The following is a 144,179-nucleotide window of genomic DNA, read 5'->3' on the forward strand; positions in this document are numbered from 1 at the left end:
ATTATTTTTGCCTCCCTACAGTCCATTTACTATATTTTACTAAAAAGCTTTATATGTATTTGTAAGCTTTATGAGTTGTACATTTTTATTAAGCAATTGAAAAGTGATCACATCTTCAAGTCCGCTAATGAGACAGAGAAAAAAACGTAAAAAATTGTAAGGAATTTTCAAACATAAAAATTTCAAAGATAAAAAACCCCTCTCTATTCTCATTCAATAAGTAAAAAAATAAAATAAGAATACTAGGTTTCATCGCCCCTGTAGCAATCTGAATGATTAAAATATAACATTATTGTATTATAAAATAAAACATTATGTTTTTCTCTGTCGCCCACAAAAAAAAGCTATTGCTTGTCCCACAAATAAGACAGAAAATGACGACACCAATTTTTTTTTCCCAAAAATGCTCATAAAAGCTATATAAATATCAGTATTATCCTGCTGATCCACAAAGTAACATTTATATCTAATTTTGATACAGGGAAAAAAAATAGCTCGGCTTTTCATCACCTGTCTCATCTATTGCATTATTTCTGTGCCCTATTGTGTATAAATATGTGACTCTTCAGATTTTGGGTTATATAGCCTGATGAAGAGGCCTGAGTAGCCTCGAAAGCTTGCAACCTGTTACCATCTTTTCAGTTAGCCATTAAAAGGTATCAACCACTGAGGACTCTTAAATCTTAATATTTTTCTATCTAATTTTGCAAACCACGATTGTCTTAAAAATAAAAACTCAACAAATAAAACTACGGAATTTTTGTTAATTTCCATTCTGCCCCATAACTAATTTATTTTAAGATTTCAATTCATTAAATTAAATGGCGCTATCAAATTAGTCCCATGAAAAATAAAGCCCCAAAACAATTATTTCAAAAGAAAAATGAAATGTAATGGCTCTTGGAAAGCAGGAATGAAAAGCAAAAACAACAAAAAATTAAAACTTAAATATTACATTTAATGTGAATGCATTGAGTCTTCTGTATTTTTTTTGGAGGCTCCACATTCTAGAAAATATGGGGTCTCTAAATGATAACATTCCTCTTTCACATCTATATATGCTCGACAGTAGTGTATGCCCAGGGGTTGATTATTTGGGAGAACCCATTTTTTGATTAACATCTCTAATAAAAATGTCATTAATAGAAACTTTTCTGTATTTAATTATGAAAAAACTAATTTTGGAGAAATTAAAGTAGCATTTTTCATAATGCAAAAAAATGAAATTAATGATATTTCTTAAAGAAATTCTCTAAAAACACTAGTAATAATTGTACGAGATGCGTCCAAAACGCTGAGAACTTGAAGCATCAAAATTTTTTGGATACTTTCTAGACCATATAAATATTTTGACTGATCATTATCTGAATTTCTAAGAACTCCTGTCAACAAAATATTCCGATATGAAGAGACAATTTCCATGACTGAGCTTCTCCTCCCGTTGTGAATAGAAAACAGCTTGTAGAACTAAAAGCCAAAACTGGTTGTATTGTGCAATAAATGTGATTGTGGATTAAAATATTGGAATATTTGTTGGTCCCGATATGTTTCATTAAACCATGGAGCGACACCATGGATAAATGAAGGTCTGTGTTGTTTGATTGTTTTCCGATATGAACTAAGAAACTTGTTGGATGGTTTTGTTGGTCGGTGGACAACAGTGGCTTTAGACTTCAGAACTTCAGGCTCCCAGTGGAGTTGAGTCCAATATATGTGTTAGACTCACCAGGTGAGGTGGATCCTCAAAGCCCAAAGTCTGGGTGGGCACATGGCCACTGGTGTCAGTGCAGCAGATGGGTGAGGCATGCAGGACATGGATAGCTGAAGAACTGGAGGTAGATGGTAGACAGGAGACATCCTGGAGACCACAGACAGGCAGTTGAGATGCTAGAAACCGCAGGCAGGCAGGAGACATCCAGGAGACCATGGACAGGCATCGGAGATGCTAGAAACTGCAGGCAGGCAGATGTCCAGGAGGCCACAGATAAGCAGCTAGGATGCTGGAAACTGCAGGCAAGCAAGAGATGTCAAGGAGAACACAGACAGGCAGCTGGGATGCTGGAAAATGCAGGCATGCAGGAGATGTCCAGGAGACCATTGACAGGCTGCTGGGTAGGTTAAGATACTTAGAGAAACTCGGAGTCTTAGAAGAGCCTAAGTATTAATACCAAGACACAGGTGTGTTTCTTAATGAGCCTTATATAAGCCTGGCCAGATAATCACATAGGATCACGCCAGGCCATCTGCAAAGCCCATTATAGTAAAGTACATTGAAATGGTTATAGTTTGTTTCATATACGGTGGTATTGCTACTAAAGCTGTATCTAAACTAGCAGTATCCATCTAGTAAATGTGTTACCGGCAGGTCTACCATATACTACGCCTCCTAAAACTACCACTTTATCCTACACTGTAATTTTTCCTTTTACTATGATTCTTTTGGATGGCAATGAAGATCTTATTACCACTGGAGACTATTTAGAAGCGTGGACACTGCTCGTGAAATTTAGGGTTAAGAATATGTGACCACTAAACTCCAATCCAACCCAAAACCAAAAGAAAGCAAGCTGATCCATTCCCTGAATTGTAATGCCCCTTTGACATATGTACAGCGCATAAGTTAGGTATAAAGGTAGAAATTGCACCTTGGTGTCTTAGTCTTAATGGCCCCTTTGCCACATAAGAAAATACTAGCATTATAATACCACATTGAAGGTGGGTTGGCTGTGCTGAAAATTTCAATTTGGGGCTTAGAAGAGCCAAGTTCTAAATACATAAATACAGTGGCATGTAAAAGTTTGGGCACCTTGGTCAAAATTGCTGTCATTGTGAACAGTGAAGCAAGTTGAAGATGAAATGATCTCTAAAAGACCTAAAGTTGAAGATGACACATTTCCTTTGTATTTTAGGCAAAAAAATTATATATACAGTACAGACCAAAAGTTTGGACACACCTTCTCATTTAAAGATTTTTCAGAATTTTCATGACTATGAAAATTGTACATTCACACTGAAGGCATCAAAACTATTAATTAACACATGTGGAATTATATACTTAACAAAAAATTGTGAAACAACTGAAAATATGTATTTTATTCTAGGTTCCTTTTGCTTTGATGACTGCTTTGCACACTCGTGGCATTCTCTTGATGAGCTTCAAGAGGTAGTCACCAGAAATGGTCTTCCAAGAATCTTGAAGGAGTTCCCAGAGATGCTTAGCACTTGTTGGCCCTTTTGCCTTCACTCTGCGGTCCAGCTCACCCCAAACCATCTCGATTGGGTTCAGGCCTGGTGACTGTGGAGGCCAGGTCATCTGGCGTAGCACCCCATCACTCTCCTTCTTGGTCAACTAGCCCTTACACATCCTGGAGGTGTGTTTGGGGTCATTGTCCTGTTGAAAAATAAATGATGGTCCAACTAAACGCAAACTGGATGGAATAGCATGCCGCTGCAAGATGCTCTGGTGGCCATGCTGGTTCAGTATGCCTTCAATTTTGAATAAATCCCCAACAGTGTCACCAGCAAAGCACCCCCACACCATCACACATCCTCCTCCATGCTTCACGGTGGGAACCAGGCATGTAGAGTCCATCCGTTCACCTTTTCTGCGTCGCACAAAGACACAGTGGTTGGAACCAAAGATCTCAAATTTGGACTCATCAGACCAAAGCACAGATTTCCACTGGTCTAATGTCCATTGCTTGTGTTCTTTAGCCCAAACAAGTTTCTTCTGCTTGTTGCCTGTCCTTAGCAGTGGTTTCCTAGTAGCTATTTTACCATGAAGGCCTGCTGCACAAAGTCTCCTCTTAACAGTTGTTGTAGAGATGTGTCTGCTGCTAGAACTCTGTGTGGCATTGACCTGGTCTCTAATCTGAGCTGCTGTTAACCTGCGATTTCTGAGGCTGGTGACTCGGATAAACTTATCCTCAGAAGCAGAGGTGACTCTTGGTCTTCCTTTCCTGGGGCGGTCCTCATGTGAGCCAGTTTCTTTGTAGCACTTGATGGTTTTTGCAACTGCACTTGGGGATACTTTCAAAATTTGCTCAATTTTTCGGACTGACTGATCTTCATTTCTTAAAGAAATGATGGCCACTTGTTTTTCTTTACTTAGCTGCTTTTTTCTTGCCATAATACAAATTCTAACAGTAGGACTATCAGCTGTGTATCCACCTGACTTCTGAAAAACACAACTGATGGTCCCAACCCCATTTATAAGGCAAGAAATCCCACTTATTAAACCTGACAGGGCACACCTGTGAAGTGAAAAACATTTCTGGTGACTACCTCTTGAAACTAATCACGAGAATGCCAAGAGTGTGCAAAGCAGACATCAAAGCAAAAGGTGGCTACTTTGAAGAACCTAGAATATAAGACATATTTTCAGTTGTTTCACACTTTTTTTGTTAAGTATATAATTCCACATGTGTTAATTCATAGTTTTGATGCCTTCAGTGTGAATGTACAATTTTCAAAGTCATGAAAATACAGAAAAATCTTTAAATGAGAAGGTGTGTCCAAACTTTTGGTCTGTACTGTATATATATATATATATATATATATATATATATTTTGTTTGTTTGTTTTCATCTTTTACATTTTGAAAATTTCAAAATGGAAAGTGGGCCGATGCAAAGGTTTGGACACCCTGCATGGTTAGTACCTAGTAGCGCCCTCTTTTGAAAGTATCACAGCTTGTAAACAATTTTTGTAGCCAATTCTTCAATTCTTGTTTGAGGGATTTTCATCCATTCTTCCATGGAAAATTCTTCCAGTTCTGTGAGATTCCTGAGTTATCTTGCATATACTGTTATTTTGAGGTCTATCAGGATCTGGAGAATATATGGCTATCTCCCACGTTGCCGATTATTGAGATGTCAATTCAAAGAAATTTATTAACTTGCGGTTTTTATTCAACGTGTTTCAAAGTGACAGGCACTTTTTCTTCAGGAAACAACCATATCATTATACATTTGTAGAAGCCATCCTCTTTTCAACTTCAGCTTTTTTACAGATGGTGTTATGTTTGCATCAAGAATTTGTTGAAATTTCATTGAATCCATTCTTCCCCCTACCCAGAAAATGTTCCCTGTGCCATTGGATGCAACACAACCCCAAAGCATGATTGATCCACCCCCATGCTTAATGGTTGGTGAGATGTTCTTTTCCTGAAATTCTGTGACCTTTTTTCTCCACACATACCTTTGATCATTGTGGCCAAAGTGTTCTATCTTAACCTCATCGGTCCACAGGACTTGTTTCCATAATCTATCGGCCTGTTTAAATGTTCTTTTGAATATATCTGAAGCTAAATTTTATGGTGAGGACGCAGGAGAGGTTTTCTTCTGATGAATCTTCCATGAAGGTGATATTTGTATAGGTGTCTCTGAACAGTAGAACAATGTACCACAATTCCAGAGTCTTCTAAATCTTTCTGAAGGTCTTTTGCAGTTAAGCGGGGGTTCTGATTTGCCTTTCTAGCAATCCTATGAGCAGCTCTCACTGAAATTTTGCTTGGTCTTCCAGACCTTATCTTGACTTCCACTGTTCCTGGTAACTGCTATTTCTTAATTACACTTCAAACTAAGGAAAGGGCAACTTAAAAACGCTTTGTTATCTTCTTATTACCTTCTCCTACTTTGTGGGCCTCCAACATTTTCATTTTCAGAGTGCTGGCAGCTGTGTAGAAGAACATATGGCTGCTGTCTTTTGGCACAACATTAGAGAAGACTGGGTTTTAGAAAGCTGGGAAATTTGTATCACCTGGCCTTTCCTAACAATGATAGTGAACAAGCCATAACCCTAGCAGGCTAATTAAGGTCTGAAACCTTGGTCAAAGTTATCTGAGCACACAAATTTCCAAGGGTGCCCAAACTTTTGCATCTCCCCATTTTCTTTTTTGTAAGTTTTAAAATGAAAAAAATTACAATATTTTTTTTATGTGCCTAAAATACAAAGGAAATGTGTCATCTTTAACGTTAGCCCTTTTAGAGATCATTTTATCTTCAACTTCACTATAGCAGTAATTTTGACCAGGGGTGCCCAAACTTTTACATGACAGTGTATTAAAGGGCCCCATAACCAACGTTTTATGTTATGCCACAAAATACAGATGGGTCTGGTGTTCATTTTTCCAAACCTAACCTTTTTATTATCTTTTGAGCTAATCATCCAACTTCTTGCTGGCCAGTAATGTTGCTCCTCAGGTGCAAGGACTCCTATACAGGTTTTCATGATTAGTAGCAAAGGGGATCTCAATAACATTTCTGAAAGGACCCCATCTTGGCTGCATTGTCTGCTCATATGGTACATACCTCCTAAAAAATGTTACTTTGCTTACCACTCATGAATGGCCCTGTGTGTTATGGATGCACAGTGACAATGACGTGTAGCAATAGACTGTATTATCAGATGAGACTGTGTCACATAAAGCTTTTATCGTGCCCAGAAGTCTCCTCACACAATCTTCCAATTTGATGTCCTTTCAGTAGCATTGTTTTTTTCATGTAATTTTCCACCAGTTTTGTTAATGAAAAGTGTTAATTTGGAAGCAAATGACTTATCGAAAATTGCTTCGGCTAGTACTGCAGGGCTTCTGAGGGAACAATGGCGATTTCTCGGAAGGAGAGGGTTGAAAAAAATTATATTTAATTATGGCTTTCTATCCTGTTCTCCACGACGCTAAGCGGCCAATTGATACCACGTCACTTATGTGAAGAAGATGTCTCTTGTTCAGAGGAAAAACAAGATGGCAGACAATGTATCCTACGTCCTTGAAAGATCATTATAGCCGGAGGTCATTATCTGAGCTTAACTTATAATTGTCTCTTTGCGTGTATTATGGATGTTCATTCTATAAACATGGCAGACGGGGATATGCGAGGAGGAAATACTGAAGGATACAGAACGATCTATACACTTTCGTAAAGTATATGGTATTTTCAGCAGCTGACAACCAATATGGCCACTGTTTCACCCCTGACTGTCCCACAGATTGGAACATAAAAGGAGCAGTGTTTATGATAGTTTGCTTAAGAAAAAAAGTTGGTTTATAATTCCTCTAGAAGTATTATATAAGATGTACAGGGTCAGGAATGCACGAGCAGAATAGTGAGTGCAGCTCTGGAGTATAATACCGGATATAACTAAGGATTAGAGATGAGCGAACATTTCAGGGTTTGGTTCGGATCGGCGAACATCTACAGTACAGACCAAAAGTTTGGACACACCTTCTCATTTAAAGATTTTTCTGTATTTTCATGACTATGAAAATTGTACATTCACATTGAAGGCATCAAAACTATGAATTAGCACATGTGGAATTATATACTTAACAAAAAAGTGTGAAACAACTGAAAATATGTCTTATATTCTAGGTTCTTCAAAGTAGCCACCTTTTGCTTTGATGACTGCTTTGCACACTCTTGGCATTCTCTTGATGAGCTTCAAGAGGTAGTCACCGGAAATGGTTTTCACTTCACAGGTGTGCCCTGTCAGGTTTAATAAGTGGGGTTTCTTGCCTTATAAATGGGGTTGGGACCATCAGTTGTGTTGTGCAGAAGACTGGTGGATACACAGCTGATAGTCCTACTGAATAGACTGTTAGAATTTGTATTATGGCAAGAAAAAAGCAGCTAAGTAAAGAAAAACGAGTGGCCATCATTACTTTAAGAAATGAAGGTCAGTCAGTCTGAAAAATTGGGCAAACTTTGAAAGTGTCCCCAAGTGCAGTTGCAAAAACCATCAAGCGCTACAAAGAAACTGGCTCACATGAGGACCGCCCCAGGAAAGGAAGACCAAGAGTCACCTCTGCTTCTGAGGATAAGTTTATCCGAGTCACCAGCCTCAGAAATCGCAGGTTAACAGCAGCTCAGATTAGAGACCAGGTCAACGCCACACAGAGTTCTAGCAGCAGACACATCTCTACAATAACTGTTAAGAGGAGACTTTGTGCAGCTGGCCTTCATGGTAAAATAGCTGCTAGGAAACCACTGCTAAGGACAGGTGACTCGCCCAGGGGAATGGGGATGACTCGGTACCCGGGCCTTTAGCCTGGCCTTGTAGGGATGTCGCGGTGGTCGGCTCCCGGGCCCGTACCCTGGGGTCGCTCCTTTAAAAGGGTTGGTGATTCGTTAAGTTTATAAAAGAGTTCGTGACGCCACCTGTGGCTTCTGGTGAGGATCACCAGCGCTGCGCTGTCCACTGAGGCCGATGATAAGGCAGCTAGATGATATAGCTCCCCACAGGTTGAGCTAGGCCTCAGGGCAGTGTATGGCGGGGGTATGCAGGACAGGCGAGACCCAGCCGGGTCAGAGCAAGAACAGGGACAGACACGATAGTCACTTTAGTACCTTTTACTGATGGAAATTCAGGCACGTCCCGGAGCACTGTAGGGTGAAGGGTGCATGTCAGGATCCTCCCCAATGAGCGGGCTTTGGGCCTCCTGCTTCTTGCCTCTGCGTAGTAAGTTTCTGACCTGCCTGGAGTTAGGCCTAACTTTATCTCTGTCCTGCGCTGGTTGACCTTGTGGTAGGGCCTTTTCTTGGAGTGCACGCACCCGACTTATGGGGCCTATGTGTCTCCTGGCTCTGTTACGTATCAGCACTTTAGCGATCCTGGGAAATGTAGTTCTCCAGGGATTCCGGTTATGTCTTACTAGGTCATAGAGATCCCGGTAAACTTCGGACCCGGTGTCCGGTAATTGCTTTGGGGTGAGCCAATTAAGCTCCTCTGCCCCCTATGTACTAACTCTCCTCTTGCCTTCGGCCTACGCGGGCCCTCACTAGGCTACTCTCACTAACGGCAGCTTGCCGTGCTTCACCGATCTTATGGCGCCGGCACACCTAAAGCTCACTTCTTTGAGCTACACTGAGTCTAGAACGTGCTCCACTGCAGACCGACCTCTCCCAGGCTTTTGCACGGCAGGAAGTCTCTCAACAGGTTTGCTTTCTGTCAACTCCAGTCTAGACTAACTTGTTTCTGCGTCTCACTCTGCAGGCACTGAACTGCCTGGCTCCACCTTCCCTATTTATCTATCCCTAAAGGGCTCCATCTGCTGGTCTGAGGTGGAAGGTGGAAATGTGTGAATGGTTATGGGGGCATCTTGTAGAGGAATCCATCAATACACCCTTCTAGGATCTGTGATACCAAGCGCAGCTGGGCGTCACACAGGCAACAAGCAGAAGAGACTTGTTTGGGCTAAAGAACACAAGGAATGAACATTAGACCAGTGGAAATCTGTGCTTTGGTCTGATGAGCTCAAATTTGAGATCTTTGGTTCCAACCACCGTGTCTTTGTGCGACGCAGAAAAGGTGAACGGATGGACTCTACATGCCTGGTTCACACCGTGAAGCATGGAGGAGGAGGTGTGATGGTGTGGGGGTGCTTTGCTGGTGACACTGTTGGGGATTTATTCAAAATTGAAGGCATACTGAACCAGCATGGCTACCACAGCATCTTGCAGCGGCATGCTATTCCATCCGGTTTGCTTTTAGTTGGACCATCATTTATTTTTCAACAGGACAATGACCCCAAACACACCTCCAGGCTGTGTAAGGGCTATTTGACCAAGAAGGAGAGTGATGGGGTGCTACGCCAGATGACCTGGCCTCCATAGTCACCAGACCTGAACCCAATCGAGATGGTTTGGGGTGAGCTTGACCGCAGAGTGAAGGCAAAAGGGCCAACAAGTGCTAAGCATCTCTGGAAACTCCTTCAAGATTGCTGGAAGACCATTTCCGGTGACTACCTCTTGAAGCTAATCAAGAGAATGCCAAGAGTGTGCAAAGCAGTCATCAAAGCAAAAGGTGGCTACTTTGAAGAACCTAGAATATAAGACATATTTTCAGATGTTTCACACTTTTTTGTTAAGTATATAATTCCACATGTTTTAATTCATAGTTTTGATGCCTTCAGTGTGAATGTACAATTTTCAAAGTCATGAAAATACAGAAAAATCTTTAAATGAGAAGGTGTGTTCAAACTTTTGGTCTGTACTGTATGTTTGCTGAACAGTTCATGGAACATATCTGAACCACATTGAGTTTACTGGGAGGCAAAACCAAATGCACAGACAACACTTTCAGGAGGAGGCCAAAAGCAGCCTAAATTAGGGGTAAACACCAGGAAAAGCGGCATCAATTGACCCAGAGTACAAATAGTATAATTGCGCAGCATGGATGCATGGGACAGAGCCTGGGACATGGCTTAGACCAGCATTTCTAGCTTAAACATTGACCAGTAGCAGGTGGATGAGTGACAGGTGTAGGCCTGGTGCTCTGAGAGCTCTGCCAAATTCAGGCAACACAGATGAAGGAGACCCAACTTGGAGCCCAAACATTTCCAAAAATTTAGGGGCAGACACCTCAGTAAATATTTTATAATGGCAGAGCAGCTGCCAGGCATGGGCCATGCATGAGGTATCAGGGTGTGGACCAGCCTTTACAGCTTTGAATTTAACTTCAAATTAAGACGAAGTGGGTGAGGGATCGGTGTAGGCCTGCTGTGCTGGGAGCCCTGATACCACATGCAACAGCTCAAGCTGCTTTTCTGCTCAGCCACACTCAGGCGGCACAAATATCAGTTTCATAGACTACTATTGGTAGAAAAATTTAACAATAGTAACACGGGTAGTTGACTGAAAAAAAGTGCAGGCCTGCTGGTCTGGGAGCCCTACTGCTACAGGCAACACAGATGCAGGAGACCCAACTTGGAGTGTTCACATTTCAAAAAATTAGAGGCAGACACCACTAAAGTGGCGTCAATTTCCCTAGAGTAGAAATAGTATAATGGGGCTCTGACACTCATTCCACTACAAGCAACCCACCAGATGGAAACCCAACTTGGAGTCTCCACATTTCAAAAATTTTTTAGTAACATCAGAAAAAAAAACCTACACTATCGCCTAGTCTGCCCAGTCTGCGACTGTGGTGCAAAAGTCATTGGAGATCCATCACTTGTTCATCTTGATGAAAATTAGGCGGTCTACACTTTCAGGGGACAGCCGGCTGCGCTTATCCATCAGGACACCACCAGCAGCGCTGAAGACACGTTCTGAGAGAGCCGGCCGGGCATGACAAAACCTGCAAGGTGTGACAGGCGACCTCAGGCCACTCATCCATTTTTGAAGACCAAAATGCAAAAGGGTCCAAACTCCCCCTGATGGCATTGATATTGAACTCGAAATACTCCTCCACCATCCTCTCCAGTCATCACTACGTGCCAAACTTGTACTCTGAGACATAATAATAATAATAATTTTTATTTATATAGCGCCAACATATTCCGCAGCACTTTACAATTAAGCGGGGACATGTACAGACAATGAATTCAATACAATTTAAGACAGTTTAAACTTTTACATTAGGAGTGAGGTCCCTGCTCGCAAGCTTACCATCTACAAGGAAATGGGGGGGACACAATAGGTGGAAAGTGCTTGTTATTTCAGGTCTGGCAATTATAATAAATAGGGATTTTAATATAAAGTTGCATGATCCGGTCATCAGCCAGTATGGTTAAGTGCAATACTCAAGTACTGAGTGCCGTTATCGTGTGCATGGAGGGTGTGGAGACAGATGAATAGTAGGGAGCAGATTCTGAATAATATTTAGAAGAAGGGAACAGAGGAAAGTTAGTTTACTGAGTTGAAGTGGTAGGCTTGTTTAACCTTTTTACCCCCGAGGGTGGTTTGCACGTTAATGACCAGGCCAATTTTTAAAATTCTGACCACTGTCACTTTATGAGGAAATAACTCTGGAACGCTTCAACGGATCCCCCTGATTCTGAGATTGTTTTTTCGTGACATATTGTACTTCATGACAGTAGTAAAATTTCTTCTATATCACTTGTGTTTATTTGTGAAAAAATCGGAACTTTGGCGAAAATTTTGAAAATTTTGCAATTTTCAAAATTTTAATTTTATGCCCTTAAATTAGAGAGATATGTCACCCCAAAAAGTTAATAAATAACATTTCCCACATGTCTACTTTAAATCAGCACAATTTTGGAACCAAAATTTTTTTTTAATAGGGAGCTATAAGGGTTAAAAGTTGACCGGCGATTTCTCATTTTTACAACAAAATTTACAAAAACATTTTTTTAGAGACCACATCACATTTGAAGTCACTTTGAGGGGTCTTTATGACGACAGAAAATACACAAAAGTGACACCATTCTAAAAACTGCACCCCTCAAGGTGCTCAAAACCACATTCAAGAACTTTATTAACTCTTCAGGTGCTTCACAGGAATTTTTGGAATGTGGAAGAATGTTTTCACAAAAATTATACTTTAGACCCAATTTTTTTTATTTTTGCAGGGTTAACAGTAAAAAAAATGGACTCCAAAATTTGTTGTGCAATTTCCCCTGAGCACGCAGATATCCCATATGTGAGGAAAAAACACTGTTTAGGCGCACGGCAGGATTCGGAAGGGAAGGAGCGCCATTTGACTTTTTGAATGTAAAATTTGCTTGAATAATTAGCGGACGCCATGTTGCGTTTGGAGAACCCCAGATGTGCCTAAACAGTGGAAACCCCCAACAAGTGACACCATCTTGGAAACTAGACCCCTCCAGGATTTTATCAAGGGGTATAGTGAACATTTTGAACCCAGAGGTACAACACAGAATTTGATAACATTAGGTCATCATATTGAATAAGTTGTTATTAGACTTGAGTGCAAGTGCTCGCTACTTGAGTTTGCATCGGGTACTCGGGTATGCAAACCTCCTAGCACAACCTTAACCCTAGCACAACCCTAACCCTAAAGTTTATTTTTTACGCCGTTCCTCGTGCGGTATAAGTGATTAGACGTCTTTATTCTTCGGGTCGGTGCAATTACAGCGATGCCAGATTCATATCGGGTTTTTATGATTGACAGCTGTCACACACTAAAAAAACCCTTTTTTTTTGCAAAGACTAGTTTTTGCATTGCCATATTTTGAGAGCTATAATTTTTCCATATTTCGGCCGACAGAGTCATGTGACGGCTTGTTTTTTGCAGGACAAGTTGACGTTTTTATTTGTACCATTTTTCAGGCACGTGACATTTTTTGATCGCTTTCTATTCTGATTTTTGGGAGGCAGAATAAGCAAAAACCAACAATTCAGGAATTGTTTTGTTTGTTTGTTTTATGCCGTTCTGCTTGTGGTAAAATTGATAAGGCAGCTTTATTCTTCGGGTCAGTTTGTTTACAGCGGTACCACATTTATATATATTTTTTTATATTTTGGCGCTTTTACACAATAAAAACTATTTTATAGAAAAAATAATTGTTTATTCTGAGAGCTATAACTTTTTTATTTTTCGGCCGTTGGAGCTGTATGGTGGCATGTTTTTTGCGGGACAAGATCACGTTGTCAGCGGTACCATTTTTATTTACATTTGTCTTTTTGATAGCGTTTTATTCCATTTTTTGTTTGGCGGTATGATGATAAAACATGGTTTTATGTTTCGTTTTTTATTTATTTTGTTTACCGTGTTCACTAAAGGGGTTAACGAGAGGGACAGTTTTATAGATCAGATTGTTTCAGAAACGGTGATACCAAATATGTGTACTTTTATTGTTTTTTTTTCATAAGATCATTTATTTATGGGTACAATATATATATATATATTTTTTTTTCATTATTTTTAAAAAAAATTTTCACTTTCTAACATTTTTATTACTTTTACACTTTGTCCCACTATGGGTCTTTCACTTTTTGCAGCCTAATCGACTGTATAGCATAGGGATGCAGCACCATCCCTGTGCTATGCAGCCTGTCAGCGCTGCACAGGGAGAAGTTACTTTGGTCGCGCACTGCGCATGACCAAAGCAACTTTCTGCCTCCTGGTGACCCGGATGTTGTCATGATGACATCGGGTCACCATGGCAACATCCGGGACCAGACTCAGATGTCGCGGAATGCCCGCAGAGAAGGTAAGTATCGCGCTTACCTCCTCTTGCCACCGGAATGCTGCGATCGATTTCGGGAGTTTAAGGTTTCAAAAAGTCGTTTTGGATTGTTGGATAGTGAAGTGATGAGGGTGGTGAAGTAGGATTGTTTGGCCAGATGAAGGGCAGAGTTATAGGTTTTGAGCATGAATTTATAGTGAATGAAATCCTCTACTAAAAGAGATTTTTTCCACTGACGCTCAGCACACCTTGAGCAACGCTGAAGAAAACGTGTTTGCATTGTGTGCCAGGGCTGCCGTTGTCTGTGTCGGGTCTTTCTGCGTGTAGAAGGAGCTGCTTCATCTAGGGCGCTCTTCAGTGTATTAATGTAGTGTGACAATGCTAAGTCTGGACAGGAGAGGGAGGAGATGGGGGCTAAAGATGTGTGGAGATTGTCCATAAGCTGCTGGATATTAATGGTACGTGTATTCCTATAAGTGTGGTAAGTGGTGGTGTCCCAGGTGAGGGGACAGGTCTGGATAGAGAATGAAAGAAGGTTGTGGTCCGAGAGCGGGAGAGGAGAGTTAGTAAAGTCATGCAGCGAGCAGAGATGGGAGAAGATCAGGTCCAGAGTATTCCTATCTTCATGAGTAGGAGAGTTAGTAAGCTGTGAGAGGCTGAATGAGGAGGTTAGAGAAAGTAGATGAGAGGCAGATTGGGAGAGGGGATCATCGATGGGGATGTTAAAGTCTCCCATGATGAGGGTGGGGATGTCACAGGATAGAAAGTGAGGAAGCCAGGTGGCAAAGTGATCCTGGAACTGGTGGGAGGAGCCTGGAGGGCGATACACAACCACCACTCGCAGGGAGAAGAGTTTGAAGAGTCTGACAGTGAGGACTTCAAAGGAAGGAAACATAAGTGAGGGAACACATAAAAAAGCTTCCCTTGGCTGGAGTCCACAGTTTGGGACCTGGTCCTTTGTCTGCCTTTATTCACACACTGAGGTCAATTTTGTCACATTGTAAGGTTTTAAATATTAGACAGAGTAAGACTTTCCAGAACGGGTTCACCTTGTCATGGTGGGATAGCTTATATGCTATTTTTAATCAAAAACAGTGTTACTAAGAACCCTATTTTATTTAAATGCACTTTTGCTTTTTATTTTTCATTTACAACAGAGTTTATTTTCATTTTGCTTCTTGTAGTTTTTTTCTGATTTATGGCCATTGTGAAACATTCATTTATGTGCTGCATGTATACCAACTTAGACCAAGCTCAAATTTTGTGTTTTTTCTGTTCTGCTGGTGCACGGTCTGGTCTAAAAAATGTGTGAAACGACTCACAGAAATTGTTTCTGCCACTTACACTGCTGCTGCTGCTAATGTTTTTGCTTTGAGAATTGACGTTCCCAGGTTTAGAAGTCTACAACTGTGATGCACACTGTGTGCCTCACTGCTGTCTTGGGGAAAACCATTCTTAAGATTGTTAACAAGTGTGTTTCGATACTCCAGCATGCACGTCTCCCTTTCCAGGGGAGGAAGCATCTGGCAAAATTTACTCTTGAACCGTGGATCTAACAGAGTGGCAACCCAGTAGTCAGCACTATTTCTAATCCTAACATCATGTTGTAGATAGTGCAACAAGAAGACGCTCGTGTGTCGAACACTTCCAGGAAGTCTAAGTCCATGGTGTGTTGTGGCGGGGTAACACTCAAGCTTGCTTCCTCTGTCCCCTCCAGCCAACCACGGACAACAGAGAGGGTATCACTATCCTCTCTATCTCCTGACTGCGTGCCGATCAACTCTTCTTCCGCATCCTCCTTTATTTGTTCCTCGGCTCCTGCACCTTCACTAACAGTTTCTCTGGTACCATGAGCCCCCCTCAATCACTGTAATCCACCCTCCCATGGCACCCGCCTGTGCGACGACAGTCTGGAACTTAGAGATATTGTTATCCGTTCCGCATCCTCCTCTGCTTCCTCCTCTTCCTCTGGGACCACCACCTCCTCCCGCAGACTATTCAAAGTGTGCTCCAGCATGTAGATGATCGGAATTGTGATACTGATGATGGCATTGTCAGCGCTAACCATCTTAGTAGCCATTTCAAAACTGTGCAGACGGGTGCATAGGTCCTTCATCTGCGCACCCTGTCCATACTGCATTGGCCAAGGCTATGCAAAATGAGACACTACATCAGGGCTCGTTGCTGCTGCCACAGTCGCTGCAACATGAGCAGAGTTGAATTTCACCAAATCGACACATCGCATATCAACCGGTTAACCGGTAGGCAGAAAAACCTCTGTAGTGATGCAAGTCGATGACCCACGGGGTACGAGTGGCGGAAGTGAGCACACAGCAACCATGTTTTCTGCAACAGCGCATCCAGGTCGGCATGTTGGTGGAGAAATTGCTGTACCACCAAGTTGAGGAGCCATGCAAGGCACATGTGTGAGGTTCCCCGGCGTAGGGCCGCCACCAGGTTCGCACCGTTATCGCACATGGCCTTCCCTGACTCCAGGTTCAGTGCAGACAGCCATTGCCCAAACTCGGCCTGGATAGCTGTCCACAACGCTTGAGCTGTGTGACTGCGATCTCCAAGGCATATTATTTAAACACTGCCTGATTGCAATGAGCAAGATGGGGGGATTCTCTATGCACAGTTAAAACACGTGTCTCATTAAGGCAGAGGTTGAGTGCGCGGATGGAGGCCCTAGAGGAGGTGGAGGAGGCAGAGGCACTGGAGGAAATGTTCGTTACAGAGTTTTGTCCCGCAAGCCTTGAGGATTCCAAGACTTGTGGAGCAGCCCCTTCCCCGCCGGCCCCCACAGCCACTAGAGTCACCCAGTGCCCAGTCAGCGAGATGCAGTGGGAGATGTTCTGGATTAAGAAAGATGTGGTGTGCTCGGTGAAACAAAAACAGCAGGCATGTCCACTTCCCTAACAACTGATGGGCTCCCACTCATCCCAACTGTAGTGGTGAACAAGTGGAGGTTTTGCAACCAAAGACCTGTGTAAGAACACTTGCCACAGTGATGGAAAAGTAAGAAGCAGCTGATGCGGTTGATGGGGTGGCTGGTGGTTGGAGAGGCCCACTAATCCACATTTTAGCGCAGTGAGATTCCGAGAGTAACGCATGTTGATCGCGCATGTGCCGGTTCATGCATGTAGTAGTCAAGTTACTGCAATTTTTGCTTTTACTGAGTGGTTTTTACAAAGTTGGCAAATAATGTGAGTTGGGTCATCATTTGTGGTCTCAAAAAAGGCCCAGGCTAGGCAACTCTTGCTGCCCCTGCAAATTGCGGACCCGCGACTGCCGCTGACCACAGCCACAGTTGTGGCTGAGAATGCAATGCTTGTCATGGTTGCATCACTCCCTGTCTGTGTGGTAGTCCACAACGTAACCTCCTCGTCTTCCTCCTCCACATCCTCTGCTGAGCTACTCAGCTGCATGCCTCTGGATTCACACCGAGTGAGATCTACAACCTCCACGTCATCCTCTCTGTTATTCCATTTCTCACCCTGAGACTCACCTTCTCAGGGCGAGGAGAGTCTTTATATGGAGAGGGACATGTGACTTCGGCAGCCAATAACACAAGCCCTTGTGTCTGGACATTGTGGATGGTTTCTGGGCCCTGATTGGCTGCCGGAATCTCCACACATTAAGTTAAGAAAAAAAAATTAAGAATAACAGTCCGCCGCTTCTCTGACCTCTCCCCACCCCATCTCCTCATCAAACACTTCCCCCCACTCATCATACAGCACCACCAGCCTAGCCAAAGTGCTAACAAAAGCAGTAGTGAAAACTCGATCATTTACCGAACTTTGGACGAATTTTGCCAATTTTTTTGAGGAAAATGCTCGGGAGTCCAAACACGAATCCGAATGTGCAATGTTCATGTCGACTTTGAGATTGGCGAACGTTTTCGGAACAAGTTTGCTCATCTCTACTCATCAGTACAGGATAAGTAATGTAATGTATGTACACAGTGACTGCACTAGCAGAATAGTGAGTGCAGCTCTGGAGAATAATACAGGATGTAACACTGGATCAGTAATGTAATGTATGTACACAATGACTGCAGCAGCAGAATAGTGAGTGCAGCTCTGGAGTATAATACAGGATGTAACTCCGGATCAGTACAAGATCAGTAATGTAATGTATGTACACAGTGACTGCACCAGCAGAATAGTGAGTGCAGCTCTGGAGGATAATACAGGATGTAACTAAGGATCAGTAATGTAATGTATGTGCACAGTGACTGCACCAGCAGAATAGTGAGTGCAGCTCTGGAGTATAATACAGGATGTAACTCCGGATCAGTAATGTAATGTACGTACACAGAGACTGCACCAGCAGAATAGTGAGTGCAGCTCTGGAGTATAATACAGGATGTAACTCAGGATCAGTACAGGATCAGTAATGTAATGTATGTACACAGTGACTGCACCAACAGAATAGTGAGTGCAGCTCTGGAGTATAATACAGGATGTAACTCAGGATCAGTAATGTAATGTATGCACACAGTGACTGCACCAGCAGAATAGTGAGTGCAGCTCTGGAGTATAATACAGGAGGTAACTCAGGATCAGTACAGGATGAGTAATGTAATGTATGTACACAGTGACTGCACCAGCAGAATAGTGAGTGCAGCTCTGGAGTATAATACAGGATGTAACTCAGGATCAGTACTGGATCAGTAATGTAATGTATGTACACAGTGACTGCACCAGCAGAATAGTGAGCGCAGCTCTGGAGAATAATACAGGATGTAACTGAGGATCAGTACAGGATCAGTAATGTAATGTATGTACACAGTGACTGCACCAGCAGAATAGTGAGTGCAGCTCTGGAGAATAATACAGGATGTAACTCAGGATCAGTAATGTAATGTATGTACACAGTGACTGCATCAGCAGAATAGTGAGTGCAGCTCTGGAGTATAATACAGGATGTAACTCAGGATCAGTAATGTAATGTATGCACACAGTGACTGCACCAGCAGAATAGTGAGTGCAGCTCTGGAGTATAATACAGGAGGTAACTCAGGATCAGTACAGGATCAGTAATGTAATGTATGTACACAGTGACTGCACCAGCAGAATAGTGAGTGCAGCTCTGGAGTATAATACAGGATGTAACTCAGGATCAGTACTGGATCAGTAATGTAATGTATGTACACAGTGACTCCACCAGCAGCATACTGGGTGCAGCTCTGATCAGCTGCTAGTCAGTGTGGTGATTGCGGGTGTGGTGGCTGCAGATCCTGCTGTGAGCTCCTGATCTCTGAGAAACCAACACCTCTCCACCTGGGGACCTGCTCTTTCTCTTTCCCAGGGAGGGAGCGGGTTTCTGGGATGAGTGATGGAGCCAAGTCCCAGGCTTCTGCTTCCCGAACCAGGCCGGCGCGGGGGCAGAAGAAACCAGCAACCGGCCTGCACATCAGAGGACTCGGGGGTGAGACGCTCCACCAGGAGTCGCAGCAATGTGGCTCCTACTGCCCCCGGGATTGTGGAGACCCCTAGAAGCCGCAAGGCTTCCAGCATGGAGGAAAAGCCTGACAGCGGCGTTCATGATGGCGCTCCTTCCGGAGGAAAGCTGAGTGCTCACGGAGGTGAGGCCGACCTCCGTGAGGGGGGTTGGGCGCTGCAGGGACCCCGGGAGTCTGTGTCCACCTATGCCTCCCGGGTCATGATCCACCTCTGTGAGTATGAAGATGCCAGTAAGCTCATCAGGAGGCTCCGGGAGGAGCTGCGCTGCACAAGCGTAAAAGCTGCGGGGGCCTCCAAACCAAGAAAGTCCAAGCTCCAAGCCGAGGTAAAAAGACTGAGCAGTGAAATTCATCTCCTGGAACTTAGGAAAGCCACCATCAGGGAGCAGAGTGGTCCTTTCAAAGAAAAATTTATAAATGAAGACCGCTTCAGAGAAATGGCTGATACCAGAGAGCAAAGGCAGTTAGGGCTGCAGCCTGAGAGCCAGGTGGATGATGAGAGTGATGATGACCAGCAGGAAGCCCCACCTGGCAGCCTGCAAAGTCACCTGCAGGCCACGTGCAGCGAGCTCCCTGAAGGACAGGCGATAGTGACATCCGGTCGCAGTTCTGCCGGCTCTGGGGAGGACAGTGACAGCAGCGGCCAGGGAGGGGCGCTAATGGCGGAGATTAAGCTCCTGGAGTCCCCAGTGTGCCTCCAAAACTTCCATCTTGGTGACGATCTACCAGAAGAGGCACCTGGGGGCCACAAAAAGGCAAAGAAGACCAAGCCAAAGCTGCAGGAAGTGGTAAGATACATATATGCCCCCCTTCCTGTACCCCCTGAGTCGGCGGCAGGCTCAGCTCGCTGTATAAGCCCCGTTGCCCAGCCCAGCCCGGGTTCTGCTGTGGATCCGGTGCAAAGGCGCGGGGAGATTACAGAGCGCGGAAGTGAGCCGCAGAGCTCCGTCTCTGCTTGTAGTAGTGGGGACGTAGCAGGAGGTGCATCAGCCGAGAGGCTGGACAGTGAGGGCGGCCCGGCGGCGGGCGTTCCATCAGGCCACGATGCTGTGGTGCGCTCCTCAGTGGGAGGGGGGAGCAGCCCGGTGTCGGGGGCAGCTCCGGTAGCCTCGGCACCTCTGAATGCTGTTGCCGCTGATCACTTAGTTGAGAAGCGGCGGCAGTGTGAGGGGGCTGTCGGGGCTGAGCGTTCCGGTCCTCCCACGAAAGTGCTATTTTGTGTTGGCGTCGCTGGTCCGGAAGATCCTGATGCTAAAGATCAGCGGCGCCTAACAGCAGCTAAAGATCAGCGGCACATTATACCAAATGCCAAACAGGGGAAATTATCGACCGATGATGTGGAAGGCACACATAGGACCGGGGGTGAGGTCGCCTCCAGTTCCATGGAGGTGACTGAGCCCCTTGTGCCTGATGCTGAGGTCAAAATGTCATCCGCCATTGTTACTGGTCCAGCAGGAATGAATGTGGTGGTGGGGGTGAATGAGGCTAATTCATTGTCTAGTGGTGTGGTTGCTGGTTTGGTGGAGGGTGAGATGGAGGTGGGTAATGGTGATACTGTTGGGGCTGATGTGGTCACTGGTCCGGTTGCCCCCCCGGGGGTGGCACCACCTGTCCAGAGTTATGCCAGTGTCACCTCCGGGGCAAATAGGGCATCCTCCTCGTCTCCGGGCTTTGGGGACGGCATGTTGCAACGGCGCCTTCTGGAGGCTCTAAAGAAGGGGGAGAGATCACTAATGGTAGAGGGTCGAGAGGTTGATCTATCCATCTGGATAGAGAGGCATGGCCTCGGGGCCTTCCGAGAGCAAAAAGGGGGAGATACAGTGTGGTCCCTCCCAACAGCTGGGCCAGGCAGTGTGCGTAGGAATGTGGTCCATCTTCGGTGGAGGGGCAGTGATGCATGTCCGCCAAGGTCTAAAGTTGTGGAGCTCCTGCTGAGGATGGGCTTCAAGGCGATTGACATCTACGCCTTGATACATCCCTATTCCACTCCTGAGTTTGATGTCAGCTTTGTTCGGCCGGAGGGGCTTGAGCTCTTCTGGACGAATTAGAGTTGGCAAAAAATGAGCCCGGCTGGCGAGACTTTGCCGTTCAGGCAGTGTCTCGCCAAAACCAGATCAAGAAAGTGACCGTGATGACTCGTAACGAGTCGCTTTCTTGCTATGACATCATGACGTGGCTTGGTCGGTATGGAGAGGTGGTGGAGATGCCAAAGAAAAAACGCGACGAGTTTGGTATCTGGTCAGGGGCCTGGACGTTTATGGTAAAGCTTAAGCGTTCAGGTGGTACGGTTGCCCACATTCCATCGTCTGCCTTCCTGGGTAGGGATCGTATCCTGGTCTTCTACTAGGGGCAACCGAAGCTCTGTCACAGGTGCGGCGACCCCACACACTTCAGTGCAAACTGCACGGTGCAGAAATGCGCGTTGTGTGGGGGTGTCGGCCATCTTACTGCCTCTTGTGTGGAGATTAGGTGCCACCTGTGTGGTGAGTTAAGTCACCCATTCAGCCGTTGTCCTCGCTCCTTTTCTAATGCAGTCGAGACCCCGGTGGGAGTAAGCCGTGAGGCCGATTCTGCTGGGGAGGGGACTAGCAGGGGTGGGGGAGCTGAGGGGCCAGGGAAGAAAAGCAATAAAAAGATGCCTGCCCAGCTGAGGCGTCTAGACAAGCGCAGACAGGAGAGGGAGCGGGGCGAGCCCCAGACTACCGGGGCAGCCCCTGTCCTGGATGCCAGTCTTGCTGCTGAGGCCCCGAGGGATGATGAGTTGGATGAGAAGGTCAGGAGGATCCACAGGGAGGAAACAGCCTCTGCCTCAGAATCCTCCCATTATGAAAGTATGGATGAGGATAATAAGCGGTGGCTAGAGAACAAGCGTAAGCTCGGCACCAAAAAGAAGAAAAAGAAGGGAGATAAAACATCTTCTCCCGCTCTGACCAAGGTACCTAAGGAAGGTAAAACCGACTCCCCTCTGGTTGGTCTTTCTAACTGGTTCCAAGCCCTTGATAACATCTCTTCCTCAGAAGAGGAGGCTGAGGGTGAGGTTCCGGCTTCAGCGGAGCTTACAGGGGGCGCCGAGTCTCTTTCTCCTGGGGATGCAAGGTCCTTGGGGGGAGGGACTGGCCCAGAGTCCGGAGACGAGGACGAAAAAAGAAGGAAAAATGTGGGAATGGACACCTCTGTGTCATTAAAGAGGGGGAAGGATTCCTCCTCTGAGGCAGAGGATAAGGGGAGTGGGAAGAAGAAAGCCATCTAACTCAATCACAATTGATGGCGGTACCCACTCCGTTGACGCTGGCGTCCTTTAATGTCGCCAGCATTAAGTCAAATATGGCTAGATTTGCGGCCTTTGATTTTCTCAGCCGGGTTGAAGCTGACATTTTCTTTTTGCAAGAGACCAGGCTGCCAAATATGGCAGAGGTGTTTATATGTCTAAGAGGGAGTGGAGACACGGGCCCTCCTATTGGTCTCTTGCGGCCGAGCCGTATAGCGGAGCGGCGGTCCTTTTTACCGCACCGGTAGAATGCCGACGGGTTATTGAGTTAGAAATGGGGAGGTGCCTGATATTAGATGTCCTCATGAAGGGACAAGAGCTCCGGCTCATTAACATCTATGGTCCCCAATCTAAGTGGGACCGGAAGTGTCTCTTTACGAGGATCAAGCCCTACCTTTTTACGAGTCGGCAGGTCGTCTTTGGAGGGGACTTCAACACTGTCACGAGGCCCCGGGATAGAGGAGGTTCCAGAGACAAGCTGACTTATGATAGCGTCACCCTTAATAGTATAGCTAGTGAGGCTCGCCTGGTGGATGTCCACATCCGGCACACCGCAGGCCACGAGGGGTTCACCTATCATAGAGGTAACTGTAGGTCCAGGATAGACAGGTTTTATTTAAAGGACGAAGCCGTCTCTTCAGCAGTATCTGTTGTTGAGGTGGAGTTCTCCGATCACTGTTTGATTTTGTTTTCCCTGAATGTTACAGAGACCCCCCGGATGGGAAGAGGCTTTTGGAGGCTCAATTCGTCTCTCTTGGAAGAAGCGGAGATAAGACAGTCCTTTGAGGATTTTCTTCAGAGCCAGGTACCCTTACTGGATCTTTGTAGTAGTAAGTCAGAGTGGTGGGAGATGTTTAAGAAAAGGGTGGCGAGATTCTTCCGCCAGCTCTCGAGCCTCAGGAGCCTGGACAGGTATCGCCTGTATCAGGGCCTGAGGAGGAAACTCGAGCATCTTGTCTCAACTGGAGGTAGCCGCGAGGAGATCTCCAGAGTGAAATCTTTGCTAATGAGGTGTCAGTATGATAGACACGCATCTTTGGTTTTTGAGAGGGATTACGGGAAGTACCACTCGCCCGACCCTTACAGAAACTGCAAGATGTCAGTGAATAGTAAAGTTGTTACAGGACTGGTTGACACTGCGGGGTCCCTGAAAAGATCCAGATCAGGGATCCTGGAGGTTGTCAGATCCTTCTACTCGCACCTCTTAGGGAAGAGGGATCTGGATTGGGATGAGATGTCGGCTTTTCTGGCTGAAGCCGTCCCCGAACCAGGGGTAGACCCCTCTCTTGGCGTTTTGACAGAGATGATCAGGGAAGAGGAAGTTAAGTTGGCGATTGAAGGGCTTGCCCTAAAGAAATCTCCCGGTCCAGATGGCTTAACATCTGAATTCTATAAGACCTTTAAGGACGCCTTGGTTCCCATCTTGACTGAGGTATTCAATGAGTGTCTTTCCTCGGGCACTCTGTAGCATCGGCGTCTCTGCCCCGTTCTAGGCAGAGACGCCGTCCCTCTCACCTCCCCGCTCCTGGCGCGGCGTCCTCCAGCGCTTCTCTCCCTGCTGCTTCCGGCACGCGCTCCTTCCCCGGCAGTGTGCTTAGGGCGCGCGCGCGCTCCCCCTCTCTTAAAGGGACCGCGCGCGCCGTCCTAAGGAGTCCCCGGCCAATTGCCGGAGGACCTCCCATATAAAAGGCACCTCCTCCAAAATGGAGGTGCCCGAGCAATGTTGTAGCACTGTTCACTACTCTGCTTCAGCCCTCAGGTCCCGTTGCCAGTTACCTGCCAGATACCTGCCAGTCTGCTGTCTAATTCCTGCCTGATATCCTGCTACCTGCCTGCTAGCCTGAGGTCCGACGGTCTGCCTTCCAACTCCTGTCAGTCTGTCTAAGGACCAGCTTGCCCGCTCACCTGGGAGCGCACATCTGCTACCTGCCTGCTAGCCTACCTGGAGGCTCCGCCGTCACGTGCTGTGACCACCCTCCTGTCCAGAGACTCCTGCCCGCTCACCTGGGAGTGCTCATCTGCTACCTGTCTGTTGGTCTTCCTGGAGGCTCCGCCGTCACATGCTGTGACCACCCGTTCATCCAGAGACTCTCGCCTGCTCACCTGGGAGCTCAAGTCTATCATCTGCCGCCACAGGTCGTACCAATCCTTTACCCAGAGACTGCCCCGGTCACTTGCCGTGACCTCCTGCCCGTTCACCCAGAGACTGCCCCGGTCACTTGCCGTGACCTCCTGCCCGTTCATCCAGAGACTGCCCCGGTCACTTGCCGTGACCTCCTGCCCGTTCATCCAGAGACTGCCCCGGTCACTTGCCATGACCTCCTGCCCGTTCATCCAGAGACTGCCCCGGTCACTTGCTGTGACCTCCTGTCCGTTCATTCAGAGACTGTCCCGGTCACCTGCTGTGACTGCCTGCCCGTCTACCCTGGTCGCCACCCGCTCCCTTACAAGGACCGCCCCCTTGTATAGTAGCTCAGAGGTTCCGCCTCCCAGACCCGTTACAGTTTGCTCGGGCACTGGAACCCGGTGGCACCCAAGCTCCCTCGCTCTCGGACCTGTGTCATGAACTGTCCCGTCAGAGGTCCCAACAGGAGTCCATCCTGGGTCACCTGCGGAATGTCAATTCTCGCCTGGACACTCTGACTGCTTTGCCTGCAACCAAAGCCAGTGCCATGACTCGCAATCCGGCAGCTCCACTGCACACTAATAACATGGTATCCTACCCTGGACCCCGGCTTTCTGCACCTCCTCGTTTCGGAGGCGACTCCGCCCAGGCTCGGGGCTTCATAAATCAGTGCACCCTGCACTTTGAACTCCTGTCTCACCAGTTTAACTCCGACCGGGCCAAAATTGCCTTCATCATGTCCCATCTCACCGGGGAGTCCCTGGCCTGGCTAAATCCTCTATGGGAGAGAGGAGACCCCCTGGTGTCCGACTTGCCTGCCTTTCTCACGGCTTTCCGGAAAGTCTTCGACGAACCCGGACGGAAGACCTCATCCGCATCGTCTCTGCTACGCCTCCGTCAGGGAAGTCTCACCGTGGGCCAATATGCCATACGGTTCCGTACCCTTGCCTCGGAGCTGGCCTGGGATAATGACGCTCTGGTTTCCGTCTTCTGGGAAGTTCTGTCCGGCCGTATTAAAGATGAACTTGCCGGTCGGGACATTCCTACCACTCTCGATGACCTAATAACTCTTGCCACCCGGATTGACCTGCGGCTCCAGGAGCGTGCCAAAGAGGTCACCCGTGAGAGGAGGTTTCCACGTCTAGCTCCTACTTTTCAGAAACCCGTCACTCCCTCCGTCTCTCCTCAGGTACACTCTCCTGAGCCTATGCAGGTCGACCAGACCAAGATGGTCGGTTCTCGCCGAGAATCTCGCCGAGCCGAGGGAAGCTGTTTCTATTGTGGCAGTATGAAGCACTTCATCCGTTCCTGCCCGGAAAAGCCGGGAAACGCCAGTGTCTAGGACCACTCGGAGAGGTCGTCCTAGACAAAAGTAAGCCCTCTCCGTCTCTGACCTTACCGGTCTCTATTGCTTGGGGAGAGAACCGTCTCTTTGAACTCGCCCATCTGGATTCTGGAGCTGCTGGAAACCTCATCTCCCAGTCTCTGGTAGAGAGATACCATATTCCCACCAAGTCCCTGGCTGAACCATTGTCAGTCGCCTCCGTGGATGGAAGACTTCTCTCGGAGGCCATCCTGCTCGTCACTGAACCCATAACCCTGCAGGTGGGAATGCTGCACTCTGAGGAGATCTCATTCCATGTGCTGTCCGGACTTTCTCACTCCCTGTTGCTTGGTCTACCTTGGCTCCAGACACATGAACCCGTATTGAACTGGCGGTCCGGTGAAGTACTCCGATGGGGTCCTGACTGTCATAGGACCTGCCTGGTCCCGGTCCGTCCACTTCGCCCTCAGCCTACTCCAGCTAACTTACCTGGTCTCCCGGCTCCCTACTGGCCCTATGCGGACGTCTTCGGTAAGAAGGAAGCTGAGACGTTGCCACCCCATAGGCCATACGATTGCCCGATCGACCTGGTACCTGGTACCACTCCTCCCCGTGGGCGTATCTACCCGTTGTCTGCAGCCGAGACCCGAGCCATGTCTGAGTACATTGAAGAGAATCTGGCTAGGGGATTTATCCGAAAATCTACCTCCCCGGCTGGAGCCAGATTCTTCTTTGTCAAAAAGAAAGACGGCTCGCTACGTCCCTGTATTGACTACAGAGGACTCAATCTCATCACGGTAAAAAACAAATATCCCCTGCCACTCATCTCCGAATTGTTTGACCGTCTCAAGGGTGCCAGGATCTTCTCCAAGCTAGATCTACGAGGAGCGTATAATCTGGTCCGTATCCGTCAAGGAGACGAGTGGAAGACGGCATTCAATACCCGGGACGGTCACTACGAGTACCTTGTGATGCCCTTCGGTCTCTGTAATGCTCCCGCGGTCTTTCAGGAACTAGTCAACGACATCTTCCGTGACCTCCTGTACTCCTGCGTAGTGGTATACCTGGACGATATCTTGGTCTTCTCTCCGGATCTCCCCACACACCGGAGGGATGTTCGTCAGGTCCTGCTTAGGCTTCGGCAGAACCACCTTTATGCCAAATACGAGAAGTGCCTCTTCGATCAGACCTCCCTTCCGTTCTTGGGCTATGTCATCTCCCAAACAGGTCTGCAAATGGATCCCGAGAAGCTCTCTTCCGTTCTAAAATGGCCTCGTCCTGAAGGTTTGAAGGCGATACAGCGATTCCTGGGCTTCGCTAATTATTATCGTCTTTTCATCGCACACTTCTCGTCTCGGACTGCTCCCATATCTGCACTTACCCGTAAGGGGGCTAACCCCAGGACATGGTCGCCTGAAGCCGAGGAGGCCTTCCTTTCCCTAAAGAAAGCCTTCGCCTCTGCTCCCGTCCTGCACCGTCCGGACTGTAATAAACAATTCTACCTGGAGGTTGATGCCTCCTCCTCCGGAGCCGGAGCGGTGATCACCCAGAAGTCTTCTACCGGGAGAATGGTAACGTGCGGCTTCTTCTCCAAAATCTTCTCCTCGTCGGAGCGCAACTACTCCATAGGAGACCGTGAATTGCTAGCCATCAAATTGGCACTGGGAGAGTGGCGCTATCTGCTTGAAGGGGCTCTCTACCCGGTAATTATCTACACGGATCACAAAAACCTGGCATATCTCCAAAATGCCCAGAGACTCAATCCTCGCCAGGCCCGGTGGTCGTTGTTTTTTGCCCGCTTCGACTTCATTCTTCATTTCCGTCCGGCGGACAAGAACGTCAAAGCTGATGCCTTGTCCCGGTCCTTCCTGTCCTCCGATCAAGAGGAGGAACCTACGCACATCATCGACTCCTCCAAGGTGATGAATGTGGCCCCCTTGGATCTGACTCGTCTTCCACCCGGTAAGACGTTCGTAGCTGTGCCAGATCGGGAGAGGGTTCTTCGCTGGGGACATTCTTCTAAACTAGCTGGCCATGCTGGCCAAAAGAAGACCTTCCAACTCATTACTCGGCATTACTGGTGGCCTACCCTGCGTAAGGACGTGGTAGACTTCGTCGCGGCCTGTTCATCCTGTGCCCGTAACAAAGTTCCCCGACATCTACCTGCCGGCCATCTCCTGCCCCTTCCCGTACCTGCTGCTCCTTGGCAACACATCGCTATGGACTTTATCACCGACCTTCCAGTTTCTGCCGGTTGTACTGTCATTTGGGTTGTCGCTGACCGTTTTTCTAAGATGGCCCACTTCATTCCCCTGCCTGGTCTTCCGTCTGCACCCGAGCTGGCTAAAGATTTTATCCGCCACATCTTCCGTCTCCATGGTCTGCCCCTCCACATCGTGTCGGATCGTGGGGTTCAGTTCACCTCTCGCTTCTGGAGAGCCACATGTAAGCTGCTGGACATTACCCTGGATTTCTCCTCCACTTACCACCCTCAGTCCAATGGTCAAGTGGAGCGGATCAATCAGATCTTGACCAGCTACCTCCGGCACTTCGTTGATGCTCACCACTCGGACTGGGTGGATCTCCTACCATGGGCCGAGTTCTCTTATAACAACCATGAGAGCGAGTCCTCTTCCAAATCCCCGTTCTTTATAGTCGGTGGCCAACATCCCCGGATTCCACTTCCTGTCTCCGTTTCTGTGGACAACCCTGCTGCGGAGTCTCTTGTCAGCGAATTTTCTACTATTTGGGAGAGCACCAGGTCCGCTCTTCTTCTCTCCTCTGAGCGGATGAAGAGATATGCTGATAAGAGACGTCTGGATCCGCCCCAATTCCGTCCGGGAGACAAGGTTTGGCTCTCATCCAAACATGTGCGGCTCAAAGTACCCTCCTACAAGTTGGGTCCTCGATTCATCGGCCCCTTCGAAGTCCTCAGGCAAATTAACCCTGTGGCCTACAAATTAAAACTCCCGGCCACCCTACGGATCCCCAACTCCTTCCACGTATCTCTCCTCAAACCCGTTGTCTTTAATTTTTTTTCCCAAAATCCAGGTGCCCCTCCTGCTCCGGTTTCCGCTGATGACATCTTTGAGGTAGAGAGTATTCTGGCCTCCAAGAGGGTAAGAGGAAAAACCTTTTTTCTGGTAGATTGGAAGGGGTTTGGTCCTGAGGAGAGAACTTGGGAACCCAGGGAGAACATCAACGCCTCGCTTCTCCTTGAGAAATTTCTTTCTGGCCAAACAAAGAGGAGGCCTAAAGGGGGGGGTACTGTAGCATCGGCGTCTCTGCCCCGTTCTAGGCAGAGACGCCGTCCCTCTCACCTCCCCGCTCCTGGCGCGGCGTCCTCCAGCGCTTCTCTCCCTGCTGCTTCCGGCACGCGCTCCTTCCCCGGCAGTGTGCTTAGGGCGCGCGCGCGCTCCCCCTCTCTTAAAGGGACCGCACGCGCCGTCCTAAGGAGTCCCCGGCCAATTGCCGGAGGACCTCCCATATAAAAGGCACCTCCTCCAAAATGGAGGTGCCCGAGCAATGTTGTAGCACTGTTCACTACTCTGCTTCAGCCCTCAGGTCCCGTTGCCAGTTACCTGCCAGATACCTGCCAGTCTGCTGTCTAATTCCTGCCTGATATCCTGCTACCTGCCTGCTAGCCTGAGGTCCGACGGTCTGCCTTCCAACTCCTGTCAGTCTGTCTAAGGACCAGCTTGCCCGCTCACCTGGGAGCGCACATCTGCTACCTGCCTGCTAGCCTACCTGGAGGCTCCGCCGTCACGTGCTGTGACCACCCGCCTGTCCAGAGACTCCTGCCCGCTCACCTGGGAGCGCTCATCTGCTACCTGTCTGTTGGTCTTCCTGGAGGCTCCGCCGTCACATGCTGTGACCACCCGTTCATCCAGAGACTCTCGCCTGCTCACCTGGGAGCTCAAGTCTATCATCTGCCGCCACAGGTCGTACCAATCCTTTACCCAGAGACTGCCCCGGTCACTTGCCGTGACCTCCTGCCCGTTCACCCAGAGACTGCCCCGGTCACTTGCCGTGACCTCCTGCCCGTTCATCCAGAGACTGCCCCGTCACTTGCCGTGACCTCCTGCCCGTTCATCCAGAGACTGCCCCGGTCACTTGCCGTGACCTCCTGCCCGTTCATCCAGAGACTGCCCCGGTCACTTGCTGTGACCTCCTGTCCGTTCATTCAGAGACTGTCCCGGTCACCTGCTGTGACTGCCTGCCCGTCTACCCTGGTCGCCACCCGCTCCCTTACAAGGACCGCCCCCTTGTATAGTAGCTCAGAGGTTCCGCCTCCCAGACCCGTTACACACTCTGCCAAAGTCAATGAGGAGGTCTGCCCTGATCATCTTGTCAAAGGGTAAGGACCCATCTTGCATTGAGAATTGGCGTCCCATAGCGCTTCTCAATGCAGACAGGAAGGTTTTGGCAAATGTGCTGTTTAATCGGCTGGTGAAATTTGCACCCCAGCTCCTTTCGGGGGCCCAGCATTTCTCTGTTCCGGGCCGCAGTACAATTAGTGCTGTACTCTGTGTCCGAGAGGCAGTGGAGCAGGGTAGGGCTGGTCACTGGAAGGAGTACATGCTGTCATTGGACCAGGCAAAAGAGTTTGATCGGGTTAGTCATGAGTAGAGATGAGCGGTGTTCGACTAGAACTGTTCGCCAATCTCAAATTCGAGCTGTTTTGGGCGGTGTTCGAGTTGTTCGACGAACCCGAACGATTTGCAAAAAATTCGGCTGTTCGAGGTTATGTTCGATAACTGTTCGTGCACCAAAAGCGTGTCCTGCATGTCTGGCGCTATTTAGAGCACCAATCATGCAGGGATTGTCTGCCACTCACTGTAATGCCACAGCCATGGTGGTTGTGGCATTACAGTGATTGCCCAAATCGATGGGAACAGTGCCAACAGTGAAACATGAAAAGCCGGCAATTCAGCAGCGGCATACACCTGTACCCGACAATTTAGAACCGAAAGAATAGAGCTTCACACATAGATTAGATAGATATAAACATGTCAGCCACATATATACGAAGTACAGTGAAAGTGCTGCTTACTGTACTTGTCATTTAGCGTAAAGGATTTATCAAAAAAAATAATAGTGTTTTCATGCACCGTCTCTTTAAAAAAGCCGGCCGGCAATTCAGCAGCGGTACCCGACAATTTAGAATAGAAAGAATAGAGAATCACACATAGATTAGATAGATAGAAACATGTCAGTCACATATATATGAAGTACAGTGACAGTGCTGCTTACTGTACTTGTCATTTAGCGTAAAGGATTTATCAAAAAAAATAATAGTGTTTTCATGCACCGTCTCTTTAAAAAAGCCGGCCGGCAATTCAGCAGCGGTACCCAACAATTTATAACAGACAGAATAGAGCTTCACACATAGATTAGATAGATAGAAACATGTCAGTCACATATATATGAAGTACAGTGATAGTGTTGGTTACTGTACTTGTCATTTAGTATTAAAACAAAGGATTTATTATTAAAAAAATTGGCGTGGGGTTCCCCTTAATTTTAGGCTCTAGCGGAGGTTAAGCAGACGGCTGGGGCAGATGTTTGAAGCCTGGGAAGGGGGTAATACCCACGGAGCTTCCCAGGCTACTAATATCAGCCCCCAGCTGAATACATAGCCTTTACTAGCTATTAAAATGGGGGACCCCCCAAAAAAAATGACGTGGGGTCCCCCCTAATTTAATAGCTAGCAAAGGCTAGGCAGACAGCTGGGGGCTGATATTAATAGCCCAGGAAGGGAGCCATGAATATTGGCCCCCTCCCAGGCTAGAAACACCAGCCGTCAGCCGCCCCAGAAATGGCGCATTCATAGGATGCGCCAATTCTGGCACTTAGCCTCGCTCTTCCACGCTGCCCTGGTGCGGTGGCAGGGGGTAATAGGGTTGGGGTTGATGTCAGCTTATAATGCCAGCTGACATCAAGCCCAGGTTAGTAATGGAGAGGCGTCTATAAGACACCCCCATTACTAACCCCATAGTCAAAGTTAAAAAAAACACAAACACCCAGAATAAAGTCCTTTAATTGAAATAAAGACACAATCCTTTATTGTTCTAAATTAAACCATACCTACCATCACGCCCATTCCAGCTGAAGCCAACGATCTCCTGCAATAAAAGAAAAATAATAAAGCAACCTCATCCTTACCTTTCCATGGTTCCCACGACAGCTTCAGCTCTGCTACATCGAGATGACAGGCTGGACCGCAGCAGAACGCTGCCATCCAGCCTCTCATCCCGCAGACACTGAGAAGCGCAGGCTTGCTTGCGCTGCTCAGCGTCTCTCTGTGACGACATCCAGATGAGCCGAGTTCATGTCCAATGAACTCGGCTCACCTCATGCACGTCACTGACAGCGTGGGAAAATTCTCACGCTGAAGCGGTGAGTGCAGGAGAATTCTCCCACGCTGTCAGTGACTTGCATAAGGTGAGCTCATGTCCAATGAACTCAGCTCACCTCCTGCACGTCACTGACAGCGTGGGAGAATTCTCCTGCACTCAGCGCTTCAGCGTGAGAATTCTCCCACGCTGAAGCGCTGAGTGCAGGAGAATTTTCCCACGCTGTCAGTGACGTGCATAAGGTGAGCTCATGTCCAATGAACTCAGCTCACCTCCTGCACGTCACTGACAGCGTGGGAGAATTCTCCTGCACTCAGCGCTTCAGTGTGAGAATTCTCCCACGCTGAAGCGCTGAGTGCAGGAGAATTTTCCCACGCTGTCAGTGACGTGCATGAGGTGAGCCGAGTTCATTGGACATTAACTCGGCTCATCTGGATGCCCTCACAGAGAGACACTGTGGAGCGCAAGCAAGCCTGGGCTTCTCAGTGTCTGCGGGATGACAGGCTGGATGGCAGCGTTCTGCTGCGGTCCAGCCTGTCATCTCGATGTAGCAGAGCTGAAGCTGTCATGGGAACCATGGAAAGGTAAGGATGATGTTGCTTTATTATTTTTCTTTTATTTCAGGAGATCGTTGGCTTCAGCTGGAATGGGCGTGACGGTAAGTATGGTTTAATTTAGAACAATAAAGAATTGTGTGTTTATTTCAATTAAAGGACTTTTTTCTGGGTGTTGTTTTTTTAAATACTTTACTAGAAATTCATGGTGGTCATGTCTAATATTGGCGTGACCCCATGAATTTCGGGCTTAGGGCCAGCTGATAATGCCAAGCTGGCCCTAACCCCTTTATTACCCAGTGAGCCACCGCATCAGGGCCCTGGATGAGTTGGGTACAGCGCCAGAAGATGGCGCTTCTATGAACGCGCCATTTTCCGGGGTGGCTGCGGACTGCAATTTGCAGCGGGGGTGGCCCAGAAAGCTTGGGCCTCCCTGCGCTGCGGATTCCAGCCCCCAGCTGCCTAGTTGTACCTGGCTGGACACAAAAATAGGGCGAAGCCCCACGTCAATTTTTTTTTAATTATTTCATGAATTTCCTGAAATAATTTAAAAAAATTGAAGTGGGGCTTCGCACTATATTTGTGTCCAGCCAGGTACAGCAGGCAGGAACGGGCTGCCCCCATCCACCAGCTGCCTATTTGTACCTGGCCGGACACAACAATATAGGGAAGCCCTTTTTTTCTTAATTATTTCATGAAATTCATGAAATAATTAAAAAAAAAGTACGTGGGGCTTCGCCCTATTTTTGTGTCCAGCCAGGTACAACTAGGCAGCTGGGGGCTGGAATCTGCAGCGCAGGGAGACCCAAGCTTTCTGGGCCCCCCCCCGCTACAAATTGCAGTCCGCAGCCACCCCAGAAAATGGCGCGTTCATAGAAGCGCCATCTTCTGGCGCTGTACCCAACTCATCCAGGGCCCTGGTGCGGTGGCTCACTGGGTAATAAAGGGGTTAGGGCCAGCTTGGTATTATCAGCTGGCCCCAAGCCCAAAATTCATGGGGTCACGCCAGTATTAGACATGACCGCCATGAATTTCTAGTAAAGTATTTAAAAAAAACACAACACCCAGAATAAAGTCCTTTAATTGAAATAAAGACACAATTCTTTATTGTTCTAAATTAAACCATACTTACCATCACACCCATTCCAGCTGAAGCCAACGATCTCCTGCAATAAAAGAAAAATAATAAACCAACCTCATCCTTACCTTTCCATGGTTCCCACGACAGCTTCAGCTCTGCTACATCGAGATGACTGGCTGGACCGCAGCAGAACGCTGCCATCCAGTCTGTCATCCCGCAGACACTGAGAAGCGCAGGCATGCTTGCGCTTCTCACTGTCTCGCTGTGACGGCATCCAGATGAGCCGAGGTCATGTCCAATGAACTCGGCTCACCTCATGCACGTCACTGACAGCGTGGGAAAATTCTCACGCTGAAGTGCTGAGTGCAGGAGAATTCTCCCACGCTGTCAGTGATGTGCATGAGGTGAGCTCATGTCCAATGAACTCAGCTCACCTCCTGCACGTCACTGACAGCGTGGGAAAATTCTCCTGCAATCAGCGCTTCAGCGTGAGAATTTTCCCACGCTGTCAGTGACGTGCATGAGGTGAGCCGAGTTCATTGGACATGAACTCGGCTCATCTGGATGTCGTCACAGAGAGACGCTGAGCAGCGCAAGCAAGCCTGCGCTTCTCAGTGTCTGCGGGATGACAGGCTGGATGGCGGCGTTCTGTTGCGGTCCAGCCTGTCATCTCGATGTAGCAGAGCTGAAGCTGTCGTGGGAACCATGGAAAGGTAAGGATGAGGTTGCTTTATTATTTTTCTTTTATTGCAGGAGATCGTTGGCTTCAGCTGGAATGGGCGTGATGGTAAGTATGGTTTAATTTAGAACAATAAAGGATTGTGTCTTTATTTCAATTAAAGGACTTTATTCTGGGTGTTTGTGTTTTTTTTAACTTTGACTATGGGGTTAGTAATGGGGGTGTCTTATAGACGCCTCTCCATTACTAACCTGGGCTTGATGTCAGCTGGCATTATAAGCTGACATCAACCCCAACCCTATTACCCCCTGCCACCGCACCAGGGCAGCGTGGAAGAGCGAGGCTAAGTGCCAGAATTGGCGCATCCTATGAATGCGCCATTTCTGGGGCGGCTGACGGCTGGTGTTTCTAGCCTGGGAGGGGGCCAATATTCATGGCTCCCTTCCTGGGCTATTAATATCAGCCCCCAGCTGTCTGCCTAGCCTTTGCTAGCTATTAAATTAGGGGGGACCCCACGTCATTTTTTTGGGGGGGTCCCCCATTTTAATAGCTAGTAAAGGCTATATATTCAGCTGGGGGCTGATATTAGTAGCCTGGGAAGCTCCGTGGGTATTACCCCCTTCCCAGGCTTCAAACATCTGCCCCAGCCGTCTGCTTAACCTCCGCTAGAGCCTAAAATTAAGGGGAACCCCACGCCAATTTTTTTAATAATAAATCCTTTATTTTAATACTAAATGACAAGTACAGTAACCAACACTATCACTGTACTTCATATATATGTGACTGACATGTTTCTATCTATCTAATCTATGTGTGATGCTCTATCTTTCTGTTCTAAATTGTCGGGTACCGCTGCTGAATTGCCGGCCGGCTTTTTTAAAGAGACAGTGCATGAAAACACTATTATTTTTTTAAATAAATCCTTTACACTAAATGACAAGTACAGTAAGCAACACTGTCACTGTACTTCATATATATGTGACTGACATGTTTCTATCTATCTAATCTATGTGTGAAGTTCTATTCTTTCTGTTCTAAATTGTCGGGTACAGATGCTGAATTGCCGGCCGGCTTTTTTAAAGAGACGGTGCATGAAAACACTAATATTTTTTTTAATAAATCCTTTACACTAAATGACAAATGCAGTAACCAACACTGTCACTGTGCTTCTTATATGTGTGACTGACATGTTTCTATCTATCTAATCTATGTGTGATGCTCTATTCCTTCTTGTCTAAATTGTCGGGTACCGGTGTATGCCGCTGCTGAATTTGCCGGCCGGCTTTTTTAAACAGAGTGTCTTCTGAGCAGTTTGTCAGCTTTTGGACACCTTTGCAGGTGTTTTCTATGTGTTTCTATGTGTTTTTGTTTGCCTGCCATTGGTTTTAACGGTGTTCGACGGTGTTCTAAGGTGTTCGACGAACAGTTCGACGAACAGTTCCTCGAACATCCCGGTGTTCGACGAACCGAACCGAACCCGAACACTACGGGGGTGGCTCAACACTAGTCATGAGTACCTCTGGTCTGTCCTTCTGAGGTATGGCCTGCCGGGGGGATTCGTTGATTGGCTTAAGACCTTGTACGCTGGGGCAGAGAGTTTCCCGCTTGTGAACGGATGGATTGGCAGCTCTTTGGAGGTTGGGTGTGGTGTTCGCCAGGGTTGTCCCTTGAGCCCGCTACTGTACGTGTTTGCGATTGACCCACTTCTTAGGAGGGTGGAGCGTGGACCGTTGGCTGGGATCGGGATGGACCGGGCAGCACCGGAAGCCACTCTGAGAGTGGTGGCGTATGCCGATGACGTCACCGTTTTTGTTTCCTCTGATGGGGAGGCAGAATGGCTGATGTCAGAGGTAAATCGCTACTCGGAGGCATCCGGGTCTAAGATCAACCGGGATAAGTGTGAGAGTCTCTGGCTGGGAGGAGGAAATCCTGGTTTTGATCTCCCGGACACCCTTCCAGAACCCAAAGTCTCTGCAAAAGTTCTTGGCATCGAATTTGGCCAGGGGGATTACCCCAAACAAAATTGGGACAGCAGGCTAGAGATCGCCACTCAGAAGGTGAACCAATGGAAGGGTTGGTCTTTGACCCTAAGGGAAAGGGTAAACCTGATCAAAACTTACCTGCTCCCTTTGCTGATCTATCTGGGCAGTGTGTGCATCTTGCCGGAGCCTCTCTGGACTCGGGTCTACAGTTTGTTCTTCCAACTGTTAAGGGGGAATAGACTGAACCTGGTCAAGAGGGAGGTTACTTACCGTACGAGGAGACTAGGAGGGTTGGGTATGGTCAACCCTGTGGTATTCCTTGTGAATACCTTCATTAAGATCAATATTGCAGACCTCTGGAAAGAGAGGGCTCCTCCGTGGGTATTCTCCTGTAAGGGATGGTTTCAGCCTTTCTTCCAGGAATGGGAGACAGGAGGGCAAGTGAAGGATCTCCGCACACCGCATGGACATCTCCCGGCTTACGCAACCGTGGTTCTGAAGGTAATTCGCCGGTGGGGTCTGGGAATGTGGGAGGTCAGGACTCTGCCAAGGAAGCTCCTTGACAAAAGGGTTCTGTTGACCCATTTTCAGAGACCTCTGGCGCTCAGAGATTGCCCAAGTCGGGATCTTGGGGTGGGTCTGCATCTTTTGAATTCTATCAGGATCCCCTCGAAGATTTGGGACTTGGCTTGGCGCTGCTTCCATGGGAAACTGTGTGTGAGGGACAATCTGAAGTGTAGGAGCTCTGAGGACAGGAACTGTCCTCGGGAGCATTGTGGTACCATGCTTGAAAGCATGGACCACTTCCTGCTTCATTGTCCCTTTAACACAGAGGTGTACAACAGGGTGGGCGCCTCCATTGGCTGGCCCCGGCTGGCCGGTCTCTCTTATGCGGAATGGGCCTATGGAGCATTCGGGGACCTGGGTGGTCAGGACCGCTGCACCTTATTTCTAGTTAGCGCAGTGGTTAGGTATCACACGTGGAACGCACGGTGCTTAGTATCGACGCAGCGGAAAATCCTCCCAGTGGACGATGTGTTTAGGACCATACTCGGTGACCTGGTGAAGGTGCGTTCTCTGAAGTATGAGAGACTGGGTACACGGAGGGCCGCTCTCCTCTGGAGGGGCTTTTCTTTTAGTGTGCCCTAGTCTGGTCATCTCCTCTCCTGGTGGTGGGCTGCTGACACCATAGATTTTTGTTTTGATCAGTAGGCAGTGATGTAGGGCTGCAGGCGCCGAACTTGGGCTTTGTCAGTTGTGGTTATTGTATTGTTTGTTTCTGTATATATTGTATATATGGGTTTGGGTGTAGGTGTTAGGTTGGGTGGAGGGAAAAGGGGGGAGGTGGGTTCATCTTGTGGGACACTGGTTATTTGGGTGAAAAACTGGCACTGCCTGATCTGTCCTATGGACGTTGGACTGAGGCATGAGGCGCAGTACCAGCTCTCAGGTCAGTGCCGGGGAGGGACTGGTGGGCTCGAGTGTGGGGGGTTTTGTTTTGTCTTGTATATATTTGTATATTAGTATTTATTTTATTTAAAAAAAAAAGAAAAAAAAAAAGAATGTATATATTAGTTTGTATATAATTTGTCGGTTATTGTTTATTATATTGTTATTATTTGTTTGGTAACCGGACCAGATGTCATGGTGTAGGTAGTTATTATTGTGTATATATGTATAATATGTGTGTGAGGAGAGAGGGAGCGGCTGGACCAGTTCATTACATTGTTTATTTTCTGGTTATTAATTTTCTTATGTTTCTGTTATTATTGTTGTTATGTTTTTCATTTTTGTAATAAAAGATCTACAGGATGTAACTCAGGATCAGTAATGTAATGTATGTACACAGTGACTGTGACGCGCCCCCTGGGCCATATTCTTTAGGGGGAATATCCGGAGCCGGATCAGATGGGAGTTGTAGTCTTCCGAGTGGCTGTGACCCGGTCCGTGCCCAGGGTGTCAAACTCAGTTGTATGTGGCAGTCCTACAGATGTTATTAAGTTCTTTATTGTCGACTACGCCACCCGTTGTATTGCGGTCACTATGGCCGCCGCTGCAGCAGGGTCCGCTGAGGCTGATGGTGTAGGTGCAGCTTTTGGTGGTATAACCCCCAACGGGTGGGGTATAGCCTCAGGGGGTCAGGTGCAGAGGATGGGGGTTGTGGTGGTGCAGCATAGATGTTAAAGGAAGACAGAGTCGGGTAGTGCAGTTTAGGGTATTTACTCACTGCTGATGTTCCGGTCACTCCAGCTTCAAGTGACCTCCCGAGCCGTGCTGCATCCACCAGGTCCTGGATCCAGCCAACCCCCAAGCGAGTCCGGAGCGTGACCCTGAGCTCTCCTTCTGTCCTTTCTCTGGCCGTCCCCACTATTGATCCACCCAGGTCCAGCTCCCTCGGGCCTTCTGTTGGGAGACCCTTGGCCTTGGGTTCCCTGACCCTCCACGTGGTATGCCTTCGGGGTGGATGTGGTGGGTGGCCGTGGCAGACGCTGCCCACGGCCTCCGGTCTCTGGCTAGGGTGTGTTTTTGCCCCCACCAGCTTGGGTTCCGGTACCCTAATGCCAACTCTTCACCCGCTGATGGACTTTGGGTTCTCAGAGTTCCTTTTCTGTTTCCCTCTCTGGGTCTTTCTTGCTTTCTCCTCTCTCTCTCTCTGGGACTTCTCTGCTCCTCTTCCTCTGACTTCTCTGCAAAGACTCACAGACTGACCCTGTTCTCTGATGGTGCCCACCTTATATACACCCTCTATGTGTGAGCTCAGGTGACCAGCACCCAATGAGCTCCTATCTTTACCCAGGCTGCTCCCCCTATCTGCCCCTACACTACTTGGGATGTACCACCCCCCTCCCACTCCAGCCAGGAACAGACTCGGTCGTACCTGCACATTTCTAAGTGGGAGTACCGTCGGTCTGCTCCTCGGAAATGGGATGTGTGTAGTGCATGCAGCCTACCGAGCTCAGATCCACACTCCATCCTTACCCGGGAGTGGAATATCACACCTCTGGGTTGAGGTGCAATACCCCTGTAGCAGCCGAATCCTCAGGGTGCTACAACTGCACCAGCAGAATAGTGAGTGCAGCTCTGGAGTATAATACAGGATGTAACTCAGGATCAGTAATGTAATGTATGTACATAGTGACTGCACAAGCAGAATAGTGAGTGCAGCTCTGGAGTATAATACAGGATGTAACTCAGGATCAGTAATGTAATGTATGTACACAGTGCCTGCACCAGCAGAATAGTGAGTGCAGCTCTGGAGTATAATACAGGATGTAACTCAGGATCAGTACTGGATCAGTAATGTAATGTATGTGACGCGCCCCCTGGGCCTGTGTTGTGCAGGGGATACCCGGAGCCGGATCGCTGGGGTTTGTAGTCTCAGTGTGGCGGTGACCCGGTCCGTGCCTAGGGCGGTCAAACCAGTGGCAGTCTTAGGTAATAACAATGTCGGACTACGCCACCCGTGGATTGCGGTCAGTGGGGACCGCCGCTGCGCTGCCGACCGCTGAGGCTGATGTTGTTTGCGCAGCCGAGTATGGGATAACTCCCCACGGGAGAAGTATTGCCTCAGGGCAGCTAATGTGAGAGATGATGGGAGTGATGGTGTGAGCGTCCCAGTACTAATGGTGCTGGTGCGGCGATGAAACACTGAGACGTGTGGTGCAGTTCAGGATCTTTACTGATGGTATAAAGCAGACCCTCCTGGGAGTACTGGTTTGCAGTAGGGACCTGGTCAGTCTGTGAGCAAGCAGGATCTCCCCCTGGCCAGGTGGAGTTGTAGGCCTCCCCGACTATCTGCACTCTTTCCTGGCTACCTTGCTGTATGCGGGTAGAAGTAGCCCACGTCCCTGAGTATACCGTGTGGTGCTCACCCGTATGGCCGGTGACTTGGGGCCTTCTGTTAGCCTCCGCTTCACAATGGCGTTGCTGGTCCCTTGCTTGTGACCGTGCCTTCGGGTTTCTATGGCCAGAGGACATGGAATCCCCTGCCGGTTGGATTCTGCTGCTGGACCTGGATGTCCCCACAGCCTCGGACTCCGTGTCCGGTATTAGTGTCTTCAACCAGGGCGAACTCTGCTCAGCTCCAGCCCCTGGTATTCAGCTACTGTTCCTACAGAGCTCCTGGTTCTTACTTTCCCTCTCCAGGCTCTGACTGCTCTGCTTGTTCTGCAGGCTCTGTCTCCCCTAATCCCGCCCCAGACCCAGTTTATAAGGGCAAATTCCTCCCCTCCCAGGTCTGGGTGGGCCGTGTTGCATGCTTAGGGCTCCTGACCAGAGAAACCTCCCATTTGCTCTCAGACATAATATTTCTATTACTGTGGCAACCAGACCCCTGGGGTGCCACATATCTACACAGTGACTGCACCAGCAGAATAGTGAGTGCAGCTCTGGAGTATAATACAGGGTGTAACTCAGGATCAGTACAGGATCAGTAATGTAATGTATGTACACAGTGACTGCACTAGCAGAATAGTGAGTGCAGCTCTGGAGTATAATACAGGATGTAACTCAGGATCAGTAATGTAATGTATGTACACAGTGACTGCACCAGCAGAATAGTGAGTGCAGCTCTGGAGTATAATGCAGGATGTAACTCAGGATCAGTACAGGATCAGTAATGTAATGTATGTACACAGTGACTCCTCCAGCAGAATAGTGAGTGTAGCTCTGGAGTATAATACAGGAGGTAACTCAGGATCAGTACAGGATCAGTAATGTAATGTATGTACACAGTGACTGCACCAGCAGAATAGTGAGTGCAGCTCTGGAGTATAATACAGGATGTAACTCAGGATCAGTAATGTAATGTATGTACACAGTGACTGCACCAGCAGAATAGTGAGTGCAGCTCTGGAGTATAATACAGGATATTACTCAGGATCAGTAATGTAATGTATGTACACAGTGACTGCACCAGCAGAATAGTGAGTGAAGCTCTGGAGTATAAAACAGGATGTAATTTAGGATTAATACAGGATAAGTAATGCAATAAGCTCATAAATTAGCCTAACTTTTTTTTTCTTAAATATATACAGTTGCTTTTATTTTGTACGTTAGGACATCTATAAATGCAGTACATCTAATATGGAGTACATAATTGTATCCTTTTTGGGTGGTGGGCTTTATGGTTTGGACAACTTCATTTTGTTAACAGTTGCTTGATGATAATGACAAAGTGCTACATTTCCAATCCCCTTGAGATTATTGGATCACGTCCCGGTTATATTTGGACTTTCTGGGTCCTCCAGATTGTGAGCCTCTATATATATCCACTCTGAAGGTCCAGAATGTGGGACCCCATCATTCTCTCCTAAACTACTTACCTTTTAAGTCCTTAGAAGCTGCCAGCACAAGACAAATGGTGTTATTTGCCAGTACAATTTCTTTTGTTTGATGTTGCCTTTTTCCACCTTTGGGAGCGTGCTTGTGCACTATGTGGTTAGTAAATATTGGCTGCCGTCCCGGTTAATCCATCCTGCTGGTTATATAATAGTATACAAAACACAAGCATATTGGACGAGGCAAGAGTTGCCCAAATTAACTTTGCTGGAACATTCCCTTCTCTTTGTGATGATTTCTGAGCAGCTGATGTTCCACTCTTACCCTGGCTGAGTAGATCCTTTGTTCACACTGTGTCTGTCAGGCAGGGTGCCCATAACAAATAGTACTATGGAGCAAAAATCAAAGACTATATTGGATTGTTTCCCTATTACAATAGGTTCCAGGATTATTCTGCTTTATTTCAACATTAAGAATAAGACAATGCATTTTTATTTCTACATATTCTATCATAGTACAGCAAATTGCCATTTATGATTTCACTATGTGGCTCATTTAAACTCTGCCCCCCCCCCCCCCATGCAAAGGTGCGAGGCTTTAAGTGAAGGTAGACCATCTTACACTTATTTTTAGGATATGACTAGAAAGGCACACCATTATAATTATGTCTTAGTGTTATGATAGTGTAGCAACACACTCGGAAAAATAGGTAATACACTAAAAACTGCCACTGACCCTGCCGGTTCTTGTACAGACTAGAATCCTGACCTTGCCTTCCCCAGTGGTTCCTACATGAGCTGAGATAACTGTAACCACAGACTGGACGATGGCAACTCGGACCTTTGCTGCCTGAAAGGCCGTCGAGCACTTTGCGTTCCTCCTAAAGATCCAGAGGGCAGAGCAGAGTGCAAATTACCTGCAGAAGGGAAAGTGTGCTGAAATAGAAAAGATCCCAGAGTGAGTAAAACAAACCACGAAATGCAAAATAAAGGATTAAGTACGTACTGTTAGAGAATATGCCTCCTATTCCTAATAATAAACCGAAGATAGGTGCAGGGTAAAGATCATAAACAGAAGAGAGATAAACCCTAACTGGTCTTTCACGGACTGGCTTAAACTGCAGCAGTATGGCTGGACATCCAAATGAGACTATCACCAGCAGGAAATACAAGTAGAGGGAAAGTATAGAAAGCTGCACCCGAAAGGTGATAGGGCAGACAAATGAGTAAATTATCACCTGTTACCCTAAAAAGACTGAAGCAAGGATAATACAAACTAAACACCCAAAGAATTTGTGTATTTGCTGTGGCTCGGAGGACAGAGAAGCCAACTACAAAGCACAGGCTCAAGGGTTCGAACCCAGATGCATGACACCTATCCTCTCAGGCGTATCCAGACAATTCTTCCGTAATTCACATCCAAAATTAAAACTCAAATTATGAAATAGAAAAATTAAAATACCTCCCTGTACATCTATCTTGTCTTAGACTAGACATAACATAGGATAAAAAAACAATGAATAGATGCCCTATAGTAAGTAAATAAATAGTAATAGTACATGTAAATAATATAGGACACTTAGTTGACACTATCTTGCTAAAAAAAAAGCATAAATCCCATCCCACTGCGACAAGGTGTACCCCAATCAGGATGTGGCCCCTAACTCTAGTATATCACCTCGCTAAGCCCGCAGACCTCAAAATAGATGAGGCCAGAGCAGGACCTAGACCTGAATATTAGAGATGAGCAAAACCAAACTTAAAAGTTCGGTGTTACTCCGGAAACACCAAACATGGACTTCTCCAGGAAGTCTGTTTTAATGTTCAAAGTTTTGGGGTAAGTCTAAACGCGAGAGCGAGAGAGTATTTTTCTGCACCAAAGTTTAGATCACCGTTGTTTTCAATGGGGTTCAGGTTCTGGTTCAAGTTCGGGTACAGTTCTGGTACCCGAACCGAACTTTGAACTAAATTTCAGGTTGGCTACCAAAACCCAAACTTCCAAGGGTCCGCTCATCCCTACTGACTATTTCACACCTGCTCATGGAAAGCTAAATAGACAAGGTAAACAGTCCAAAAGAAGGTATAGACACCCCCATACATACAAAGGACAAGAAACGAAAGCAAAACCAAAAAGATGTAGCACATTGTTAAAAATGTTTCCAAAATATTTGCAATTATGGATGACCCCAATATGTCACAATCAGAGACCACATCTTCAGATTAGTCAGAGGGGTGATAACATGAAGAAAAGTTCCTGATCACTGGATGTTGTGCAGGAGAAAAGTTGACAGCAACAGGTTGCTTTTGGTAATCATGTTCATCCTCCCTTCCCCTAGGATATCTGGAGGGTGCTGAGGGTAAGAAAAGACAGTACTCTGGGCAGCATGGTGGCTCAGTGGTTAGTACTGAAGCCTTGAGGCACTGGGATCCCACCAAGGACAACATTCCTCTAGGTACTCCAGTTTTCTCCCACAGTCCAAGGCCTGAAAGGGAATTTAAATTGTGATCCCCAATGGGGACAGTGATGATGATGTCTGGAAAGCCATGTGGATTGGTGGCGCTATATAAGTGTATAAAAAATCTAAAATAAATACTAGACAGTGATTAATAAAAGGTGTGATAACATAAAGAAAAGTTCTTGCATCTGTCTGTAACACAGTAACAGCAATGTTACTGTAACTCTCAGTAATAGGCTCTTTAATTTGAGCCAAGTCATGATTTAAAGGGGTTCTCCAGAAACAGAAAAAAAAAATAACTGAAGGAAATGTCATTAAAAATAGATCCCTAAATACAGCCCAGCAGTTTGAGTGGAGCTCACAGGCCCCTGTCCTAACATTCTAGGAAAGCTTTCTCTCAGTGAAACGAGTCGGCGGCCATTTTATTTCCATAGTGATTACCTCCCTAGACAAAATGATTGTGATTTGCTAATAAAATGCATTTAGGAATTTATTTATAATGACATTTCCTTTAGTTATTTAGCTTTTTTCTCTAATCAAGGAGAACCCCTTTAAAATCTTGACATTCCTTTGGCAGAGTAAGGATTAAGCAATGTATACAATGTATATAGTCGAAAACTTATGTTCCAGACCCTCCAAGATTGTTTTAGTCCCAGTGAAGGTAAACCAATGCACTTCGAGAAATTTCTGCAGAAAAGGGTGTTTCATTGTTCAGTAGTCTTACTTATTGCGAGAAGTCCCAGACCCTATTAGTAAACTCTCTAGATGAATTTGAGAAAATCTTAGACATTTTATAGTTGATCCAGAGATCTGTCCTGGGTGGAATCAGAATGGGATTTTTTCTACTTGTAAGGTAAATCAGAAATGTTGTTTATCAGATGATTAAAACTATGTAACTTTAGAATATGGAGCCCAGCGTAGTTCTTTACACAGTCCGCAGACACCATCTTACTAGTTTAGGAAATGTTATTTTTCATAGCAAAATCCAAATTGAGCCTGATGAATAAAATGAATCTTAAAACAGATGTAAATAATTCCCTTTGGACAGATTGCCCATGGAAAGAACATTTCTGCGCTCCGAGGGAACATTTTTAAGAACTTTTTTTTTTTTTTGCACATTGTTTTAACTATCTGAGAACAAGATGATTGTAAAATAAATCCTAAAATAGGCTTTTGAACCATGGAAAGAAAGAAAAGATCAGTCCTCAATGGAGCAGTGGCAATTCCTACAAGGTAAATGGGAGATTCCAAAACTGCTGGGTTGAGTGCAATTGGCTTCTGCTATAATGTCCTCTTGACTAGACATGAGCGAACTTGTTCGGAAAAAGTTCGCCATTCTCAAAATCAACTTCAACATTGCAAATTCGGATTGGTGTTCGGATTCCCCAGCATTTTCCCTCAAAATCAGCAAAATTCGGCCAAAGTTCGGTAAATGATCGAGTTTCTACTAATGCTTTTGTTAGGACTTTGGCTAGAATAGTGGTGCTGTATGATGAGTGGGAGGGGAGGGGTAAGAGGCATGGCTGACTGTTATTCTTTTTTTTTTTCTTAACTTAATGTGTGGAGATTCCAGCAGCCAATCAGGGTGCAGAAACCATCCACAAGGACTTGAGTTATTGGCTGCCAAAGTCACATGTCTATCTCCATATAAAGAGCAGACATGTTGGTTTGGCGCCATTATTCCTTCTCTAGCTCAGTGTTTTCAGTATGCTATCATATCTAATCGAGTACAGTGCATTGTACATTACATTCAGCATGAAAATCAATAAATTCATCAACATAAAAGATCGGCACTTAATATAAATTAATAACAAGTAACAGCAGAACAATATTCAGGGGATGTCGATGGTCTTCCATTCTTTAACCTATAAAGAGAGCCAATCTGCTTTTTAGCAGGTGTTTATATCATCTTGGAGCTGGATTCACAGCAACACTGCTCAGCGCTGCTAAATAATAAACATGTGCTACATTGAGACAGGAGAGCAGGAGTCACTCATTTATTTGTGTGCTCTGTATGGCAAATGTGGCGCCCCTGAGGGTTCGATCGCCACAGAGGTACTGCATCTCAACCAGAGGTGTGGTATCTCACTCTCAGGTAAGGAAGGAGTACAGCTCAGGACCCTAACACCTGCATCCAACACATACCCGCAGTGGGGGTAGGGCGAGATTGCTCCTAAGGGAGAGCACAGTCCCGGGTCCCTAGCTGTTGGGAGGAGCTATGTAGTGGGTGTGGGTGGAGGAAGTAGCTTAGGGGAGCACATGAGAGGAAGGTATAAATAGAGAAGCCATCTTGTTTAGTGAGATCAGAACAGTGAGCAGTGAGTGAGAACAGTCTGCAGTGAGAGGAGTGGAGCAGGGCTCTGCAGGAGCTCTGCTCAGGAGGAGGGCCTGAGGAGAGGCCCAGGGCTGAAGAAAGAGGAGAGGGAGCAGGAAAGGCTCCAGGAACGGAAGAAGGGACCCCAGGGGTACGGGCAGTGCTGGAGGCCACCCGTATGCCCGAATCTACCAGGAGGTTTAGGGGTCAGGCCACACAAAGGGGACCGGTCCCTCAACTAGCAGAGTACTCTATGTCTCAACTAGAAACCGGAGGCTGCAGCATTTCAAGTCCTGCAGCCAACAGTCCATATCAGTCTCACCAAGAAGGTAGCTATAGAGGACCCAGGGGACGGAACAGACGTCGCCCGACAAGGCCCGCAGGTACCGGATTGGAACACTAGGTATGAGGTGCAGAGAGACGGACAGAGAGAGGACACAGAAGGGGGTCCTGCTAAGTACTCCAGAGATACCTGAGGGTTGCCCGAGCCCCTCCCTGAGTAAGTGCAGCACGATGAGGGAAGTTACTGTGGTACCTGTAACTTGGACTGCAATAACCGTGAGTAAAGACCCTGAGAACTGCACTTCCTTGTCTCTGTGTTTCTTGCCTGCGCCATCAATCCCTGCACTATAATGCCCAGCATAACCTATAACATCTACACTGCCCTGGAGCTAAGCTCTACCTGTGGAGAGCCACACCATCCCTGCTGCAGTAACATCAGCTCCAGAGGACCAGCTCCGCAGCGGCGGCTCCTTAGCTGCATTCCACAGGTGACGTCACGAACTTTGTACAAAAATCCCCTGTAAATAATAATTCCCCTATTGAATGACCGCCCTGGGCCACGGACCGGGTCACTGCCACTGTGACATCACCCCTAGCGCCGACCGGCCCGGCACCGAGTACCCCACGGCCCAGGGGGCGCATCACAACCATCATAGCCACTCCCCACCAGCTCAGAGACAACTGAAAATTAGAGATATAGCCCGCCTAGGGAAAAACTGATTAAAAATACAAGTCAAATAATGACCATAAATAGTGTTAGACCTCATGTACACACAGGACATATTATTCTGAACAATCACCTGAAAGCTTTAAATGGCCCCCTAAAAAAAATCAATAAATGAAATGAACACTTTTCCTACCAATATGGAGTCTGCATTCAATATTAATATTGTTTCTTATGGATTTGTAACGGCAGATACTTAATACATCTGCTGTCATGAAGCTTTCATGACTTTAATGGAGTCCAGACGCTGCATTAAAAAAAAGTTTAGTATAAAATACTAAATTAGTAAAGTAAACAATTAATTCTTGGTTATTCACTAACAAGTTGACTAATTGTGGAAATGAAGTGTTGAAATGAATGTTCCTAAACAGTTATATTTCTTATTAAAGGGAATCTGTCTGAAGATTTTTGCTATATGATCTGAGAGCTACATTATGTAGGGGCAGAGAGCATGATTCTAGCCATGGGTCACTTACTGAGCTGTGATTTGCTGTTTCAAAACAATCAGTGTTTTATTAGCAGGAGATTATCACTAGAGGACTAGTTGACTTATGCCATCTAGTCTAACCACGCCCTCACCAATGTCAGCTCATCAATGCTGAGCAAATTTGCATATCCATTTTCTCACATAAAATTGCCTGGCTTTTAAAACCCCCTCCGCCAACACTCAGTCTTCACAAATGGCGTGCAACCATCAAGAAATGCCCTAATTTGCACTGATGAATGTGCCATGACTCTAAGGTCAGACCCTATCCTATAAAACAGTTAATAGCAATTATTATCACAGTAAATTATTTACACTTATTTAATATTCTCCAACTCATAATCTCCTATAAAAATAAAGTTATATGCCAATAATGGTAAATTTTGTAAAAAAATCAAATAAAAGAAATAAATAAATAATAAGTTGCACTTTTTATGCATTTCGACACTGTAAAGATTTAATACAAATTAAACACTAACTTTTATACACTACAAAATAATAATAAGAATAACAAAAAGTAAAATAAAAAATAAAATAAAAAATACTACAACTCCTCTTGCAAAAAAAAGACTATAATAATAATAATAATAATTATTATTATTATTTATTATTATAGCGCCATTTATTCCATGGCGCTTTACATGTGATAGGGATATACATAACAAAAGCATTTACATAATCTTAACAAAACGAGTCAGCGACTGGTACAGGAGGAGAGAGGACCCTGCCCGCGAGGGCTCACAGTCTACAAGGGATGGGTGAGGATACAGTAGGTGGGGGTAGAGCTGGTCGTGCAGCAGTGGTCACTGCAGGTTGCAGGCTTGTCGGAAGAGGTAGGTCTTCAGGTTTCTTTTGAAGGTTTCCACGGTCGGCGAGAGTCTGATGTGTTGGGGTAGAGAGTTCCAGAGTAGGGGGGATGCACGGGAGAAATCTTGTATACGATTGTGGGAGGAGGAGATAAGAGGGGAGTAGAGGAGGAGATCTTGTGAGGATCGGAGGTTGCGTGCAGGTAAGTACCGGGAGACTAGGTCACAGATGTACGGGGGAGACAGGTTGTGGATGGCTTTGTATGCCATGGTTAGAGTTTTGAACTGAATTCTCTGGGCAATGGGGAGCCAGTGAAGGGATGGACAGAGAGGAGAGGCCGGGGAATAGCGGGGGGACAAGTGGATTAGTCGAGCAGCAGAGTTTAGGATATATTGGAGAGGTGCAAGAGTGTTCGAAGGGAGGCCACGGAGCAGGAGGTTGCAGTAGTCGAGGCGGGATATGATGAGAGCATGCACTAGTGTTTTTGCAGAGTCTTTGCTGAGGAATGCACGGATCCGGGAGATGTTTTTGAGTTGGAGTCGGCAGGAAGTGGAAAGGGCTTGGATATGTGGCTTGAAGGAGAGATCAGAGTCCAGGGTTACTCCAAGGCAGCGAGCTTGTGGGACTGGGGAGAGTGAACAGCCATTGACGTTGATAGCTAGGTCAGTTGGGAGGGTTGAATGAGATGGCGGAAAGATGATGAACTCTGTTTTATCCATGTTGAGTTTTAGAAATCTGGCAGAGAAGAAGGATGAGATGGCGGTCAGACATTGTGGGATTTTGGTTAGTAGGGAGGAGATATCAGGTCCAGAGAGGTAGATCTGTGTGTCGTCAGCATAGAGGTGATACTGAAAGCCGTGAGACTGTATGAGCTGTCCCAGGCCAAAGGTGTAGATGGAGAAGAGCAGAGGTCCTAGAACTGAACCTTGGGGGACACCGACAGATAGGGGGCAAGATGAGGAGGTGGTGCGTGAGTGGGAGACGCTGAATGTCCTGTCTGTTAAGTATGAGGAGATCCAAGATAGAGCCAAGTCCATGATGCCAAGAGATGAGAGAATCTGGAGTAAGAGGGAATGGTCCACTGTGTCAAAGGCAGATGACAGGTCCAGAAGGAGGAGGATGGAGTAGTGTCGCTTGGATTTGGCATTTAGTAGGTCGTTGGTGACTTTGGTCAGGGCAGTTTCAGTCGAGTGATGCGGTCGGAAGTGACTCGCCCCCTGGGCCGTGGGGCACTCGGATCCGGGCAATAGGGAGCGATGGGAGTAGTAGTGGCAACCCGGTTCCGTGGCTCAGGGTGGTCAGGCCAGTGGTAGTCCGTTATATTGATTATGTCCGACTACGCCACCCGTGGATTGCGGTTATTAGTAACAGCCGCTGCATGCAGACCGCTGGGGCTGATGAGGTGTGCAGCTATGGTAGTGTGACTCCCCACGGGAAGAGTGCGGCCCCAGGGCAGTATAGTGGATGGTGGGAGTGATGGTAGTGCTGGAGGAGCAAGGAGCACACAGACAACAGGTTGCAGTCCAGGGTCTTTACTAAACAGGTAAACTGACCCACAAACAGTCCCAGCTAGGAGGGGACCTGGATGTCTGAGAGCAACGGGGAAATTGGCCCTGGTCAGGGTGAGGGTGTAGGCCTACCGTGCTTTCTGCGCTCCTTCTGACTATCTCCTCCTGATAGGATAACAGCCCACGTTTCCGAGCTTTCCGTGCTTTCTCGCCTGTATGGCCTGCGACGTGGGTTCCTTTCTGCTCCCAGCCTTGTACGGCTTTACTGGTCCCTTCGGTTGTGGCAGGGCCTCCAGGCTTCTTAGGCCAAGGAATGAACAGTCGTTGCGGACTGGTTCTCTGCTGGGGGATGTGGAATCCTTCCAGCCTCAGACACCAAAGTCTGGTAAAATTAAGTCTTTTCTCTGCCAAGACAGGCTCTCTTCGCCTCTTGTCTCTGGCTGGTGGCTCTCTCCTACTGCCACACTTCCTCTTAGGTGCAATCAACTTTCTGTCCCTGCTCCACTCTGGGACACGTCTCAGAGCTGAGACAGGCAATCCAGTTCTCTCTAACCCTGTCCCCAGTACCAGCTTTTATAGGGGCAGCCTGCTCCCCCTACTGGCCTGAGACAGGAGGCATTGCATGCTAATGTTCCCCTGACCAGAGAACCTCCCCCTTGCTCTCAGACACAGCTTTATTACACTTGTGGCATCCAGGTAGGGTGACACATTCCCCCCTAGTGAAATTTAGTACTCCGGGACTAAACAATAAACAAAGACAATATGCATAACAATAAAACATTAATAGACAGACGACGCACAAATTGAGTTCTTAAGGTCACAGTGTGGTCTGTGACCGGGTGTCCATATCACCAATACAACGGGGAGCCTTAACCAGGTGGGGGTCTGTCCTACCCCAAGTCCTTCACAGTCTTAGTTCATTCCTGGGTTAGGCTCAGAATGCAGTCCACACAAGGTCCCGGTTACTAAAAAGTCCATAACCTGTGAGTCCTTACGGTAGCTGCAAGAAACTGAAACACACTATTAATAAACATGCAGGTAACTTGGCAAACATTTTAACATTTGGCAACAGGGTTATTTACAATCTTATTGCACACTATATTCTCCAGCGAGCGGGTATCTGTCCCTTTGTGCTCCTGGTTGACCTCCTTAACCCACTGTCTGGTGGTGGACTAACCTGGCCTTCTCCACTAGCGTTAGGGGTACAGATACCAGCTGAATGTACAGGTAGGGCAGGCAGCTGTCTGCGGGTCCTTTGGCTTACCGCAGGCATGGCAGGCTCACTGTCAGCAGAGGGTTGACTCTCCTGGGCTGCTGGTACAGGCTCTTCTGCCTCTGGAACCGCTCGCTCCTCTTCACCTTCCGGCTCTGGTGTTGGTTGTTGCTGTGCCGGTTGCAGGAAATGCAGGACAGGTACCACTATGGCATCATTTATGCGAGTCCAGGACTGAGGGAACTCTCCGAGAACGGTGCTGATCATTTCTTCCTTGTCCTCTGCGGGTTCAAGGTCACTCTGATCTTCTTCTGCACTACGGAGTTGCTTGGGGCACCTTTTGAGGTGGTCTCTGGAGACGACACTAGTGGTTTCTCCTCCGTCCTTGGTGATTACGCACACCTTTGGGTTGTCGTGGTCAGACTGCAGTACGGTGTAGGGTTCCCTTTCCCACTGGTCGTCCAACTTATGTAGCCTTCTCTTCCGCTTTAGGACTTGCTCACCAGGTTCTAGGGTACCAGCAGGGGCGTGTTGATTGAAGAGTCTTTCTTGCTTCTCTCTCACCTGGGCCAGGCTCTTCTCCACACTCTCCTGTACCTTCTTGTACTGCAGTTGCCTTTCCGTATCCCAGTCCGCATCCGGGGAGGTGTCCTCAGGTATTAGGACTCCCATCTCCTGGTCTACGGGCAGCTTACCCGGTCTGGCTCGCATCAGGTAAGCCGGGGTGCAGTTTGTAGCGTTCACCGGGATATTGTTGTACATGTCTACCAGGTCCGGCAATTTTTCTGGCCACAGGCTGCGTTCCTCCAGGGGCAACGTCTTCAGGAGATCAATGACTATATTGTTCATCTTCTCACACATCCCGTTGGTTTGGGGGTGGTAAGGCGTTGTACGAATCTTCTTACAGCCATAGAGGTTGCAGAACTCCTGGAAGATTTCAGCTTCAAACGCTGGACCCTGGTCTGTCAGGACCTGTTCCGGATACCCGTGTGGACGGCAGAAGTATTGCTGGAAGGCTCTGGCCGCTGTTTGGGCTGTCAAGTCCTTTACCGGGACCACCACTAGAAAACGGGAATAGTGGTCCACGATTGTCAGGGCGTAGATGTATCCGGACCGGCTTGGAGCCAATTTGACGTGGTCCAGAGCTACCAGCTCAAGAGGCTGCGTGGTGACGATGGGCCTCAAGGGTGTCTTCTGGCTGGTACGGTCCTTCCTCCTTAGGTGACAAGGGCCACAGTCTCTGCACCATTTTTCCACAGCTCCTCTCATGCCGACCCAAAAGAACCTTCCTCTTAGTAGGAACTCCAGTTTCTTCCAACCGAAGTGTCACGCTCTGTCATGGTAAGCCCCCAGGACCATAGCTGCATCTCGCCTTGGGACCACGACTTGCCAGGTCAGCTCGTGCGTCCGGTGGTTGACAATCCTTCTGCACAACTTGCCTTCGTAGAGGAACAGCTTGCTCTTCTCCTTCCATAGCTGCTTGGCTTCCTCTGGGGCATCTGGATCTAGGCGGGCGTCTTCCCGGGTCAGCAGATCTTTCACCAGGCGGACATCAGGGTCACTATCTTGGGTTTCGGCCCAGCTGTGGTGAGGTAGGGGATTCATCATCACAGTTGTTAGATCCTCCTCCTTCACGCGGTGAGAGTGTTGAGCGGCTCCATACCGGTGAAACGCGGGGAGTTCTACCTCTTCCAGCTCTTCTGGGTCTTCGTCACCTTCAGGTAAGTGAGGCATTCTTGATAGGGCGTCCGCGCTGGCGTTGGTTTTGCCTGCCCGGTACTTGATCACGAAGTCATAGTTGGAGAGACGGGCCATCCACCGCTGTTCCAGGGCACCCAGTCTTGCATTGTCCAGGTGTGTCAACGGGTTGTTGTCCGTGTACACGGTGAACTTTGCGGAGGCCAGGTAATGCTTGAAGAGTTCCGTCACGGTCCACACCACCGCCAAGAATTCTAGCTTGAAGGAGCTGTAATTCTCCGGGTTCCTTTCGGTGGGCCTCAGCTTCCGGCTGGCGTATGCGATCACCCGTTCTCTGCCCTGTTGGTTTTGGGACAGTACGGCTCCCAGTCCCACATTACTGGCATCTGTGTGGAGAATGAAAGGCTGGCCATAATCAGGGTAGGCCAGGATCTCATCCCCAGTGAGGGCCAACTTTAGCTGGTGGAAGGACTTCTCTTCCGGTTTATCCCACTTGAAGGGTGGCTTTTGACTTCTGGACTTGGACTGTCCGATCAGGAGGTCCTGCATAGGAGCTGCCATCTTAGTGAACCCGGGGATGAACCTTCGGTAGTAGCCTACCAAACCGAGAAACTGTCTCACCTCTTTGATGTTCGAGGGGCTTGGCCAGCTCTTGATTGCCGTGACCTTGTCAGGGTCGGGGGCCACTCCTTCCGCGCTTACCACGTGCCCTAGGTACTGGACCTTTGGTTTCAGCAAGTGACACTTTGATGGTTTCACCTTCAGGCCGTAGCCTGCCAGGGCTTCGAACACCACAGCCAGGTGCTTGAGATGGTCCTCGTAGGTCTTCGAATAGACGATCACGTCGTCCAGGTAAAGGAGGACCGTCTCGAAGTTTCTGTGCCCTAGACAGCATTCCATCAGCCGCTGGAAGGTCCCTGGTGCGTTGCAGAGCCCGAAAGGCATACAGTTGAATTCGCTCAGTCCCATCGGGGTGGTGAAGGCGGTCTTCTCCTTGTCAGCCTCTGCCACAGGAACCTGCCAGTACCCGCTAGTACGGTCCAAAGTAGAAAAGAAGTTAGCAGATTTTAGTGCGGCTAAAGACTCTTCTATTCTAGGCAGCGGATATGCGTCTTTGTGGGTGATACGGTTGATTTGTCTATAGTCCACGCACATTCTCATGGTGCCGTCTTTCTTTTTGACCAGAACCAAGGGGGCTGCCCAGGGGCTACAGCTGTCTCTAATGACCCCAGCTTCTTTCATCTCCCTTAGCATACCCTTGGCGTTCTGATAATGTGCAGGGGGTACAGGTCTGTGCCTCTCTTTTATTGGTGGGTGGCTCCCTGTGGGGATGTGGTGTTCTATCCCTTTTACTCTGCCGAAGTCTAGCGGGTGCTTACTAAAGACTCTCTCGTACTCCCGTACCACCCGGTAGACTCCTTGTTTTTGGTGCAGGGGAGTGGAGTCAGCACCCACGTGGAGTTTCTGGCACCAGTCCTCCTTTTGTTTCTGGGAGCCATTACCCTCCGCCTGTGGAGATGGAGGCAAGGGTTCCACGGCCCTGATAGCTTGGTGTTCGACGACAAACAGTTTGGCGAATGTAGCGTACCTGGGTAAGTGTACTTCCCTCTCCCCAATGTTGAGGATGCGGACGGGCACCCTCCCATGACGGACATCAACCACCCCCCGGGCTGTCAAAATGGTGGGCCTGCTGTCTGAGTACACGGGTTCTACCATGGCTTGGTAGTCTCTACCTCTCAACCCGATTGCAGTCCGACACCAGATCATCATTTCACTTTTGGGAGGCATGGAAATGGGGAATGGATCACTGAGTCTTACGCTACCGATCTCACCACCAGACAGTTCTACCTGCTGCCGTCTCATCAGGGCTTTTATCTCCTTGTTGAGGACTCTCTGTTGGCTGGAACTAGCATTCACCGCCACCTGTTGTAGAATTACAATTACTTCTGAAAGACAATTTTCAATTATGTTAGTACCCACAGTTATTTTAGGGTGACTTTCATGACGGTCAATGTCCACAATAATCACTCCCTGTGCCGGCAGTTCAACTTTACCAATTTTAATGGTCATCTCCTTGAACCCCATCTGCGGCACGGGTAAGCCATTACTGGCGATGATGCTCAAGTTACTGTCTGGATACCGTGTGATATCAGCATCAGTCCAATACTGCTTAAAAAGTACATAAGGGATTGTGGTTAGTTGCGACCCAGTATCCAGCAAGGCGCTCATGGGGATACCGTCCAGCACCACGGGTAAAACCGGGCGCCCCCCAACGTACTTATTACGCCAATTATAAGGGCCTGGTGATCTTATGCCTGGGGGTCGGCCCTCTGCCCCAGGTTGGACCCGTTTAAATTACAGTACCTGGAAATGTGTCCGGGCTGGTTGCATCGACGGCAAATGGGCTGTCCATCCTCTGCGTAGCGGTCTGTGGGCCTCCCTCGGAACGACGGGATCCTCCTCTGTCGACGCCACGGGACATCCTCCGGACTTGAAGCCAGCTTGATGGGTCTTGACGGGTCCACTTGCAACGCCTGGACGGTCCTGGTCAACGCCGCGACGCTCCTGGTCAGCTCCTGGACTTGGTGGTGCAGGCCTTTCGACGGGGCTTGGTTCAGGGCCTGTGCATCAGCCTCCACGGAGTCCATAGAGGAGGGCGCCGCCTCCTGGTGGTAGGTGATAGCAGGGCGCCGGGGGTTTATAGCGCCACTGGTTGCAGATTCACGGAGCACCCTTATGGACCTGTCCTTAAATTGGGCAAAGGTCAGGTCGGGGTTCTGGAAGAACATGAGGCGCAGCTGGGCCCTGTGGGCGCTGGACAGCAGACCCTCTATGAATTGTTCTGTTAGCAGCTTATCGGTTTCCTGCACACTGCCAGGGTCAGTTTGTTGAATAGCCCTCAAGGCTTCCTGCAGATTTAGGGCATAGTCTCTGATGCTGTCCTGTGCCCGCTGCTTACATCCATAGAACCTCATTTTAATTTCAGCGGAGGTACGTGTATCAAAGGTACCCCGCAGCCGGGCCAGAATACCCTTCACAGTCCCTTTCTCCTCAATGGGCCATGATTTTACCTCCCTTTGGGTTGCGCCAGTTAACTGCCCTGTCAATATGCTGACCTTCTGTTCCTCTGTCAGGGGGTAAACTTGGAACAAACTATACAGTCTTTCCTTGAAGTCAGTTAGGGCATGGGGCTCCCCTGAGTATTTGGGCAGCCAGGCCGCTCCAGGGATGTAGGGCAAGGAAAAGGGCATCACCGCTGCTGCAGCTGCGTTGGTGGTAGTGGGCGCCTCTGTGTCCGACATCTTCCTCCCCCCTAGTTAAACGTGGCCTACCTTCCGACGATCCTCTTCTGTAGGCCGCGGCTCCGCTGCTGCTGCTATGGACGAGGACCTGGCGTCGCGTCCTGATGACGTCAGCGTCGCTCTCTCTCCCTTCCAGGACCTTGCGCAGCGTCGGTGCGTGGGGCGGAGCTTCGGATCTCGCGTGGTTTTGACGTCCACGCCCCTCTTCTTCCCGCGCGGCGTCCTGGAGATGGCGTCCGATGGCGGGAAACAGCTGCAGATGGTGGGAAGACGGCAGAAGACGGCGTGAAACGGTCCAAGATGGCGTCTGATGGCGGGAATCGGCTCCGGATGGCGGGAAACGACTCCGGACGGCGGGAAACTTTGCCACAGGTAAGTTCCGAAAGTCTTTTTCAGGCACGCAGTACCCGGTGGTTGCGGGCACGAAATCCTGCCGACTACACCAAAGCTGACTCGCCCCCTGGGCCGTGGGGCACTCGGATCCGGGCAATAGGGAGCGATGGGAGTAGTAGTGGCAACCCGGTTCCGTGGCTCAGGGTGGTCAGGCCAGTGGTAGTCCGTTATATTGATTATGTCCGACTACGCCACCCGTGGATTGCAGTTATTAGTAACCGCCGCTGCATGCAGACCGCTGGGGCTGATGAGGTGTGCAGCTATGGTAGTGTGACTCCCCACGGGAAGAGTGCGGCCCCAGGGCAGTATAGTGGATGGTGGGAGTGATGGTAGTGCTGGAGGAGCAAGGAGCACACAGACAACAGGTTGCAGTCCAGGGTCTTTACTAAACAGGTAAACTGACCCACAAACAGTCCCAGCTAGGAGGGGACCTGGATGTCTGAGAGCAACGGGGAAATTGGCCCTGGTCAGGGTGAGGGTGTAGGCCTACCGTGCTTTCTGCGCTCCTTCTGACTATCTCCTCCTGATAGGATAACAGCCCACATTTCCGAGCTTTCCGTGCTTTCTCGCCTGTATGGCCTGCGACGTGGGTTCCTTTCTGCTCCCAGCCTTGTACGGCTTTACTGGTCCCTTCGGTTGTGGCAGGGCCTCCAGGCTTCTTAGGCCAAGGAATGTACAGTCCTTTGCGGACTGGTTCTCTGCTGGGGGATGTGGAATCCTTCCAGCCTCAGACACCAAAGTCTGGTAAAATTAAGTCTTTTCTCTGCCAAGAAAGGCTCTCTTCGCCTCTTGTCTCTGGCTGGTGGCTTTCTCCTACTGCCACACTTCCTCTTAGGTGCAATCAACTTTCTGTCCCTGCTCCACTCTGGGACACGTCTCAGAGCTGAGACAGGCAATCCAGTTCTCTCTAGCCCTGTCCCCAGTACCAGCTTTTATAGGGGCAGCCTGCTCCCCCTACTGGCCTGAGACAGGAGGCATTGCATGCTAATGTTCCCCTGACCAGAGAACCTCCCCCTTGCTCTCAGACACAGCTTTATTACACTTGTGGCATCCAGGTAGGGTGACACAGAAGCCAGATTGCAGGCGGTTGAAGAGGGAGCAGGAGGAGAGGTGGGAGGACAGTTCAAGGTGGACATGTTGTTCTTGTAGTTTTGAGGCAAAGGGGAGGAGTGATATGGGGCGGTAGCTAGTCAGAGAGGAAGGGTCAAGGGAGGGCTTTTTGAGGATGGGTGTGATTGCGGCATGTTTGAAACATGAGGGAAAGACACCGGTTGTTAGTGACAGATTGAAGAGGTGGCTTAGGGTTGGGACGAAGACTGTGGTAAGGTTAGTGATGAGGTGGGATGGGATTGGGTCAAGTTCGCAGGTTTTGAGGTGTGATTTGGAGAGTAAAGAGGAGACTTGACCTTCTGTAATGGTGGAGAACTGGGGTTTGGAGGAGGAGGGTTGAGTAGATATGAGGAGGGGTTGTGTGGACTTTAGGCAAAAGTTTTGTCTGATGGTGTCAATCTTCTGTTTGAAGAATGAGGCAAAGTCGTCGGCTGAGATGAGAGAAGAGGGAGGAGGTGCAGGGGGACGAAGGAGAGAGTTGAAAGTGTTAAATAGCTGTTTAGGGTTGTGAGATAGGGAGGATATGAGGAATGAGAAGTAGGTTTGTTTTGCTGTAGTGAGTGCGGCCTTGAAATTAATGAGGGATTGCTTGAATGCGATGAAGTGCTCGATGGATTGAGACCTTTTCCATCTTCGCTCCGCAACCCTGGAGGCCCGGCGCAGTTCTTTAGTAAGTTTAGTGTGCCAGGATTGTCTGTTGAATGTGCGAGATGTGGTGTGTGTGAGAGGGGCGATCGAGTCTAGAGCTGCAGCTATTGTGGTGTTATATGAGGCAGCAGCAACGTCTGCATCGTGTAAGGAATTTATGTCTGTAAGAGGGAGGAGGGATTCAGAGAGTGAGTGTAGGTCAAGGTGTTTGAGATTTCTGCGAGTGTGTGTAAGTTTGTGGAGTGGGGATTGTGCACCTGGAGAGGAGAGGGTAGAGAATGTGAGGAGGTTATGGTCAGAGAGAGGGAGTGGTGAGTTAGAGAGGTTAGATAGGGAACAGAGGCGGGTGAAGATGAGGTCCAGTGTGTGGCCATCTTTGTGGGTGGGTGTGGAAGACCATTGAGTGAGTCCGAAGGAGGAAGTGAGAGATAGGAACTTAGAGTCAGACGAGTGGGAAGTGTTAATGGCGATGTTGAAGTCACCCATTATGATAGTGGGGATGTCAGTGGAGAGGAAGTGAAGCAGCCAGGTGGTGAAGTGGTCTAAGAAGGTGGTGGCTTGCCCTGGGGGTCGGTAAACGACGGCCAGTTGGAGGTTGGAGGGGGAATAGATGCACACACAGTGCACCTCAAAAGAGGGGAGTGTAACGGAGGGTGGCAGTGGGATTTGCGTGAAAGCGCAGTGTTCTGATAGGAGAAAATCTACGCCTCCGCCATGTTTGCCGTTGGGGCGGGGGGTGTGGGAAAGGTGGAATCCGCCATATGAAAGTGCAGCTAGGGAGGCTGTGTCAGAGGGGATGAGCCATGTTTCAGTGATGGCGAGGAAGGAAAGTTTGTTTGTAATGAAAAGATCGTGGATGAAGGAAAGTTTGTTGCAGACAGAGCGAGCGTTCCATAGAGCTCCTGTTAGAGCAACTAACGGAGTGGGGATTAGTTGGATGGGTATGAGGTTAGAAGGGTTGCGACAGTTTGTGGAAGGTCGTGGATAGGAGGAAGAAGTAGCTGTGGGGATATGGTGAGGAGGACCAGGATTTGGAGAGATATCTCCAGCAGTGAGGAGGAGCAGAGAAAGTGTTAGCAGGTGGGAGCAGGAGAGAGCATGGGGTGGCTGTCTGTGTTTGGAGATCCAGGATTGAATGTTGTGGAATAATTCAGAGGAGGAGGTGAGATGAATGGGGAGGATGGAGGGAAAGATGAAGAGTTTCTTACTAGGTGTAGGGATTTGGGGGATTACTAGAAAGTGGAGGATTGTGGAGGAAAAAGTGAGAGCTAACAGAAACCTAGTTAATAGAGAGTAAGTGGTTAAAGTGTTGGTTACCTGACTCCTGCCCTGACTAACTGCCTCTGAAATAACTGCCACTTATCTCCGAAGCCACTTTGCACAAGAAGACGCGTGCACAACCCAGCACCCGTGCACCCCTTACAGAGCTTCTAAATATATAGGGCACATTAAACTATCAGGTGAAGGGCATTGTGGGAGCTGCTTATGGCTAAATTAGCAGCTGGTTGAGATGGCTGGGTGATCAAAGACAGAGCTAGGACTCTAGTCTCTGCAGTTTAGCACCTCTAAAAATCAGATAAGATCTATAGTGGGGAAGGGGAAGACATATGTGGGTATTGAATGGAGTGGGACAGATCAAGCAGAGAAATTATGCAGAGCATGTACCAGTGAGGTGGGCCAGCAGAGCAGAGCATTAGATTACAGCAGACACAGCAAGTTATTATTATTATTATTATTATTATTAATAATAATAATAATAATAATAATAAAATAAAAAATAAATCTACAACTCATCTTGCAAAAGAAAAGGCTACAAACAGATATGTAGATGTAACAATAAAAGAAAAAATCCTGTGGCCACTAAGGCCAAAGTTAGCTTAGTCCTACCAGGACTGCTCTTTTAGTTTCCCCTTTCGCTACACTCTTAGCGGAGACATTTATGTACTGAGGTGACAGGTTACATTCACATTCCCCATAAGGCCAAAATGCAAACTCCTGCTTTTACAATTTTTTTTATTTCAGTGAAGGTCAGAATTATTTAGTATCACCACTCACAGTTGTCAACCACATGGGATAAGTTTTCCCCAAAATCGCAACTTATTCCCTATTCATATGATAAGGAAAAACTTGCTGATAGTTGGAACTCTGACCTCTGGGAACCCCAGTTTTCCTGGGCTTTGGATCTGGGAGAACAGGCCCTGTATAATCAAGTGAAGCTGCACATGCTTCACCTTCTCATTGTCTAGGGTACTGCTGGAAATAGCAGAGCGCAGTACCATAGACAATGAGTGGCGCAGAAGCTGAGCGTGCTGCATTCAAAACGTTGACCTACAGAACTCCGTTTTCAAAATTCCGGAGCCCAGTTTTTGGGATCATTGGGGGTCCTAGCAGCTGGACCCCAGTGATCAGCAGTTTATGGATAGGGGATAACATGTTTTGGGGAAAAAGTGCAAACAGTAAACAATAAGTCAATAAAAGAACTGGAACCGATTGCACCAACCATTTGCTTCCCATGTTCAGCATTGCTGAGTGTTTATGGAAAATGTGATAATAAAGACGATATTGTCAAATCTCCTTTTAGGAATTTTAAGAAAATTTGCTAAAATTTAATAGCTGATTTTTCACACAAAATCTGATATGATGACTTGCAGGTCAGAGAGCATTAACATTCCCATTGTGCGCACGCAATCCTTATATAACATCTGTATTTTCAACGTTTCTATTATTACCATTAGAAATAATTAACTCGCAGCGTTAGTAAAATATCCTGCAGAGCCGGAGCGCTACAGAGCTGGGGGGGAGGCTGACCTATGATGGTATGAATCTTAAAGGGGTCCTGTCTGAAGTTTTAGGGTCACCAAAATAATAACTTTGCTGGATTGGATAGTTAAATACAAATTCACAGTTACTTTTATAGTCACAAAGCGGACATTCCATTGCCGAGAAAATCAACTTTGAATCCTTATGTAAATTAGTCTGCAAGTGCACTGAGGGCGGGGCTAGTAAATCGATCCTTTGCATCATTCTCCGCTGAGAACCATGAATGACATCTGATGTAACCGCACTGGTCAGTCAACTCATTTGGGTTGACTCTAGGAAGGGAATAATGTGAAGAATCAGCGCACTAGCAGGAAATAATCCCCCCCTCGGTGCACTTGCAGCCAAACTTACATAAAGAATCAAAATAGATTTTTTTCAGTGAAGGTATTTGCTGTCAGGAGGGTATGTTGGAAATTATCTTTGACTACAGTACCCTGAAATTTCCCTAGTTTGGTGACCTTAACGCTACTGACTAGTGATAAGCAAATTTGCCGAAATTTGCTCCAATTTGGCCAGGAAATTCAATTACATTTTTGCACCATGTCAACTAGCAAAGTTAGGGTATAAGCTCAGGTCTGAATAGTTTTAACTAGGCTAACAATAAATCCTTAATTTATTAATGGGTCCTTCCAACCTGTGCGTGTCCTCTTCATTTCAGTGCATTGCTAGTTAGCAGTCGGAGAGAACCCAACTTGGTAGGGAGGTGTAGGTGAAGGGGCTTTGTCTGGAGTCTGAATATATTTTTGGGTCTATTCTGAGGGTCTAAATAAATTTAGGGGACTGGCCGGAGTTCTGAATAAGATCTGAGGTCTGGGATTTTATAAAAATCACACGGAAATAAGAGAACATTGTAAAATTGGTCTCTCAACCTTTACAGGTGACATTTTTGGACAGGAGGTGGCACCAGGGTCCTTGAACCTATACCTGGCACTTGAATTGTCTCAGAGATGAAGACCTGGAATTAACTGATGTATCTATCAATGGATCTGTAAAATGAACTCATAAAGTGAATGAAAAATAATTTTGGAAACTAGATGTGTTAACCCATGAAAGAACATATGAACATCATAGAAGGGACACCATCGGGCTCTAATAAAACCCATCTCTCTGGTGAGTCCAACTCATCCATTTATCACGTTATGGACCATTCATTTTGCCAGCCAGCATGTATCACTACAATTGGTCAATTTCAGAAACCCGACCTTTGGCAATCAGTCAATCTTTGGGTTGGCGGTACTAAAATAAGGTTGGTAGTAACGAGATCCATCACGCCTCATGATATGCAGTCTATCTTCTCTTCTCCTTCTCCTCTAGGTGCCATTTTTTTTAGACTTTTTCCAAGGGCCTAATGTTTCCAGTAATGGAAAGCTGTATTTTTTTATTGGACCATAGAGAGCAAATTTGCTCAGGGGTAAATGACTGTGTCTCAAGTTTTACAAAAATTCAGATTCTCCTGACTTCAAATTTTTTTTGCAATTTGCTTTGTGCAATTGAGCAAAATGGCAGTCAGGCGTCCGCCAATTTTACTGAATTGCATGGGTTTGGAAAGGAGTGGAAAAAAATGAATACACACTTTGCCGCTCACCTGTCTCAGCCACCGCCTACGCAGCTCACTGGTCCTCAGCTCAACCCAACTTCTTCTTTTATCCTTTTTCCAGTACACTATGTCCTCTTCACTCAGTGCCGAGGTTTCCACCAATGACATCACATCATACAACATGACATCACGACATTTGTCACCATTATTGCCCCAGACCATAATGGTGAACATTTCAATTTAGCAAAAAATTCAATTGAATCCAAGTGATCTACAGAATGCAAATCTCTACAGACTTGTTCATTTCTTGTCCATATTAGATCGGATATTGCCGCTCGTCTCCATAAGACACAAGCTCATAAGGACATACGGGTGGCGGTCGTCTTTGGCTGCATCTTTACATTATACATTTATGTGAAGTGCACAGAATTACTGATGAAGACGAATCCCTGATGCATCCGGAAGCCAAATTAAAGCAATTTGTAAAGTGGATGTACCGAGTTTATGATCCGTCAGGGAGTAATTAAAGAAGTACATACTGTATGTTTCTTTCTAAACATGAAGTGCGGAGCTTATGCCAGGAGTAGTGTTGAGCGAGCACTAAAATGCTCGGGTGCTCGAAGCTCGGGCCGAGCTCGCAGTGATACTCGGGTGCTGGACCCGAGCAACGAGCCCAATGTTAGTCTATGGGAGACCCGAGCATTTTTGCGACGGCACCCCCGGCAGTCTGTAGAAAGCCTAAAAAGTGCCCAAAATGATAGTGATACTGCTCAAAAGACATGGGGGCAGCATGTGCATTGCCCCAGGAGACATTTCTGACCCCCAGGTCACTGCTGTTAACAACGTGGTCAGAGGTATTAAGCCACTTTTACGGGCTCACAATAAAACGTTCAAAAACGAAACTGAAACGGTTTTCCTGTGAAATATGTTAAGGAAGTTCCTTTCCAGGATAAAGACTTGTGTATAAGGTCAAATAAATAACCAAAAACAAAAATACTCCTCCACACCTTGGGCTATGTTCACAAGAAGCATTTTTTTATGCGTTTTTGCACTTTTGTATTGCTTTCAACCGTGACAAATGCATTCACCAGGAAATGTAATTGTAACATTTTACAATCTTATCTGGGCATGTGCTGTGTGACACATGCATACAGTGCTGAAAAGACATGGGAACAGCATGGGGAAGACCCCTGGAAGCATCTCTGACACCCAGGTCACTGCCTAAAAGTGTGCCCATCAGAAGTGATCCCTGCCGCATCAGAAGATGCAGACTTGCAACTATCCCCGTGCAAGTCCTTGTCCCAGGGCAGTGTTCAATTGTACCTCCCCCATTCCTTGCAATGCAAGCGCAAGTATGCATCCTGCCACCCTCCCACCCCCAGGCTGCAATACCATACTGCTAGCTTGCACTTGAAATGGGGCCTTTTAGTTTGGAGGAGGCCGAAGCTGGCCACTACCTCATGGCTGCTTTGGCAGCGAGGTGTCCATACTCAGTCCCCAGCCGCCCGGCGGCCGGGTGTCCATACTCGGTCTCCAGCTGCCCCGCGGCCGGGTTTCCACGCTCGGTCCCCAGCCATCAGGGGGTGGCCGGGTGTCCATACTCGGTCCCCAGCTGCCCCACGGCCGGGTGTCCACACACGGTCCCCAGCCGCCCCTATTTCTCCGCGGAACATCCCCCCACACTTTTCATAGCCCTGCCTGCTTTAGGGCAGCATTGGACGAGCCCACCAGAGAACCAGACTCCTCCGGTGGGCCCTGGCTTTTCCATCAGGTGAGTTGAGAGTACCAAGGTGAGGAGCATGATGATGATGATAGAAGTTAGCATCTGCTTTGTTTTCTTGGAATGCAAGCGTAAGTGTGCAACCTGCCACCCACCCACCCACCCACCCCCAGGCTGCAATACCATACTGCTAGCTTGCACTTGAAATGGGGCCTTTTAGTTTTGAGAAGGCGGAAGCTGGCCACTACCTCATGGCTGCTTCAGCAGCGAGGTATCCATACTCAGTCCCCAGCCGCCCGGCGGCCGGGTGTCCACTCTCAGTCCCCAACCGCCAGGGGGCGGCCGGGTGTCCATACTAGGTCCCCAGCCGCCCTGTGGCCGGGTGTCCACACACGGTCCCCAGCTGCCTGGGGGCGGCCGGGTGTCTATAAATCGTCCCCAGCCGCCCCTATTTGAAGGATAGCCTAACCACAAACACGTGGACAAGTGAATGTGGCCAGGGATGGTCCATCTCTCTGACGCCTTCACACTGGGTTAATATTGTGGAAGCCGGGACACAGTTGGACACTGGGATGCAACACGTCCTCCAGACATAGAGAATTGCGGGTCCTGGGTCAATCAGGCTTCAACACAAAGTTCAAAAGGTAGACAGCAGCAGTGATCAGCCTCCTACACAACGAGTAAATTATTCATGATCATGAGGCCATCCATCTCCTTAGCTTTCTGTTCCTTGGAATGCAAGCGCATGTGTGTAGTAGCGGCTATGCCTGAGGAGGTCAGCGTTTTGGCGCATATCCTACCTCCTCCGAGGATTGCTGGATGTTTTCCTGCTACTATCCCAGTTCTATGACTCCCGTTAAAACAAAGCTTCAGGTGATGAATGATGGATGAGGTGGTGGCAAAGGAGAAAGACCAGGAGGAACAGGGACCATTCACATTAATATCAGGCCAGTCAACCACACATGTCTTGTAGGATATGTTTCTGTACCAAAAGGAGCGGTTCGGCTACACAGTTATAGGGCATACAGTGAGTGCAATGCCTACCAAAAATTTCGAGGCACTCCAATGCCCCTTAGAAGTGACATGGAGGTTAGAGGGCCTTAACTAAACCGTTTTTTCCATTTATAGAAACTGGGTCTCCTGTGCAGTGTTGGCCTAAGCAGTGAATGGAATGCTTTCCAAAAATTATGAGGAACTGCAATGGCCCTTGAAACAGACGTGGATTACAGCATACTAAAAAACTTCTACCCATTATTGGGGAGTGGGTCTCCCTTAGTGTTCGCCTATGCATTGAAAAGCAAAAGCTGACTAAAATTAGGAGGAAATGCAATGCCCGTTGGAAGAGTCGTGGAGGTTAGAGTTAATTAAAAACAACATTTCAATGCCCCTTGGAAGAGCTGTTCAGAATGGTTTAACAAGACGGTTTTTATACTCCTTGGAAAAGTGGTGGAGGTCGCAGTAGCTTAACAAGACGGTTTTAATGCCCCTTGGAAGAGACATGGAGGTCTCAGTAGCTTAACAAGAAGGTTTAAATGCCCCTTGGAAGAGACGTGGAGGTCGCAGTAGCTTAAAAAGACGATTTTAATGCACCTTGGAAGAGACGTGGAGGTCGCAGTAGCTTAACAAGACGGTTTAAATGCCCCTTGGAAGAGACGTGGAGGTCGCAGTAGCTTAAAAGGACGGTTTTAATGCCCCTTGGAAGAGCGGTGGAGGTCGCAGTAGCTTAAAAAGATGCTTTTAATGCCCCTTGGAAGAGACGTGGAGGTCACAGTGGAATAAAAAGACAATATCAATGCCTCTTGAAAATGTGGTGGAGGTCGCAGTAGCTTAACAAGACGGTTTTAATGCCCCTTGGAAGAGACGTGGAGGTCATAGTGGAATAAAAAGACAATATCAATGCCCCTTGAAAATGTGGTGAAGGTCGCAGTAGCTTAACAAGACGGTTTTAATGCCCCTTGAAAAAGTGGTGGAGGTCGCAGTAGCTTAACAAGACGGTTTTAATGCCCCTTGGAAGAGACGTGGAGGCTGCAGTAGCTTAACAAGATGGTTTTAATGCCCCTGGGAAAAGTGGTGGAGGTCGCAGTAGCTTAACAAGACGGTTTTAGTGCCCCGTGGAGAAGTGGTGGAGGTTGCAGTAGCTTAACAAGACGGTTTTAATGCCCCTTGGAGAAGTGGTGGAGGTCGCAGTAGCTTAAAAAGACGGTTTTAATGCCCCTTGGAAGAAACGTGGAGGTCACAGTAGCTTAACAAGACGGTTTTAATGCCCCTTGGAAGAGCGGTGGAGGTCGCAGTAGCTTAAAATGACGGTTTTAATGCCCCTTGGAAGAGACGTGGAGGTCACAGTGGAATAAAAAGACAATATCAATGCCCCTTGAAAATGTGGTGGAGGTCGCAGTAGCTTAACAAGATGGTTTTAATGCCCCTTGGAAGAGACGTGGAGGTCGCAGTAGCTTAACAAGATGGTTTAAATGCCCTTTGCAAGAGACGTGGAGGTTGCAGTAGCTTAACAAGACGGTTTAAATGCCCCTTGGAAGAATGGTGGAGATCGCAGTAGCTTAACAAGACGATTTTAAAGCCCCTTACAAGAGCCATGCAGTACAGCATATTAAAAACATTATTCCCATTATTGGGGAGAGGGTCTCCCATAGTCTTTGCCTATGCCTTCCAAGCAAAAGCTGACAAAAATTAGGACGGAGGAACTTGCAATGCTGGCAACACGGACCACGGTCACCCTGGTGGTATAGTGGTGGTGGAGGCTGAGGATAAGGAGAAGAGCAAAATACAGCCGAAATGAGGAAGCGTATACCCATGTGTGGGTGTGAATACACCTCCCAAAATAACACAGTGGATTTGACTTTATGTTACTCTGCTGTCATTTGGTGGTGATGAGAAGTCTGGCCCAATCCAGCCTTTGTTCATTTTGATAAGGGTCAGCTTGTCAGCATTGTCAGTTGACAGGCGAGTGCGCTTATCAGTTATAATTACCCCAGCGGCACTAAAAACACGCTCCGATAACACGCTAGCGGCAGGGCAGGCCAGGACCTCCAAGGCGTACAGAGCGAGTTCATTCCAAGTGTCCAGCTTGGATACCCAATAATTAAAAGGCACAGAGGTATACTGAGGACGCTGGTACGGTCGGCAAGGTACTCCCTCACCATCTTTTGAAACTTTCCACTCCTTGTGAGAGTACCCCGCGCCTCAGGGCCTGTAAGCTGGGCGGGACTCAGAAAACTGTCCCAGAATGTTGACAGTGTTCCCCTGCCTCTGCTGGATTGGAGTTGCGTCTCTCTCGCCTGTATGCCTTGGTTGGTCAACGAACTGTGACCTCTGCCGCTAGCGTGTTCAGATGGGAATTTTTTTAACAGTTCTGCAGCAAGGGCCTTCTGATACTGCCACATTTTTGTAGACCTCTCCACCTCAGGAATAAGAGAGTGAAAGTTGTCCTTGTAGCGGGGGTCTAAAAGTGTCACCAACCAGTAATGACTGTCACCCAACATTTTGACAACGCGAGGGTCACGGTTAAGGCAGCGTAACATAAAGTCAGCCATGCGTGCCAGACTGGTAACGGGCAAGACTTCCGTGTCCTCACCAAGATGATGACTGACCATGCTCTCCTCCTCCTCCTCTTCCTCCTCCTCCCCCCTGTCCTCAGGCCTCCCATGCTGAACCGATTGTATGACAGTTGTACAGGTACTACCGTCTACAGCGCACGATACAAGCTCCTGTTCTTCCTCCTCCTCCTCCTCCTCTCCCTCATTGTCCCCCAATGCACGTTGGGATGAGATGAGGCTGGGCTGTGTGTAATCGCCCGCTACGGCTTCTTGATCCATCTCATCATACTCTGGCTGCAATGCCTCCTCTTTAATTCTCTGCAGAGAGCGTTGCAAAATACAGACAAGTGGGATGCTGACGCTAATGATGGCGTCATCGCCACTCACCATCTTGGTGGACTCCTCAAAGTTTGTCAGGATGGTAGATATGTCAGACATCCAGGTCCACTCCTGAGGTCTTATGTGTGGAGTCTGACCTGAATATCGACGGCCTTGTTGCAGCTGGTGCTCCACAACTGCTCTATTCTGTTCACAAATCCTTTGCAACATATGGAGGGTAGAGTTCCAACGTGTGGGGACATCACACACCGGTCGGTGTGCCGGAAGCTGCAAACGCTGCTGCAACACAGCAAGGGAGGCAGAAGCTGTAGCCGACTTGCGAAAATGAGCTGACAGGCGGCGTACTTTGACGAGCAGATCTGGCAACTCGGGGTACGATTTAAGAAACCGCTGAACCACGAGGTTAAGCACATGAGCCAGGCATGGTACGTGTGTGATCTCGCCTCGCCTCAGAGCCGCCACCAGGTTACGGCCATTGTCACACACGACCATGCCTGGATGTAGGTTCAGCGGTCTCAGCCACAGATCTGCCTGCTCTTTCACAGCTGTCCACAACTCACAAGCAGTGTGAGGTTTCTCACCTGAGCTTATGAGTTTCAGCACAGCCTGTTGCCGCTTGGCTGAGGCAGTACTGCAGTGCTTCCAGCTTGTAACTGATGTGGTGATATCTGAGATGGAGGCTGAACATGAGGAGGAGGAGGAGGAGGATGATGCGCAGGAGCTGTACACTGTGGGGGCAACTCTGACTGACATAGGGCCCGCAATTCTCGGTGTGGGGAGGATGTGTTCCGTCCCAAGTTCCGACTGGGTCCTGGCTTCCACTATGTTTACCCAGTGTGCCGTCAGGGAGATGTACCATCCCTGGCCACAAGCACTTGTCCACGTGTCCGTTGTCAGGTGGACTCTCCCAGTAACTGAGTTGTTGAGGGCACGGCAGATGTTTTGGGACATGTGCTTGTGTAGTGCGGGGATGGCACACCGGGCAAAATAGTGTTGGCTGGGAACCGAGTACCGAGGGACGGCCACCGCCATAAGGTTGCAGAAGGATTCCGCCTCCACCAGCCTAAAAGGCAGCATTTCCAACTCAAGCAGTCATGAAATGTGCGAATTTAGGACTGTGGCCTGTGGGGCGTTGGCTGCGAATTTGCGCTTTCATTCAAAGGTCTGGGATATGGACAATTGAACGCTGCGGTGGGATGTGGACGTGGACGCTGTTTCTTGAGAAACTGCCATAACAAGTGAAGACTGAGAGGAGGGGGCATCTTTGCATGCAGTATGGACAGGGGATTGCCTTGCACGCACAACAGGGGGTTCTATTGCACGCACAACAGCGGAAGAAGCAGTGGTGACACCCGCTGACACTGGTCGTGGACCCTGGGGTTCACCCCACAAAGTCGGGTGCTTTGCTGCCATGTGCCTGATCATGCTGGTGGTGGTCAGGCCGGTAGTTTTGTCACCCCTGCTGATGCTGGCATGGCAGGTGGTACAAATGGCCTTTTTGGGGTTATCAGCAGAGTCTTTAAAAAAATTCCAGACTCTGGAAGACCTACCGGTTGTACTGGCAACATCCCTCGTGTTGGTGTTACGGGGAACGGTTGCCCGCCTTCTGTCTGCGGCCACCACACTGCTTCTGCCTGCCTGTTGGGGTACTCTGCCTCCCTCCCCCTGTGTGCTGCTGGCTTCGCTCTGCGTGTCCTCCTGCCACGTTGGGTCAGTTACTAGATCATCCACCACCTCCTCCTCTTCCACTTGCGCACCACGATCATTCTCCTCACTTCGTGGCAATTGTGTCTCGTCATCGTCCACTTCTTGTGACAAATTGCCAGCGTCGACTTCCAGTGGCCGTGGCTGTTCAAATATTTGGGCATCGCTACATGGGATCTCCTCTTCCACCGATTCAAGCGGAGCAGGCGAGGGGCACAAATATGGAAATGGACCAGTGAACAGCTCTTCAGAGTGTCCAAGTGTGGGATCAGTTGCTGTCTGACGACACTCGGCATGGTGGGAGGAAGGAGCATCAGGGTGAGGAGGAGTATGCGGTCGAGACTCACGGCTACTAAAGCTTGACCGTGTGGAAGACAGACCGGAAGTGGTGGTGCCCAGGTAACTGGAAGTATTATCTGCTATCAATTAACCACTTCGCCCAGAGCCTGTTTTTGCCTTCGTGATCGGCCAATTTTTTCAATTCTGACCACTGTCATTTTATGAGGTAATTACTCTAGAACGCTTTAACGGATTCCCCTGATTCTGAGATTGTTTTTTCGTGACATATTGTACTTCATGATAGTGGTAAAATTTCTTCGATATCACTTGCGTTTATTTGTGAAAAAATCTGAAATTTGGTGAAAATTTAGAAAATTTTGCAATTTTCAAACTTTGAATTTTCATGCCCTTAAATCAGAGAGATATGTCACACAAAATAGTTAATAAATAACATTTTCCACATGTCTACTTCACATCAGCACAATTTTGGAACCAAAATTTTTTTTTGTTAGGAAGCTATAAGGGTTAAAAGTTGACCAGCGATTTCTCATTTTTACAGCAAAATTTACAAAAACATTTTTTTAGGGACCACATCTTATTTGAAGTGACTTTGAGGGGCCTTTATGACAGAAAATACCCAAAAGTGATACCATTCTAAAAACTGCACCCCTCATGGTGCTCAAAACCACATTCAAGAAGTTTATTAACCCTTCAGGTGCTTCACAGGAATTTTTGGAATGTGGAAGAAAACAATGAACATTTAACTTTTTTTCACAAAACTGCTATTTTAACCTCAAATTTTTAATTTTCACAAGGGCAGCCAGAAAAAATGGACCCCAAAATGTGTTGTGCAATTTCTCCTGAGCACGCTGATACCCCATATGTGGGGCAAAACCACTGTCTGGGCGCACGGCATGGCTCGGAAGGTAAGGAGCGCCATTTAAATTTTGGAATGGAAATTTGGCTGGAATCGATAGCGGACGCCATGTTGCATTTGGAGAGCCCCTGAGGTGCCTAAACAGAGGAAACCCCCAACAAGTGACCCTATTTTGGAAACTAGACCCCTCAAGGAACTTATCTAGATGTGTGGTGAGCACCTTGAACCCCCAGGGGCTTCACAGAATTTTATAATGTTGAAGTGTGAAAATAAAAAAACACATTTTTAACACAAAACTGCTACTTTAGCCTCAAATTTTTAATTTTCACAAGGGCAGCCAGAAAAAATGGACCCCAAAATGTGTTGAGCAATTTCTCCTGAGCACGCTGATACCCCATATGTGGTGCAAAACCACTGTTTGGGCTCACGGCATGGCTCGGAAAGTAAGGAGCGCCATTTGACTTTTGGAATGGAAATTTGGCTGGAATCGATAGCGGACGCCATGTTGCATTTGGAGAGCCCGTGAGGTGCCTAAACAGAGGAAACCCCCAACAAGTGACCCCATTTTGGAAACTAGTCCCCTCAAGGAACTTATCTAGATGTGTGTTGAGCACCTCGAACCCCCAGGGGCTTCACAGAATTTTATAATGTTGAAGTGTGAAAATAAAAAAACACATTTTTAACACAAAACTGCTACTTTAGCCTCAAATTTGTAATTTTCACAAGGGCAGCCAGAAAAAATGGACCTCAAAATGTGTTGAGCAATTTCTCCTGAGCACTCTGATACCCCATATGTGGTGCAGAGCCACTGTTTGGGCGCACGGCATGGCTCGGAAGGTAAGGAGCGCCATTTGACTTTTGGAATGGAAATTTGACTATAATGGATAGCGGACGCCATGTTGCATTTGGAGAGCCCCTGAGGTGCCTAAACAGAGGAAACCCCCAACAAGTGACCGAATTTTACAATCTACTCCTCTGTATAAATTAATCTAGTGGTGGGAAAATAAGTAGATAGGTAAATGGTCACTAAACCCATAGATGAATTCCCACAGAGGTGTCATTTCTATAATGGGGTCACTTCAGGGAGGATAATGCTGTTCTGGCACTTTTCAGAGTACCAGAACTAAAGAATCCCCCCTGAAGTGACCCCATTTTGGAAATGACACCCCTCTGGGAATTCATCTATGGGTTTAGTGACCATTTTAACTCGATGGATGATTTCCAGAAACAAGCACGCAATGGAAGGTTTAGATTCTGGAGAACCACCCCCTGGAAATTAAGTGAGCTCTACTCGAATGTGTCATTCACTAAATGAACCAAATGTTTGAATGACAAATTGGGATACATTTTTACAGTTTAAAAACGTGGTTCTGTGTGGAAGATTTTAAAGCAGTCAGTGACGCATAAGGCTGGCAATGATGGGCATTGTGGGCAATAGTAGCGGGTATCATGCCTCATTCCTCTCTTAGTACATGCACGACATCTTTTCTGGGGGTTCCTTCTTGTTTCCGTTGCTGGAATAAGTGCAATAAAATGTCGCTCAGTGAGTCTTTTCACATCCTCAGATTCTAATGGATGAGCGGGGCTAACACTTTGAAAGACAAGATTTTCAATTACCTTTTCTTGATAATCAAGAAAAGGATCTGAATTTCCTGCTTTTTTGTACAACACAAAGAATTGTATGTGGCCACCTGAAACAAATAAATAACCAACTTTTTATACCAGGCATAGGACTTTCTTGATACCTGGTATGGCTGTAGAACCTGGTCTGCAAGGTCCACACCCCCCATGTGTTTGTTGTAGTCAATGACTGACACAGGTTTTTGCTTCGGAGTGGTGGATCCTAGTTCTACAGTGGCCCTTGTGGCATCTGTGTGGATCGAGCTGAGGACAAAAATATCCCTCTTATCCCTATATTTCAGGGCAAGCATCTCTCCGTTGCGTACAGCCCCTGACTGCCCCCTTTGAAACTTTTGGTTGACCAATGGTTGTGGAAACCCCTGATGGTTTTTACGGATGGTCCCACAAGCCCCGATGTTGTGTTCAACCAGACTTTTAAATAGGGGTATGCTGGTGTAATAATTGTCCACATATAGATTGGAGCCTTTTTGAAAAAATGGACTTATCAGCTCCCAAACAATTTTTCCAGATGTCCCCAGATAAGTAGGGCATCCTGGTGGGTTTAGTTGGCTATCTTTCCCCTCATATATGCGAAAAGCGGATGTGTATCCGGTTGAACTTTCGCACATTTTATAGATCTTTATTCCAAACCTTGCCCTTTTAGATGGGATAAATTGCTTGAGGTGCAGTCTTCCTTTGAATTTTACAAGGGACTCATCTATAGAAATATTTTGTGTTGGGGTGTAGAGCCTTAAGAATTTTTCTGACAAATTTTCAATGATGGGTCTGATTTTATATAACCTGTCATGTTCTGGGGCATTTCTGGGCAGGCATTGACTATTGTCGTTAAAATGCCAAAACCGCATGAGCATTTCATAACGGGTCCTAGGCAGAACGACTGAAAACATAGGGGTGGCTTGAACAGGGTGGTTGGACCAGTAGGATCGAATGCTCGGTTTTTTAACAAGCCCCATGGCAAATGTAAGTCCTAAAAATTTTTTTATTTCCCGGACATTAGTTGGTGTCCATAAATTTGCCCTAGCATAGTAAGATTCTGGCTTATGAATTGGGATGCATATAAATTTGTTTGCACGACAATATGCTCTAGCAAGCTGTCTGTAAAAAACAAAATAAAAAAATGAATTGGTCCAAAATCTTCCACCTCCACATTTATACCAGGAGTGGCGTTGAAATCAGGGCTGAATGGAGCAGCCGAATCCGAAGCCTCCCATCTGGGAAATGCTATATCATGTGGCAAAGCCCCTTGTACACTGGCGTGCGCCAATTTACTAGTAGCAGGGACAGCGCTTGTACTGGGCAGTGTTCCCTGATTTGGAGACGTTTCTCCAGTAGCGCTATTTGCCCCTTTTGCTGTACTGGTCCTTGGGCTTGAGGATGGAACAGAATCACTGCTCATTTCTGAGCTCTCAGTGTCGCCGCTACTAAAGCCCTCAAAATCCATATCTCCATCTGAGATTGCACTGTCATCAGTGTCAGAACATAGCAGGGCATACACCTCCTCTGCGGTATAAGTCTCACGGGCCATTTTATTTTTATATTTTTTGACTGGACTGAACGGACCGGACTGAACGGACTGGACTGAAAGGACTGGACCGGACTGGACTGACCGGACTGGACTGAACGGACCGGACTGAAAGGACTGGACCGGACTGGACTGACCGGACTGGACTGACCGGACTGACTGATCTGACAGGACTGACTGACTGACCGGACTGACTGATCTGACAGGACTGACTGACTGACAGGACTGACTGATCTGACAGGACTGACTGACTGACAGGACTGACTGATCTGACAGGACTGACTGACTGACAGGACTGACTGATCTGACAGGACTGACTGACTGACAGGACTGACTGACCTGACAGGACTGACTGATCTGACAGGACTGACTGACTGGACTGACTGATCTGACAGGACTGACTGGACTGACAGGACTGACTGATCTGACTGGACTGACTGACTGACAGGACTGACTGATCTGACAGGACTGACTGATCTGACTGGACTGACTGACTGACAGGACTGACTGATCTGACAGGACTGACTGACTGACAGGACTGACTGATCTGACAGGACTGACTGACTGACAGGACTGACTGATCTGACAGGACTGACTGACTGACAGGACTGACTGATCTGACAGGACTGACTAACCCTAACCTTACTTTATTTTTTGATTTTTATTTTTCACTTTCACAGTGGCAAGGCTGACAGCTCTTGTCACAGTGTTTCTCCTCTGCTCTCTCACTGAGATCAGAGGAGAAACAATGTATTTATCAGGCAGATCGCCCGGGAAAGTTTGTTGCTAAAACAAACTTCCCTGGTGATCTCTCTGATTGGCTGGTGTGACGCTGACATCATCGAGATCTGAGCCAATCAGGTCTCGATGATGTCAGAGGTCACAGCACCGGGATCCCCGCCGCAGGTAAGGTATGTGGGGGGTCCCGATCGCCGACCACCGGCTGTCACTATCTTTTAAATGCCGCGATCGCTATGGATCGCGGCATCTAGAAGATAGGAACAGGTTAACATCATGGGGACCTGATCCAATCAGGTCCCCATGATGCCACATGTCAGAGCTATCGCTCTGAACCGGTACCGCAGCGCTAGCAGGACCCTGGGGGTCCTGAGCGCTGCGGGACCACCCACCGTTTTTAAACGTCGGCACTGCACAGAGCCCAGCAAGCGCCGACGTTTATGTACAGTGGGCGGTCGGGAACCGGTTAATAACCTGTTCACACTGATCAGTTCGCAATAGTGGTCTTGTTGTTCTGTGCTTCCCTAGTAATTCGGTCAAGAAGTGGGAGCGAGAAGATGTGGCTGTTGGTTGTGGCACATTTTCACCTTGGCCACGGCCCCGTTCTCTGCACGCACCATCACCAGAACGTCCACTTCCACGTCCCTTGCCACGCGCCTTGCCCATTGTAAATGAAGTAAAATAGCTTACACTCGCACTATCAATGGCAAAAGGGTAATAAAAAGGAGATTAGAACCGTGGAAGAGGAAAACCACAGTTCTATTTCTCTGGCCTACACCAGACTCTTTTAAACAAATATATTGGTGTCTGAATAGTCACAGACACACTCAATTTTTTATTTTGGGAGGGGGGAATAGCAAAAGGTTAATAAGACGAGTATTTGTACAGTCTGACTGAGGAAAAAAAAAATACAGGATTTAGATGATAAAAAAAAAAAAGGATTCTTCCTGGCCCCTGAGACCAGGGAATAAGTCAAGCAAATTGACCAGCAGGAGCACACAGGACTGTAATGCAGAGTTTGCTGGTATAACCACTGCGTCTCCTATACAGCCTGCCTGCCTGATATCTGGGATGGATATTAGTCCTGAGAAGGACTGTTTGTTTGATTTTGCAGCCTTTACAGACCCTACACTAACTATTTCACAGTATAAATCTCTCCCTAGCTCAGCAGCGCTGTCCCTACACTGTCTGATCCGGAGCGACTGTGTCCAAGATGGCGGCGCCCGGTTTTAAATACTCGAGGTGACGCTGTGCGGCCAGCCAATCACTGTAATGCCCACAACCAACATGGCTGCAGCATTACAGTGACTGCCTGGCAATCCCTGCATGTTCATTGGCTCTGTAAAGAGCGTGAAAGGTGCAGGGCGGAGACCCGAGCTCCCGCCCGAGTAACCCGGAAATGCTCGGTGCTCGCCGAACATCCCGAGTAGTGAGATGCTCGGGCGAGTACCGAGCAGTGTCGAGCATGCTCGCTCCACACTACTCAGGAGGATGTACATTATCTTATGGAAGACGGGTTGGAACAGCCGACATACTGTATAAGTAATATTAACAAACTAAAGTCTAAAAATAGTAATAAAGATGGACGGTATATATGAGACAAGACATTAAATTCTTATATTTTGCATGACTCAGTCATTTGTTTCTTTGGAAATATGATTTATTTTTCCAACTCCAACTAAAAAGTGAAAAATGGTCTTCTACAGGCGTCCTCCATCTAAACATGATCCATCTAAGATCCAGCAGAAGCCAACCCTTTCCAATCAGACATTTACTGCGGGTGAAATAAGTATTGAACACGTCAACAGTTTTCTAAGTAAATCTATTTCTAAAGGTGCTATTGAAATGAAATTCTCACCAGATGTCGGTGCACCTGGTTGTGGCCATCTTATGGTGAAATGATGTTCTTTCCACTTCTGGATTATGGCCCCCTCCATTGCTCACTGGAACCTTCAGTAATTTATAAATTCTAGATATCCTGTTTAGTTGTATCACCATGTTCTGATTGTGCCATATTTCACTGTACTGTCATTGTTCTTTTTTATTCTTTACATATTTATAGTGTTAACTAAATAGATAGATGTTTGTTAAGTACCACTGTCTTCTCATATCCGCGCTGTTGCATCCGCAAACCTGTCAACACTTCATGTAATCAGCAGGATGCAACATTGAAGCACAGAAATGGCGTATCAGTTTCTAACCGAGTCCACAGGGGGCACCCTCGGAGCAATTCTTCCAAATATTCCAGAATTTAAGGGTGACAATTTATTGATGTGGGACTGGGTTGAATGACTAAAAAGTATGTTACGTATGCACCCCATCATACCTGCCTTACATGCGGAGATAGCCCTGTTGACTTTGGACGGAGAGGCCCGACAGATGGTAATATTCAGACAACCACAAGACTGTTATACAGTAGATAAAGTGGCGATTCAGATTCTAGAGGTCAAGCACGGCGATACGACCAATCTAGGTAATCTGCGCATTCGCCTCTTTCGTCGGGTTCATAGAGAGGGAGAGACAGTGGCCCAATATGTGAATGCTATGCCGGAAGTAACAGCTCACATCACCAAGAATGCCAATGGTGAACATAGGGGACTAGGCCTTCTGGATGAATTATTGAGAGATCAACTGGTCACGGACTTGAGAGAAACATACTATACCTAAGGCAGGCTCTGAAACAACATCTACACCATAATCCCAATATGAACTTCCTTGAGGTTGGAGCACAGGCCAGAGTCCGAGAACAAGAGGCCCCAACTGTGGCGGGTTTGGTCCGAAGCCATGAAGTAACTGCTTCAGGAGTGCACAATGTCAAACTGAAAACACCCACGCAGACACACTTTCCAGAGTAAACCATGAGCGACCGGGCCAGGATGTGGATGAAGAGTTGGAGGGTGGTGAGACCCCAGAATTCAGACGCTTTGTGATAGCTCTCTTGCTCTCTCGAGAATTGGAAAAACTATACTGACCAAATCAAGTGCTGGGACACCCATGAGATGAATGGGTACAGCTGCAATAGTCAGATCTCGAGCTATCGAAGTTATGGAAGTGGGTGACCCTAGGTCAAAAGCCCCATAGGGAAGGAAGAGCAACCTTGTCTGTTGGTGCTTCACAAATGCTAGGACAATGAGAGTGACTCTGTTTGAAGAATGGCCTGTTATACAAGTGAATACAGTTGCCTAGAGAGATCGGGACTACGTGGCAAGTAGTGATTCCAGAAGGGATGGTGCCGAGTGTGGTTAAGGAAGCCCATGAGAGTGGTGCACACCTCGGAATGGAGTATACAACAAAAGAGCTCATGCCACAAACAAGCCCTACTACGTTGCTGTTTGGCTGTAATGGTCGAGGAATAACGGAGCTAGAGCTTGACCCAGAAGAAGATTGCACCAGGATGAGCATGTCCACTTGGATATGGGAACATTGGCATCGACTGCAGACACTGAGATGGCTCATTTAACAGAAATTCCAGGAGATGAGCCATCCAGACATTATTCCAGTGCATGAGGCGCCACTACAACCTGGAGATTCAATGTGGATACCAGCAAAGTGCAGGGGTGACGTGCCCCCAGGGCCGTGGGGTACTCGGCAGCTGGGCCTATGGATGCTGGTGGGGGATATCACGGTGGCTGGCCCGGTCCTTGGCCCAGGGCGGTCAACAAAAAGGGGAATTATTTATAGGGGATTTGTAAAGTTTGTGACGCCACCTGTGGAATGCGGCTAAAGGGAGCCGCCGCTGCGGAGCAGTCCTCTGAAGCTGATGTTACTGCAGCAGGGATGGTGTGCCTCTCCACAGGAAGAGCTAGCTCCAGGGCAGTGTAGGGAAATGGATAGTGGTACAGGTGAGAGACGGCCAGGACAGTTCAGGGAGAAATGACAGACACTCACACGGGGGTTCGCTTCGGTACCTTTACTGGTGTAGTTGCAGGTATGGTCCAGGGTACTCGGTACGAAGGGTGCACTTCTGGACTTTCCCCTGTGAGCGGGTATAGGGACTCCTGATCCGTTGCTTCCACTTGCTTAGCTTCTGACCAGCCTGGAGCTAGGCCTGGCTTAATTACTGTCTCTCTCTCTCTCTCTTGCACCTGCTGACCTGGTGGTAGGGCCTTCTCTTGGAGATCACTCTCCCTGGACGCTGGGGCCTCCGTGACTCCTAGCCCTTGTACAGTAGTCAGCGTTGGTAGACCTGGGACTTGTAGTCCTCCAGGTATCCGGTGGTCCCCACTGGGTATAAAGGGACCCGGTAGGCGCGGACCCGGGGTCCGGTGTATAGTTCGGGGTGAGCCTGGTACGCTCCTCTGCCCCCTTGTTACTTCTCCTCTCCTCTCGCCTTCGGCCACACTCAGGGCCCTCACTACTCAACTCGTGCTGTAGGCCTTGGCTCGCCTAAGCACTGCAACCAGCGTGCTGCCTCTTCACTAGTCTAAGTGCCAGCACACTCTCTCCAGCTTAACTCACTGAGAGACTGACTAGCTCCACCCTCCATATATATATATCCCTAACGGGCTCCCTCTGGTGGTCTGAGGTGGTCGGGTGGAGGTGTGTGAATGTGTGAGGGCCTCTTGTGGAGAAGTCCATCCATGCACCCTACTGGGTTCTGTGGCACTTGTGTGCAGCAGGGCACCACAGGGGCAAGTTGGATTACAGATAGGAGACGACTCCAAACTGGGTCATGAGAAGAGTATACCCTGAGGATCCGGTGTAGGAGGTTCAACCAGGAAGAGTGCTACACAGCAACATGCTTCGCCACTGTGTGTCTGAAGGGGAGAGAGTACCTGAACCCCTGAAACAGCAGAGGAACCCTGCATCAAGGAGGTTTGCAGAGGATGATAATGCAAACCAGTGCCAAGGAAAGCAACACTACCACCCCAACCTGACCCACAAAATAGGTCAGAGGCTGAACCCATCAGAGAAGTGTCAGAAGACCCAAGTGCTCCTGAAGGAGTAAGCCAAGAGGGGCCCATAGAACTGAGCGTGCTAACGCTGGTGTCCCACCCACGAGATATACAGAAGATGAAATTTCATCTGGCAACACAGGAGTGCATCCGGATACTAGCTATGCTGAGGCCGTCTCCAAAGAGCATCTAAGGTCTGAAGTGATCTTTCTTACCTGAGGACTGGCAAGTTTAAAGGAGAGAGAAATGTAAGGGGATGAAGGAGTGAAGAGACACACATAAGTGTTTAAGCTGAGTATCTGCAAGCAAACATCGCCATCTTCTGAATAAAGATGATAAGAATAGAGAAAGAGGAGAGCATGATGATAGTAGGAACTGAAGGGCGGAACACATGTCGTCTGAGGGAAAAGATTAGAAGAGACACTGTCAGATGACAGCTGTCAGTCAGTTGACAGCTGTGGCGCAGTTAATAATTATAAAAAGCCCAGGAAGGCAGTGAATGGGAGGAGTCGGAGCCAAGACCTGTAGCAGGACAGATGTGTGAGCAGTAGAGTTAGCTTATAGCTGTCTTTGTGTCTTCTCCCAACAGCAATTTTAAGATCTCTCCACAGGTGATCAATGGGATTTAGATCCAAACTCATTGCTGCCACTTCATAACTCTCCATCGCTTTGTTTTTCCATCCATATCTGGGGGCTTCTTGAAGTATGTTTGGGGTCATTGTCCTGATGGAAGACCCATGACCTAGGACGCAAATCCAGCTTTCTCACATTTGGCACTACATTGCGAGCCAAAATCCTTTGGAAATCTTCAGATTTCATGATGCCTTGCACACAGTCAAGGAACGCAGTGCCAGGCAGCAACACAAAACCAAAACATCTTTGAACCTCCACTATATTTGACTGTAGGTACTGTGTTCTTTTCTTTGCAGGCCTCATTCCATTTCAGTAAACAGTAGAATGATGTGCTTTACCAAAAAGCTCTATCTTGGTCTCATCTGTCCACAAGACGCTTACTCAGAAGGATTTTGGCTTACTCATGTACAGGGGTGGATTAAAAGTAGCAAGGGCCCCGGGCAGTTTAGAAGGCGCGGGCCCCCCCCCCACCTGATTTATCACGTGACATGTCACATGATCCCCTGTGATAGATCATGTGATAGTTCACGGGAAATTAATTTGGCACAATATTAATTGTGCTGCCTCATCTGAGAGCAGCACAATATTGGGGCAGATACCCTGATTCCAGCGATGTGTCACTTTTTCAGCTGCTTGTTGTCATTTTGAGAAAATCACCGTTTTATCTGCTGCAGATCTAGCAGCTCTCTGAATGCTGCGCTCTGTATAGCCCCGCCCACACCACTGTTTGGCAGCTTTCTGCCCATGCTCAGTGTACACAGAAATCTACTGATCAGTGATGGGGGTGGGGTCCTACAGAACTTACTAGTCAATTACCTTCTGACAAATCAATGATTTTATCAAAACAACACTAAGCAGCCCAGTAAGTGACACATTACTGGAATCAGTGCCTCTAACCCTACATTATGCTGCTCTCAGATTAGGTGACAAAAACCTGATGACAGATTCCCTTTAAAGGAGCTGTAAATACAAAAAAAGTTTGTATTAAAAAAATACAAGCCATTTGTGAAATTAACTTTTTTTCATTGTTAATTCACATTAGACTGTATCTTCAACACTTTTGTCAGCAGGTCTTATTACAGACTCTGAATAGGGCAGCTCTCTCCCTCTCCCTCAGCAGAAAGTCACAGCATGGTTAAAAAACGGGATCTTTTATGATTTTCTCATAATAAATAAAAAAGGACATGCAAGTCCTCCAAACTATTTTCCGTTTCTCTATAGGGGAGGTCCTAAATCTTTCTTGTTCTTTAGTTGATCACATGTCAAAAAGGCAAAGCATTTACTATGAACTCGCCTAAAAAAATATACACTTGGAGAGTAATATCATCATCTGCATGTAAATATTCCTTGACTCTAAGGGCTCGCTCACACTGTCGTATAACACGGCCGAATGCTATGTGATGTTTTATCGGATAGGACTCGGCCCTATGTTATACTATGGGACAGTGCAGATCTGCGATTATTGGCATGAGAAAATAATCTCATTCGATATTCGGACCATGTGCACCCATACAAGTCTATGGGTGCACGTAAAACATTGGACTGCACTCGGATGTCATCCAAGTGCAGTCCGATGAACACTCACAGAGACTATGGAGAAGATGGAGAAATTAAGTTCTCCATCTTCTCCATATCTGTGCTGCGAGAGAATCGGATCACACTCAGTTGAAGCTCTGACAGAGTTTGAGCCGAGTGTCATTAGCATAATTGGCCCTATTCTCTTGCATGAGAGAATATATGGCTTAGTGAGTGGACCCTAAAACTGAATAGCAGTGACGGACAGGCACCTCACAAGCGGGATCCATGTAGCTCTCAGATGTCATGTAGGTAGGGCTTCATTCCATGGGGTAGGGCTTAATTTCAAGGTATATAAAAAAATGGACTTCAAATAAAAATTAAATGAACACAAAAAGCACTAATTGAATTATTTTTTTCGTATTTATGTTTGCAGCCCTTTAAAAACCCTTTGAGGACCAAGGCACATATATGTCCCATAGTTTTAAACTGGAAAAAAAATTGATTGAATAAAATTTAAGGTCCTCCAAGGTTTAAGTAGGTCATAAATTCATATGAATACTTGCTCATACAATTGCACATGCCAAAAGATGAAGAAGAACAGAATCAAAAATATGACATTAAGTGGAGCACTTACAGGTATTCAAGGTGAAAGAGACCAGCAAAGGCATCGTCTCGAATGACAGTAAATGAGATAGAATTCAGCAAGCTGAAAATGAAGACAGCAGGTTAGAAGCGAACCAGACTTTATGGTGCTCAGAATTAGTCAAGCAGAATTTATTGACTGCTCTTGCAAAGCACTGAGACTCCCGCTGTGTATAGATGGCGCCGTGCGGCCTCCCGCTGTGTATAGATGGCACCGTATAGATGGCTATGTGCGGCATCCTGCTGAGTATACGTGTATAGATGGCTACGTGCGGCCTCCTGCTGAGTATAGATGCCGCATGGCGCTCCCCCCAGAGACAGCAGGAGGCCGCACAGCGCCATCTATACTCAGCGGGAGGCCGCACGTAGCCATCTATACACAGCAGGAGGCCGCACGGCGACATCTATACTCAGCGGGGGGCCGCACGTAGCCATCTATACACAGCGGGGGGCGCACGTAGCCATCTATACACAGCGGGGGGCCGCACGTAGCCATCTATACACAGTGGGGGGCCGCACGGCGCCCCCCCCAGAGACATCAGAAGGCCGCATGCACACACACAAACATATACAGACACGCAGAAACACATTTGAAACACAAAAATACATACAAACAGACATCACACAATGACATCTGCCCACACACACACACACAAACACACACACATACACACAGACATCACACACACACACACACACACCTGCCCACACACACATCTGTGTGTGTGTATGTATAGTGTGTGTGTGTGTGTATTTTTTTTTAAGTTAAAAACAAGTAAAATGCATGTGGCATCAATATCAAGACTCCAGATATAAGGGCCTATTCACACTGAATTTTGCAATGCATTCATCTCCTCTTTCCAGGCTTCTATCTAAATCCCTGAAAAATGGCATTCAGATGGGCCTTGACATAGCCATTGATTTGAACAAAGGCAAACCGAGGCTAAAGTCTGAATCTTTAGGCTCCATTTGCTCTGCTTTCAGGTGTCTCATTTCAGACAGCACAATCCTGAATTTCAGGGATTCAGTTGTAAGCCTTGTGTAAAGACCTGAATGCAGCGCTGAATGTAGTGTGAATAGGTCCTTACATCCTACACCACCTCAGGGGATTGTTGTTATGGAGTATTGCCCCTGGGTGGCCGCAGTTATGACCACCACCAGGGCTCGCGGTTACCCACCCTAGCTTTGGCATTCTGGGGAGCTGGTATAATGAATATCTGAGAAGAGCCCTAGAGAAGCAAGAACATTGGACAACCAAGAGGTGGTGGCCTCAAGTCAGGTGTAGTGTTCAACAGGGCAAGACTTTCTAACCTGCCCACACACACAGACACACACACACACACACACATCTGCCCACACACACACACACATCTGCCCACACACACCTGCCCACACACCTGCCCACACAGACACACACACACATCCCTGCCCACACACACACCTGCCCACACACACACACACCTGCCCACACAGACACACACCTGCCCACACAGACACACACACACACCTGCCCACACACACACACACACACCTGCCCCCCCACACACACCTGCCCACACACACACACACACCTGCCCACACAGACACACACACACACCTGCCCACACAGACACACACACACCTGCCCACACAGACACACACACCTGCCCACACAGACACACCTGCCCACACAGACACACCGGCCCACACACACACACACACACCTGCCTACACACACACACACACACACACACACACACACCTGCCCACACACACACACACCTGCCCACACACATACCTGCCCACACACACACACCTGCCCACACACACACACACCTGTCCACACACACACCTGCCCACACACACACATCTGCCCACACACACACCTGCCCACACAGACATCTGCCCACACACACACACACACATCTGCCCACACACACACACCTGCCCACACACACATCTGCCCACACACACACACACCTGCCCCCCCCACACACACACACACATCTGCCCACACACACACACTCACCATCCCCCGGCTCCATTCCTCCTGCCTGCTCTCTCTCCTCTCCGGTGGTAAGTAGCAGTACAGGCCGGGCGCGCACTGCGTGACGTCACAGCTAGGAGACACGGCCGCACACAGGGCCGTGTCTCCTAGCAGTGACGCGGCCGGGCCAGCACAGGGAAGTTAACTGCGGCAGTGCTGGCCCAGCCGATGAAGAAGTAGCGGCGGCCGCTGCTGGGGGAGCGGTCCGGGGCCCCCCCTCCCGCCACTGCTACCGGTATGTGCCGCGGCGGCCCGCACATATAATGAGGGCAATCCGGCATTAGACACCCCGCCCAGAGCCGCCGGCCCCCTGCAGGCTCGGGGCCCCGGGCGGTCGCCCGGATTGCCCTCATTATAATAAGCCTATGCTCATGTACATTTTGGAAAACTGCAGTCTAGCTTTTTTGTGTCTTTGTGTCAGCAGTGAGGTCCTCCTGGGTCTTCTGCCATAGCATTTCATTTTATTCACATGTGGACGGATAGTTTGTGCTGACACTGATGCACCCTGAGCCTGCAGGACAGCTTGAATTTCTTTGGAACTTGATTGGGGCTGCTTATGCACCATCCAGGCTATCTTGCATTGCAACCTTTCATAAATTTTTCTCTGTCGTCCACGTCTAGGGAGATTAGCTACAGTGCCATGGGATGTAAACTCCTTGATTATGTCACACACCGTGGATAAAGAAACATAAAGATCTCTGGAGATGAACTTGTAACTTTGATATTGTTGATATTGTTGAACAATTTTGGTTCTCAAGTCCTCAGATAGTTCTCTCCTCCTCTTTCTGTTCTCCATGCTTAGTGTGGCACACACAGACATAATACAAAGATTAAATCAACTTCACCCCTTTTTATCTGGTTTCAGGTGTGATTTTCATTTTGACCCCACACCTGTTACTTGCCACAGGTGAGTTTGAACGAGTATCACAAGCTTGAAACAAAGTTGCTTATCCACAATTTTGGAAAGGTACCAACAATTTTGTCCGTCCCATTTTTGGGGTTTTGTGTGAAATTATGTCCAATTAGTCTTTTTTTCTCACATTTTGTGTGTTGTTCCAATACACACAAAGGAAATAAACATGTGTATAGCAAAACATGTGTAACTGTAATAATTTTCTGGGAGAAATAATTCATTTTCTGGAATAATTTCAAGGGTGCCAACACTTTCGGCCATGACGGTATATCGTTGTATTGATATCCTGTGTATTTGTATTACCGTGTTCTGATTGTGCCATATTTCACTGTACTGTCATTGTTCGCTTTTATCCTTGACACAATGCCTACACATTTATCGTGCTAATTAAATAAATAGATGTTTAAGTACCACTGTCTCCTCATTGTCTGCGCTGTTGCATCCGCGTACCTGTTAACACAGACATTCCCCACAACATTAATTCACCACCATCTGTCTGAGCTCTTGACACCTCCTTGCGCCAAATTCTGACCTCCGATCAGCAAGGTGCAACAGAAATCTGGATTCACCTGATGAGACAATGTTTTTCCACTGCTTAGTGACCCAAAAATTAAGCTATTTTGTCCACTGGAGATGTATCCCTTAAACAGTAATGGTGGTGTTACTCGTCATCTGCAGTGCCTTGATGACTTGTAGGTTTTAACATGTTAGTCATACACAAGTGTTGTTTTCAGCTATAGTGTAACATCTGTAAATCAGAACTATTGTTCACATCCTCTCCTGATCCTTTCATAACAACTATTCTTCACTTGCTCCTCTAATCCTTTAATCAGAATGACTCTTCACATCCTCCTCTGAGCTTTTTATCAGAATGATTCTTCACATCTTATACTGATTCTTTTTTTTTTTTAGAAAAGTTGTTTACATCAGGTCCTTTAATCAGAACAATTTCTTCACATCCTCCTCTGATCATTTCATCAGAACTATGCTTCACATCCTCCTTTGATCCTTTGATCACCCACTGATCTTTTTTAAGAGAACAATTCTTCACATCCCCTTCTGAACTTTTCTTCAGAATGATCCATCACATCTTTCTCTGATCCTTCCATCAAAATGATTTTTAACATCGTACCTCTGATCCTTCCTTCAGGATAATCCTTCACATCCGTCTCTGGTCCTTTCATCAGAAATATTTTCCACGCCCTCCTCTGATCTTTTCATCAGAATAATTCTTTACATCCTCCTCTGTTCCATTCATCTGAACAATCTTTCCCATCTCCCTTTGATGTTTTCATCAAAATGATTCTTTACATCTTCATCTGATCCTTTCATCAGAACGATCCTTCGCATCCTCCTCTTATCCTTTCTGCAGGAATGATTCTTCACATCCTACTCTGATCCTTTCATCAGAATTATTCTTAACATCATAATTCTATGATCCTTTTATAAAAATGATTCTTATCAGCCTCCTTTGACCCTTGCATCAGAATGATTCTTTACAACCTCCTCTGATCCTTTTCCTCCCACGACTCCTTTTGTTCGTGAGTTGTTTGTGACGCACCCCCTGGGCCTGTGTTGTGCAGGGGAACCCGGAACCGGGCCTGTTGTAGAATGCTGGGGGTTGTAGTCTCCGTGTGGCGGTGACCCGGTCCGTGCTCAGGGTGGTCAAACCAGTGTCAGTCTTAATGTATAGCAAATGTCCGACTACGCCACCCGTGGATTGCGGTCAGTGGGGACCGCCGCTGCGCTGCCGACCACTGAGGCTGATGTTGTTTGCGCAGCCGAATATGGGATAACTCCCCACGGGAGAAGTATTGCCTCAGGGCAGCTAATGTGAGAGATGATGGGAGTGATGGTGTGAGGGTCCCAGTGCTAATGGTGCTGGTGCGGCAAGGAATCACAGAGACGTGAGGTGCAGTTCAGGGTCTTTACTGATGGTACAAGGCAGACCCTCCCGGGAGTACTGGCTAGTATAAGGCGCCTGGTCAGTCTGCGAGCAAGCAGGAGTTCCCCTGGCCAGGTGGAGTTGTAGGCCTCCCCGTTTATCTGCACTCTTCCTGGCTACCTTGCTGTCAGTGGTTACAAGTAGCCCACGTCCCTGAGTATACCGTGTGGTGCTCACCCGTATGGCTGGTGACTTGGGGCCTTCTGTTAGCCTCCGCTCCTGGATGGCGGCGCTGGTCCCTTCTTTGTGACTGAGCCTCCGGGCTTCTATGGCCAGAGGACCTGGAATCCCCTGCCGGCTGGTTTCTGCTGCTGGGTATATATCAGTCCCCACAGCCTCGGACTCCTGTGTCCGGTTTTAGTAACTTCAGCCAGGGCGAGCTATATCTCTGCTCACAGCCCCTGGCCTTCTGCCTCTGCTCCTACAGAGCTCCTGATCTATCTTTTCCTGTGTCTGGAACTTTACTCCAGGCTCTGACTGACTAAATCCCACCCCAGACCCAGTTTATAAGGGCAGATTCCTCCCCTCCCAGGTCTGGGCGGGCAGTGTTGCATGCTTAGGGCTCCTGACCAGAGAAACCTCCCACTTGCTCTCAGACATAATATCTCTATTACTGTGGCAACCAGACCCCTGGGGTGTCACATTTGTGTCCACAGAATCCCCTTTCCTGAATGTTTTTCCTTGATCACATCATTCTTGCTTTACTTTCCACATAGTGAGAAAACCTTACAAGTTCATCAGTTTATAACAACCGGTCCGGGCCAGACTAGCACTGATAACTAGGTCTCAATCAAACTCACTCCGATTGCTTTATTCCCATTATTATGTAGATTCACACTAAAACTGATCCCTCTCTTTATTTTATACTTCTTCTGGGGTCATGCATCTAATTTATGCATATTAAAGCATCAATTGTGATAGAGCCGGTGTCTCAATAAAATGGCCTTTCATTGTAACTCCAAAGGTCCGGGATAAGACAACCCAATTTGGAGGTGACTTTGGATAACTTACCACTTGGGTATAAAAGGATGGTTGACCCTAAAATTATAGAATCTGATAGCCTCTTCAGCGGATCTCTAGGACTTACTAATTATTGTGAGATGAGGATCTTCAAACCTGAACAGCCACAAGTGAGGAGAAACGCTTCACATGGCATCTTGCACCGTCAACAGGAACTCTACTAGAGCACTGAAAAGTATAGTGTTGAGCACTGACTTACAGGATAGCCACTTTTATAGTGTTCCTAAATCTTCTGGAGAGATATTTTGCATATTCTTTTCCCAGGGTGCATTAGAATACAATGTAGATCCATACAAGGGAGATCACTATCTTCGGAAATAAGTAATAATAAACAGCAATTAACATGACCGAGCTCCATATTATTGGCCACAAGTGGAGTTCCATCCAACAGACGGGTAATAAAATAATGCTGGTAAGTGAATCTGTCGAAATTCGGGTCCAGGGTGGGAGATCTGCTTTTGAGAATTGTATAACGTTGCTTTTGCCCAGGTGTAAGTCTGCAGACACAAGAGTCAATCACTCGGCATTAATGGTCACACGATCACTGACGTGTCACTGTGTCTCCAGGGAAGGCATCTAATTGCTTTACAGAAAAATGTACCACCCTGGGGACCGAGGGGATTTGGCAAATTCGTTAATTGGTAGCAGGTTTCTAGGTCAGGTGTCATAAGTGAGGGCCGGGATGTGCTGGACACAGATATAATCATCCTCCCGGAGCAGGAGTCTTGGCTTCCCATCTCATTAGCGTAACACTCCAGACACCGGACTTCTGTCATCTCTGAATTGTTACATTGTAGAACTGTACAATGGGGTGAGTGCAGAAAGGACACAATGTAACATCTCCACCAATTACTGAGTGTTACAAATTACACACAAGTGATGTAAGAACACTCTGCACTTACTGTAAGGATTATATACTGTAGATGTGTTATCAGTCATTGTACAGGAGGAGGAGGAGGTGAGCTGTGACATCACATATTGTGAATGGTGGATCCTGTGTTATCTACTGTATATAGAGGTGCTATCAGTCATTGTACAGGAAGAGGAGGAGGTGAGCTGTGACATCACCTATTGTGAATGGTGGATCCTGTGTTATCTACTGCATATAGAGGTGTTATCAGTCATTGTACAGGAGCAGGAGGAGGTGAGCTGTGACATCACATATTGTGAATGGTGGATCCTGTGTTATCTACTGTATATAGAGGTGCTATCAGTCATTGTACAGGAGGAGGAGGAGGTGAGCTGTGACATCACCTATTGTGAATGGTGGATCCTGTGTTATCTACTGCATATAGAGGTGCTATCAGTCATTGTACAGGAGGAGGAGGTGAGCTGTGACTTCACCTATTGTGAATGGTGGATCCTGTGTTATCTAATGTATATAGAGGTGCTATCAGTCATTGTACAGGAGGAGGAGGAGGTGAGCTGTGACATCACCTATTGTGAATGGTGGATCCTGTGTTATCTACTGTATATAGAGGCGTTATCAGTCATTATACAGGAGGAGCAGGAGGTGAGCTGTGACATCACCTATTGTGAGTGGTGGATCCTGTGTTATCTACTGTATATAGAGGTGTTATCAGTCATTGTACAGGAGGAGGAGGAGGTGAGCTGTGACATCACCTATTGTGAATGGTGGATCCTGTGTTATCTAATGTATATAGAGGTGCTATCAGTTATTGTACAGGAGGAGGAGGAGGTGAGCTGTGACATCACCTATTGTGAATGGTGGATCCTGTGTTATCTACTGTATATAGAGGTGTTATCAGTTATTGAACAGAAGGAGGAGGAGGTGAGCTGTGATATCACACATTATGAATGGTGAATTTTGTGTTATCTTCTTTATATTGAGATATTATAAGTCATTGTACAGGAGGAGGAGGTGAGCTGTGACATCACCTATTGTGAGTGGTGGATCCTGTCTTATCTACTGTATATGTAGATGTTATCAGTCATTGTACAGGAGGAGGAGGTGAGCTGTGATATCACCTATTGTGAATGGTGGATCTTGTATTATCTACTGTATATAGAGGTGTTATCAGTTATTGAACAGAAGGAGGAGGAGGTGAGCTGTGATATCACACATTATGAATGGTGAATTTTGTGTTATCTTCTTTATATTGAGATATTATAAGTCATTGTACAGGAGGAGGAGGTGAGCTGTGACATCACCTATTGTGAGTGGTGGATCCTGTCTTATCTACTGTATATGTAGATGTTATCAGTCATTGTACAGGAGGTTGAGGTGAGCTGTGACATTACCTATTGTGAATGGTGGATCCTTTATCTACTGTATATAGAGGTGTTATCAGTCATTGTACAGGAGGAGGAGGAGGGGAGCTGTGACATCATCTATTGTGAATGGTGGATCCTGTGTTATCTACTGTTTATAGAGGAGTTATCAGTCATTATACAGGAGGAGGAGGTGAGCTGTGATATCCCCTATTGTGAATGGGGAACCCTGTGTTTTCTACTGTATATAGAGGTGTTATCAGTCATTGTACAGGAGGAGGAGGTGAGCTGTGACATCACTTATTGTGAATGGTGGATCCTGTGTTATCTACTGTATATAGAGGTGTTATCAGTCATTGTACAGGAGGAGGTGAGCTGTGACATCACCTATTGTGAATGGTGGATCCTGTGTTATCTACTGTATATAGAGGTGTTATCAGTCATTGTACAGGTGGAAGAGGTGAGCTGTGACATCACTTATTGTGAATGGTGGATCCTGTGTTATCTACTGTATATAGAGGTGTTATCAGTCATTGTACAGGAGGAGGAGGAGGTGAGCTGTTATCTATTAAACAATAGATAATTTTTGATGATACATTTCCTTTAAAGAGTTGTCTGCATTAGACAACTTCTATTTAGTGAGGTCTATCACTATTAAGACTTTAAACGATCAGCTGTATCATGACAGTATGTGTTTAATTTTCCTGCAGCACCACCATAGGGGAAATGAAGTATTGCACAGTTCACATTGAAATCATTGGGGTCTCTGTGCAACGAGTGTATGCGGTGGGTCCTCCAGAGCACGACCCTGTTTGCAGTTGCTCCTCAGCAATAAATAATAAATGAGGGACCTGAATTATCCTCCTGCTATTAATTAATTCCTTCATAGATAACTTGGAAATGGGTCTTCTGATCCAGACAGTAATGTAAGTGGGGTGTCACCGGGTCCCATCACAGCAGCAGTCTCCCTTTTCTACAGCTACGAAATGTTGGGAGATTTTTAATTTACCTTTTTGGTTTTTCTATGTTGTCTAATGTATTTCTTGAACTTGACTTAGACCTCTGATTAACTTTTACTGTCTTGCTTCTCAATCTTTCAATTAAAGGACTAAATTGAGTTACAATATTACATGCAATGAATCTGAAGTTATGGAGTGTGATCACATTGTAACCGAACCACTTAAGCTTCCTACATGAAATGCACATGCTCCAGTGGATAAACTTAATTTGGGAACACTTTGCGATGACGCACATAATATCTCGCATAACTCTATGAAAACTTCTGCCAAGATGACAAATACGAACCTCTAGAGAAGACTTTGTCAGAAGAGGAAAAGTTAAGCGTCTATGGACTCATCGTGTCTCCAATTGCATAGTGCTCAATGCCAGGCAGCAGCTGCAAAAAGCAAAGAACATTTTACGGTGTATAAAAGGAGAAATAAAATCCTGGCACATGACTAATTTCTTCCAAAGACCTTACAAAAAAAAAAACCAGGAGGCATTCATTGCATGTGAAGGAAAGGTGAACCCTAAACAGGAAAGGGTTCTTTACAGTTAGAGCAGTCAGACTGTGGAATGTCCGACCACAAGAGAGAGTAATGGCTGATACTATATAAGCATTTATAGGAGGGATGGAGGCTTTTCTAATATCCAATGGCATTGTGGATTATAAATAATAAAGCGATAAAGGATGAAAAACTGGTCAAGGAAGTGTGAAGGAAATATGTAATTTTAGGGGAAATGTATAACAGCAGCAGAGTTACATTTGGGCTGCGTGCCCACTATGCGTCGCGGTAGTGTGAGGACCTTCCATGACGTCATTTAGTCATGTGACAGGTCACACGACCTCTGGCGTCAGCGGTCGCGTGACCTGTCACATGACTCAATGACGTCATCTCAGGTCCTTTTACACCACCGCGACCGATACAACAGTCCAGACGGAGCGGAGAAAATACCGGGGGCCATCGGAAGGTAAATATAATCTTTATTTTTTATTTTTTACCATTTTTATTCTTTTTTTTTAACTATTACTTGGTCACACTGTATAAATCTGTGCCGCTTGCATGGATTTATATAGTGTGACCAAGTTGTCAAGCACTTTTCCAAGTGATGCTAAAATCGTTTGGAAAAGCGCTTGATAACCCGCATGCGGAAATGCATGCAAAGACACTTCACAAATGCTTCTACCTGGCAGGAAAAACGCATGTAAAATCCGCATGCCAGGGAGATGCGGAAAAAATATGCAGCAATTTCTGCATCATGGGCACATAGCCTTAGTTGACCATGGATAAACTTGATTTACCAGTATTGCAAGAACAAAGGGGCTTTCACTAAAGGTGTCAAATATGGCACCTCAGCTCCTGGACCCTGAGCTTCAAGGGGTTATCAAATAGTCATTATAACCAAGCTAAATATTTCCTATGTACTGTAGCTAGAGACACAGGCTGTCTGAAATTCAAGATCCTGGTCCCTAAATTAGCCCACTATCCAGTCACAAACAGCAATTTTTAAATAGTCCAATTCAGGTCATCCTGGAAACCCAAACCCAGGGCCAAGGATATAAAAGCTTGGATGCACAAAAGTAAGTTGTTCACATGTGAAGGCCTGCCTATGCTTGTTGTGATCCACAATTCATTTCCCCTTCCCTCAAGGAAGCAGAAGATAACTGTAGACGGAAACGTTTAGGTATTTCTGTCATTTCTCCCTTTCTATTTTAAACTGTTTTGCATATTTGTGTGTGTGGTCACTGCTTTCTGGTTCTTCTATCCTTTAGTATAAAGGCCCGGAGAGAATAAGACACAAGACAGGTAGTATGTGTCAATAGACTCTAACTTTATTAAAAAGCATAGGGTTTATATACACCCTGGAGGCAGAAACGGATTTACCATATATGGTCTGATCATACAATTTAGCTGTGCAAACAAAAGCTGGTTTCTGTTCTCGTGACGCCTAGGTTTATAGTTGAAACATTTATTCAGACACATTTAATCAGACACATTTAATCAGACACTTCTGATGACTAGCAAGGACACGTTACTTCTGATGACTAGCAAGGACATGTTAGTTTCTATTGATACAAAGAAGGAACATTTAGTTGTTGTTTTTGACCTAAGGTAACCGTCAGACTTATATAGCATAGATGGGGTCTTGAACTTGGGGGACCTCATCTTCTGCTATAACATTCCGTCCTTTTGTTCCTTTATTTATCAATATGAATGTCTATATTTTCTTTTTCTTTTAGTACAACGCTGAATACACATTAGAAAAAGCTTAAAAACCAAATAAACTGCAAGACTCATTAGCAAAACCTGAAAAATAGCTTGCACTATACCAGCCAACCACCCACCGATACCTTTAATCTCTGTGTGGAATTATTGGCCAAAGTATCTGAGCAGTTCACCCAAAAGTTTATCTCTTCCCATGAGACTGGGACAGCGAGAAAGGGTATGCTAGTGGACGTCACAGGGGCATGTGTACATATCCAACAATTAGCAGTAGTCTGGTTTTGCTCCTTTAGTCCATCGATTAGAGCAAGATGGCATTTAATGAATCTATTGTCATCTCCATCTGTGGTGCTTAAAGTAGTCCATGCACCTGTGGTCGCAAGGATGCAGGTAAGTATAAACAATGTCTTCATTCTTTGTCCGCTGGGTCTCCTAGTATCTTTTTGCAATGGGACGCGTGGATCCAGGCCTCTTTTCCCTCTAGCTTAACGGCTGTGCTTGTGGTCAGCAGAACTTGAAAGGGTCCGTCAAACCATGGATCTAGGCTTTTCCTCACGTGTCTTTTTATAACCACCCAGTCTCCAGGTTGCAGCGTATGGCTGCTAGAGTCTTGATCAGGATCTGGAAGAGAACTGAAAACATTATCATGTATTTGCTTGATCTTTTTGTGTAAAGCCCTCACATAGGAACTTAGCACATGGTTGTTCATTTCTAATGCTTGCGGATAGAAACACCCTAGGCTGGGTACGTTGCCAAACAATATCTCATATGGAGAGAGTCCAGTCTTTTTATTGGGCGTGTATCTTACTGAAAACAGAGCAAGCGGTAGACAATCCGGCCATGGTTTTCCTGTCTCAGCCATGGCTTTCTGAATTTTTAATTTCAATGTCCCATTCAGTCTTTCCACTTTACCACTACTTTGTGGGTGATATGGGGTGTGGAATGCTTGTTGAATTCCTAGAGCTGACATGACTTCATTCATTATTTCACCCGTGAAGTGTGTACCTCTGTCACTCTCAATTACCTCTGGTACCCCATACCTGCAGACCACCTCCGCAAGCAGTTTCTTTGCGGTTGCCGCAGTCGTAGCTTTGGCAATCGGGAAAGCCTCTGGCCATCCTGAGAACAAATCAATACAGACCAACACATATTCCCATGATCCTGACTTTGGCAGCTGAATATAATCAATTTGCAGTCTCTGGAATGGATAGAGGGGCCGGGGTGTGTGTTTGGGTGGTGTTTTAACTACTCTACCCTGATTATGTGTAGCACATATCATACACCCTTGTATCAGGCTTTCAATACAGGTGGAGAATCCTGGTGCCACCCAATGTTTCTGCATCACATTCATCACAGTCGTTTTAGATTGGTGTACCGGCCCATGTAGCATCTGGGCAGCCGCTGGGTACAGTGCCCTTGGAAGGCATCGTCGTGTCCCTTTCCCCCATACCCCATTTGCTTCATTCAGGCATGCACCTTCCTTCAACCACTGATCAACCTCCTCCTTGTGAGCCTGAGCCTGCATTTGGGATAAGATGTCCTCCGACACAAAGGGGTTTTTAGGGGCACTTATCTGACGTACTGTTGACCCTTGTTGCGGCTTGCAGGCTGCTGTTTTTGCTGCTGCATCTGCCATCGCATTACCTCTGCTTACCTGGTCGGTGCGTCTGGTATGTGCTCTTACCTTTATGACAGCTACTTGTTTGGGTAATTGTAGCGCATCAATTAACTGTGAATTTTGGGCACCCTGTGGCAACACTGTCCATGTATATTGACTGCCCTGGAATGTGAAAGCAAACAGGTACTGGCAGTCAGGATGTAATGGTACACTGAAAAATGCATTTGCCAAATCGACCACTGAAAAACAAAGAGAGTTAGAAGGTATCTGTGACAGAAGAGTATGCGGGTTGGGCACAACTGGTGTTAGAAGTTCTGTGGCTTTGTTAACCAACCGGAGGTCATGGACCATTCTATATGCGGCTGGTTGTCCTGGCTCGCTCTTTTTCTTTACTGGGAACAGGGGAGTGTTGCAAGGGGACTGGGTTTTGACTAGGACTCCCCTGTGTAGTAATTTTTGGACTTGCTGGGCTATGGCATTCTCCTGAGCCGAGCTAAGAGGATACTGCTTCTGTCGAGGCAAGATGGCTCCTGGTTTTAGATTCACCATTACTGGTTGAACTCTTAACCTACCAACATCTGTGTTATCTGAGGCCCAAAAGTCGTAGGGTACAGCCTGCTCCAATATCAGGGGAAAATCGTTTGTCTCTTCTATGCTGGCAATATCTAGTGACATTATTTTGCAAAGGGTACTTGGTTTTAAACCTGGGGTCATGGTGACGGTGCCATCAGGATGATATTCGCTATATATATAATTGAGACAATACATCATTTCCCAAAAGGTTACATTGGCCTCGGGGCGATACCATGAGCTGGCTATGTACAGTAGCTCCTTGAATTTGCAGGGGATTTTTTTTAGCGACAGGGAGCAGGACAGACGGGGAATTGAAAGGGGTGGCAATGACATGATGTGAAAAATCTGTGTCAGTGTATGGCCAATCACCTCGCGTAATTACTGAATTGTCGGCCCCCGTATCTACTTGGAAATCGATTTCATGTCCCCCTGGTAGGTTCACCTGCACTATACAACTGGGAGTTGGGGGTAAGGAGATGAGGGGGTTCATGTGCAAGCTACCCTCATCCTATGGGGGCGTTGTTTGGTTGGCTGGAGGACCCGTACTCTGAGCATCTGGATACGGGTTGGTCCTACAGTCCTTTCTAAAATGTCCTGGCTTTTTACATCCATAACATAGTCTCTGTCCCCCTCCTGCAGTCCGTCCTCTGCCTCTGTTGTTTCTGGGGGTCGTCTCTACTATATGTATTCTGGCAGCTCTTTTTGCCTGCGCTATGTCATGCTGTGCCCCCTGGGCTATCCTGGCCAAATCCTCTGCCTTCACTGATCTCCACTCTGGTCTACTTGCTTTTACCTTTTCTGCAATCTCTTTCTTTAGTCCGTTCATGAAAGCACTTGCTAATACCCTCTCACTAGTCTTATTTTCAGGAATGAACCCCATTTCCCACCAAGTCTTCCTTAGAGCCCAAAAGTAATCTTTGGGGTCCTCTGCCTTACCCTGAACTCGGTCTTCTAGTGTAACCTGCCTTTCTCCCTGCCTGTCTCTACATGCCTTTACCAATGCTGTTGTGAACAGGACTCCGGCCGCTGCATTATTGAGTTCTGCGGCTTCGGGTCCGGTCCTATTGTCATACTGCTTGTACGTTTCGTCTGTCGACCTATCATAGCGGGCTTCTTCTGCAAATCTTCCCTTAATTACCCCTTGTAAATCCAACCTAGTTGCATTGTACGTATCCTGTATGGTTCTTATCATTCTGGCAAAACCCATCGGGGACTGGGACGGATCTGGCAACTGGGAAATCAGCGCCAATTGTTCTGAGGGACTCCATGGTCTATACATTAACATTGTACGGGCTTCTTGACCTGGAACAACTGCGTTCCCCCCCGCTGCTGCTGCTGCTCCCGGTGCTCCTGGCACAACTACCGTCCTCATTGGGAATAGTCTAGCTGGGTGGGGTCTTGGTCCTCCGCATGCCACACAGATATCTACAGTCAAGGGATTCTGCTGTCCACATCTGGGGCAAACCCAGCAATTGGGTTCCTAGGAATTCTGGTACTGGGGTGGGGGTGACGTCGGGGGCAGATAGGGAGGAAAATCTGTCATTCCGGTTTTTGTCAGTCTGTAACATCCGTTTCCTAATTCTTCAATTCTTCCTTCAAAATGAGCGCATGCATTCATCCATACATCCACTGTCCCTAACAGACCCTTATCTCTCAGCCATCCATGATAGGAGATAAAGAAGGATTTCCATTTCTCTCCGTTCATCTCTCCATTTTCATTCATTCCCACCTTACACAATATTTTGTCAATTCCAATAAGTGCCTGTTTCCCTTCTCTGCGTACTACTAAGTCTTTGGCTGTAATGCCTTCTTTGGCATTTTGGTTCCCCATTTTTTTTCAGTTCTCCTCACTCAGAGTAGACTCCTCAGTCACTTAGACAATGGGCCACAAAGGTTTCTGAACCACACCACTACTAGCCTTCCAGGACTTATACACCAACCAGAAAAACAGACCAAAAACACCGATCCCGAGACACACCCACAACACAATCATCGGATCCATACTTTCATTCTTAAGTTTTTCCAAAGGATAGAAGGCAGGACTGACAATTTATCTGAGGGGATTCTACTGGTTCAAAGGGACCTGAGCCAGACAACAATCTGTGAATTACCTGGGAGCCGACCGCTCGGGGGTGAGGGAGTCTCTTCTATGTAGTGATATAATTTAGGTAGAATATAACAGTTATTCTTACCTCAGCGCTGTATATATCACCAACAGAGAGCTTCGCTCGTCCCACGTCTCGGACCGGTCGAGCACCCCTGGGCAGATTAACTCAGGTCCCTGTTCGGGCACCAGTTGTGGTCACTGCTTTCTGGTTCTTCTATCCTTTAGTATACAGGCCCGGAGAGAATAAGACACAAGACAGGTAGTATGTGTCAATAGACTCTAACTTTATTACAAAGCATAGGGTTTATACACACCCTGGAGGCAGAAACGGATTTACCATATATGGTCCGATCATACAATTTAGCTGTGCAAACAAAAGCTGGTTTCTGTTCTCGTGACGCCTAGGTTTATAGTTGAAACATTTATTCAGACACATTTAATCAGACACATTTAATCAGACACTTCTGATAACTAGCAAGGACACGTTACTTCTGATGACTAGCAAGGACACGTTAGTTTCTATTGATACAAGGATGGAACATTTAGTTGTTGTTTTTGACCTAAGGTAACCGTCAGACTTATATAGCATAGATGGGGTCTTTGAACTTGGGGGACCTCATCTTCTGCTATATCAGTGTGTCATTTTATTTTTACCTTTTTATATATTTTCTTGCAAGCACTGTATTTTTATATTAAAGCTTAAAGTAAGTTTGATTCTTGTATGCTCTAAAGAATCCATAGCCTTTCAGAGAGTGTGTGACCTGTTTTTTCTGATTGTCAAACAATTGTCATAGAAAAATTAAAATCCATAAGACATTTCCAGATGTCACCCTCACATAGAACATCTGGGAGAAGAGCTTAAACTTCAAACTCTTTGAAGCAGACCTTACACTGAACCTATGGAGAAGAAAGGAAAATTATGTATAGCTAGGAAGTGAGAGAAAGCAATTAAAAGAAAGAAAATAGGGAAAGAGACTTTAACCTCTTTTGAAGCAGAGGATCCCTGCAGTGTTCAGGTAATTAAAGAGGAAAGGTTTACTCTGGGAAAATAACAACTAAGCTGAAATTTGTTTAACCTAGGAGGAGGACTGTTACCCCCCCAAGGCAGAAGCTTCCTTTTATATAGCACAGATTGTAGACAGCCCGGCTCCAGGGTCCAGATAGGAATATTGATGTTTGCATCACTTCAATTTTTATAGGATATAGATTTTTGTTATCGTAGCAAAGGGATGGACATGATGCAGTCACTCACATCGCCGTGGGACCACCAGAACGCCTCCAACTTAAGAACGGTCTGATATATGGTGTGAACCAGGTCATATTTGGTCTCTATTAGTGATGAGTGAGCGAGCTCGTTTAACCCTATCTCCGGTGCTTTCCGAGTATCTTCGGCGTGCTCGTATAGTAAGTTCGAGTCCCTGTGTCTGCATGATTTAAGACTGTTAGTCAGCCTCAACACATGTGAGGATTCCCTAACAAACAGGCAATCTCTGCATGTGTTGAAGCTTACTAACAGCCATAAATCATGCAGACGCAGGGACTCGAACTTAATATACGAGCACGCGAAGATACTCGGAAAGCACCGGAGCGTGCTCGGTGAAAGGGTTAAACGAGCACGCTCGCTCATCACTAGTCTCTATGTAAAGGTAAAATCACAATAGAAAATATAAAGTCACTATCTAACCCATGGGATCTTCAGAGGTGAAGATATAATGTAAGTTGGGGATCTCATAAAATTCTAACAGACCCAGCACATCCCACAATCCGCCGAACATTAGGTCATCAAGGGGAGATGTGTGGGCGTAATGTACGAGCTAATGAGCTAATAAAAAGCAAAAACTGGTTTTGGGTCTTCGTCAGTACTTGGATGTCACAATTTGCAGTAGGTTCTGCCCATTTTCGAATCAGAGCGTCTGCCTCTGCTAAGCTCTGAGCCATTTCCATGACCCAGATTTAATAAGTTTCTTTTGTCATTCCTTTTTATTTTATGTAATTGTATGTATTGTATTGTTAGTTCCCAATTTGTATCATCTTGGATATTTTTTAGAAACACTGCCTATCTTTCTAGATTAAATATAAAATTTAACAGCTCTGTTCCTCTTGCTCTGTTAACCACACCCCTGAAGCCATACGCTACCTGTAATGGCTTGCATAGATGATTGGTGGTGGCAGCTAGTAGTTTTTTTGTTATTGTGGCGTAAGAAGTGACCATATGGGGGTATATATATATATTCCATGCTTTGGAATTGGAGGTATATATCATATGCTCACTGTAAGTTACCCAATAATCGGCCTAGTAGTGGAAGCAGCTGTGGCCTCGTCCATCACTCATCGGTCAATTGTGTAATTGTCCTGATGATTGGAGGCAGCGGAGTTGCGTTCCCTGACAAAAAGGTAACAGCGGATGGATCTGCGTGACTCAACCGGTTGTTTTCTTGACAATTGGTGGCAGCTGTGGGATCTGTGTGACCGCTCCGTTGTCATCTGTGACAAAGTTTTAACAATGTTCAGTCAAGCGTGACTCCCCAGCTGTGAATCCTAACAAAAGGGTTAACTTGATTGACTCATGTCTTTATTCAACCAATGTGGTTAGGACTCTTCGATGCAAACCTAGCCTTAGTAATGTCAAAGTGACCTCAACATATCTGGCTATTGGACATTAATTGGTAGCTGTTATTTGCATTTGTGCTGTTTATTCAGTGTTTTATGACTTTCTCTCCCTATCTCTGTGGCTAAGCTGTGAGCTGTGACGTTCTCTCACTATCCAGATTCACCCTAAATGTCTTCTACATTCCCTGACTCTGCTTCTATGCAGGCTAAGATGGGGGAAGCCCATGTACTTGTGCTCAAACTCTTGTGGGCCATCTCTGGCTGATTCAATCTTCTGCAATGTGTAAAGCACAAAAACTGCATATTGTTCAAATTATCTTAGTTTTGCAAATTCATAAAAAATCAACACAAATTTGATTCGCTCTTCTCTAGTATCAACATCCAAAAATTTGAGTAAACAGAATAAACAATGTCTCATAATTTTATACTCCGGGTTCCAATGCAAAATTTGCAACAAGGTTTTTCACCCACTATGTGTCATTTAGAGTTCCTAGTCCCTATTAAAGAGCCTTTGCGTTACGCCCCTGCTGATTTGGGTTACGCCACTGCTTATTGAGTTTACCCCTCTGGTTACACCCCTGATTATTTGGGTTATTATTTACGCCCCTGCTGATTTGGGTTACGCCACTGCTTATTGAGTTTACCCCTCTGGTTACACCTCTGCTTATTTGGGTTACGCCATTGCTTATTTGGTTTACCCCTCTGGTTACATCCTTGCTTATTTGGGTTACGCCCCAGCTTATTTGGGCTACACTCCTGCTTATTTGGGTTACACCCCTGCTTATTTGGGTTAAATCCTTGCTTATCTGGGGTACACCCTTGCTTATTTGGGTTACATTCCTCTTTATCTGGGGTACACCCCTGCTTATTTTGGTTACATTCCTGCTTATTTAGGTTATGCCCCAGCTTATTTGGGTTACACTCCTGCTTATTTGGGTTACACCCCTGCTTATTTGGGTTAAATCCTTGCTTATCTGGGGTACACCCCTGCTTATTTGGGTTACATTCCTGCTTTTTTGGGTTACGTCCCAGCTTATTTGGCTTACACCCCTGCTTATTTGGGTTACCCCCCTGCTTATTTGGGTTAAACCCCTCCTTATTTGGGTTATGTCCCTTCTTATTTGTGTTACGCCCTGGTTATCTGAGTTACTCCTGCTTATTTAGGTTACGTCTCTGCTTATTTGAGTTGCGCCCCAGTTTATTTGGATTACACCGCTACCTATCTGGGTTACGCTTCTGCTTATTTGTCTTATGCCCCTACTTATCTGGAGTATGCCCAGGCTTATTTAGGTTATACTCCTGCCCATTTGGATTATATACCTGCCTATTTTGATTATACCTTTGCTTATTTGGGTTATGCCCCTGCCCTTACCTCCGAAAGAGAAGGCCACTCCCCACATTTGACCAACATTGATCCTTTTGTTTTTGCTCTGATTCCTAAATGCTTTATATCCCTCTCCTGTGCTTATTATGTGATTTACTAGCTATTGAATCCGTTCTACACCCGGGTGGCGAGCATATTTATTGGTACATTTTTTAGAGTGTGGGCGTGCGCAGCGCTATGTTAATTTTGCAGCACAATATTGCAATAAAATGGCGCCGGAGTCAGCACGTGCACATAAAGCGCTATCGGGAGCCATTTTTTTTTAAGAGACTGTGTCCGCGAATTTCCATATACAGTGTCTTCAATAAAGTGGAGCTGGAAATCGCGGTATGCCATTATCCCTATGCCTGGCACGTGCGTCCAGCATTATATATAAGATTTCTATTTTTTGTATATTCAGTCGGTTTGGACGCAATTGTTATGTGGTTGATGTATCAGAATTTAGCAAACCTGTAAAACTCGCAGATTCTATAGGATAAGACATTTACTTCTTGACTGGGATAGCTTTGTCTACAGCAATTAATTTTAGGTTGAGCCAAAGTATTGACCTTTCATACCATTGCTGTTGTTGGGAGGCTTTCGGGACCTGTTATTATGACCTTTCCTGTCTTTATTACTACTGACCTTAAACAATGATGAAAGCCATAAAAGCAAATTACCCGATGGAATCTCTCTAATCCTAGCGGAGAGGAGAAGAAGTGGTTTAGCGGCAACCTTCTCGCACGATGGGCCATATCTCCGGCTTGTCACCCAGTAGATGATCCTGACCTACGTTCTCATAGAAGACAAACCTTTATATGCCGGGTCTATAAGAAATGTGGATCTGGGAAGAAGCAAGTAATGCAGAGATGGAAAATGTAAACTTTTACTTGATGTTTTGGGTAATTTTACTCTTCACACTGGAGATGAGCAATTTTTTTTGAAATGCAAATTTGATCCACAGCAAATCGATCTGCCAATTGCCCTGAAAAACATGTATGACATTATTCTATTTTCCTCAGAAATTAATCTTTTTCACCATGGTGCTGTCACATACTATATGTAATGTTTATTCAGTGTTTTATTCTATCACTGTGATCTGTATTGTCTTCTCACGATCCAGATTCACCCCAAAATGGCTGCTGCATTCCCTGCATCAGCTTTTATATAGGCTCCGATTGCTCGCCCTGGTTGTCTGCGCTACACCATGTGATGTGATACCTGCATCTGGGTGCCATCTCTTCCCCAGGAAAGTGATGAACAATCACTCAGCCGACCGCATGATGGAAAATCTGATTCATCCGGTCGTGCTCCAGTTCTGATGCAGGGGTGAGGCATAGACACTACAGCAAGTCTGCAGATACACGGCCCCAAAAACAACAGTAAGGTGCAATGCTCTGCACTTTCTGATAATTTACATTTACATAGCTGTGATGCTCTATGTGTTTTGACATCTTTCTTTCATGGTTGCAAACTTTGGGCGACGAGATCCCGAGCGTAAACGGGACCAACCTGGACCAGGCAGGTTCTCCGGACAAAGAGGGGGACATCACTATGTGGAGGTACTAATATTACTTTATGGGGGCATTAACACTGCGTGGGGGAATTATTACAAATCAGAAGTACAAATCGGGAATTATTTTTTGGGGGGTACAAAGCTGTATTATTGTGGGGGGGGTATAAAGTGGGCATTATTATTGTGTGAGAACACAAAAAAAAACATTATTGCTGTGTGGAAGCACAGAGGGGGCACTATTACTTTGTGGTGGCAGAAAGAAAGAGTGCACTGTTACGGGGCACAAAAGTTGGGTGCTGTTACTATGTATAACAATGGGGGATTGTTATTGTCTAGGGCACTATGGATGGTTTGTGAAAGTGTGCAGGAGAAATAATAAGCCAAAGATGTCTGTGTGATACATTCTGCAAAGATCAGAAATGAATGGAATAAGTTGTCATAGCGGTCTGGACCGGACGGAGAAGCAAAAATGAATGACTGTAATTACAGAGAAGTTTACTCGTGAGTCACTGGATTATTCACACAGTCGGCAGAGCCGCATAGTCTGCCCTGTACAGTCACAATCAAAATGTTGCTGATAAACTTAATTTACATGGGGGTTCAATAATTTTGGTTGCAAATGTATGATCATCATTGCATGATGGTAACATTGAAATTATTATTGTGCTTTTTATCCATTTTTCATTATCAGTATGATCGTTACATTAATAATGGTCATGGTCTGGTGGTATTATTTGTCCCTCTCATTACTGGTGATACTGGTATTGGAACACTGGTTGTTGATCCTTGAGTATGGTAATATTTGTCACTTGTATTATTAGATAACTGTATGGTAATTATTTTAAAAGGAATCTGTCACCAGGTTTTTGATACCCCGTCTCAGATCAGCATGATGCAGGGGCAGAGATCCTGACTCCAGCGATGTGTCACTTACTGGGCGCTGCAATTTTGATAGAATCACAGTTTTCTATGCTGCAGATCTAGCAGAGCTCGGAATGCTGAGCTGTGTATAACCCCGCCCACACCTCAGATTGACAGCTCTTTGTGTACACTGTGCATAGGCAGAAAGCTGCTAATCAGTGGTGGGGGAGGGGCTATATAGAGCAGGAGTACTAGGAGTCACAAGACACCTAGTCCTGTAGTGATAATCTCCTGCTGATAAAGCACTTATTTTATTGAACAAAACACAACCCAGTAAGTGACGTATCGCTGGAATCAGGGTCTCTGTGCTTACATCATGCTGCTCTCAGATTAAATAGCAGAAACCTGCTGACAGATTCCCTTTAAGGTGTATTATTGTGTATTGCATGGACTATATATTATATATATATACTATATATATTTATATATATATGTATTTGGGTTATGTTTAGCTGTGGTGTTCTGCTTGTTCTGACACATTTTTATCATAACTTTTCCAGCAACTTCTAATGCAGTTGGTCATCCTTAATCGGACCAGACAGGCTAGAGTACTGTACATTCCCTACAATCCTGATCCTTGGGCGCTCAAGGACCTGCCATATACCATGGACATCCTACAAGGCCCGTCATATAACAAGTATGCACCACAAGACCTGCTGTTTACTGGAAACAAGGCACAAGACCTGCCGTGTATCCGGAACGAACACCCCCAAGGCCTGCTATATACAACCCCTGGCAAAAAATTATGGAATCACCGGGCTCGGAGGATGTTCATTCAGTTGTTTAATGTTGTTGAAAAAAAGCAGATCACACACATGTCACAAAACTAAAGTTATTTCAAATGGCAACTTTAGGGCTTTAAGAAACACTAAAAGAAATCAAGATTAAAAATGTGGTACTCAGTAAGGGTAATTTTTTTCAGACCAAGCAGAGTGAAAAAATTATGGAATCACTCAATGCTGAGGAAAAAATTATGCAATCACCCTGTAAATTTTCATTTCCAAAACTAACACCTGCATCAAATTAGATCTGCTCATTAGTCTGCATCTAAAAAGGAGTGATCACACCTTGGAGAGCTGTTGCACAAAGTGGACTGACATGAATCATGGCTCCAACACGAGAGATGTCAATTAAAACAAAGGAGAGGATTATCAAACTCTTAAAAGAAGGTAAATCATCACGCAATGTTGCAAAAGATGTTGGTTGTTCACAGTCAGCTGTGTCTAAAATCTGGACTAAATACAAACAACATGGGAAGGTTGTTAAAGGCAAAATACTGGTAGACCAAGGAAGACATCAAAGCGTCAAGACCGGAAACTTAAAGCAATATGTCTCCAAAACAGGAAACGCACAACAAAACAAATGAGGAACGAATGGGAGGAAACTGGAGTCAATGTCTGTGACCGAACTGTAAGAAACCGCCAAAAGGAAATGGGATTTACATACAGAAAAGCTAAACATAAGCCATCATTAACACCTAAACAGAAAAAAACAAGTTTACAATGGGCTAAGGAAAAGCAATCGTGGACTGTGGATGACTGGATGAAAGTCATATTCAGTGATGAATCGCGAATCTGCATTGGGCAAGGTGATGATGCTGGAACTTTTGTTTGGTGCCGTTCCAATGAGATTTATAAAGATGACTGCATGAAGAGAACATGCAAATTCCCACAGTCATTGATGATATGGGGCTGCTTGTCAGGTAAAGGCACTGGGGAGATGGCTGTCATTACATCTTCAATAAATGCTCAAGTTTACATTGATATTTTGGACAGTTTTCTTATCCCATCAATTGAAAGGATGTTTGGGGATGATGACATCATTTTTCAAGATGATAATGCATCCTGCCATAGAGCAAAAACTGTGAAAACATTCCTTGAAAGAAGACACATAAGGTCAATGTCATGGCATGCAAATAGTCTGGATCTCAATCCAATTGAAAATCTTTGGTGGAAGTTGAAGAAAATGGTCCATGACAAGGCTCCAACCTGCAAAGCTGATCTGGCAGCAGCAGTCAGAGAAAGTTGGAGCCAGATTGATGAAGAGTACTGTTTGTCACTCATTAAGTCCATGCCTCAGACACGGCAAGCTGTTATTAAAGCCAGAGGTTGTGCAACAAAATACTAGTGATGTATTGGGAGTGTTCTTTTGTGTGTTTGTTTTTCATGATTCCATAATTTTTTCCTCAGAATTGAGTGATTCCATCATTTTTTCCCTCTGCTTGGTCTGAAAAAAATTACCCTTACTGAGTACCACATTTTTAATCGTGATTTGTTTTAGTTTTTCTTAAAGACCTAAAGTTGCTATTTGAAATAACTTTAGTTTTGTGCCATGTCTGTGATCTGCTTTTTTTCAACAACATTAAGCAACTGAATGAGCATCCTCCGAGCCCGGTGATTCCATCATTTTTGCCAGGGGTTGTACAGTGAAAATTCCACAAAACCTGCCGTATACCAGGAAAACCCTACAAGTTCCAGCCTCTACCTGGAAAACTGCACAAGACCCGTCATATATCAGGAACATCCTGACATATACCAGGAACGCCCCACAAGACTAGCTATATACCTGGAATGCTCCACAAGACCCACCATATATCGGAAACACCTCACAATACTCGCAATATATGAGGAACACTCAATAAGACCAAACATATACCGGGAGCAAGTCATGCAGTGTACCAGGGACTCCCCATTAGACATGCCATGTACTGGGAAGACCCCACAATACCCCTCATAAATGAGGAAAACTCCATAAGACTTGTTATATATCAGGAACATTCCATGCCATGTACCAGGAACACCAAACCATCATATACTGGGAACAGTCCACAAGACCCATCATATACTGGGAACAGCCCACAAGACCCACCATATACTGGGAACAGCCCACAAGACCTGCCATTTTGGAGATGCTCTGACCCGCTCGTCTGGACACCACTTTTCAACCTCAGTCACTCAGGTTCTTACACTTTTCCGTTTTTCCAGCTTCCTACACTTCACCTTCAGGGAATGATTGTTCACTTGCTGCCTAATATATTGTAACTACATATACATTTATCTTACTCGATCTGTTTGGTCTTTTACTAGACCTGCCCTTGGAGCTTTGGGATGTTTAACTTATCAACCAAAAAAGAGGCTTAGTCATTGCCTGAATGAATGAAGCCCCTCATCCCTTAAAGATTTTCGGTGGACGTTCTGAGGTCCTGCAGATGTTGGGAGACTCCCAGCTGCTTGGACGCCTCTTCATGAAGAGAATATAACTCTTGGCTTTTTGCATCATTTAGCTTTAGTTGAGGTTCTGCAGAGCTGACATCTTCTTTCCCTAAACGTGCCCCTTCTATCTACGTGATTGCGTGTTTACGGCTCTGACGGGTACAATAGGTCCACCCATACATACATGCTGAATGTGACCATTGTATGGGGTTTTCTAAGTTTGTGAGATGCTAACAAGTTATGTTTTATGAAAAAGTTACTGAATAGCCTCTGTGTCTTCTGTTTCATGACCGTCAAAGGAGCTAAATGTGTTTGTGTGTCTAATCAAATGCTTAAAAAAACTTTAAATGCATCAAATCAAACTCTATACCTGAGTCTTGTAATACAAGGACACTCTTGTATGTCTACAACGTGTGATTATCATGCACACCTAGTAGACAAAGGTGCTTTTCTCCACCTGGGGCAAAGATTTTGTTTTTCGGCTTAGTCCTGTACCTGCAGTTATATACTTTGGCCAAGGCACTGTGGCTTGTGGCCACCTGCTTGACATCCAGCACACGCGACACATATCCTGCATTACAGCTACAGGTCCGGGTGAAGAAAGAGGGGACATAAAAAAAAGGATAAATATTTTACGACCGAAATGAGAATTGGTTCTAGAGATGGTGATGGTGGTGGTCATGGTGATGTTGGTGGTCATGGTAGTGGTCATGGTCATGGTGATGATCATGATCGTGGTGGTGGCCATGGTGGTTGTCATGGTAGTCATCATGGTCATGGTCATGATCATGGTGGTCATGGTGGTGGTTTGATTCCATCTACTTGTTGTATGGCCCCATGTTTTTGTGCTATAATTACCGATCACTAATGAACCCTAGAAGTGGGAGTACTGCATACTATGATGGTAGACCATGGGTATCGGATCAGGGCTAGAGAAGACACTTGTTGAGTTTACTCTAGAATAGTGTTTCCAAAGTTTCCAAAACCAAGTACCCTACAATCATCAAAATCACTTCAAGGCACTCTCTATGTGTAAAGTCATACCCTTCTATTGTTCACTGAAGCTTGGGATGAGGGCAGTGTGAATAGAGGAAAGATATATCCTCTGTGGTGCATAGACTACAGATAGAAAATCTGGCCATCAACATCTGATCAGTGGAGGCCCGATTACTGGTTCCTCCAAAAATCAGACAACTGATGACTGGAGTGACCTTTCATTATTTACCAATCGCAGCTTCATACATTTTGGAGTGACCGTGCCCGATACTGCAACTCTCTATCATTCAAGTAAATGAACGCAGGCAAAAAACTATACCAAAAATACAATCACTGATACCCCTTCATTCAGCTGCCATTGATGATGTCCCACCAATCTTGTTAGAAGTATCCCTAATTAGTTTGGCACCAGACATAGTGTTTACCTTGGTGGCTAAAACGCTCAATTTTGGTCTCATCTGACCACAGCACCTTTTTCCATACATTTGGAGAGTCTCCCACATGTCTTTTGGCAAAATCAAAATGAGCCTTACAATTTTTGTATGTAAGTAAAGGCTTTTTTTCTGCCCACTCTTCCATAAATGCCACCTCTATGGAGTGTACGGCTTAATGTGATCATATGGTCAGATACTCCAGTCTCTTTTTGGGAACTCTGCAGCTCCTTCATGGTAACCTTTGGTCTCTGTGCTGTCTCTCTGATTAATGCCCTCCTTGCCCACGCTGAGAGTTTTGGTGGGCAGCCCTCTCTTAGCAGGTTTGTTGTGGTACCATGTTCTTTACATTTGATAATAGATTTGATGATGCTAAGGGGGATAATCGGAGATTGGGAGATTTTTTTATAACCCAACCCTGACTTGTACTTCTCAACAATTTTGTCCCTGACTTGTTTGGAGATCTCCTTGGTCTTCATAGTGTTTGGTAAGTGGTGCCTAACGTTAATTCTGTTGCAGCCTCTGTGGCCTTTCATAAAAGGTAAAGCGTATATGACGTGCCCCCTGGGCCGCGCGTGTGTGGGGATACCCGGAACTGGACCCGTTTTGGATGCTGGGGGTTGTAGTCCTCGTGTGACGGGGACCCGGTCCCGTGGCTCAGGGTGGTCAACCCAAATGGCAGTCTATTTATAGGGTTTTGTGATATTAAATGTCCGACTACGCCACCAGTGGATTGCGGTCAGAGTGAACCGCCGCTGCAGGGCAGACTGTTGAGGCTGGTGTTGTGGGTGCAGCAGAGGATAGTATAACTCCCCACGGGAGGAGTATAGCCTCAGGGCAGCAAGTGTGGATGTTGGGGGTGATGGTGCGCGGGAGCAGCAGTAATGACACAGAGTCCTGTAATGCAGTCCAGAGTATTTACTCACAGTTCTTTATCCACGTTACTACAGCTGGTCATAACATCCCTCGTCGCACTGTGTTCTCCAGGTGAGGGGCTCGGCCTACTCCCAGATAACTTTGGAGCGTTTCACAGGACCCCCGTTACGTGTCCTTTCTCTGGCCTGTCATACCCCGCCAGTGACCTTGCTTCTGTCCGGCTGCCTCGGGCCTTCTCTGGTAAACTTTGGCGCCAGTTTCCCTGACCCTATGTGGTGCCTTCCTAGCGGGTGTAGCGAGGGGCTGCGCCACATGAAATGTCACAGCCTCTGCTTTCTAGCTGAGGGTAGTTCCCTGCCTCCACTAGTTTCGGGGACCGGTCTCCCCCTTTGGCTTGACCCGTCTATGCAGGTAGATTCGGGCGTGCGGTGGCGACTCGCCGGTCCACACCCCTCGGGTCCCTTCGTTCCTTGTTCCTGGAGCCTCCTCCGCTCCTCTTTCTTCCTTCTTCCTCCTCCAGGCCCCGGCATACTCTCAGGCCTGCCTGCGGAGCAGAGCCCATGCAGAGCCTCTGCTCCCAGCTACTGAGCTGACTGACTACCCACTGACTTCTCACTGAACTAAGATGGTGCCCACCTTTTATACCTCCCTCTAGGTGCACCCAGGAACTGCCCTCTCCCTCCTATGCACTACAGGGTCCCCCCTTCCTCAGTGTTCCCTCCTCCCACTCCAGCCAGGGACAGGGACTGTCGTGCTCTACTTGGCGCATATCGGTCGCCCTGCCCCCCGGAAATGTGGTGTAATGCATGCCGGTGTCGGGGTCCTGGTCCACACTCCATCCTTACCTGAGAGTGAGATATCGCACATCTGGATGAGATGCAATACCTCTGTAGCGGCCGAACCCTCGGGGCGCTACATATATACTGACAGACATGTGACACTTAGATTGCACACAGGTGGACATCCTGTCACTAAGCATGGGACTTGTGAAGGGAATTGCTTGCACCAAAAATTTTTAGGGGCTTCATAGCAAAAGGGGTTAATACTAGTGATGGGCTAGCACTAAAATGCTTGGGTACTCGATGCTCGGGTTGTGCAAATTGGAATACTCGGGTGCTCGACCAGAGCAACGAGCCCAATGTAAGTCTATGTTAAACTCGAGTATTTTTCAGGCAGCTCCCCTCGGTGGTCTGCAGAGGGCCTAAAAATTGTCCAAATCGATGGGAACAGTGCTCAAATGACATGGTAACAGCATGGGGATGACCCCTGGAAGCATTTCTGACTCCCAGGTCACTGCTGTCAACAACGTTGTCAGAGTATTACGCCACTTTTACGGACTCACAATAAAACATACAAAAACAAAACCAAAATGGATTTTCCTGGGAAATATGTTAAGGAACATCCTTTCCGAGATAATGGCTTGTATATAAGGCAAAATAAATAACCAAAACCAAAAATACTCCTCCACACCTTGGGCTATGTTCACACGTTGCGTTTTTCATGCGTTTTTGCACTTTTGCATTGCTTTCAACCAAGACAAATGCATTCACTGGGAAATGTAATTTTATCATTTTACAACCTTATCTGGCCATGTGGTGTGTGACACATCATCAGACACATGCATACAGTGCTGAAAGACATGGGAACAGTAAGGGGAAGACCTCTGGAAGCAGGACTCCCAGGTCACTGCCTAAAAGTGTGCCCATCATAAGTGATCCTTGGCGCATGCGAAGATGCCTCCCGCCATGCACCTGTCATTGCAGACTTGCAACAATCACCGTCCACATCCTTGTCCCAGTGCAGCGTTCAGTTGTCCCTACCCCATTCCATGGAATGCAAGCGCAAGTATGCAGCCAGCCGCCCACCCACCCACAGGCTGCAATACTATACTGCCAAATTTTTGACAGCTGCTTGCACTTGAAATGTGGCCTTTTAGGCTCGCGGAGATGGAAGCTGTCCACAATCTTATGCCGGCAGCGGCCGGGTATCCATACTCGGACCCCAGCCGCCACTATTTGCCCCGGTGTCGCCTCCTCCTTCCACAAGCACGGGTCCTACAACATTACCCGTGCCCTCCCCAGTGCACTTACTGGGATGGGCCACCTACCCACAAACACGTGGTCAAGTGAATGTGGCAAGGGACGGTACGGAGCCAGTCCATAGCTTTTTTTGCTGAGTTGTATTTCGCCACAGTCATATTCTTTAGCTTGGTGAAAGGACTTGAGAAACCATATCTTCCCAGTTGTCATTTCTCCCAGGAAGTCCTCTAAAGCTGCTTTCACTTGAAATGTGGCCTTTTAGGCTCGTGGAGGTGGAAGCTTTTCACAACCTCATGCCGGCGCGGGCCGGGTGTCCATACTCGGTCCCCAGCCGTCACTATTTCTCCTGGTATCGTCTCAGCCTTCCACAAGCACAAGTCCCACAACATTACCCGTGCCCTCCCCAGTGCACGTACTGGGAAGGACCGCCTAACCACAAACACGTGGTCAAGTGAATGTGGCGAGGGATGGTACGGAGCCAGTCAACATTAAAAATACAGCCATAGAGTGTCCAGGAACCTTCCTACGCACTTTTCTTAACCAGGGCTGCTTCTCAGCAGGTTTGGACGGGCCTACCAGAGAATTCTTGGGTGGGCCCTGGCTTCTCCATAAGGAGAGTTCATGAAAGGTGAAAACTTTGCAGCTGCTATGGGGTTCTTCAGCGGGGGAGAAAGGTTGGCCCTCAGAATCAAATCCTCTGGTGGGCCCAATGTTTTTCAGTCTGACACTGCTTCTCAGTGAGAGTTGTATTTCACCACAGCCATATTCTTTAGCTTGGTGAAAGGACTGGCATAGAGGGAAATCCTATCTACTCTTGGTGTCATTTTTCCCAGGAAGTCCTCTAATGCAGTTTGTTGCAGAAGCAATAGCAGCCGGTCCAACATCAGCTCGCACTTGTCGGTGGTTTTCGACACACAAACATCTTTCTTTGCGCCTTTAATTTCATGACTACATAGTTGGGCAATGGCCTGATCTGCAATGCGGTTTGAGAAATAACATGCATAAGCACGTCCAATCCACATTAAAAAAGCAGCCATAGAGTGTCCAGGAAACTTCCCACACACTTTTCTTAGCCAGGGCTGCTTCTCAGCTGGGTTGGACGGGCCCACCAGAGAACCGGAGACTCCTCCAATGGGCCCTGGCTTCTCCTTCAGGAGAGTTCATAGTACTGATGTGAGGCCATGGTGATGATAGAGGCCACCATCTGCTTAGTTTTCTGTTACTTAGAATGCAAGCGCAAGTGTGCAACCAGCCACCCACCCACCCACAGGCCGCAAAACTAAACTGCCAGATTTCTGGGCAGCTGCTTGCACTTGAAATGTGGCCTTTTAGGCTCATGGAGGTGGAAGCTGTCCACAACCTCATGCCGGCGGTCGGGTATCCATACTCGGTCCCCAGCCGCCACTATTTCTCCCGGTGTTGTCTCCGCCTTCTACAAGCGCGGGTCCCTGAACATTACTGCTGGTACTTTTCTGTTCGGAATTTGCTTGCCTCCTACCAGCCTGGAATATTTCCAGTAAACTATGGTACGATGCCATGGTATTAGCACTGCCCTCAGTACCATTAGCGAAGCCATCCCCAATTTCCTTCTCAGGAATTTTATTTGGTAGACTGAGTGGCTGCCCAAATACATTAGTTTCTCGCAAAGGAGCTGAAGATAGAGTGGCAGTAGGTACAAGTTTCTCCAGCCTGTTAGATATCAGAGGGTGAATGGCAGCACATCATGGATCAGTGGTTAGCACTGAAGCCTTGCAGCGTTGGGATCCTGGGTTCAAATTCCATCAAGAACATGTTCTCCCCGTGTTTGCGTGGGTTTCCACCTCAGTAAAAAAGCAGCCATAGAGTGTGCGAGAATCTTCCCACACACTTTTCTTAGCTAGGACTGCTTCTCGGCAAGGTTGGATGGTCCCACCAGAGAATCCTCTGGTGTGCCCTGGCTTCTAAATCAGGAGAGTTCGTGATAGCACTAACTTTGCAGCTGCTATGGGGCTCTTGAGCGGGGGAGAAAGGTGAGCCCTCAGAGTCAAATCCTCTGTGGGCCCAATGTTTTTCAATCTAAAACAGCTTCTCAGTGGGAGTTTTATTTCACCACAGCCATATTCTTTAGCTTGGTAAAAGGACTGGCATAGAGGAAAACCGTATCTACTCCGGCTGTTATTTCTACATCACCAGGTTCCACACATTGTCACACACGACCATGCCTGGCTGTATGTTCAGTGGTGAGAGCCACAGATCAGGCTGCTGTGTTACAGCTTTCAACAACTCTGCAGCGCTGGGCGGTTTGTCACCTAAGCATTAAGCATGTTATCTTCAGCATAGCCTGTTGCCCCTTGGCCAAGGCAGTGCTGCAGTGCTTTTAGCTTGTGACTGATGTGGTCATTTCGGAGATGGAGGAGGAGGTGCATGAGCTGAACAATATGATTACATTAAGGCTACATTGGCCACTCTGTTTTTTATACCAAAGAAAGATCCTACTGTGTTTTTTTTTACGTTATTTTTTAAGACAAATGTATTCACCGGGAAATGTAATTTTAACATTTTACAACCTTATCTGGCTAAGTGGTGTGTGACACATCATCAGACACATCCTGTTTCATTTATGATGGAGGGATTCTGAAAATCACAAAGCCTATTTTTATAGGGCCATCAGACGACCCTTACTATTCTTAACAGGCCAGCAGGCGGCCCTCACTATTGTTAGAGAGCCATCAGCCGCTATGCTTTGTTGATCCCATTATTAACAAGTGGGTCTCCTATACTGTTATTACATACGCAGTGATTGCAAGGGCTGCCAAAAATTCAGACGCAACCCAATACCCCTTTGAAGAGACATAGAGGAGGATCTCAGTAAAAAAAAATTTCCCATTATAAAGGAGCGGGTCTCCTACAGTGGTAATGCCCATTCTGTGACTCCAAGGGCTGCCAAAATTTGGGAAAAACCCCACTAAGAATTTAAAGACACATAGAGCAGGGCCACAGTAATGACATGTTTCCATTACAAAGGAGCAGGTGTGCTATACTGTTATAGGGTATGCAGTGAGTCCAACTGCTGACAAAATTTAGGAAAAACCCCACTAACAATTTAAAGATACATAGAGCAGGACCAAAGTAATGACATATTTCCATTACAAAGGAGCGGGTCTGCTATCCAGTTATAGGGTATGCAGTGAGTCCAACGGCTGACCAAATTAAGGAAAATCCCACTAAGAATTTAAAGACACATAGAGCAGGGCCACAGTAATGACAAATTCCCATTACAAAGGAGAGGGTCTCCCATACTGTTTGCCTGTGAAGTGAAATAACGGTTGCCAAAAATTTGGAGGAACTCTAATACCCTTTGGAAGAGACGTAGAGGGCCTCATGAAAATATGTACCCATTATTAGGAAGTGGGTGTCCCATAGTGTTGGCCTATGCTGTGAATGCAAGGGCTGAAAAAAAAATTGGGAGGCACTCCAATGCCCCTTGGAAGAGACGTAGAAGGCCTCATAAAAAAATGTTCCCATTAGAAAGGAGCGGGTCTCCTATACTTGTAATGCCCATGCACAGGGCCTGTGCGATGAGAGGGTCTGAGAAAACTCTCCCAGAACTTTGACAGTGTTCCCCTGCCTCTGCTGGTTTGAAGTTGTGTCTCTCTCGCCTGTACTCCTTGGTTGTCCAATGAAGTGTGCCCTCTGCTGCCAGCGTTTTCAGATGGGAATTTTTTTTAATAATTCCGCAATAAGGGCCTTCTTGTAGAGCCCCATTTTTGTAGACCTGTCCGCCTCAGGAATAAGAGATATAAAGTTCTCCTTGTAGCGTGGTTCTAAAAGTGTTACAAACCAGTAATGACTGTCACCCAAAATTTTGAGAATGCGAGGGTCATGGGAAAGGCAGCGTAACATAAACTCAGCCATGCGTGCCAGACTACTAATGGGCAAGACTTCCGTGTCCTCACCAAGCGGATGACTGACCATGCTCTCCTCCTCCTCCTCTCTGTCCTCTGGTCATCCACGCTGAACAGACGGTATGACAGCTGTGCAGGTAGTACCGTCTATAGTGCATGAAACTTGCTCCTGTCCTTCCTCCTCTTCCTCATTGTCACCCAATCGACTTTGTGATGAGATGATGCTGGGCTGTGTGTAATCACCCTGTATGGTTTCTTGCTCTTTCTCATCGTGCTCCGCCTGCAATGCATCCTCTTTGATTGTGAACAGAGAGTGTTTCGGAAGACAGAGAAGCGGGATGGTAACGCTAATTATGGCGTCATCGCCGCTCACCATCTTAGTGGATTCCTCAAAGTTTTGAAGGATGGTACATATGTCTGACATCCATGTCTACTCCTGAGGTCTTATGTGTGGAGTCTGAACTGAATACTGACGGCGTTGTTGATGCTGGTACTCAACAACTGCCCTCTTCTGCTCACAAATCCTTCCCAACATCTGCAGTGTAGAGTTCCAACACGTGAGGACATCACACACCAGTCTGTGAGCCGGAAGCTGCAAACGCTGCTGAAACACTGCAAGGGCGGCGGAAGCTGTAGCTGACTTTCTAAAATGGGCACACAGGAGGCGTACTTAAACAAGCAGATCCGGCAGCTCTGGGTAGGATTTGAGAAACCGCTGAACCACGAGGTTAAGCACATGGGCCAGGTGTGGTACGTGTGTGAGCTTGCCTCACCTCAGAGCCGCCACCAGGTTCCGGCCATTGTCACACACGACAATGCCTGGCTGTAGGTTCAGCGGTGTGAGCCACAGATCTGCGTGTTCTTTCAGAGCTGTCCAAAACTCTTTCGCATAGTGCGGTTTTTCACCTAAGCATATTAGCTTCAGCTCAGCCTGTTGCCGCTTGGCCGAGGCAGTGCTGCAGTGCTTCCAGCTTGTGAATGATGTGGTCATTTTGGAGATGGAGGCTGAAGAGGAGGAGGAGTCTAAGGAAGATGAGGTGCAGGAGCTGTAGACTGTGGGGGCAACCCTGATTGATCTAGGGCCCGCAATGCTTGGCGTCAGGAGGACGTGTTCCGCCCCAAGGTCCAAATGGGTCCCGGCTTCCACTATGTTAACCCAGTGTGCCGTCAGTGAGATGTACCATCCCTGCCCACAAGCACTTGTCCACGTGTCCGTGGTTAGGTGGACTTTACCGGTAACGGCATTGTAGAGGGCACGGCTAATGTTTTGGGACACGTGCTTGTGTAATGCGGGGACGGCACACCGGGAGAAATAGTGGCATGTGGGGACCGAGAACCAAGTGACGGCCGCCACCAACAGGTTGCGGAATGCTTTCGTCTCCATGGGCCTAAAAGGCAACATTTCGAGCGCAAGCAGTCGTGAAATGTGAGAATTTAGTAGTGTGGCCTGTGGGGCGTTGGCTGCATACTTGCGTTCCAAGGACTGGGGTATGGACAACTAAACGCTGCGCTGGGACAAGGACATGGACATGCTTCCTGATGCTGCTACTTGAGAGTGTGTAACGACAGGTGCAGGGAAGGAAGCATCTTCGCATGCACCATGGACAGGGGATTGGCTTGCATGCACAACAGCGGAAGAATCAATGGTGCCACCCGCAGACACTGTTCCTGGACCCTGGGGTTCGGCCCACAAAGTCGGGTGCTTTGCTGCCATGTGCCTGATCATGCTGGTGGTGGTCAGGCTGGTCGTTTTGCCACCCCTGCTGATGCTGGCCTGTCAGGGGGCAGAGACGCCGATACTACAGTTCCCCCCCTTTACGTCCCCTCTTTTTTAGGCCGGAAAGAAATTTTTTTAAGGTGAAGCGGGGCGTGGATGTTCTCCCTGGGTTTCCAAGTTCTCTCCTCTGGGCCAAACCCCTTCCAATCCACCAGAAAAAAAGGTTTTTCGTCTTACTCTCTTGGTGGCCAGAATGTTCTCTACCTCTTAGACGTCCTCAGCGGAGACCGGAGCTGGGGAGGTACCTGGATTGTCGGAAAAAGAATTAAGCACAACTAGTTTGAGGAGAGATACGTGGAAGGAGTTGGGAATCCGTAAGGTGGCCGGGAGTTTTAACTTGTAGGCTACTGGGTTGATTTGCTTGAGGACTTCAAATGGACCGATGAACCGTGGACCGAACTTGTAGGAGGGTATTTTGAGACAAACATGTTTGGAGGAGAGCCAAACCTTGTCTCCCGGACGGAATTGAGGTGGGCCCAGGCGTCTCTTATCAGCATGTTTCTTCATCCGCTTGGAGGATTGAAGAAGTGATCTAGTGTCCTCCCAAATGATGGAAAATTCGCTGACCAGAGACTCCGCGGCAGGGTTGTCCACTAAAGCGGAGATGGGAAACGGAATCCGGGGATGTTGACTGTAGACCACAAAGAGCGGGGACTTGGAAGAAGATTCGCTCTCATGGTTGTTATAGGAGAACTCGGCCCATGGTAGGAGCTCTACCCAATCGGTATGGTGAGCAATGACGAAGTGCCGGAGGAAGCTGTTAAGGATCTGGTTGATATATTCCACTTGGCCATTGGACTGTGGATGGTAAGCAGAGGAGAAATCCAGGGTGACATCCAGCAGCTGACACGTAGCTCTACAGAAATGTGAAGTAAACTGGACCCCGCGATCAGACACAATGTGGAGGGGTAGGCCGTGAAGACAAAAGATATGATGGATGAAGTCCTTAGCCAGCACAGATGCTGATGGGAGATCAGGCAGAGGGATGACGTGGGCCATTTTAGAAAAGCGGTCAGTGACCACCCAAATGACAGTACAACCGGCAAAATCAGGGAGATCAGTAATAAAGTCCATAGCAATGTGTTGCCAAGGGGGGAAGCAGGTACGGGAAGAGGCAGGAGATGGCCGGCTGGAAGATGTCTGGGAACCTTGTTGTGGGCACAGGACGAACAGTCCGTGACAAAGTCTACCACATCTTTGCGCAGGGTAGGCCACCAGTGATGCCGGGTAATGAGCAGGAAGGTCTTCTTCTGGCCAGCATGGCCGGCCAGTTTAGATGAATGACCCCAGTGAAGAACCTTCTTACGATCCGGAACCGCTACAAACGTCTTACCGGGTGGGAGACGAGACAGGTCTAAGGGGGCCACATTCATCACTTTGGAGGGATCGATGATATGCATAGGCTCCTCCTCTTGATCGGAAGACAGGAAGGATCAGGACAAGGTGTCGGCTTTAACGTTCTTGTCCGCAGGGCGGTAATGTAGGGTAAAGTTGAAGCAGGCGAAGAACAAAGACCATCGGGCCTGACCCGGATTGAGTCTATGGGCATTCTGTAGATATGCCAGGTTTTTGTGGTCAGTGTAGATGACCACCGGGTGCAGAGCCCCCTCAAGCAGGCAACGCCACTCCTCCAGCACCAATTTGATGGCTAGCAGTTCTCGGTCTCCTATGTAGTAGTTGTGCTCGGACGAGGAGAAGAGCTTGGAGAAGAAGCCGCAGGTTACCATTCTCCCGGATCGAGATTTCTGGGTGAGCACCGCTCCGGCTCCAGAAGAGGAAGCATCAACCTCCAGAAAGAATTGTTTGTTGCAATCCGGACGGTGCAGCACTGGGGCAGAAGAGAAGGCTTGTTTTAAGGAAAGGAAGGCCTCCTCTTCTTCAGACGGCCATTCCTTAGGATTTGCTCCCTTACAGGTGAGCGCAGAGATGGGAGCAGTCCGGGAAGAGAAATGTGGGATGAAGAGATGGTAATAGTTGGCGAAGCCCAGGAATCGCTGAATCGCCTTCAACCCCTCCGGACGGGGCCACTTTAAGACGGCAGAGACCTTCTCGGGGTCCATCCATAGACCTGTCTTAGAGATAATATAGCCCAGGAACGGAAGGGAGGTCTGCTCGAAGAGACATTTCTCAAATTTTGTGTATAGGTGGTTCTGCCTGAGCCTAATCAGGACCTGACGAACATCCCTCCGGTGTGTGGGAAGATCCGGAGAGAAGACCAAGATGTCTTCCAGGTACACCACCACGCAAGAATATAAGAGATCACGGAAGATGTCGTTAACTAGTTCTTGGAAGATGGCTGGAGCGTTACAGAGGCCCGGGTATTGAATGCCGTCTTCCACTCGTCTCCTTGGCGGATCCGGACCAAGTTATATTCCCCACGAAAATCGAGCTTGGTGAAGATCTTTGCGCCTTTAAGGCGGTCGAACAGCTCAGAGATGAGCGGCAGGGGGTATTTGTATTTGATAGTAATCTGGTTGAGTTCTCTATAATCGATACAGGGGCACAATGAACCGTCTTTCTTTTTTACGAAGAAGAATCCGGCTCCAGCCGGGGAGGTAGATTTCTGGATGAATCCCCTAGCCAGATTTTCTTCGATGTACTCCGACACGGCCTGGGTTTCGGCCAACGACAACGGGTAGATACGCCCATGGGGTGGAGTGGCACCGGGTACCAGGTCGATAGGGCAATCATATTGCCTACGAGGTGGCAGTGTCTCTGCTTCCTTCTCGTCGAAGACATCTGCATAGGACCAGTAAGGTGCCGGTAGACCAGGTAAATTAGCCGGAGTAGAAGGAGGGCGAACCGGAACCAGGCAGGTCTCATGGCAATCCTGCCCCCAACGGAGCACCTCACAGGTTCGCCAATCCAGAACGGGTTCATGTCTCTGTAGCCAGGGTAGACCAAGCAGGAGAGCGTGAGAGAGACTGGACAGCACGTGAAGGGAGATTTTCTCCGATTGCAGCATTCCCACCTGAAGGGTTACAGGCTCTGTGATGAGCAGGATGTTCACTGGAAGAGGTCTCCCGTCCACAGAGGCGATCCCGCCAATGGTTCAGCCAGACGTATAGTAGGAATCTGGTACTGCTCCACTACCACCTGTGAGATGAGATTCCCGGCGGATCCGGAATCCAGGTAGGCTGTCTCAAAGAAGCGTGTCTTGCTACTGGAAATACAAACAGATAGAGTCAATGGCGGAGAGCTTTTACTCTTGTCTAGGATGACCGCTCCAAGCGGTCCTAGACACTGGAGTTTTCCGACTTCACCGAGCATGAACTGATCTGATGCTCTTTATTGACGCAATAGAAGCAACTCCCCTCTGCTCTGCGTGTCTCCAGACGAGATTTGGCCATCTTGGTTTGGTCAACTTGCATGCGTTCGTGCGAGCGTGCCCTGGGAATTGTTGGTTGCGGTACTGGCTCTTGGGAGGTTGGTGCAAGACGTGGAAATCTACTCTCCCGGGTTGTCTCCTTAGCATGTTCCTGGAAACGATGTCAATCCGGGTAGCCAACGACACTAGGTCGTCCAGGGTGGAAGGAATGTCCCAACCGGCAAGTTCATCCTTAATCCGTCCGGAAAGACCTTTCCAGAAGACAGACACCAGGGACTCGTTGTTCCAAGCAAGTTCCGATGCCAGGGTCCGGAAACGTTTGGCATACTGACCTACGGTGAGACTCCCTTGACAGAGACGTAGAAGAGCGGAGGCAGTAGAAGATTTTCGTCCTGGTTCATCGAAGACCTTCCGGAAGGCAGCGAGGAAAGCCGGTAGATTAGACCCCAGGGGGTCCCCTCTCTCCCACAGGGGGTTTAGCCATGCTAGTGCTTCTCCGGTGAGGTGAGACATGGTGAATGCCACCTTGGCCCAATCAGATATGAACTGGTGTGCCAGGAGCTCAAAGTGCAGGGTGCATGATTGATGAAGCCCCGAGCTAGGGCAGGGTCACCAGCAAAACGTGGGGGTGCCGAGAGCCGGGGTCCATAGCCGGGCGCCATAGTGACACTGGGTTGTGGTGCCGCCGGAGCAGGTGCCGCTCGGCTAGAGACAGACACAGACGGGGTGGACAGTGTTTCCAGGCGTGAGTTGACAGTCCGTAGAAAAGACAGGATAGTCTCCTGTTGGGCTCTCTGACGTGAGACCTCCTGGTGCAGGTCAGAGAGCGCGGGGGCCTGGGGACCACCGGGTTCCATGGCCCGTGCAAACTGTTACGGATCCGGCGGCTCAATTGACTCCGTGACCAGGGAAGGACCGAGCTGAGGAACCAGGTGCTACTCTGGGCCAGACCTTGTATGAGAGCCGGTGACTCCCACGGGTCAGAAGGCAGGGACTGACGGTACAGCAGATGAGCACGGCAGGCAGGCTGACGGGTGATCCGGGTAGACGGACTGGCAGACACGGCAGGTAACAAGCAGGAGCCTCCAGGTAGGCTGGCTGGTAGGCACGACAGGTAACAAGCAGGAGCCTCCAGGTAGGCTTGCTGGTTGGCACGGCAGGTAACAGGCAGGTGCTTCCAGGTGAGCAGACGGGCAGGGCCCATAGACAGACTGGCGGACTGGACTGTAGACAGACTGTCGGGCTGGAGAGTAGACAAGCTGGCGGACAGGACTGGTAGTCAGGCTGGCGGACAGAACAGGTAGTCAGGCTGGCGGACGGGACTGCTAGTCAGTCTGGCGGACTGGACTGGTAGTTAGGCTGGCGGACTGGACTGGTAGTCAGGTTGGCGGACTGGACTGGTAGTCAGGCTGGCGGACTGGACTGGTAGAAGACCACAAAAAATCCAGAGACTCAGTATAGTGATACCAATGAAGCAGAGTCGAATACATGGCACAGCAGAGAAGTTTTGATGATATGGAAGAGTTGAGATGGTCAGAAAACTCACTCAAGCAATGTAACATAGTTTAGTATGTCATGGTAACTGTGGATACTGAACGTAAATGGGGCATGTTTAAGGAAATACTACTAGAATCCTGTAGAAAATGTATACTCTCTGGTAATAAAATGTCCAGGAATAAAAGGAAACCATTATGGATAAATAAGACAGTACAAAGTTTGATAAGACAAAAACAAAGGGCATTCAAAATCTTGAAGGCCGAGAATACAGAAATAGCATTTCAGGAGGATAAAGACCTAAATAAGAAATGTAAAAAAGAAATCAAGCTAGCAACAAATCGCCAGTGACATTAAATTAAATCCCAAAAATTATTATACATACATCAATGCCAAAAAGAGAAAATCAGATGGTATCGGCCCCTTAAAAGACGACAATAATAAGGTAATTATAGAAGACAAAGAAAAGGCTGAGATATTAAACAGACACTTTTCATCTGTGTTCATTAATAAACAGTCTGTCCCAGGGATCTTTTAACAGGGTAAAAATCAAAGTTCACCACCTGATATAACTAGTTTAACACATAAAGAAGAACGCCTGCGTCTGAACAAATTAAACATTGACAAATCCCCTGGACCAGATGGTATTCATCCACGGATACTGAGGGAATTGAGCTCAGTAATTGATAAACCGCTGTATTTCGTATTCTTAGACTCTTTTGTAACAGGGGTAGTGCCACAGGATTGGAGGATAGCCGATGTGGTACCGATTTTTAAGAAAGATAAGAAGGTAGATCCAGGTAACTACCGCCCGGTAAGTCTGACATCAGTAGTGTGCAGAGTGATATTCACGAGCATAATATAATAAATGATAATCAGCATGGATTCATGAAGAATAGGTCGTGTCTGACCAACATGTTGGGTTTCTATGAGGAGGTGCAAATCTGGATGTTGGTAATGCAACTGATCTGATTTATCTGGACTTTGCGAAGACATTTGATACTGTACCACATAACAGCCTTATACTGAAGCTACAGAAGCCGGGACTGAGGGGACTATATGTAGATGGGCAAGGAGGAATTGGCTAAATGATAGGAAATAGTGTTGAGCGAGCATGCTTGACACTGCTCGGCACTCGCCTGAGCATCTTACTACTCAGGATGTTCGGCGAGCACCGAGCATTTCCGGGTTACTCGGGCCGGAGCTCGGGTCTCCGCCCTGCAGGTTTGGCGCTCTTTACAGAGCCAATTAACATGCAGGGATTGCCAGCCAGTCACTGTAATGCCGCAGCCATGTTGTGTGTGGGCATTACAGTGATTGGCTGGCCGCACAGCGTCACCTCGAGTATTTAAAACCAGGTGCCGCCATCTTGGACACAGTCGCTCCGGATCAGACAGTGTAGGAAGAGTGCTGCTGAGTTAGGGAGAGATATATAGTGCGAAATAGGTAGTGTAGGGTCTCTAAAGTCTGCAAAATCAAACAAACAGTCCTTCTCAGGACTAATATCCATTCCAGATATCAGGAAGGCAGGCAGGCAGGCTGTATAGGAGACACAGTGGATATACCAGCAAACGCTGCATTATAGTCCTGTGTGCTCCTGCTGGTCAAATTGCTAGACTTATCCCCCGATCTCAGGGGCCAGGAAAAATCCTTTTTTTTTTATCTAAATCCTGTATTTTTTTTTTCCCTCAGTCAGACTGTACAAATATGCGTCTTATTAACCTTTTGCTATTCCCCCCCCCCTAAAAAATTGAGTGTGTCTGAGACTGTTCAGACACCAATATATCTGTTTAAAAGAGTCTGGTGTGGGCCAGATAACTAGAACTTTGGTTTTGCAGTTCCACGGGTCAAATCTCTGTATTATCCGGCTTTTGGCATTTTTTCCGTAAAAAAACAGTAACAGTGTCTCCCTGACTGTTCAGACACCAATATATCTGTTTAAAAGAGTCTGGTGTAGGCCAGAGAAATAGAACTGTGGTTTTGCAGTTCCACGGTCCAAATCTCTGTATTATCCCGCTTTTGGCATTTTTTCAGTTAAAAAAAACAATAATAGTGTCTCCCTGACTGTTCAGACACAAATATATCTGTTTAAAAGAGTCTGGTGTAGGCCAGAGAACTAGAACTGTGGTTTTCCTCTTCCATGGTTCAAATCTCTGTATTATCCTGCTTTTGGCATTTTTTCAGTAAAAAAAACAGTAATAGTGTCTCCCTGACTGTTCAGACACAAATATATTTGTTTAAAACAGTTTGGTGTAGGCCAGATAACTAGAACTTTGGTTTCGCAGTTCCATTGTTCAAATCTCTGTATTATCCTGTTTTTGGCATTTTTTCCGTAAAAAAAACCCCAGTAATAGTGTCTCCCTGACTGTTCAGACACAAATATATCTGTTTAAAAGAGTCTTGTGTAGGTCAGAAAAATAGAACTGTGGTTTTGCAGTTCCATGGTTCAAATCTCTGTATTATCCTGCTTTTGGCATTTTTTCCATAATAAAAAACAGTAATAGTGTCTCCCTGACTGTTCAGACACAAATATATCTGTTTAAAAGAGTCTGGTGTAGGCCAGAGAAATAGAACTGTGGTTTTCCTCTTCCAAGATTCTAATCTCCTTTTTATTACCCTTTTTCCATTGATAGTGCGAGTGTAAGCTATTTTACTTCATTTACAATGGGCAAGGCGCGTAGCAAGGGACGTGGAACTGGACGTTCTGGTGATGGTGCAGAGGACGGGGCTGTGGCCAAGGTGAAAATGTGCCACAACCAACAGCCACATCTTCTCGCTCCCACTTCTTGACCGAATTACTAGGGAAGCACAAAACAACACCAGTATTGCGAACTGATCAGTGTGAACAGGTTATTAATTGGATAGCAGATAATACTTCCAGTTTCTGGGCACCACCACCTCCGGTCTGTCTTCCACAAGATCAAGTTTTAGTAGCCGTGAGTCTTGACCGCATACTCCTCCTCACCCTGATGCTCCTTCCTCCCACCATGACGAGTGTCGTCAGACAGCAACTGATCTCACATTGGACTCTCTGAAAAGCTGTTCACTGGTCCATTTCCATATTTGTGCCCCTTGCCTGCTCCGCTTGAAGTGGTGGAAGAGGAGATCCCATCTAGCGATGCCCAAATATTTGAATAGCCACGGCCAGAGGAAGTCGACGCTGACAATTTGTCACAAGAGGTGGACGATGACGAGACACAATTGCCACGAAGTGAGGAGGAGGATCGCAAGTGGAAGAGGAGGAGGTGGTGGATGATCTAGTAACTGACCCAACGTGGCAGGAGGCCACGCAGAGCGAGGCCAGCAGCACACAGGGGGAGGGAGGCAGAGTACCCCAACAGGCAGGAAGAAGCAGTGTGGTGGCCACACACAGAAGGCGGGCAACAGTTCCCCGTAACACCAACACGAGGGACGTTGCCAGTACAACCGGTAGGTCTTCCAGAGTCTGGAATTTTTTTAAAGACTCTGCTGATAACCCCAAAAAGGCCATTTGTACCACCTGCCATGCCAACATCAGCATGGATAACAAAACTACCAGCCTGACCACCACCAGCATGATCAGGCACGTGTCAGCAAAGCACCCGACTTTGTGGGGCGAACCCGAGGGTCCACGACCAGTGTCAGCGGGTGTCACCACTGCTTCTTCCGCTGTTGTGCGTGTAAGAGAACCCCCTGTTGTGCGTGCAAGGCAATCCCCTGTCCATACTGCATGCAAAGATGCACCCTCCTCTCAGTCTTCACTTGTTATGGCAGGTTCTCAAGAAACAGCATCAACGTCCACGTCCACGTCCCACCGCAGCGTTCAATTGTCCATATCCCAGACCTTTGAACAAAAGCGCAAATTCGCAGCCAACGCCCCACAGGCCACAGTCCTAAATTCGCACATTTCACGACTGCTTGTGTTGGAAATGCTGCCTTTTAGGCAGGTGGAGACGGAATCCTTCCGCAACCTTATGGCGGTGGCCGTCCCTCGGTACTCGGTCCCCAGCCGACACTATTTTGCCCGGTGTGCCATCCCCGCACTACACAAACACGTGTCCCAAAACATCTGCCGTGACCACAACAACGCAGTTACTGGGAGAGTCCACCTGACAATGGACACGTGGACAAGTGCTTGTGGCCAGGGACGGTACATCTCCCTGACGGCACACGGGGTAAACATAGTGGAAGCTGGGACCCAGACGGACCTTGGGACGGAACACATCCTCCCCACACCGAGGATTGCGGGCCCTATGTCAGTCAGAGTTTCCCCCACAGTGTACAGCTCCTGCGCACCCTCCTCCTCCTCCTCCTCATGTTCAGCCTCCATCTCAGATATCACCACATCAGTTACAAGCTGGAAGCACTGCAGTACTGCCTCAGCCAAGCGGCAACAGGCTGTGCTGAAACTCATAAGCTTAGGTGATAAACCTCACACTGCTTGTGAGTTGTGGACAGCTGTGAAAGAGCAGTCAGATCTGTGGCTGAGACCGCTGAACCTACATCCAGGCATGGTCGTGTGTGACAATGGCCGTAACCTGGTGGCGACCCTGAGGCGAGGCGAAATCGCACATGTACCATGCCTGGCTTATGTGCTTAACCTCGTGGTTCAGCGGTTTCTTAAATCGTACCCCGAGTTGCCAGATCTGCTTGTCAAAGTACGCTGCCTGTCAGCTCATTTTCGCAAGTCGGCTACAGCTTCCGCCGCCATGGCTGTGTTGCAGCAGCGTTTGCAGCTTCCGGCACACCGAATGGTGTGTGATGTCCCCACTCTACCCTCCACATGTTGCAAAGGATTTGTGAGCAGAAGAGAGCAGTTGTGGAGAACCAGCTGCAACAAGGCCGTCGATATTCAGGTCAGACTCCACACATAAGACCTCAGGAGTGGACCTGGATGTCTGACATATATACCATCTTGACAAACTTTGAGGAGTCCACCAAGATGGTGAGTGGCGATGACGCAATCATTAGCGTCAGCATCCCATTTGTCTGTCTTTTGCAATGCTCTCTGCAGAGAATTAAAGAGTAGGCATTGCAGCCAGAGTATGATGAGATGGATCAAGAAGCCGTAGTGGGCGATTACACACAGCCCAGCCTCATCTCATCCCAACGTGCATTGGGGGACAATGAGGGAGAGGAGGAGGAGGAGGAAGAACAGGAGCTGGTATCATGCGCTGTAGACAGTAGTACCTGTACAACTGTCATACCGTCGGTTCAGCGTGGGTGGCCTGAAGACAGGGGGAAGGAGGAGGAGAGCATGATCAGTCGTCATCTTGGTGAGGACACGGAAGTCTTTCCCGTTACCAGTCTGGCACGCATGGCTGACTTTATGTTACGCTGCCTTGACCGTGACCCTCGCATTGTCAAAATGTTGGGTGACAGTCATTACTGGTTGGTGACACTTTTAGACCCCCGCTACAAGGAGAACTTTCACTCTCTTATTCCTGAGGTGGAGAGGTCTACAAAAATGTGGCAGTACCAGAAGGCCCTTGCTGCAGAACTGTTAAAAAAATTCCCATCTGAACACGCTAGCGGCAGGGGTCACAGTTCGTTGACCAACCAATGCGTACAGGCGAGAGAGATGCAACTCCAATCCAGCAGAGGCAGGGGAACACTGTCAACGTTCTGGGACAGTTTTCTGAGACCCGCCCAGCTTACAGGACCTGAGGCGCGGGGTACTCTCACAAGGAGTGGAAAGTTTCAAAAGATGGTGAGGGAGTACCTTGCTGACCGTACCAGTTTCCTCCGTGATTCCTCTGTGCCTTTTAATTATTAGGTATCCAAGCTGGACACTTAGAATGAACTCGCTCTGTACGCCTTGGAGGTACTGTCCTGCCCTGCCGCTAGCGTGTTATCGGAGCGTGTTTTTAGTGCCGCTGGGGGAATTATAACTGATAAGCGCACTCGCCTGTCAACTGACAATGCTGACAAGCTGACCCTTATCAAAATGAACAAGGGCTGGATTGGGCCAGACTTCTCATCACCACCAAATGACAGCAGAGTAACATAAAGTCAAATCCACTGTGTTATTTCGGGAGGTGTTTTCCCATGCACCGCTTCACACCCACACATGGGTATACGCTTCCTCATTTCGGCTGTTTTTTGCTCTTCTCCTTATCCTCAGCCTCCACCACCACTATACCACCAGGTTGACCGTGGTCCGTGTTGCCAGCATTGTAAGTTCCTCCGTCCTAATTTTTGCCAGCTTTTGCTTGGAAGGCATAGGCAAAGACTATGGTAGACCCACTCCCCAATAATGGGAATAATGTTTTGAATATGCTGTACTGCATGGCTCTTGTTTGCCAGCATTGCAAGTTCCTCCGTCCTAATTTTTGGCAGCTTTTGCTTGGAAGGCATAGGCAAAGACTATGAGAGACCCACTCCCCAATAGTGGGAATAATGTTTTGAATATGCTGTACTGCATGGCTCTTGTTTGCCAGCATTGCAAGTTCCTCCATCCGAATTTTTGGCAGCTTCTGCTTGGAAGGCATAGGCAAAGACTATGGGAGACCCACTCCCCAATAATGGGAATAATGTTTTGAATATGCTGTACTGCATTGCTCTTGTTTGCCAGCATTGCGAGTTCCTCCTTCCTAATTTTTGGCAGCTTTTGCTTGGAAGGCATAGGCAAAGACTATGGGACACCCACTCCCCAATAGTGGGAATAATGTTTTGAATATGCTGCACTGCATGGCTCTTGTTTGCCAGCATTGCAAGTTCCTCCGTCCTAATTTTTTGCAGCTTTTGCTTGGAAGGCATAGGCAAAGATTATGGGAGACCCACTCCCCAATAATGGGAATAATGTTTTGAATATGCTATACTGCATGGCTCTTGTTTGCCAGCATTGCAAGTTCCTCCGTCCTAATTTTTGGCAGCTTTTGCTTGGAAGGCATAGGCAAAGACTATGGGAGACCCACTCCCCAATAATGGGAATAATGTTTTGAATATGCTGTACTTCATGGCTCTTGTAAGGGGCATTAAAACCGTCTTGTTAAGCTACTGCGACCTCCACCGCTCTTCCAAGGGGCATTAGAACCGTCTTGTTAAGCTACTGCGACCTCCACCGCTTTTCCAAGGGGCATTAAAACCATCTTATTAAGCTACTGCGACCTCCACCACTTCTCCAAGGGGCATTAAAACCATCTTGTTAAGCTACTACGACCTCCACCACTTTTCCAAGGGGCATTAAAACCGTCTTGTTAAGCTACTGCGACCTCCACTGCTCTTTCAAGGGGCATTAAAACCGTCTTGTTAACCTACTGCGACCTCCACCATTTCTCCAAGGGGCATTAAAACCGTCTTGTTAAGCTATTGCGACCTCCACCACTTTTCCAAGGTGCATTAAAACCATCTTGATAAGCTACTGTGACCTCCACGTCTCTTCCACGGGGAATTGATATTCTCTTTTTATTCCACTGTAACCTCCACCACTCTTTCAAGGGGCATTAAAACCATCTTGTTAAACCACTCTGACCTCCACGTCTCTTCCAAGGGGCATTAAAACCCTCTTGTTAAGCTACTGCGACCTCCATCACTTCTCCAAGGGGCATTAAAACCATCTTGTTAAGCTACTGCGACCTCCACCGCTCTTCCAAGGGGCATTAAAACCGTCTTGTTAAGCTACTGCAACCTCCACCACTTCTCCAAGGGGCATTAAAACCGTCTTGTTAAGGTACTGCGACCTCCACCACTTTTCCAAGGGGCATTAAAACAGTCTTGTTAAGCTACTGTGACCTCCACGTCTCTTCCACGGGGCATTGATATTCTCTTTTTATACCACTGTAACCTCCACCACTCTTCCAAGGGGCATTAAAACCGTCTTGTTAAACCACTCTGACCTCCACGTCTCTTCCAAGGGGCATTAAAACGGTCATGTTAAGCTACTGCGACCTCCATGTCTCTTCCAAGGGGCATTAAAAGCGTCTTTTTAAGCTACTGTGACCTCCACCGCTCTTGCAAGGGGCATTAAAACTGTCTTATTAAGCTACTGCGACCTCCACCACTTCTCCAAGGGACATTAAAACCGTCTTGTTAAACCACTCTGAACTCCGCAGCTCTTCCAAGGGGCATTGAAATGTTGTTTATAATTACCTGTAACCTCCACGACTCTTCCAACGGGCATTGCATTTCCTCCTAATTCTAGTCAGCTTTTGCTTTTCACTGCATAGGCGAACATTAAGGGATACCCACTCCCCAATAATGGGTAGAAGGTTTTTAGTATGCTGTAATCCACGTCTTTTTCAAGGGGCATTGCAGTTCCTCATAATTTTTGGAAAGCCTTCCATTCACTGCTGAGGCCAACAGTGTACAGGAGACCCAGTTGCTATAAATGGAAAAAACGGTTTAGTTAAGGCCCTCTCGCCTCCATGTCACTTCCAAGGGGCATTGGAGTGCCTCGAAATTTTTGGTAGGCATTGCACTCACTGTATGCCCTATAACTGTGTAGCCGAACCGCTCCTTTTGGTACAGAAACATATCCTACAAGACATGTGTGGTTGACTGGCCTGATATTGATGAGAATGGTCCCTGTTCCTCCTCCTCTTTCTCCTTTGCCCCCACCTCATCCATCATTCATCACCTGAAGCTTTGTTTTAACGGGAGTCATAGAACTGGGATAGTAGCAGGGAAACATCCAGCAATCCTCGGAGGAGGTAGGATATGCGCCAAAACGCTGACCTCTTCAGGCCTAGCCGCTACTACATACATGCGCTTACATTCCAAGGAAAAGAAAGCTAAGGAGATGGATGGCCTCATGATCATGAATAATTTACTCGTTGTGTAGGAGGCCGACCACTGCTGCTGTCTACCTTCTGAACTTTGTGTTGAAGCCTGATTGACCCAGGACCCGCAATCCTCTATGTCTGGAGGACGTGTTGCATCCCAGTGTCCAACTGTGTCCCGGCTTCCACAATATTAACCCAGTGTGAAGGTGACGCGCCCCCAGGGCAGTGGGGTACTCGATGGGTGGCAGGTTGCACACTTACGCTTGTGACGCGCCCCCTGGGCCAGTGTTGTTTGGGGAATACCCGGAGCCGGATCAGATGGGGGTTGTAGTCTCCGAGTGGCGGTGACCCGGTCCGTGTCCAGGGTGTCAAGCTCAGTGTGTGGCAGTCCTTATAGATGTTACTAGATGTTCTTTTATGTCGACTACGCCACCCGTTGATTTGCGGTCACTACGGCCGCCGCTGCAGCAGGGTCCGCTGAGGCTGGTGATGTGTGTGCAGCTCAGGTAGTATAACCCCCAACGGGAGGGGTATAGCCTCAGGGGGTCAGTTGTAGAGGGTGGTGGTTGTGGTGGTGCAGTGAGGATGGTATTAAGACTCAGAGTCGGGCTGTGCAGTTCAGGGTGTTTACTTACTGCTGTTGTTCTGGTCACTCCGGCCTTGAGTGACCGCCCGAGCCGTGCTGCGTCCACCAGGTCCTGGACTCGGCCAACTCCCAAGTAATTCTGGAGCGTGATCCTGAGCTCCCTTTCTGACGTTCCTTCTCTCTCTGGCCTTCCCCACCAGGGATCCACCTAAGTCCGGCTCCCTCGGGCCTCTTGTTGGTAAACCCTTGTCTCTGGGTTCCCTGACCCTATTCTTGGTTTGCCTTCCGGGTGGATTTAGTGGGTGGTCGTGGCAGATCCTGCCCACGACCTCCGGTCTCTGGCTAAGGATTAGTGCCCTCCACCAGCTTGGGATCCGGTACCCTTGTGCCAACTCTTCACCCTCTGGTCTAATTTTGGGTTCTTGGAGTTCCCTCTTCTCCCCCTCTGGGTCCTTCTTTTCTCCTCTCTCACTCTCTTGGCCTTGGAGCTGGCTGAGCTGCTCTGCTTGTCTGACCAAACCTCTACAAAAGACCCTGTTCTAAGATGGTTGCCACCTTATATACTCCCTCTATGTGTGAGCTCAGGTGACCAGCACCCAATGAGCTCCTAGCATTACCCAGACTGCTCCCCCTATCTGCCCCTACACTACTGGGATGTTCCACCCCCCTCCCACTCCAGCCAGGGACAGACACTGTCGTACCTGCACATTTCTCTAGTGGGAGTACCATTGGTCTGTCCCCCGGAAATGGGATGTGTGTAGTGCATGCAGCCTACTGAGCTCAGTCCCACACTCCATCCTTACCCGGGAGTGGAATATCACACCTCTGGCTTGAGGTGTAATACCCCTGTAGCAGCCGAATCCTCAGGGTGCTACATTCCCCCCTGGTAAATCACAGCACGTCCTCGGGCTGTAAGAGAACAAAAACATCCACAAACATACTTTTTTTTTTTTTTTCATAAAACATAAACATATAAAACAATATATATACTATCAGCATAAAACTTTTTCATATAAACATTTGTCATAAATAACACTCTTGTTCCTCCGGCCACGGTGCAACTTGTGACCGGGTAAAGTGCGACAGTCTCTTGTAGTAAAAACAACAGTTTCCTATAAAACCGGTAGGGGGCGCCTTAGAAAGCGCAACTATATACAAGGGGAAGTATGGCCGCTCTCAGTCCTCGGTCAGTGGGGAAAAGGGATGGTTGCTCCCAGTCCTCAGCCTGTGGGGAGATGGGACACACTGGAACAGTTCACACTTGTCCCAACGGGGACCTTATTTTTAAGTTAGCAACATGGCATATACCCTGACGGGTAACTATGTACAGTCTCTTTACCGTACTTTAATGACGGCGTACTCCTGCTCCTCCTTCAGACCCGTCCGGGTCCTCCTGCTCCTCCTCACACCGCAGCTCCTCCTCCGTCAGGCGATGCACATGGAGGGCGTAGGGTCCTTTGGCACACTTGTGCCGGGTGAACGTGACCTCGTCCCCTACGTACAGGTCACGACCTCTGTGTCCCTCCGGCAGATGGCTTTCTACGTCTCTGCGTGTGACAAAGACGTCGCCGGGGGTATGATGGTCTTTTATGAAGCCCCAACCATGCTGCAGGTTGAATTTAATCACAGTCCCGGTGGTACGGGGACCATGAGCTGCACGGGGGTTCCTCCTGGTCCGGCTCTTCTGCTCCGCGCTCCATATCTGTGCTTGCTGTTCCCGGACCCGCCTCTCTCTCCGCTCCTTCTCGAAGACCTCGAGCTGCTGGCGGCAGCACTCTGCACGCTCCGCTGCGGCCGCCCGAGTCTCCTGAGTGAACCCCATGAGGTCTTCTCCAGTGGGGTCCCACTCAAACTGTGCCTCCTCCAGCGGGGGCGAGGTCCTCTTTACAGGCTTCGGAGCCGGAATCAGGGGCTCGCACATGGGCCTTGCCTTTTGGAGTTCCAGCTGAATGTACTCCTGGGGCCATACAAAGGGCTGCCCATCCGGGCACGTATGCTGGGCGAATAGATCTTCACCCAGGTGCGGCACTCTAGATGTTGAGGGCGCGTTGATGGTAGCGGCGCCCGGGTTAACCAGGCCTTGCGACCAGGCCTGGGGCACCTTAAAGGCAAAGGGCACCGTAAGAACGGCGGCGCCCGTGGTTACTCGGCCCTGCGACCAGGCTGGTGGCTCCGCGGAGGTAGGGGGCGCTGTTGGAATGGCGGCGCCCGGGGGTACTAGGCCTTGCGACCAGGCCGATGGTATTTCCTGCTTTGCCGCGCTCAGGGTCGAAGCGCGTGACGTCGCAGGGGTCGCGGCCGCGGTTTCCGGTTGAGGCCTAGTCTGCGGCGGTGACGATGCAGCGACGGGCACGGCAGGGGGAATTTCGGGCTCTGCGACGGGGAGCTGGGGCAGGCACGCGGTTTCCCGGCTCGGGGTAGAGACGTCCCCTTTACCTGCCTCCATTCGTTCAGCTCCCTTCTCGGCGCCGTCTCCGGCCTTGAGTCCTCCTGCACCATCCTCAGAGGCGGTGTGTCTCCTCGTCTCGGGTGGCGTGCTCCGCTGACGGGTTTCGGTCCGCTGGGCCATCTCTCGGCTCCACTCCGCCAACGTCTCTCGCTGCACCCGGGCCATCCTCCGTGCGAGGCCCTCCAGTGCAGTCTGTGCACACTCCCGGTCTCGGGGGAGCTGTGCCAGGACCTCCACTAGGCCTAGTGGGGTTGTGGCTTGTAGCAGGCTCCTGACCACTGGGTCGGTGCTGCCTGACTCTCCCTCCATCTCCGGGTAGGCTTTCTCTGGACTCCTCTCCAGACTTCTTGTCTCCGGGTGCGCTCTCTCCAGACTGCTCCAGGCGACACCCATCTTCGTTCTCTTGTTCTGTCTCCGCCCACATTGAGGGTGGTCCCGGGGCAACTTTGTGATTGTCAGTTCCAGGGGCAGTTCTCTCACGCTGATGGACACTTCCAGCATCACAGTCTCTGTTGGTGGGCGCGGTTTCCGCTTTTGGCGCCATTCTTCGACCTGGCCCACGATGGGAGGTGACCTCTTGCCACCCTCTGGCACGCCCATAATGGCGTCCGCTCTTCCAAGGCGGGAAATCTTCTGGAAATGGCGGGAATCGTCTCCCAGTGGCGGGAAACTCCGTGGATGGCGGGAAAAAGCTGCAGATGGCGGGCAACCGGCGGGAAACGATCCGTGATGGCGTCCCATGGCGGGGACCCTCTGGAACCGGCGGGAGACTTCTTCTTAAGGTAAATTTGAACTTCTCTTCAGGCACGCAGTACCCGGTGGTTGTGGGCACGAAATCCTGCCGACTACGCCAAAGTTGACGCGCCCCCTGGGCCAGTGTTGTTTGGGGAATACCCGGAGCCGGATCAGATGGGGGTTGTAGTCTCCGAGTGGCGGTGACCCGGTCCGTGCCCAGGGTGTCAAGCTCAGTGTGTGGCAGTCCTTATAGATGTTACTAGATGTTCTTTTATGTCGACTACGCCACCCGTTGATTTGCGGTCACTACGGCCGCCGCTGCAGCAGGGTCCGCTGAGGCTGGTGATGTGTGTGCAGCTCAGGTAGTATAACCCCCAACGGGAGGGGTATAGCCTCAGGGGGTCAGTTGTAGAGGGTGGTGGTTGTGGTGGTGCAGTGAGGATGGTATTAAGACTCAGAGTCGGGCTGTGCAGTTCAGGGTGTTTACTTACTGCTGTTGTTCTGGTCACTCCGGCCTTGAGTGACCGCCTGAGCCGTGCTGCGTCCACCAGGTCCTGGACTCGGCCAACTCCCAAGTAATTCTGGAGCGTGATCCTGAGCTCCCTTTCTGACGTTCCTTCTCTCTCTGGCCTTCCCCACCAGGGATCCACCTAAGTCCGACTCCCTCGGGCCTCTTGTTGGTAAACCCTTGTCTCTGGGTTCCCTGACCCTATTCTTGGTTTGCCTTCCGGGTGGATTTAGTGGGTGGTCGTGGCAGATCCTGCCCACGACCTCCGGTCTCTGGCTAAGGATTAGTGCCCTCCACCAGCTTGGGATCCGGTACCCTTGTGCCAACTCTTCACCCTCTGGTCTAATTTTGGGTTCTTGGAGTTCCCTCTTCTCCCCCTCTGGGTCCTTCTTTTCTCCTCTCTCACTCTCTTGGCCTTGGAGCTGGCTGAGCTGCTCTGCTTGTCTGACCAAACCTATACAAAAGACCTTGTTCTAAGATGGTTCCCACCTTATATACTCCCTCTATGTGTGAGCTCAGGTGACCAGCACCCAATGAGCTCCTAGCATTACCCAGACTGCTCCCCCTATCTGCCCCTACACTACTGGGATGTTCCACCCCCCTCCCACTCCAGCCAGGGACAGACACTGTCGTACCTGCACATTTCTCTAGTGGGAGTACCATTGGTCTGTCCCCCGGAAATGGGATGTGTGTAGTGCATGCAGCCTACTGAGCTCAGTCCCACACTCCATCCTTACCCGGGAGTGGAATATCACACCTCTGGCTTGAGGTGTAATACCCCTGTAGCAGCCGAATCCTCAGGGTGCTACACTTGCATTCCAAGAAAACAAAGCAGATGCTAACTTCTATCATCATCATCATGCTCCTCACCTTGGCACAAAAAACTCCACTGATGGAGAAGCCAGGACCCACCGGAGGAGTCTGGTTCTCTGGTGGGCTCGTCCAATGCTGCCCTAAAGCAGGCCAGGCTAAGAAAAGTGTGGGGGAAGTTCCCAGGAGAAATAGGGGCGGCTGGGGACCGAGTATGGACACCCGGTCGCCCCCTGGCGGCTGGGGACCGAGCGTGGACACCCGGCCGCCGGGCGGCTGGGGACTGAGTATGGATACCAGGCCGCCGACGCAGCCATGACATGGTGGCCGGCATCTGCCTCCACATGCCTAAAAGACCCAATTTCAAGTGCAAGCAAGCTAGCAGTATGGTATTGCAGCCTGGGGGTGGGTGACAGGTTGCACACTTACGCTTGCATTCCAAGAAAACAAAGCAGATGCTAACTTCTATCATCATCATCATGCTCCTCACCTTGGCACTCTCAACTCCCCTGATGGAGAAGCCAGGGCCCACCGGATGAGTCTGGTTCCCCTGGCGGCTGGGGACCGAGCGTGAACACCCGGCCGCCGGGCGGCTGGGGACTGAGTATGGATAGCAGGCCGCTGACGCAGCCATGACATGGTGGCCGGCGTCTGCCTCCACATGCCTAAAAGGCCCAATTTCAAGTGCAAGCGAGCAAGCAGTATGGTATTGCAGCCTGGGGGTGGGTGGGTGGCAGGCTGCATACTTGCGCTTGCATTGCAAAGAATGGGGGAGGTACAATTGAACACTGCCCTGGAACAATGACTTGCACGGGGATAGTTGAAAGTCTGCATCTTCTGATGCGGCAAGGATCACTTTTGATGGGCACACTTTTAGGCAGTGACCTGGGTGTCAGAGATGCTTCCAGGGGTCTTCCCCATGCTGTTCCCATGTCTTTTCAGCACTGTATGCATGTGTCACACAGCACATGGCCAGATAAGGTTGTAAAATGTTAAAATTACATTTCCAGGTGAATGCATTTGTCACGGTTGAAAGCAATACAAAAGTGCAAAAACGCATAAAAAATGCTACTTGTGAACATAGCCCAAGGTGTGGAGGAGTATTTTTGTTTTTTGTTATTTATTTTACCTTATACACAAGTCTTTACCCTGGAAAGGAAGTTCCTTAACATATTTCACAGGAAAGCAGTTTCAGTTTAGTTTTTGAACGTTTTATTGTGAGCCCGTAAAAGTGGCTTAATACCTCTGACCATGTTGTTGACAGCAGTGACCTGGGGGTCAGAAATGCTTCCTGGAACGATCCCCATGCTGTCCCCATGTCATTTGAGCACTGTCACTGCAAAAATGCTCGGGTCTCCCATAGACTAACATTGGGCTCGTTGCTCGGGTCGAGCACCCGAGTATCACAGCGAGCTCGGCCCGAGCTTCGAGCACCCGAGCATTTTAGTGCTCGCTCAACACTAAGAGGAAACAAAGAGTCATCATAACTGATACATTCTCTAAATGGGACATAGTCAGCAGTGGGGACCGCAGGGATCTGTACTGGGAGCAGTGGGGACCGCAGGGATCTGTACTGGGAGCAGTGGGGACCTCAGGGATCTGTGCTAGGACCGATTCTCTTTAATCTCTTTATTAATGACCTGGGTGATGGGATTGTGAGTAAAGTGTCAGTTTTTGCTGGCGATACCAAACTATGTAGGATATTAAAATCTGATCTTGACTAGAGATGAGCGGTGTTCGACTAGAACTGTTCGCCAATCTCAAATTCGAGCTGTTTTGGGCGGTGTTCGAGTTGTTCGACGAACCCGAACGATTTGCAAAAAATTCGGCTGTTCGAGGTTATGTTCGATAACTGTTCGTGCACCAAAAGCGTGTCCTGCATGTCTGGTGCTATTTAGAGCACCAATCATGCAGGGATTGTCTGCCACTCACTGTAATGCCACAGCCATGGTGGTTGTGGCATTACAGTGATTGCCCAAATCGATGGGAACAGTGCCAACAGTGAAACATGAAAAGCCGGCAATTCAGCAGCGGCATACACCTGTACCCGACAATTTAGAACCGAAAGAATAGAGCTTCACACATAGATTAGATAGATATAAACATGTCAGCCACATATATACGAAGTACAGTGACAGTGTTGCTTACTGTACTTGTCATTTAGCGTAAAGGATTTATCAAAAAAAATAATAGTGTTTTCATGCACCGTCTCTTTAAAAAAGCCGGCCGGCAATTCAGCAGCGGTACCCGACAATTTATAACAGACAGAATAGAGCTTCACACATAGATTAGATAGATAGAAACATGTCAGTCACATATATATGAAGTACAGTGATAGTGTTGGTTACTGTACTTGTCATTTAGTATTAAAATAAAGGATTTATTATTAAAAAAATTGGCGTGGGGTTCCCCTTAATTTTAGGCTCTAGCGGAGGTTAAGCAGACGGCTGGGGCAGATGTTTGAAGCCTGGGAAGGGGGTAATACCCACGGAGCTTCCCAGGCTACTAATATCAGCCCCCAGCTGAATACATAGCCTTTACTAGCTATTAAAATGGGGGACCCCCCCAAAAAAATGACGTGGGGTCCCCCCTAATTTAATAGCTAGCAAAGGCTAGGCAGACAGCTGGGGGCTGATATTAATAGCCCAGGAAGGGAGCCATGAATATTGGCCCCCTCCCAGGCTAGAAACACCAGCCGTCAGCCGCCCCAGAAATGGCGCATTCATAGGATGCGCCAATTCTGGCACTTAGCCTCGCTCTTCCACGCTGCCCTGGTGCGGTGGCAGGGGGTAATAGGGTTGGGGTTGATGTCAGCTTATAATGCCAGCTGACATCAAGCCCAGGTTAGTAATGGAGAGGCGTCTATAAGACACCCCCATTACTAACCCCATAGTCAAAGTTAAAAAAAACACAAACACCCAGAATAAAGTCCTTTAATTGAAATAAAGACACAATCCTTTATTGTTCTAAATTAAACCATACTTACCGTCACGCCCATTCCAGCTGAAGCCAACGATCTCCTGCAATAAAAGAAAAATAATAAAGCAACCTCATCCTTACCTTTCCATGGTTCCCACGACAGCTTCAGCTCTGCTACATCGAGATGACAGGCTGGACCGCAGCAGAACGCTGCCATCCAGCCTCTCATCCCGCAGACACTGAGAAGCGCAGGCTTGCTTGCGCTGCTCAGCGTCTCTCTGTGACGACATCCAGATGAGCCGAGTTCATGTCCAATGAACTCGGCTCACCTCATGCACGTCACTGACAGCGTGGGAAAATTCTCACGCTGAAGCGGTGAGTGCAGGAGAATTCTCCCACGCTGTCAGTGACGTGCATAAGGTGAGCTCATGTCCAATGAACTCAGCTCACCTCCTGCACGTCACTGACAGCGTGGGAGAATTCTCCTGCACTCAGCGCTTCAGAGTGAGAATTCTCCCACGCTGAAGCGCTGAGTGCAGGAGAATTTTCCCACGCTGTCAGTGACGTGCATGAGGTGAGCCGAGTTCATTGGACATTAACTCGGCTCATCTGGATGCCCTCACAGAGAGACACTGTGGAGCGCAAGCAAGCCTGCGCTTCTCAGTGTCTGCGGGATGACAGGCTGGATGGCAGCGTTCTGCTGCGGTCCAGCCTGTCATCTCGATGTAGCAGAGCTGAAGCTGTCATGGGAACCATGGAAAGGTAAGGATGATGTTGCTTTATTATTTTTCTTTTATTTCAGGAGATCGTTGGCTTCAGCTGGAATGGGCGTGATGGTAAGTATGGTTTAATTTAGAACAATAAAGAATTGTGTGTTTATTTCAATTAAAGGACTTTTTTCTGGGTGTTGTGTTTTTTTTAAATACTTTACTAGAAATTCATGGTGGTCATGTCTAATATTGGCGTGACCCCATGAATTTCGGGCTTAGGGCCAGCTGATAATGCCAAGCTGGCCCTAACCCCTTTATTACCCAGTGAGCCACCGCATCAGGGCCCTGGATGAGTTGGGTACAGCGCCAGAAGATGGCGCTTCTATGAACGCGCCATTTTCCGGGGCGGTTGTGGACTGCAATTTGCAGCGGGGGTGGCCCAGAAAGCTTGGGCCTCCCTGCGCTGCGGATTCCAGCCCCCAGCTGCCTAGTTGTACCTGGCTGGACACAAAAACAGGGCGAAGCCCCACGTCAATTTTCTTTAAATTATTTCATGAAATAATTAAGAAAAAAAGGGCTTCCCTATATTGTTGTGTCCGGCCAGGTACAAATAGGCAGCTGGTGGTTGGGGGCAGCCCGTTCCTGCCTGCTGTACCTGGCTGGACACAAATATAGTGCGAAGCCCCACGTCAATTTTTTTTAAATTATTTCATGAATTTCCTGAAATAATTTAAAAAAATTGAAGTGGGGCTTCGCACTATATTTGTGTCCAGCCAGGTGCAGCAGGCAGGAACGGGCTGCCCCCATCCACCAGCTGCCTATTTGTACCTGGCCGGACACAACAATATAGGGAAGCCCTTTTTTTCTTAATTATTTCATGAATTTCATGAAATAATTAAAAAAAATTGAAGTGGGGCTTCGCCCTATATTTGTGTCCAGCCAGGTGCAGCAGGCAGGAACGGGCTGCCCCCATCCACCAGCTGCCTATTTGTACCTGGCCGGACACAACAATATAGGGAAGCCCTTTTTTTCTTAATTATTTCATGAATTTCATGAAATAATTAAAAAAAATTGAAGTGGGGCTTCGCACTATATTTGTGTCCAGCCAGGTACAGCAGGCAGGAACGGACTGCCCCCAACCACCAGCTGCCTATTTGTACCTGGCCGGACACAACAATATAGGGAAGGCCTTTTTTTCTTAATTATTTCATGAATTTCATGAAATAATTAAAAAAAAAGTACGTGGGGCTTCGCCCTATTTTTGTGTCCAGCCAGGTACAACTAGGCAGCTGGGGGCTGGAATCTGCAGCGCAGGGAGGCCCAAGCTTTCTGGGCCCCCCCGCTACAAATTGCAGTCCGCAGCCACCCCAGAAAATGGCGCGTTCATAGAAGCGCCATCTTCTGGCGCTGTACCCAACTCATCCAGGGCCCTGGTGCGGTGGCTCACTGGGTAATAAAGGGGTTAGGGCCAGCTTGGTATTATCAGCTGGCCCCAAGCCCAAAATTCATGGGGTCACGCCAGTATTAGACATGACCGCCATGAATTTCTAGTAAAGTATTTAAAAAAAACACAACACCCAGAAAAAAGTCCTTTAATTGAAATAAAGACACAATTCTTTATTGTTCTAAATTAAACCATACTTACCATCACACCCATTCCAGCTGAAGCCAACGATCTCCTGCAATAAAAGAAAAATAATAAACCAACCTCATCCTTACCTTTCCATGGTTCCCACGACAGCTTCAGCTCTGCTACATCGAGATGACAGGCTGGACCGCAGCAGAACGCTGCCATCCAGTCTGTCATCCCGCAGACACTGAGAAGCGCAGGCATGCTTGCGCTCCTCACTGTCTCGCTGTGACGGCATCCAGATGAGCCGAGGTCATGTCCAATGAACTCGGCTCACCTCATGCACGTCACTGACAGCGTGGGAAAATTCTCACGCTGAAGTGCTGAGTGCAGGAGAATTCTCCCACGCTGTCAGTGATGTGCATGAGGTGAGCTCATGTCCAATGAACTCAGCTCACCTCCTGCACGTCACTGACAGCGTGGGAAAATTCTCCTGCAATCAGCGCTTCAGCGTGAGAATTTTCCCACGCTGTCAGTGACGTGCATGAGGTGAGCCGAGTTCATTGGACATGAACTCGGCTCATCTGGATGTCGTCACAGAGAGACGCTGAGCAGCGCAAGCATGCCTGCGCTTCTCAGTGTCTGCGGGATGACAGGCTGGATGGCAGCGTTCTGCTGCGGTGCAGTCTGTCATCTCGATGTAGCAGAGCTGAAGCTGTCGTGGGAACCATGGAAAGGTAAGGATGAGGTTGGTTTATTATTTTTCTTTTATTGCAGGAGATCGTTGGCTTCAGCTGGAATGGGTGTGATGGTAAGTATGGTTTAATTTAGAACAATAAAGAATTGTGTCTTTATTTCAATTAAAGGACTTTATTCTGGGTGTTTGTGTTTTTTTTAACTTTGACTATGGGGTTAGTAATGGGGGTGTCTTATAGACGCCTCTCCATTACTAACCTGGGCTTGATGTCAGCTGGCATTATAAGCTGACATCAACCCCAATCCTATTACCCCCTGCCACCGCACCAGGGCAGCGTGGAAGAGCGAGGCTAAGTGCCAGAATTGGCGCATCCTATGAATGCGCCATTTCTGGGGCGGCTGACGGCTGGTGTTTCTAGCCTGGGAGGGGGCCAATATTCATGGCTCCCTTCCTGGGCTATTAATATCAGCCCCCAGCTGTCTGCCTAGCCTTTGCTAGCTATTAAATTAGGGGGGACCCCACGTCATTTTTTTGGGGGGGTCCCCCATTTTAATAGCTAGTAAAGGCTATGTATTCAGCTGGGGGCTGATATTAGTAGCCTGGGAAGCTCCGTGGGTATTACCCCCTTCCCAGGCTTCAAACATCTGCCCCAGCCGTCTGCTTAACCTCCGCTAGAGCCTAAAATTAAGGGGAACCCCACGCCAATTTTTTTAATAATAAATCCTTTATTTTAATACTAAATGACAAGTACAGTAACCAACACTATCACTGTACTTCATATATATGTGACTGACATGTTTCTATCTATCTAATCTATGTGTGATGCTCTATCTTTCTGTTCTAAATTGTCGGATACCGCTGCTGAATTGCCGGCCGGCTTTTTTAAAGAGACAGTGCATGAAAACACTATTATTTTTTTTAAATAAATCCTTTACACTAAATGACAAGTACAGTAAGCAACACTATCACTGTACTTATTATATATGTGACTGACATGTTTCTATCTATCTAATCTATGTGTGAA

Source organism: Phyllobates terribilis, unplaced genomic scaffold (genome assembly GCF_046119375.1).
Source record: "Phyllobates terribilis strain yellow unplaced genomic scaffold, ASM4611937v1 Scaffold_1__5_contigs__length_1240528914, whole genome shotgun sequence".
Lineage (NCBI taxonomy): Eukaryota > Metazoa > Chordata > Amphibia > Anura > Dendrobatidae > Phyllobates > Phyllobates terribilis.